Source organism: Carya illinoinensis, chromosome 5 (genome assembly GCF_018687715.1).
Source record: "Carya illinoinensis cultivar Pawnee chromosome 5, C.illinoinensisPawnee_v1, whole genome shotgun sequence".
Classification (NCBI taxonomy): Eukaryota; Viridiplantae; Streptophyta; class Magnoliopsida; order Fagales; family Juglandaceae; genus Carya; species Carya illinoinensis.
Genome location: NC_056756.1, coordinates 17,983,474 through 18,093,886, shown reverse-complemented (window position 1 = coordinate 18,093,886; position 110,413 = coordinate 17,983,474). Strand labels below are relative to the sequence as shown.

General features: G+C 35.8%; 6 protein-coding genes across 13 annotated transcripts; 4 read left to right on the top strand and 2 right to left on the bottom strand.

Annotated features, from left to right (window-relative positions):
* Nucleotides 1-34,390: 34,390 nt before the first annotated feature.
* Nucleotides 34,391-37,429, bottom strand: LOC122310151. The gene is made up of 4 exons (XM_043124030.1): nt 37,420-37,429; nt 35,849-36,672; nt 35,663-35,758; nt 34,391-35,521 (listed from the first exon to the last, which is right to left on the bottom strand). Exons 1-4 carry the CDS (start codon nt 37,427-37,429, stop codon nt 34,391-34,393), a joined length of 2,061 nt encoding a protein of 686 aa, XP_042979964.1.
* A 3,770-nt stretch (nt 37,430-41,199) lies between these two features.
* Nucleotides 41,200-41,715, top strand: LOC122310150 (uncharacterized mitochondrial protein AtMg00810-like). Its single transcript, XM_043124029.1, has one exon. It carries the CDS (start codon nt 41,200-41,202, stop codon nt 41,713-41,715), a length of 516 nt encoding a protein of 171 aa, XP_042979963.1.
* Nucleotides 41,716-46,358: 4,643 nt separating this feature from the next.
* On the top strand, nt 46,359-49,017 carry LOC122310149 (disease resistance protein RPV1-like). The gene is made up of 6 exons (XM_043124028.1): nt 46,359-46,460; nt 46,610-47,210; nt 47,319-47,380; nt 47,994-48,125; nt 48,361-48,429; nt 48,679-49,017. Exons 1-6 carry the CDS (start codon nt 46,359-46,361, stop codon nt 49,015-49,017), a joined length of 1,305 nt encoding a protein of 434 aa, XP_042979962.1.
* Nucleotides 49,018-49,667: 650 nt separating this feature from the next.
* Nucleotides 49,668-58,875, top strand: LOC122311572 (disease resistance protein RPV1-like). Its single transcript, XM_043126162.1, has 5 exons — nt 49,668-50,299; nt 53,695-54,799; nt 55,258-55,671; nt 55,822-57,438; nt 57,592-58,875. The coding sequence occupies exons 1-5, from the start codon at nt 49,821-49,823 to the stop codon at nt 58,228-58,230; spliced, it is 4,254 nt and encodes a 1,417-aa protein (XP_042982096.1). The 5' UTR covers nt 49,668-49,820; the 3' UTR covers nt 58,231-58,875.
* A 1,901-nt stretch (nt 58,876-60,776) lies between these two features.
* Nucleotides 60,777-64,134, bottom strand: LOC122311573 (transcription factor BHLH089). 4 transcript variants are annotated; one of them, XM_043126166.1, is made up of 6 exons: nt 63,249-64,131; nt 62,724-62,921; nt 62,426-62,491; nt 62,198-62,266; nt 62,029-62,100; nt 60,777-61,272 (listed from the first exon to the last, which is right to left on the bottom strand). In XM_043126166.1, the coding sequence occupies exons 1-6, from the start codon at nt 63,543-63,545 to the stop codon at nt 61,246-61,248; spliced, it is 729 nt and encodes a 242-aa protein (XP_042982100.1). In that variant the 5' UTR covers nt 63,546-64,131; the 3' UTR covers nt 60,777-61,245. The 4 variants fall into 4 exon arrangements, with proteins under 4 accessions (XP_042982100.1, XP_042982097.1, XP_042982101.1 ...); XM_043126163.1 differs by having other exon boundaries at nt 60,777-61,359; nt 63,249-64,126; XM_043126167.1 differs by lacking the exon at nt 62,198-62,266 and having other exon boundaries at nt 63,249-64,134.
* Nucleotides 64,135-82,597: 18,463 nt separating this feature from the next.
* On the top strand, nt 82,598-90,120 carry LOC122311811. Of its 5 annotated transcripts, XM_043126498.1 has the most exons (10): nt 82,602-82,974; nt 83,077-83,295; nt 84,994-85,077; nt 85,207-85,695; nt 86,362-86,497; nt 86,740-86,902; nt 87,873-88,001; nt 88,344-88,538; nt 89,074-89,196; nt 89,330-90,120. In XM_043126498.1, exons 2-10 carry the CDS (start codon nt 83,103-83,105, stop codon nt 89,426-89,428), a joined length of 1,611 nt encoding a protein of 536 aa, XP_042982432.1. In that variant the 5' UTR covers nt 82,602-82,974; nt 83,077-83,102; the 3' UTR covers nt 89,429-90,120. The 5 variants fall into 5 exon arrangements, 4 of the variants coding, with proteins under 4 accessions (XP_042982434.1, XP_042982432.1, XP_042982430.1 ...); XR_006242870.1 differs by lacking the exon at nt 89,330-90,120 and adding an exon at nt 88,796-88,937 and having other exon boundaries at nt 82,598-83,295; nt 89,074-89,198; XM_043126496.1 differs by having other exon boundaries at nt 82,602-83,295.
* Nucleotides 90,121-110,413: the final 20,293 nt, after the last annotated feature.

Genomic DNA, 110,413 nt, shown 5'->3' with positions numbered 1-110,413 from the left:
AGAAAGTACCAGATTATTGGCTCTAAGCCAAGCAGTGTGGAGAACACGTTGATCAGCAGGAGGAGCAAGGATTGATCCATCAATAAACGCAGCTTTGTTCTTGACAGTTAAGGCAATGATGATAGCTCGACTCCAGGCAATGTAATTATTGCCAACAAATATTTCTGAAACCAGCAATGCACCAGGATTATCACTTGGATGCAAGTAGTATGGACTAGAGGAATCATCCGAAGGATTTTGACGAAGATGAGAAGAATGAACAGATACATCATCATCAGAATTCATTCTTGGAAATTTCCAAGAAATGCAAGAAAATTATGATTTAGAGATTACAAAGATTTCGGGATGAAGTTGTTTGTAATCGTATCAGGAAGTGAAATTTGAGATGAAATCTGATACAAAGATTGCGGAAGCAAGAGTATTTTCAATCTGATACCATGTTAAGTTTCAGATGAAATCAAGATCATGAACTCGAGACAAGAGAGAAAACTTGAAACTGAGATTTGTATTTGACTGAATTAAATGATTACAAAATGAAACTCTGTTTATATAAGTGCAGAAAGAAAGTAAAATGACTAACTAACTAACTCTTCTTCCTCTTTTAATTTAACACGTGCTGCTGATGCTGCTGCTTTAGACTTCAATTCCATTTGTTCAATCTTGGATGCTATACTCCAACAAAAGTCAAGCTCTTGCGCCCAAGCCAACGTCTTTTCAGTCCTCCCGTGATGCGTTTCTTTCCATAATCACCAATAAGACCCCCTGTTGCATCTATGTGTCCTCAAAGCTTGTGCAAAAAATTCCCAAAGAAGAAAGTCCTCTCTTCTTTTCATCTCTCATCAAAAAGGCAACTAGCTCTCTGGCGTCTTCTATTGCCTCCTAAAAATCTCGAAGAAAATAAATAAATAAAGTAAAAATAAAGAGCAAGAAAGGAATATTAAAAACTTGTTGTGCAGTGAAAAATTATTATCTAATTAAATCATAGATTATAAAATTAAACATAAATTATGATATTAATTAATATAAATCATAATTTGAATTTATGTTTATTAACTATTTTTTCATCTAAAATCAATAATAATGTCAATAAAGTAATCAAAATATATTAGTTCTAAATTTATAAAATATTTAATATTCTATCTCAATCATCTATTAAGCAGAAGGTTCAACTCAATCATGTAAAGAGTCAAACATAGGGTTCATTGGTGGTGGCTACTCAGTAGCCCCACCAACTCCAATGAGTTGCCTTGGTTGGAACTATAGATAGCTTAGGAATCCTCTTATAGTTCTTGAGTTGGGCCATTTGGTCAGATCTAAGGTTCCAGATTTCTTTTTTTTTTTTTTTTTTTTTTATGGAAACTAAATGTAAGAGAAATAAGGTTGAATTAATTATAAATCAGTTGGGATATAGAAACAGTTTTGTGATGGATTGCTTGGGAAGAAGTGAAGGGATAGCTTTCTTTTGGGATGAGCTGTATGAGGTGGTGTTGGATACTTACACACAGTGTCAAATTTCTCTAAAAGTAACTAATAAGGTGAATAACTTTAGTTAGCTCATGACTGGTTTTTATAAAAGTCCAATTATAGCTAAGAGGTCAGAAAGTTGGAATTTACTTGCTGCTTTAAAACCTCTTTCTAACTTTCCTTGGATCTGTTTTGGAGATTTTAATGAAATTCTTAGGCAAAGTGAAAAGTATGGGGGTTCTATAAGACCTTATCATCATATGGAAGAGTTTAGGGAGGGACTGCTAGATGCTAATCTTCATGATTTAGGCTGTCAAGGTGGGAAATACACTTGGTGTAATAATAGAGAGGGGAATGCTTTCACTAAAGAAAGATTAGACCGTGCAATAGGGAACTCAAGATGGCTGTTGCTATTCAATGGCACCAAGGTGTCTACTCTTGCTACCAATCATTCTAATCATTCTCCACTCTTTATTGAACTTGATTCTAGGGACCACCTACAAAGGAGAGGCAATAAACCTTTTAGATATGAAGCTAAGTGGGCCTTGAGAGAAAAATGTACTGAGGTTGTGAGGAAGGCTTGGTTCTTTAACTCCTCGAATTTGAATACTCTTTCTGATACTTCTCAAGGACTGAGCAGATGTCAAGAACAATGACAAAGATGGAGCTCAATAGCCTTCCAGGGTCAAAAACAAATTATCTCCTCAAAGCTGCAGTTGATAAAGAACCTTCAGAATATTAATCAGGGGTCTTATGGTAATGAGATTCATGTGCTTAAGCAGGATGTAAATAGAATGTTGGAAGAAGAAGACCAAAACTGGAAACAATGGGCTAAGCAGAAGTGGCTCAAGGAGGGTGAAGAAATACAAATTTCTACCATGAGTGTGAAAGCCAGAGAAGGAAGACTATTTTTATTAAGACCAATACCAAGCAAGATGGGAGTGTTCTGCATTCACCTACTAATGTTAGTGATGAGTTCCAGACTTTTTTCCAAGAGTTATTTACTAGTTCTATCCTAAGGATCCTTAGCAGTGCTTGGAGCATTTAAAGCCTTGTGTGACTGCAACAATAAATGACTCCCTTACAAGAGAGTTCACTTCCAAGGAAATTGAGAAAGCTGTTTTTGAAATGAATGGACTTGGGTATCTTGGACCAGATGGTTTTCCAACCATTTTCTACCAACAACACTAGCACATAGTTGGTAGAGGAGTCTGTAATGCAGTGAGGGAGGCTTTCAGATCGAGCTCTTGGGATGGCTCCATCAACAAAACCTTCATTGATTTGATTCCAAAAGTTGATAAGCCTACAAAAGTGACTGAATTTAGGCCTATAAGTCTTTCTAATGTCCATTACAAGACTATAGTGAAGGTATTGGCCAATAGACTAAAATCGATTTTGCCTTCTATCATTTCTCCAACTCAAAGTGCATTCATTCCAGGTCAATTAATAACAAATAATTTTATTGTGGCTTATGAACTCTTACACACAACGAAGAACAGAATTAAGGGAAAGGATGGTTATTTGGCTTCAAAGCTTGACATGAGTAAAGCCTATAATCAAGTTGAATGGTCTTTCATAGAAGCTGTCATGGTTAAAAATGGCTTTGACAGAAAATGGATTGAATGGATTATAAGATGTGTGTCAACTGTCTCCTACTTTCTTCTCTTCAATGGCACTTTTCAACAGAGTTTCTATCGCTCAAGGGGCATTAGGCAGGGTGATCCTTTATCGCCTAACCTATTCATCCTATGTTCTGAGGCCTTAACTTATATCCTTAAGCATGCTGATTCAGTTGGCTATATTCTGGTATTCTATGAGCAAGAGGATAGCTGCATGTAAATCATCTTTTCTTTGCTGATGATAGTTTGATTTTTTTGCAAGGCAAACTCTATTGAATGGTGTAGGCTGCAAAGGATGTTGTGTATTTATGAAAGGGCTTCAGGTCAAAAGGTAAACAAAGACAAAACATCAATTTGTTTTAGTAAGAACACAAGAACTGATGTGAAAGATATTCTAATCAATATTGTTGGATTTAAGGCCATCAATTCTTGTGAAAAGTACCTTGGCATACCTGTAATGATTGGAAGATCTCGAGTTGCCTCTTTCAATGGAATTCTAGACAGAGTTAGAGCACAACTATCAAACTAGAAATTGAAGTCCTATCTCAGGCTGGTAAAGAAGTCTTGATCAAATATGTTATTCAAGCAATTCCTACATATATCATTGGGGTTTTTAAAATACCGAAGAGCGTCTTCATGAAATTCATAGAGTTATGCTTGCATTCTGGTGGGGTCAGAAATCAACTGAGAGAAGGATTCAATGGGTTCCAAAGCATCAATTGGGAAGGAGGAAGGATTTGGGTGGCCTGGGATTTCAAGACTTAAGAGTTATTTAATATGGCCATGTTAACCAAGCAAGCATGGAGACTAGTGCAAAATCCTCTTTCTCAGGCAGCCAAAGTTTTGGCTTCAAAATACCATAATTCAAGCTTTGGCTTCAAAATACCATAATTCAAGCTCTTTTCTAAATGCTTAACTTGGAAGAAACCCTCTATTTTTATGGAGGAGTCTACTGCTAGCAAGACCTGTTCTCAACAAGGGACTTTGTTCGAGGGTAGGCAATGGTAAGGATATCATAATCTCGTCTGATAGGTGGTTGCCTGTAAATCCTAATTTTCAAGTTCAAGTACATGCTCTATCTTACTTGTAGATGCTTTAGTATCAAACCTCATAGGTGAAGAAGCTTGCCAATGGAAACACCAGCTCGTGAGACAAGTTTCCTACCAGGAAGAGGCTGAGATGATAGTAAGGACACCGATTAGCCAATGTGGAAGTTGAGACAAACAAATTTGGTCATATACTAAAAATGGGATGTTTAATGTGAAATCTACTTATCATATGCAAGTTGAGCTTGAGGAAAGTCAGAAAGTCCAGTGTTCTATTCATAACTCTTACCAAGACAAGTGGAGAACTTTGTGGTCTCTTAAGCTGCCCAATGCTGAGAAGATTTTTCTATGGAAAGCATGTCATAAGGGCTTACCAACCAAGCTAAACCTTTTTTCGAAAAAAAGGTTGTGATTTGTTTGAGGAAACAGCTGAGCATGCATTATGGTCCTATGGTGCTGCTAGAGATCTTTGAGTCTACAGTTCTAAAAGGTTACAAAAAACTCAGATTGCAGGCTAGACTTTTAAGGAGCTCTTGTTTCATCTTTTTGATAAATTTGAAGGAGAGGAAGCTCTTGGAGATTATTGTGGTGATGTGGAAAATTTGGAAAAGGAGAAATTTAGTGGTATTTGAGAATCTGTTCACTCATTCTCTAGTGTTACACAATCAAGCAACCCAAAGATTGATTGATATAAAAACCAGCAATAAAGCTCAACAGGTTAGTGCTTCAACTTCTACTAATGTCTTATCCTGCTGGGCTCCTTCTCCTCAAGGTATAATCAAAGTTAATTGGGATGTCTTAGTAGATAAGCAGTTAAGTTTAGCTAGTTTTGGAGCTGTGGCTGGAGACAATGAGGGTCATGTGTTGGCTTCCATGAGGATGAAACAAAGCCTAATACTTGATCCTTTTATTGCTGAATCTCTTGCAACACTTCATGCCTCATAGTTTGCTCTTGTGCTTGGTTTCCAAAGGATCATTTTAGAAGGGGATGCTCTTAATGTTGTTAATGGTTTAAAAACTAGTAACTTAGGCTGTGATAGTTTCAGTTTGATCATGTCTAACACAAGGTCTATCTTGGCTCATTTTCGACAATGGTCAGTAGTTCATGTTCAAAGATCCTCAAACATACCTGCTCATGCCTTGGAAAGAAATACTTTAAGCATTGCTGATTCATTATTTGACGTAGAGGAAGTTCCTTAATGTATTGCTCACTTATTGTAAGCAACTTTGAGATTTGAATAAAAGTTTAGAATGTTCCTTTCAAAAAAAAAAAAAAAAGTTGCCTCACCTAACATTGCAGTATATATTTAGATTGATAATAAAGATTTTAAGAAATAAGTAACTTCTTATTTTTATTCTTAAGAAAAGTAAAAGTTTATTTTACTATTTTAGAAATTATAAGATCATTTCAAGTTGTCAAAAATTCACATTAGACATCTAAATCAATTTTTTAAAATAATGATTTGATTGGTTGAAATATTTCTCTCCTTATCAATAATTATTTATATACTTTGTGATTAGATCGAGGGTTTGTTGCTTGTTGGTTGGCCAGATCTAAGGTTACCTCAAGGCAACACAAAGATCCAAATTGGTTTGTTGGTGAAACTCAAGACAAACTCAACCTAGCACTTAACTCTCAAAGGTTTTGAAAAGAAAATTCTCATTCATTGAAAAAAGCATAACATTAATGATTAAACAATGCAATGGCCAAACTTATAAATAGAGACTCTAGGGTTGTTGCCTCCACCATCTCCAATCACTTTCCTTAACCTAAATCTAGATCTAGATCTCAATCTTAGATCCAACTCCTAAGTTTAACGAATTCTAAGTTTAAGGAAACAACATCTAATGCCTAAAATAAATGAAATAAACTAGGAAATAAATATAAACACATAAAAACTAAATAAATCCCTAATTAAAAGGATTATGGCTGGCCACCACTATGCATGGCGCCCACCTCCCTAAAATTAAGTAGTTTGCCTCCTCTCAACCCTAGCCGAATCCCCATTAACCCTAAAAGTCTTCCTACACTTTTGGATCTCATTAAATACATCATAAACCCTAACCTCACTTCACAAACCCTAATATTTCCTAAGTGGCACCAACACCCAAAGAAGACTCTCAATCAATCCACATTGCACCATTGGTCAAATACATTCCATAGATTTCCTAACCCACAATCACTATCAAAACCATCATTAATCACCAAGCATCATTACTCAAGATCCATACTCAAGCAAAGGCAAGCAAGAGAACAAGGCGCTTCGGTCATCTTAAGGAGAAGCGGAGCTAGAAGATCATAGTGTTTAGAGACTTGATTAAGGTCCTTAACAGCTCGACCAAGTAGAGAGCGAGCACGGGCTCATCTAGACCAAGTGTGTGGGAGATAGGCTCGACAGCATAGAGCACAGGCATAGGGCCTATATTGGCAAGGCAAGCAAGAGGTCGGTGAGTCTAAGGACTTGGCTTTGTTGGACGGGGGGTCAACGAGTCTCAGAGACTTGGCCTTACCCCACAGTGAGTCTAAGGAACTAATTTCATGGTGAGTCTAAGGACTCGGCTTTGTTGGATGGGAGGTTGGAAAGTCTAGGGGACTTTGTCTTACTCCGCAGTGAGTTTAGGGACCCAACTTTGTGGCAAGTCTAGAGACTCAGCTTTGTTGCATGGGAGTCAGCTGTCTGGGATACTTGGCCTTACCCTGCAACGAGTTTAAGGACCTAACTTTATGGCTAGTCTAGAGACTCAACTTTGTTGGACAAGGGGTCGGCAAGTCTCAGAAACTTGACCTTACCCTGCAGCGAGTCTAGGGACCTGATTTCATGACGAGTCTAGGAACTTGGCTTTGTTGGACTGGGTAGGCAAGTTTCGGAGACTTGGCCTAACCCCACAACGAGTTTAGGGACTTGACTTCGTGGTGAGTCTAGAGACTTAACTTTGTTGCATAGGGGGTCGGCAAGTCTTGGAAACTTGGCCTTACCCTACAGCGAGTCTAAGGATCGTAATTCATGGCAAGTCTAGGGACTCAGCTTTATTGGATGAGGGCTCAATGAGTTTCAAAGACTTGTCCTTACCTCGCAACGAGTCTAGGGACTCAACTTCATGGTGAATCTAGAGATTCGGCTATGTTGAACAAGGGTTTGGTGAATCTCAAAACTTCGCCTTTCCCCGTAACATGTATAGGGACCCAACTTCATGGCAAGTCTAGAGACTCGACTTTGTTGCACAGGGGGTCAACAAGTCTTGGATACTTGGCCTTACCCTGCAGCGAATCTAAGGACTCAACTTCGTGGTGAGTCTAGGGACTCGACTTTATTGTGGTGAGTTTCGGAAACTTGGTCTTACCCCGCAGCGAGTCAAGGACCCGAATTCATGGTGATTCTAGAGACTCAGCTTTATTGGATGGGGGGTCAGTGAGTCTTTGAGACTTGACCTTACCCCACAGCGAGTCTAGGAACCCAATTTTGTGGCGAGTCTAGAGACTCTACTTTGTTGCACGGGGGGTCGGCGAGTATCAGAGACTTAGCCTTATCCTGTAGCAAGTCTTGGGACTTGAATTTGTGGCGATTTTACGTACTTGGATTTACTAGACAAGGGGTCAGCAAGTTTCAAAAACTTGGCCTTACGCCGCAGTGAGTCTAGAGACTCAGCTTTGTTAAACAGGGGTTCAGCGCATCTCGGAGACTTGACCTTATCTCGCAGCGAGTCTAGGGACCCAACTTCTTGGTGAGTCTAGGTACTTGGCTTTATTAGACGGGGGGTCAGCGAGTCTCAGAGACTTTGCCTTATTCCGCAGCGAGTCTAAGGACTTGACTTCATGGTGGAGGCACTCGCCCATGCTGAATTGCTATGTTAGAGAGTAAAGCAACGTCGTCGATGTTCCACCTAGAAATAAGTGGTTAGTGGAAATGAATTTATACAAATTACAAGAGAGACAAACCGAAGGGATGTTAGCCGCTGTATTCAATCTATTTGCTTTAACTAAAGAAAATTGTCCGCTGTCGGTGGCGATTTCTCTGCCTCCTTGCTTCTCTCCCTTCCTCTTATTTTTATTTTATTATTATATATATATATTGAGAAATAGGTCATGTCTGCTCACTAGTTCGACCCTAGTTGTGTAGCTGAGTCCATGCTAGTGTTTTTAAGAGGTGTGGCATTGTTAATTCGAGCCTGATAACACGTGGTCTAAGCCATTTTTTTTATTTGGTGCCTAGTCCGAGCGGCACCAGGGAACTGCCAAGTCCCTTATAGTTAAGGGTGTAAAAAAAATTAGTAAATCGGACTAAATCGGTGGGATCAATCTGGTACCCATTTTATTTTTCTTAAAACTGGTCAAAATCGGTCTAGTTTTGATTTTTCTTTTCCTAAAACCGAACTCAACCAGTTTATATATATATATTTTAATTTTTTCTATTGTATATAATATTTATATATAATATATAATTATATATAAAATAGTTTTGTATTATATGATAAATTACTAATTAATATAATATTAAATTTTAAAATCTTATTTCATTTTGTTTATTGTATTAATAGTTATACTAATACTATATCACTATATATTATAATATATTATAATATATCATTATATTATATATTATAATATACTACTACAATATATTATCACTGTAGTATTATATACTATAATACACTATATTATATATATATATATATTATATAATACATAATATAGTACATTAAAACCAGAAAACTAAACCGAACCAGACCAGAAACTGGTAAAACCAAAGTACCGATTTAGGAGGTTAACCGGTGCGTAATCAATTTTAAAAAATGTAAAATCAGTGTATACCGGTTCAGTCCTAAATTTTGTCCAAAAGCAGACTGAACTGGACCGGTTACACCCTTACTTATAGTTGGTGAGCTTGGTTGTTGAGTGTCGGAGCCATTCAAGGCTAGTCGGAGTCGAGTTGATGAACGGGGGGAGTACATGCGACTGAGAGGAGTCCACGCAAGTGGGCATAGTGAGTATTCAAAGTTGTATTTGAGGTGAAGCTCGGTTACTGAGTCGTGAGGGCCCAATCCGAGCCCATGTATGCTGAGTCCCGAGTGGCGAGTAGTCTGTCCAAGCCCATGCACTCCTGCTACCGACTCCTATGTTGCTAGTGGGATGTCCGAAGTAACGTCTCCCAAGCAGTGACTTTCCTGAACTGAGGAGATGCATGGGTCCAAGCTAATGGTCCTAGTAGTGTTTCTCATGCTGAGTGAGTTGTGGTTCTGCGATGAGAGCTTCCCATGCCAATGACTTTCCAAAACAGGTTCCAAGCAGAGCAAACCTTCCCGGTTGGAGCAAACCGCAAACTTTCCCAAGTGGAGAATACCTCCCTAAGTGGGTGAGGGCTTTTTCGGAGCACAGCAGACGTTCCCAAGCTAGGCAAGTCAGGGAAGGCTTGTCTTGAGCTCAAATACCTAAGTAGGGGAGTCCCGAGTAGTGGCTCTCTCAACTAAAGCTTCCCTAGCAGGTCAATTCTTGGCATCCCGAGCAGTACTTTCCAAGCAGTGGCCCATTTCCGTCCAAGAGGGGTGCATGGGTCTGAGTTAAGGGTCCAATATTTTATAATTATATTTTAAGTATTCGAATATTATAATACAGTACTTAAATATTTATAATTATACATTATAATTATATTTTATAATTACATTATAACTATCATCTAATTGATACTGTTTGAACAAACACTCAAAATGTTCGAACGGAATTCTGGCATCATTTGATTCCGTTCGAACTGAGTAAATTCAATTCGAATGGTATTTAGAGTGTTCGAATGAGACAAAGCCAAAAACCAATCATGAAAAAGAGCAAAAAACTGAACCACAAAACATAATTTTCACATACATGATGGCATATTTCAATACAATATATTGGAAAGTATATGATTATCCCTAACTATGATTATTAAATAACTTAGAAAACTATAAAAACTTACCTCTAATTTTTGCAATCCAATAAAAATATCAATCCACAATACCTATATATGCATAAAACACATTAAACCGTTGTTCTATCCCAACAAATAAATGCAACAAATATCAAAATACTTGTAAATGAAAAGCAAAATGAAAAAAAACAAAAACAAAAAAAGCATATTACCTCTTGTCCTTGTTTTTTCTCTCTCAAGAATCTCTTCTCTCTCACTTCTTTAAAGCTCTCTCACTCCACAACACTCTCTAAAAGCCTCTGCCACGCTCTCTCTGCCTCTCTCAAACTTCAATCTGAGTGAAAATGAAGGAAAATGATCGGATTAATAATATATGAATTTACGTTCGAACAGATTTTTTATAAGTTCGAACGCAAAAATAAAAAAATAAAAAAAACTGTAAATTTTTCCCACAATATTTTCCTGTTCGAACTAATAATATTAGAGTTCGAATACAAAAAAAGCATATACCAATAATTTGGCACGAATTTTCTCTCCAAACAAAAGAAAAACTTCGTTCGAACAGACTTTATCATCATTCGAACCATTTTATATTCGTTCGAACATATAATTATAGACATATATAAATATACACATAATACACCAAATATTATTATTAGTATATAATAAAATACAATATACTATACAATACTAAGTGTCATTAATAGCATAATACTAAGTTTCTTATCAATCTATAATATTAAGTATTACTAATAGTATAATATTATATGTAGTATCACTAATAGTGTTATACGTATAATTAGTATCACTATAAGTATAATACTAAGTAGCACTAATAGTATAATACTATCTATTATAGTATAGATAGCATAAATATGTAAAAACTAATAATTCTATAATACTTTCTAATATATTCTAAGTACTTGGTTTATTACTAATCCACAAACTAAATATAATAGATATATGTATTTTATACTTATATTTAATGCAATGTTTTACTATAGACTTAGTATATTACTATATAATACAATGCTTTACCTGAGACTATTTTATACTCATCTAATGCATAATGTATATACTATTATATATATACTAGTTACTTACAATATATATAAGTAATTAATTAAATACTCTATACCATATAATATAGATAAGTAATAAATATTATATATACACTATATTATATATACACTATATTATATATACTAGTCCATAAATTTTTTATTAGTACTAATACTAGTATTATATACTAGTATTAGTAATATAAAACGTATTGTTTTACCTCTTGTACTTATATATATTTTTTTATGAATTATTACATAATTCATTCGAACTGATACCCTTTCCATTCAAACTGATACCCTTTCCGTTCGAACGAAATCACATTATATAAGCCGTGATATAGTTTCTTCTTCGTTCATTTCGTGCATCCTCTCATTCGAACCGTCTGATCAAATTCTCCATCGTTCGCAGCCACAACGCTGCTACCAACTCCGACCAAGTCCTCAAATCTCCTATAACAAGAGGTATGGGTTAAATGGGTTTTATTTTTACCGATTAAATCCATGGTTTTGGGGGGTTCGGATTTTGAATCAATCTGATCCCATTTTGTTGTTTTGGGGCCAAATGACACAAGAGTAATCGGTAGAAATGATGGGGCCTTACTCCTCAATCATTTCTACCAATTAAAATCTTGGATTATTGTTAAAAATAGTATTTGTAGATTCAAGACTGAGTCGACTCAGCCATGTCTGTTTGGCTCAGTCCTGTTCGAATGAGTATAAATTCCATTCGAATGGACTTAAAAAAGTCCATTCGAATGGAATTTATACTCATTCGAATGGAAAAGAAGTTCATTCGAATGGAATTTAGGCTCATTCGAATAGATGTTTTATGAGGTCATTCGAATTGAATTTTAATCATTCGAACTAAATATAATATTTGGCAGCCCTTATTCGAACGGATTGGAATCCATTCGAATAAGGGCTTGCTAAACACTGCAGCACAATATTTATGTCCTCTAATTCACTTTAATTAGATTACATAATTATTTTATAGATCAACAGTATACTAATGGCAAGCAGCAGTGGATGAAAACGTTCCTGACCCCAGACAGGCCAAAGTAGCGAAGCAGCTCCTTTTCAACAGGCTGTGAGGCCTATACTAGTTGAGCGGGAGATCATTCTGGATGACTTCCGTGATCTCACTTGGGAGGGATGGAGCATACATGACATCATCACCGATCGTGGATAGACCTCGATCTGTCGGCAGAGGGGCGCAGCATATCTTGAGATGGTCGGTGAGTTTTACCGTGCCATAGGAGAGCAGTCTGGTGATGCTCTGTGCTGCAACTTAGTAGTCCGGGGAATGAGTATTATCTTCTCTCCCTACATTATTGCTGAGTTTCTTGATTTGCGGCGGGAGCCCGGTGCATATCCTGCAGCAGCAACAGAGAGAGCAACGACTGCACCATCTGGAGAGGACACACCAATCGCATCCTCATCGCCAATGCCAGATGTACAGACTGCAGAGCTGGATGCTGACTTGGATGATAGTGAGAGCGGCAATGAGGTACCTGATGATGGTCTCACAGACGATCAGGTTCATGACCTTGTGCGAGAGCCTTCGGCTCCTCCATATAATGGCAGTAAAGTGATTCGACAGGCCGACTATATAGCATTTTTCAAAACGCTTAATCTGATTGTCGAGTATAATATTGATCTGAAAAAATACAAGACTGATTTCGGGATCGAGCGGGCCAGATTTTTGTTACGGTTAGCACATGGGGAGCCGATTGATCTGGCATTATATTTCTTCATCTGCATTCGATCAGAGTCACGCTATTCAGGTGGAGGTAGTCTACCATTTGCACTGCTGATATCTAACCTCCTACTCCAATCGAGGGTTCAAGTGACTTCGACTGAGCGGAGATCGTCACAGGTGGGGCCCGTTAACAAGAGCAAGGGTCACTTGTCGAAAACTCATGCAGTACAAGATCAGCCTCCGCCCACTGATCCGGCTTCTACTGCTGTTGCCCCTGTTGAGAGACAGCCTACTGGGGCTATTCCAGATGAGGTATGAGTTATATTGGGGGAGCACCGCCAAATTATATTCAGGGACTTCATTCATCCCATCATGAAGAAGTTTAAGAACTTGCAAGGACGCTTACATACCTTACAGAAGGATTTTGATTTATTTAATAAATATATATTGTTAGTTATTATTTTACTTTTTTTATGTTGTATAGAACGTCTAACTCTTTTTGAGATGTAATTAATATATGGTTTTTATTTTTAGTATTTGCTAGCCTGTTTATTGTTAATTATATTTTCTTCTCATTATACTTAATATTCACAATAATTAAAAAAATGACACTATATTTAAAGTAATATTTATTTAACTAAAATATTTTTAAATTAATTATATAAAATTAATTTATGAATTCGTAAATATTTTAATTTATTTTAAATCATAATATATAATATATAGACATTTTTATTTACTTTGAAAATAATAAAAAATTAATAGAAAAAATATGTATTATTACAATTTTAATACTATATTTTTTCAATTAAATAATACCATTCGAACAAGTTAATACTCATTTGAACAAATTATATTGCATTCGAATAGATTAATTATCTGTTCGAATTAAATTTTATTAGTTCAAACGGTTTAGATTTTTGGAGACGATCTAATTCGTCCTAGAATCTCCGATTCGAACTAATATTTATTAGTTCGAATGGATTTATAAGGTTCTCCATGTTTTGAGACGAAATTTAAATTTCATTTTTGAAAAGTATTTTTAGTAAATTTCATCCCTAACAAATTTTGTCCCTAAAAATTAAATTTCTTATAGTGCTATATACACACACAAATATAAGACACATATATTTCTGTATATATATATATAGACACACATATAAACATATATGTGTATATATAATAGAGCAAAGCTCGAAAAAATGGCTTGATTCAAGCCGATTCAATTTGAATATGTTAGAAACCAAATTGATTTTAGTGTACTTTTGAAGCATTTAGTGAATTCCTTCAATTGACCGATTTAGGCATATTCAGGTCAATTCTAGCCAATTTTAGACCAATTTGAGCCAATTCCAATTTATTCAAAAATGTATTTATTTTTAAGTTGTAAAACAAATGAATTTTTTTTTTCAATTTCTTGTACAAAAATACGATAGTACTAAATATATATTAACTTTTTTTATCATTGTATTTAGTAAGAATCGTAGAAAATTGAAAGATAAAATGTATAGTGTTTTATTTTCTTTAGTTGAACAAAAAATTAAGACACAACAAATGAGTATTTTGATTGAAATTTATGGTTGTGCATAAATTCTAAATGTTTCATGTGCTTATAACCTAATGGCTTTTATCTTCATTGTATATGGGCAAAAAATGTCAACAATTGAGACTTAATATATAAACTAAATGTTTATAAAAACTATTTAGATTCATATGATTTTTTTTATTGAAACTAGTTAATAAATTTATATTTCATACTCGTTTATATATGTTATTAAATGTTTGAATTGCATTATATATTATTTTTAATACTTTTTATTAATACTGAAATAATTGATTGAAAATTATCATGAATTAGCTAATTTACTGAATCCAATTGTGCCTAAGAGAAATGTGCAAGTGAGTAGAGAGAACTGATACCTAGGAGTCACCCCCTTTATACTTGGGGGGGGGGGGGGGGTGAGGGGAGGTTGTATAGATATTTTAAATAAGCCTTGTAAGAACAAATTATGTAGCAAGCATTTCTACTCTCAGCGAGCCTCAGGGCTAAGAGTGCATAACCCCTACCAAATGCAATGGAGGTCAATCAATTATTCTAGTTATATATATATATATATATAATTTGTTAAGACCGATCATCCATACTAAGTCACTTTCACTCCATGCTTACCAGCACTGTTGCCGTGTTCTCAAGCTATCTGAGAATGGTTTCTCATAGGCATACGAATGACACATAAAGTTTAGACAAATCCCATAGAAGGTGTCACTGTTAACGTCGTGTTTCGTACATCTTTTGGCCAGGCCCTCAGCAGCTTGGGCTTTCAATCTTGAGCCTGCAGACACAAAGGAAACACCACAAGACGATGGCTGTGGTGGTGACTGGAAAGTCTCCGATGCTAAAGTCAGTATTGCCTTAGAGAAATGTGCAAGTGAGTAGAGAGTTCAGAGAGAGTAGAGAAAACTGATACGTGGGAGTCTCCCCCTTTATACCTAGTCCCTGGGATCAGACGCCCAAATCCTGTGTCAAAGGGTGGTGTCCCCTCCGTAGTTCCTTCCTTCATGCTCATTTAATGTAGCTTGGCTCTCCACCTCGTTCTACAAGGGTGCACTATTAGACTCATCATTTTCCTTCTGTCAAAGGATCAATGGCTCCCTGCAATCTATAGCCACCTGTCCCCCTCAAGGTTACCCGAGGGTTCAGTTCTGACGAGGTAGTGTGCTCATCCCTCCTTCGCACAAGCGTGGACGTTTTGTGCTTCCAAGGTTGTCTGTCGACCTCTGCTTGGGGCCAAGCTTCCTTTAACTAGGTTAGTGGACTTCCCGGTAGGCCTGAACCTCTCATGGTATTGGGATCAGAGTCTAGGCCTCGGCCCTGGGGAGAGAAAACCCCCTAAATATATATATATATATATATATATATAATTTGTAATGACGATCATCCATACTGAATCACTTTCGCTCCATGGACTATAAATGTTAAAAGATAAAGTGTTATAATGAAAAAATATCAGTGTATCAGTTATGTAGTACTTGTTGATTAAAAATAAATAAATAAATTTAAATTAATGTAACTTTATGTAATACGTTGGATCTACTTTAGAATAAATATAATTTTATAATTTAACATATTACATCTACGTCAATTTGTAAATTTATTTTTATAAAAACCTTTTATTAAAATATTTGTCATATAAAAATAATCTTACGAGCAAAGGTGTCTTAAAGAACCAAATTAATTCGGTGTCCCAAATCCTTCAAGAGGTGCAAACTATCAAGTAATAAGGCAACCGTACGTAAAGAATTCAATCGTAACAACCCAATTATCATGCAAAGATCGCACGAAAACATAAATTTTGTATTAACCACAAAACATTTGGAGAAATATTTCATCTACTCACAATTTTCACAAAAAATATTTCTGCATGCCAAAATATCGCATTCACCTTTGAAATTTTCATACATTAAGATAAATGATATATGCAAGTATCAAGTATACAAACAAGTTTGGTACAAGCTTTTTTTAAAAAAAAGGGTAGACCTCACTATAGAAATATGTGAAAAACTTATTTTTTTTCTTGATGAGGTCCATATTTATACTAAAGATTTGTATAAGACTTGTACATTTAAGACTTTTATTTAACATTACTCTAACTATCAGTGTGTAGAGGAAATTTTGTAAATTTTGTGAGTACTAGAGATAGTCTTTTGATGATCCAATCCTCAATGGGTTTAGATGAGGGTTGTACACTGATGGGTTCGGCATCAGTTTCGATGCCAAACCGAGACCCCACTGACATCTACCATGAGAGTTCAGAATCGGCCGTAACCAATCGAATGGGAGAGAAAACCGATCATATCGGTCTCGACATGCTTCGGTGCAGTCTTCAGTCTGCCATCAACATCTTCTATGAAGGAGGAAAGGAGCGGCGTCGTCTACCAAGAGAGAGTAGAAGTTGGTTGCAGACAAGGAAACTGCATACTAAGGAAGAAGAAGATGCAAGGAAGAAGAAGACGATGGGGGGTTTATTAATTTATTTTGAAACAACACCGTTTGATGTGTTTTTTTTTTTTTAATTCTCGCGAAAAAATGTCATCGTTTCACTTATTTAAGTGAAATGGCGCCGTTTGATATATATATATATATATATATATTTTTAAATAAATATATATATATATGATCGACCGATTCAGTGGTTTTCTAAGGGTTCAAATTGGCCGATATCAGTTTTCTTCAATTCCTGTTGCTCGCCGACCAGTTCCTTGCTGGTTCCAGCCTGTTCCTTGCTCTGGCGGCCGATTTGATCGGTTCCCGGCCTGTTTAGGCGGTTCCTATACACCCCTAGTTTAGACATGCAATCGCACTCACATTGACATTTTTTTTTCCCCTTGCATGTACATTATTTGGAAGTGACTCTATTTTTTCAACCCTTGAAAAGCTACTTCTATTTTGTTTTATAAGTAAAACAAGTAACTTCGATATTAAAGATTTTAAGAAATAAGTAACTTATTATTTTTATTCTTAAGAAAAGTAAAAGTTTATTTTATTATTTTAGAAATTATAAGATCATTTCAAGTTGTCATAAATTCGCATTAGACATTTGAATCAATTTTTTAAAATAATGATTCGATTGGTTGAGAGATTCCTCGCCTTATCAAAAATTATTTATATAGTTTCTTCATATGCACAGATACTCACGTTACCATGACTAATAATTTGTACAAGTCCCAATTATATAAGCTCCGCGTATGCCTATTATAAAAATAAAATAAATAAATAAATAAATTTAAAAAAACAAAACGGGTTTCACCATGAAAGAGATGTAAAAAAATCACTTCTTTTTTTAACGAGGAAATCAACTTTTTTACAATGAATTGGGCGTATGCCTTTCCTACTTATGCATGTAGCATTATTCTATTATTATTAGTATGTTAATTTATAATTTATATATTATATACCGAAAAGTGAAAACAAAACTGCCTCAACGATAGAAATAAAAAAAAATCTCCAATCTTTTTAGAAGTTCTTTTTCATTTCAATCTACTGTCATTCGATTCATTCCTTTCATTAGCCGCCACACATGATTGATGACACTACATATTAGCATTAGCGGTGCCACTACCCATCCCATCTGGTAAGTGTTTTTTCTTTCATATTTTATATTGAGTAATATTATCTACAATTCTTAAAAGAATGGTTGTGACGCCCCCAAATCCCCACGCCCGAACACGGGGAAATCGAGACGTCCGGATGGTGACAACCCGGGTCACCATCCTATCGACGGGTGCCAAGTGTGTGCAAAGGCAACAAATGTGCACGAAAGAACACGCAGCGGATAACGAAAGTCATAACTAAGTACCAGAATTTTTCTTAACGTAATACAAGCTGTTTAAAACGTACATAGATAAAATATTACAAAACACAAATACAGTTTTAAACAAATATAAAACATAGCATCAGCAACCCGGCGGAACCGCATCCTCGGGCTCAGCCTCCTCCTCTTCGTCCTCTAACTCTGCACCAAAAGCTACGGAACCAAGAATGGTACCGCAGGTAAGTAAAACCCAAACACTACAAGATAAAAACACATAAAACTCAAACAAGATGCATGAAACATGCCCAATGCACAAAGCCCATAAAACACCAGTTTTCCACACACGCCAAAAACCCATTTGGCCCAAAAACACACAACCTTTCTAACTAACACGCCAAAAGTCACATTTGGCCCAATATCTCGCCAAAAGTCCATTTGGCCCAATACCACGCCAAAAGTCCCATTTGGCCTCTCAAACCATTATCTAATTTTAACCGCGTGCACCATGACCTCCCCTAGGGGTCATCCGCACACCCTGGCTCCAGTGCCACACCGCAGAGTACCACCGCGCGTGTGACACCTAACAAGCGATGCCCAGTTCCGCGCCCCGCGCGTGCGTAGCCAAGCATCCTCTAGCCCTCACAGCGAAGGGCCACGGAGTCGGTGCGTAGAGCGATGCCCGGTTCCGCGCCCGGCGCGTTCGTAGCCAAGCAACCCCTAGTCCCGCTCCCGTCGTCTAGCGACAACTCAGGGGACATCACTCAGTTTATTCTGCTCCCGAGTGACCAGAGGAGCTCCATCGAGATAATAACCCATCCCGGCTTGGGCTCGTGATACACACGCACCCGTAAAACCACTCACGCCAATATACAGGCTTTTCACACATAAACAAAAACACACGTGCATGCACCATGTAATGCCATATCAATGCATAATAAAATAATCCAACAACATAAAACAAATAAACAGGCAACTCCGACCTCCATCCATCCGACCCCCAAACTGCTCGGACTCAGTCCGGAATCAACCAACCAGCAATTTAATTAATTGAAAGAGCAATATATATTTAAATCTGAAAATAGGGTTTGGAAAATACTTACAGCGCTATACGGTAATTTTAGAAAACAAGCGGCGTTTCAAACGGCGGCGGAAAAGCAACGTCACAGTGAAAATTCACTGCGGCCGTGGGTTTGAAAAACCCACTTTTGAACGGGGACAAACTAGGACACGAAATTGATAGGGAAAGGTCTAGGGATGGTTGTGAAGCTATTGGAAGTGGTGAACGGCCGTGGGTGGGGGCGGAATCGCCGGAAATGGCCGGAAAGTGCAAATCGGAAACTAAGCTCATAGGAGCTGTTTCGGTGGTCGTTGGAGGCCGGAAATGGGTGGGTTAGGACGGCAAGGAGTCGGTGATGAAGTGGTGAAGAAGTGGTGGCCGGAGGTGGAGCGACGGCGGCGGATCGGAGCAAAATCCGTGGAGGCTTTGGAGAGCTTTTCCGGCCAAACGGCCGGCCGGTTGGGGGTGGGCTTTGGAGGGGTGGTGCGCCGGAGGGAGGGGAAGAAAATGGGGCCGGTGGCGAGCCGAGTGGTGGCCGGACGGCGGTGGGCCGGTAGAGAGAAGGTATCGGCGTGAGGGAGAGGGAGGAGAGAGAGAGAGCCGATCGGGGGGGGTTCGGACGCGGGGAGAGAGAAAAGAAAAAAGAAAAAGAAGAAAAAAAGAAAAAGAAAGGAAAAAGAAAAGAAGAAGGAAAAAGACAAAAAAAAGAAAAAGAAAAAAGGAAAAAGAGAAAAGGAAAAAGATGTGAAAGGAAGTGAGGTCCAATCCTCACTCCGGGAAAACAAAACTAAGCAGCCAAAAAGATTAAAAACCACAAAACAACTTAAAGAAATAAAACACAACATCAAATAAATTAAATTAAATTAAAAACTAATTTTAAAACGCAAATAAATTAAAATAAATAACTGATATATTAATTAAAATAAAAACAATTATTTCAGCGAAAATACACTCAAAAGCGGGTCATCACATCCTCCCCTCCTTAAAAACAATTTCGTCCTCGAAATTGCAAATCAACCACCAACTTAAAGCAAGCCACAAGAAAGCACATCAACCATCTGTGATCAAGATTAAGACACATACCTTCCTTATTCGAACAAATACGGGTACTGCTCCCTCATGTCCGCTGCTCGCTCCCAAGAGAAGTCTTGTGCTAACGGATCTCCCCAAGCCACTTTAACCAAAGGTATCGTCTTGGACCTCAACTGTTTCTCCTTCCAATCCATGATCTGCGACGGAACAACTTCATAGGTGAGATCCGGTTGCAACTGAATACCTGCTGGGTCGACGAAACGTGGCTCTTGCTGTCCAAAGCTCTTCTTCAGGGATGATACGTGGAAGACATCATGAACATCCCCAAAATAATCTGGCAAAGCAACTCTATAGGCGACAGACCCTACTCTCTCCAGAATCTGAAAAGGGCCGACGTACCTCGGATCTAGTTTCCTCTTCTTACCAAAACGCTTAACACCTCTCGTGGGAGAGACTTTAAGGTAAACCCAATCACCAACTTCAAAAGACAACTCTCTCCTCCGGGTGTTAGCGTAGCTTTTCTGGCGACTCTGAGCTGCCGCCATTTTGTCTCTGATGATCCGGACTTGGCTTTGCATTTCTTGAATTATTTCGGGTCCAATTACCCTACTCTCCCCAACTTCATCCCAACACAAGGGCGACCTACACTTTCTCCCATAAAGAGCTTCATAGGGAGCCATCTGAATGGTCGCATGGAAGCTGTTATTGTAGGCAAACTCGATGAGCAGCAAATGATTTTCCCAACTCCCTTGGAATTCCAGGACACATGCTTGCAACATGTCTTCCAGGGTCTAAATGGTGCGCTCTGACTGGCCGTCTGTCTGCGGATGATAAGCAGTACTGAACTTCAACTTAGTACCCAAAGCTGCCTGCAAACTCTTCCAGAACTGCGACGTAAACCTCGGGTCTCGATCCGACACTATACTCTTTGGTACGCCGTGTAGTCGCACTATCTCTTTGACATACAAACGGGTCAACTTACCCAAAGAGTCGGTGTTATTAACAGGCAGAAAATGAGCACTCTTCGTTAACTGGTCCACAATCACCCAAACAGAATTCTTCCCACTAGGCGTTCTCGGCAAACCCACCACGAAGTCCATCGTGATATCATCCCATTTCCACTCAGGAATAGGGAGGGGTTGGAGCATACCTGCAGGTCTCTGATGCTCGGCCTTCACCTGACGGCATGTGTGACATTTTTCCACATATAAGGCAACGTCCTTCTTCATTCCATCCCACCAGTAATTTTTCTTCAAATCTCGATACATCTTTGTACTGCCGAGATGAACTGAATACGGGGCCGCATGAGCTTCCGCCATGATCCGTTCTTTGAAATCTGAGTCCTTTGGGACCACTCTGCGATCTCGGAACCGAAGTATCCCATCACTATCCACGCTATAGTGCAACGGCCCTCGAGATTTTCGGACTCTTTTCCTGATGTTCAGCAGCTTCGGATCCTTTCTTTGGAGAGCTTTCAATTCTTCAAAATCAGTTACCCGAATATCAAGAACTGAAGACAAAATCTCTACTTGCTGCGAACTTTCTATAATGAGCCTTCTCATCCCACAAAGCAACGATTCCAATTCTGACGGCTCGGCTTCATCTTCCAAGTGAGACTTCCGGCTCAAAGCATCAGCAACTATATTAGCCTTCCCCGGGTGGTACTTGATCTCACACTGATAGTCACTGATTAGCTCCAGCCATCGCCTCTGCCTCATATTCAGATTTTTCTGGGAAAACAAATGCTTCAAGCTCTTATGATCAGTAAATACCTCGCAAGCTTCCCCATATAAGAAGTGCCGCCAGATCTTAAGGGCAAAAACAATCGCAGCCAATTCTAGATCATGCGTCGGATAATTCTTTTCATGGTCCTTTAGCTGACGAGATGCATAGGCTACAACCCGTCCTTCCTGCATAAGGACACAACCCAAACCGAACTTAGACGCATCACTGAAGACTACGAATGGCTTATGCGGTTCTGGGAGTGCTAACACTGGTGCCGTTGTCAACCTGTTCTTCAATTCCTGGAAGCTTCTCTCACATTTCTCTGACCAAACAAATTCTGTATTCTTCCGAGTCAAAACTGTGAGAGGTCCAGATAGGCGAGCAAAACCCTCTACAAATCTTCGGTAGTAACATGCGAGCCCCAAGAAACTCCTGACCTCGCGCACTGTTGTCGGGCGCTGCCATGACAATATGGCTTCTACCTTACTAGGATCAACTGCCACTCCGCCCCGGGAAATTACATGCCCAAGAAATTTAACTTCTTCCAACCAGAACTCACACTTGCTGAGCTTGGCGTATAGCTAGTGTTCTCTCAATCTCTCTAGTACCAGACTAAGATGATACACATGCTCTTCAACATCTCGGGAATAAATCAGTATATCATCAATAAATACTACCACAAAGGAATCCAGATAAGGTCGAAACACTCGATTCATCAAATCCATGAACGCTGCAGGGGCATTAGCTAACCCAAACGGCATCACCTTAAATTCATAATGCCCATACCTCGACCTGAAAGCAGTTTTAGGCACATCCTGGTTTCTGATTCTCAGCTGGTAGTATCCCGACCTCAGATCAATCTTAGAGAACACGGCTGCTCCTTGAAGCTGGTCAAACAAATCATCAATCCGCGGGAGATGGTATTTATTTTTGATGGTCACCTTGTTCAATTCCCGATAGTCAATGCACATACGGAGGGTTCCATCTTTCTTCTTAACAAATAAAACTGGTGCACCCCACGGCGACGTACTAGGCTGAATAAATCCCTTCTCTACCAGTTCTTGCAACTGAGTCTTCAACTCTTTCAATTCAGCCGGTGCCATGCGATAAGGAGCTTTATGCACAAGAGCCGCTCCAGGTTCCAAATCTATAACAAACTCCATCTCCCGAACAGGGAGTAGTTCGGGCAAGTCATCCACAAACACATCGGGGAATTCTTCCACAACTGGGATGTCTGCCAAAGACTTCTTCTCAGACGGCGTGGACACCATCTGCACCAAGAATGCATCCGCTCCCCATGCAATCTCTCGTCTTGCCTGAATCGCCGATATAATTATCGGTTTCTCTTTTAATCTACTCCCCACAAATTCCAGACAATCATCATCTGGAAGCTGAAAGCTAATTATCCGACTTCTGCAATTAATACTCGCAGAATATCGGTATAGCCAATCCATCCCGAGGATGATATCAAAACCCAACAGCTTGAACACCACCAAATCAGCATCCAGGAATCTTCCCTCAAAATTTAACGGGCATCCCAAAGCAACCTTGGAACACCACACCATCTCACCATCGGGTAGGGCCACTACCATAGCCTTCAGCAACGGTTCCGTGACCAAATTACACACCCGAGCAAACGTGGAAGACACAAACGATCGTGAAGCACCGGAATCAAACAAAGTACAAGCATAAAACTCATACAAACGGACTCTTCCTGAACCAAACACACAACCCATGAAATCCAAAAAAAACAACGAAGAAACCAAATGCACCAAAAATTAAATCCAACTTAAAAATTAAATTAATCCATACCTGTGATTACTCCAGCATCATGGATCGCTGGTGCCTCATCATCCACCTCTCCGGGTGTGACAGCATAAACCCGGGCTTGCACTGCTTGTCTCGGGTTGGTTCTTCCACCGTGTCTACCTCCACGGCTTCCTTGAACTCTGACGGGGCAATCCCGAGCGATATGTCCCACTTGGCCGCACCGATAACACTGGGGTCCGCTACTCGTCCGACACTCGCCCTCATGAGCTCTATTACAAGCTCCACAAACAGGCACACGTCCTCCCATGCGAACACTTGAGGATGCTTGAGGTCGAGTTCCGGTCCGCTGAACGAATTTCTGGGGCGAACCCGAGCTGCTTCCTTCACCAGAGAAACTCCGCCTCTTATGCCCTGGAGGGGAGCCCATACTCAGATTATTTTCCCGCTCTACAAGGGTGGCCACATCCACTAACTCCTGAAAAGTGGATATCCGATGGCTGACCACCATACGGCGTATGTCATGACGCAGCCCCTCCTGGAAACGATCTGCTCGCATCTCCTCAGTGGCGACAAGGTGAGGAGCAAACCGCTCAAGTTCTATGAACCTCTGAGCGTATAGTTCCATTGTCGCACCCCCTTGGACCAGATTGGAGAACTCTCTTGCCTTTTGCTTCCTTACCGTTGCGGGAAAGAAGCGGTCATTGAACTCCTTCTTGAAACGCTGCCAGGTCACCGCAGCGAAAGATCCCAATTCAGATTCCAACAGCACCCTCTTGGTATCCCACCAATCAGAAGCGGTACCTTGCAAGAGATAGCTGGCGTAAAGTACTTGCTGTGCCTCAGTGCACCCACACACCTCAAAAGTTTTCTCCAAATCTTTGATCCATTTTCCAGCCTGAAGCGGATCCTCATTTCCAGTGAAGTGTGGAGTCCTATGCGCCAAGAAGCGCTCATAGGTGCATCCGGCTTGCACCATGTTACTGGACCCTCCTGGATACATCCAAGGCCCTCCCTGATATGGCCAGGGACCTCCTGGTTGTGGCTAATACCCTCCTTGTTGCGGACAAGGCTCTCCTGACGGTGGATAAGGCCCTCCTGATGGTGGACAAGGCCCTCCTGATGGTGGCCAAGGACCCCCTTGTGGTGGCCAAGGTCCTTGTGGTGGCCAAGGCCCTGCCTGTTGAGACCTCGCACTCTGTTGCATAAACTCCGTCATCTGCCGAATTGCTTCGGCTATGGAGTCATCCCTGGAGGTATTGTCCCGTGGCTCCTGAGTATTTTTCCTTGGTCTCCCCATAATCCTGCCACAACACCACTCTTGACCCTCCTTTAAGAAAACAAATAAAACCATCATAAAACCAACAAAACAAAAAACAACACTACACGGCAAGAAACAAAAGAAACCAACATGCAAAAACATAACTAAATAAATAAAAACAAGCAAACAAGCTCACACAAACAAAACAAATAAAACAACTATACTTAACATAAATTTTAAAACACAACTTTAAAAAAAAAAAACATTCTGGTACTACCTACGGGACACGTGGTTTTACCCAGAGCCAAACCGCTCTAATACCACCTGTGACGCCCCCAAATCCCCACGCCCGAACACGGAAAAATCGAGACGTCCGGATGGTGACAACCCGGGTCACCATCCTATCGACGGGTGCCAAGTGTGTGCAAAGGCAACAAATGTGCACGAAAGAACACGCAGCGGATAACGAAAGTCATAACTAAGTACCAGAATTTTTCTTAACGTAATACAAGCTGTTTAAAACGTACATAGATAAAATATTACAAAACACAAATACAGTTTTAAACAAATATAAAACATAGCATCAGCAACCCGGCGGAGCCGCATCCTCGGGCTCAGCCTCCTCCTCTTCGTCCTCTAACTCTGCACCAAAAGCTACGGAACCAAGAATGGTACCGCAGGTAAGTAAAACCCAAACACTACTAGATAAAAACACATAAAACTCAAACAAGATGTATCAAACATGCCCAATGCACAAAGCCCATAAAACACCAGTTTTCCACACACGCCAAAAACCCATTTGGCCCAAAAACACACAACCTTTCTAACTAACACGCCAAAAGTCACATTTGGCCCAATATCTCGCCAAAAGTCCATTTGGCCCAATACCACGCCAAAAGTCCCATTTGGCCTCTCAAACCATTATCCAATTTTAACCGCGTGCACCATGACCTCCCCTAGGGGTCATCCGTACACCCTGGCTCCAGTGCCACACCGCAGAGTACCACCGCGCGTGTGACACCTAACAAGCGATGCCCAGTTCCGCGCCCCGCGCGTGCGTAGCCAAGCATCCTCTAGCCCTCACCAGCGAAGGGCCACGGAGTCGGTGCGTAGGGCGATGCCCGGTTCCGCGCCCGGCGCGTTCGTAGCCAAGCAACCCCTAGTCCCGCTCCAGTCGTCTAGCGACAACTCAGGGGACATCACTCAATTTATTCCGCTCCCGAGTACCAGAGGAGCTCCACTGAGATAATAACTCATCCCGGCTTGGGCTCGTGATACACACGCACCCGTAAAACCACTCACGCCAATACACAGGCTTTTCACACATAAACAAAAACACACGTGCATGCACCATGTAATGCCATATCAATGCATAATAAAATAATCCAACAACATAAAACAAATAAACAGGCAACTCCGACCTCCATTCATCCGACCCCCGAACTCCTCGGACTCAGTCCGGAATCAACCAACCAGCAATTTAATTAATTGAAAGAGAAATATATATTTAAATCTGAAAATAGGGTTTGGAAAATACTTACAGCGCTATACGGTAATTTTAGAAAACAAGCGGCGTTGCAAACGACGGCGGAAAAGCAACGTCACAGTGAAAATTCACTGCGGCCGTGGGTTTGAAAAACCCACTTTTGAACGGGGACAAACTAGGACACGAAATTGATAGGGAAAGGTCTAGGGATGGTTGTGAAGCTATTGGAAGTGGTGAACGGCCGTGGGTGGCGGCGGAATCGCCGGAAATGGCCGGAAAGTGCAAATCGGAAACTAAGCTCGTAGGAGCTGTTCCGGTGGTCGTTGGAGGCCGGAAATGGGTGGGTTAGGACGGCAAGGAGTCGGTGATGAAGTGGTGAAGAAGTGGTGGCCGGAGGTGGAGCGACGGCGGCGGATCGGAGCAAAATCCGTGGAGGCTTTGGAGAGCTTTTCCGGCCAAACGGCCGGCCGGTTGGGGGTGGGCTTTGGAGGGGTGGTGCGCCGGAGGGAGGGGAAGAAAATGGGACCGGTGGCGAGCCGAGTGGTGGCCAGACGGCGGTGGGCCGGTAGAGAGAAGGTATCAGCGTGAGGGAGAGGGAGGAGAGAGAGAGAGCCGATCGGGGGGTTCGGACGCGGGGAGAGAGAAAAGAAAAAAGAAAAAGAAGAAAAAAAGAAAAAGAAAGGAAAAAGAAAAGAAGAAGGAAAAAGAAAAAAAAAAGAAAAAGAAAAAAGGAAAAAGAGAAAAGGAAAAAGATGTGAAAGGAAGTGAGGTCCAATCCTCACTCCAGGAAAACAAAACTAAACCGCCGAAAAGATTAAAAACCACAAAACAACTTAAAGAAATAAAACACAACGTCAAATAAATTAAATTAAATTAAAAACTAATTTTAAGACGCAAATAAATTAAAATAAATAACTGATATATTAATTAAAATAAAAACAATTATTTCAGCGAAAATACACTTAAAAGCGGGTCATCACAATGGTACTACACCCACCAAGAGTACTGTAGCGCGAGAGAGTGATCTCCCTGATAAGGCCATGCATTTGGCCCTTTTTTTCATAAAATGTTTTTCATATCCTTAAATATTTAAAAAAAAAAAAATCACAACATCATTAAAAAAACATTTCCTAAATTACCAAGTAAAAATAAAATAAAAAGAAGGTATCGGAAAATTATCTCAGGACCATCTCTCGGTGGCCAAGCATTTTCCTTCTTAAATAGACAAGTTCTAAATCTTTTTTATAAGAAAGTAATTCTCATAAAAAAGAATAGATTTATTTATATATACGTTTTCAAGGTGGAGTTTATTTTTTTATAATAAGACTTTGTAAAATTTATCTATTTAAAACTTGCATAAATCATTTTTCTTTTAAACTTTCTATCATTGGAAATCAAGATTTAGAGAGGTGGCGAGTTCTACATCAGCAAGTCCAAAACAACAAAATCAACATAGCTCAAATCCATGTTTCCCCTCTGGTTGGATAAAAAATACTTTTTTAATTTATTTTTATTCATTTATACCTTGTTTTAAATGAGATGGGAGTGTTTGTAAGCATTTTCAATTTCACCTCTACTTTTGTATTAACTTTACTTTTATTTATACAACTTAGTTATAAAGAGGGTGGAAAAGAAAAAGAACACAATGATACTTAATTATGCTCGTGGACAAAGGAATCCTTCCGTGCAGCCATGATGATTAGAAGCAAGCACCGAATCAAGTTTAGAATAACTACCCATACATTATTTGTTTGCCGTTCCAACCTCTTTTCCAAAAGCTAGAGAATGCATATCAATTGCAAACTGCTCCCCTTTCTCAAACAAAAAAGTCTTGATCACACATACTATCACAGATATTTTAGATAAATAGTTACTGGTTTTATTTTACTTTACTGCTTTAGTGTAAATAGTAAATAGTTAGCTAGTGTAACTAAGTCATTAGTTCAATTTAGTTACTTTACTTTCTTTTAGTGTAATGGTATAAATACCAACTCTCACGTGTAAAGGCATTATGTTGAATACAATTTCTTCCTCGGTAGCTTTCTTCTAAATATTTCGAGAATGCTCTTGATTGGAAATATCTGGAGTTGTTTCATGGTATCAGAGCCAGATACCTTAGGGTTTTGCTTCTGACCACTACCGCTACCACTGCAAGATTCAATACAAGATCCAAGCTCAATTGTTCAAGATTTAATACAAGATGAGTGAAGAAGAAGCCTCTGCTTCATTGAATGCAGAAAATCCATATTATTTGCACAATGGAGATTCTATAGGTTCTATATGTAAGAAAAAGCTGTAAAAAGGATCTATAGGATCTTTTACCTCCGGCCATTTGTGCTTGATAACTGGAAAGCTTCAAATCTATAAAAGAGACTAGAGATTTTGTAGGAAAGGGACTTCTAGTCTTTTGCCTTAGAACTTTTTGGGTGGTTCTAATGGAAAACACAAGCCCCTTTATATAGGCAAGACTAGGGACCCTCATTTATTACTCCTACAACCTTTAGGCTACCCTCATTATTCCATCCATCACAAAATAGCAAGGGTCACCGCTTTATTTATGAAGGGCAATTACCTATGCTTGATAGATGAAGTGTATCATCTTAGATGAAGTGAACCACTTTAGGGAAGACAAAGGTTTTCTAGGAAAACCAAAAGTCTAACATTCTCCCACTTGGTTCACTTAATAGGTAAAACATAAATGGCCAAAATAATGCCCTTAATTCTGTTAAGGTATCCTATATACAAACCATGGTGGTATTGCTTTTTATAGTGAACATTTCCCTTCCATGTGTCACAATACATAGTATCCCTTAAAAATACTTTATGAACAACTATTAAAAGTCATTCGGGTCCAACTTAATCACCCAATGGATATGACGAATTCATTACTTTATGCGCAAAACTAAAACTGAATTCAACTTTATTCTATATAGTAACATGAGAGATTACACTTCAGTTAGGCCCATACGATCCACATGACCCTGAAACTGTTTTACCAGTAAACCTTTGGTCATTGGATCAGCTAACATCAAATTTGTACTGGTATACTCAATATACACCACATTATATTTGATGCTCTCTCTCACACTTAAATACTTTATGTCAATATGCTTGCTTCTGCTTCCGCTCTTATTGTTCTTTGAGAAGAACACTGCAGTGGTATTATCACAAAGAATCTTTATTGGTCTTTGAATGGAATCAACAATTTTAAGACCAGAAATAAAATTCTTCAACCATATGGCTTGTGTCGTTGTTTCATAGCACGCAATAAATTCTGCCTCCATAGTAGACGTAGTGTAACAGCCCGCTAGAAATTCAATTGTGAAATTTCTATTAACTTTAGGAACCTTGTGAAAACCCCATAAGTTTTCACGAATCCATTAATCGTATAGGTTTTTGTCTAACTACATAGTTAGTGTTATTATTTACTATGGTATCAGAAGTGTGTTTTTTATTATTAGAGATAGTTAGAAGTGTCAAAATGTATTATGATTTGTGCCATTAGACTCGGAGGGTTATTTAAAGTCTTATGGCGCAATAACATTTTTTCATATTTTCGGACAAAACGTCTGTTCAAAACTGTAGATATTATTGGATAAAAAAAAATATCTTGAGATAATTTTCGTGAATATTATTGGGTAAAAATATTTTGAGTTGATTTTTATAGATATTATTAGATAAAAATATCTTTAAGTTGATTTTTTGTAGATATTATTGGATAGAATATTATGAGATAATCTTTTATAGATATTTTGGGTAGGAGAAAAACCACACTCAACTCTCAACTCCAGCCTTATCACCTCCCTTATCTCGTCTATAAATATGTCCAGCCAGCACCCATGAACTTATCTTCAATTACACTTTCCAATAAAAGATTATCAAACACTCTCTCTAGGACAGCTTTTAGGAGTTCTTTTGTACACCCATTTCGAAGCTGTTGTAAGTGTTTTATCATAAAGTCTCCTCCTATAAGTTATTCCTTTTTGAGTCTAGTTTACATGGATATCTTATTTGCCCCATTTGAAGATCATTTGGTCAGTCAAATATTATGTAAACTATAGAAAGGTCATTCTGGGAGATAAACTGGAGAATATGTTATAGTTTGGAGTTTTTGACCAAGCTAATGGATAGATATTGGTCCGAAATTTTTATGGAGTATTGTTAACATGTATATGTGACTATTGGTTGAGGATTTTTGCATGATTAAAGGTTTTAATGAAATATTTTCTTAGATTTAGAAACTGGAAGAAGAAAAACAGTTTCTGTTTTGAAAAAGTTTAACTCTTTGGTGGTCTAAACCTATTCTAATGACTTTAATAATTTTATTGGAGGATCCTAAGTATCTTATATACATGTTATATTATTATTTTGAAGATATTTGATGTTAGTTTCAAAGATATGAAATTTTATGCAAAGAGATATTCAAATAAGCCAAAGTGTGGATATTCTTGGCTAAATTTATGTTTTTGTTAATTTCTAACCATGTGATCTTGAATTAGAAGCTTATATATGTTTTAGGATATTTTTTTAAACCATGTGATGGTTTGGTTTGAAGATCATATATTTATAAGTCATAGATCAAGAGATTTATCAAAACTAGTTGAGGAAAAAGTTTCTGTTTTTGGACTAAGTGTAAAACCAAAAACTCCAAATGTTATTTTGTGATTTTAGTGACTTTGGTTTGATGATTTAAAGCATGGTTGATGTTAGGATGATATTATGAATATGTTAGAAGTAAGATTTGATTTTTGAAACTCTTGGAGATGTTTTGATTTAAGGTCAAAACTTGTGATTCAAGTGCTTGGATCTTTTTACAAAAAAGTTTGGTGTTGATTATTAGTTTTTTCTAAATGGATGTTTTAAGTATGGTTTTGAACTTAGGATTGGAAGATGTTTGTTGTAAAATTTTGGTTTAAGCATGAGTTTTGAAGTTGAAAAGAATTGCAACAAAAAAATAAGGGAAATGGCCTATGGATGTTTCGGCCATAGTGTGTTTTCCATAGTTGTGTTTTGTTTTAAATTTTTCTGAGTTGATATTTAAGTTTAGGACAAAATTTACATGAGGAATGTAAATTTTGGAAACTTTTGGAGTTAGTATGCAAAATCCTTAAGTTATGGGTAAAACGGTCATTTTCCCACATGTAGAGAGTAAAATGAAAATTTTACTCTTTAAGTTAGTATTTTCCATATTTCAAATTATTAGTGATTTAGTTCTAACTTTTAGAATCACTAATTACAGTTCCTCGTGATCGCACTTGAAGTTTTATAAGAAACGCGGAGATCGAGGTAAGTTCGCTTTTAACTTACTAGCAGTCTACTGTGTATATGTGCTAAGTAAAGGAACTACAGTGTATGTATGTATGTTATCATATATGTCATGCCATGCCAAGTTATCACGTAATTATCTATTATACAGAATTTATTTTGTCATCAATTTTTATCTGTTACATAATATATTCTGTCATGTATTACTGTATATTACAAGTATGTCATGTTAAATATGTTGTCTATTATATGTTATGCCATGTTACGAAATATTTCTATCTCAAGTTGGTCATGTATTTCAAATTATGTTCAAATCACGTTATATTACATCAGGGCTCCAATCCTTTCGTTTTCCAGTCACGTTTCATCTTGAGTACATTCAGTTTGTGTAGAATACATGGGGCCACAACAACTGTGGAGTATGTATTTAACTGCATTGTGATGTGTAGAATACATGGGGCCACAACAACTGTGGAGTATGTATTTACACGTAGAATACATGGGGCCACAACAACTGTGGAGTATGTATTTACACGTAGAATACATGGGGCCACAACAACTATGGAGTATGTATTTTTCATGTTAATTCAAGTTTCAGAGTAAGTTCATACAAAGTCAAGTTTCAGATCAAGTTCATGTCAAGTCAAGTTCAGTTCATGTTTCAATTTAAGTTATGTCAATTATGCTATGTTGTACGCTAAGTTATGCTTTAATTATTTATGAATTTGATTATGCATTTATGTTTTTACTGTCATCCATGCATCATTAGCATGTGTGGAAGTTTTTTGTTAACTTGCTGAGATTCGAAATCAAATCTCACTGTAGTAGTCCCAACTACCATTCCTCCCAAATGGTAGATCTTGTTACAGGACCTGAAGGAGGATCAGGAGCTGACCAACTAGACACAGTCGATTGAACGACGGTGCGTCGTTAATGTTAATATAGTAGTTAAATTACTACTTGTACGATGGAGTTGCATCTCCAGTACTTTTGGATCATAACTATTTTGGACTAGTGTTGTGATTTTAGTTGTTCAATAGGTTTTTATGTATGGAGTCTGTTTTAAGCATTTGGGATATTTTCAATTTGGTGCATAGTATTGCTAAAGAAAAAAAAAATTATCCGCTGCGAATATTGCATATTGTTAGATGCATGTTAGGAACATTGCATCTTATATGTCATGAACGGGGGCAGGTAACCTTGTGTTGCATGTCTCGACGCTTCAAATTTCCGTTCGATCCCAAACGGAATTTGGGGGCGTCACACGTAGCAACTATAGATTGCTTCGTAGTCTTCCAAGATATAGCTCCTTCAGCAAGAAGAAAGATATATCCAGAAGTAGACTTTCTGGTGTCTACACAACCGGCAAAATCCGAATCTGAATAGCCAACCACTTGTAAATTTTCTGTATGCCTGTAAGTTAGCATGTAATTCTTGGTTTCTTGCAAATACCGCATCACCTTCTTTGCAGCTATCCAATGTTAAAGTCCTGGGTTACTTTGATAGCGACCCAATAATCCAACTGCTAGACATATGTCTGGACGGGTACAAACTTGAGCATACATCAAGCTACCCACTACAGATGCATAAGGTACACTTTTCATCTACTCTTGTTCCAATGCATTTTCAGGTGATTGTCCTTTATGAAATTTATCACCTTTGATTATGGGAGCTACAGAGGCTTTACAATCTTTCATACCGAATCTCTGTAAAACTCTTTCAATGTAGGCCTTTTGAGACAGTCTTAAGACTCTTTGTTTCCTGTCTGTATGAATCTCTATGCCAATGACATAAGAGGCTTCACCCATATCCTTCATTTCAAAGTTTTGGAAGAGAAATTGTTTAGTCTCATGTAACAATCCCAAATCACTGCTTGCAAGAAGAATATCGTCTACATATAGGACTAAGAAAATGTATTTGCTCCCACTGACTTTAAAGTATATACATTGATCAACAAGATTCTCGATAAAACCATATGAGATAATAATCTTGTGAAATTTTAAATACCATTGACGGGAAGCTTGTTTTAGTCCATAAAGAAACTTCTTCAATTTACATACTTTCTGACTGTCGTTACTGAAACCTTCAAGTTGTTTCATGTATGCCACTTCATCAAGATCCCCATTAAGAAAAGTCGTTTTCACATCCATTTGATGTAACTCTAAATCAAAATGAGCTACTAAAGCCATGATTATCCTCAACGAATCCTTCTTAGAGACTGGAGAGAAGGTTTCATGATAATCAATGCCTTCTTTCTGAGTGAATCCTTTAGTGACAAGTCTAGCCTTATATCGTTCGACATTACCAGAAGAATCTCGTTTGGTTTTAAAAACCCATTTGCAGCCAACTGTTGCCGCCCCTTCTGGTAATTCGACGAGATCCCAGACTTGGTTCTTATAAATGGATTCTAACTCATTTTTCATGGCATTCAACCAAAATGTAGATTTATCTCCACTCATGGCTTGTGAAAACGTAATTGGGTCTTCCGGAAGTCCAATGTCAAAATCAGACTCAGTTAGGTATACAATGTAATCATCTGGAATAGCAAGCCTACGTATTCTTGAGGATCTTCTTAGAGCCATTACTTCATCATTTGGAGATGACTCAATTGGCTCAGACTGTAAATGCGGAATAACTTCAAATTGAACCTCATTTACGAGAACATGCTGTACTTGAATTGGTGTCATTACATGATCTTACGATCTATTTTGCCTTAAGACAACCATTCTTTCTCCAAAAGAAGGCAAAGTAGCATGTTCAGGTGTTTCCTCAAAAGTGACCTCTTGAGGATTCACACTCCCACTAAGTTCAACATCCTCAAGAAATTTTACATTTTTAGATTCAACAATTCGAGGGCTATTATTAGGACAATAAAATCTATATCCTTTGGAGTTATTTAAATACCCAATAAAGAAACCGCTAGTTGTCCTTGGATCTAACTTCTTTATGTTAGGATTATAAATCCTAACTTCAGCAGGACAACCCCATATGTGTATATGATTTAAACTAGGTTTCCACCCTTTCCACAACTCGAAAGGTGTCTTAGAGACAGATTTGTATGGAACCCTATTCAATATATACACTGCAGTTTTAAGAGCTTCACTCCACAAGGAAAGTTGCATATTAGATTTACTAATCATGCTCCTTACCATATCCATTAGCGTACGATTCCTTCTTTCTGCAACACCATTTTGTGATGGTGTACCAGGCATTGAATATTGGGCAACAATGCCTTCTTCCTGAAGGAAATTTGCAAATGGACCCTTAATTTGTCCAGGTTCTGTGTACCTACCATAATATTCCCCTCCTCTATCAGATCTTACGATCTTGATTTTCTTTTCACTTTGATTCTCTACTTCTGCTTTATAGGCTTTGAAAACATCTAGTGCTTGAGCCTTCTCGTTCAGAAGATAAAGATACATATACCTAGAATAGTCGTCAATAAATGAGATAAAATATCTCTGACCATTCAGGCAAGGGGTAGAAAATGGTCCACATATATCTATGTGTATAATCTCAAGAACACTGGAACTCCTTCTTGAACCTTTAGAATTATTGATGGTCTGCTTGCCCTTTATGCAGTCCACACAATTCTTGAAGTCAGTAAAATCAAGATCCTGTAGGATCCCTTCTTTTACTAACCGTCTCATCCTCTCTATAGAGATGTGTCCCAATCTCTTATGCCATAGTAGAGAAGATTTTTCATTCAAAAGGTTTTTCTTAATGCCAACTGAATGCAGAGAGAGATAATTCTCTTCAAAATCGGGATGAATATCTAATTTAAAAAGGTTATCAACTAAAGTTCCAGAACCAACAGGAATTTTATTCTTAAAAACAGTCATAACATTTTCAAAAAGGAAACTGTATCCTTTAATAACAAGTTTGGAAACAGAAATTAAATTTCTACAAAATTCTGGAATATAAAAAACATTATTTAAATCCAAAACATATCCCGATTTGATAATCACTCTAAAAACTCCAACTGCAACAACTTGTGAACGCCCTTTATTTTCGGTGAAAACCCAAAGTTCACTTGTTGTTGGTTTCCTTCTGGTGAGAAAACCCTGCAATGTATTCATAATATGAATTGAAGAACCAGAGTCAATCCACCATGAATTTTTAGGAGCATCAATGAAAAAAGATTCATGACACACAAGAGATATAGAGCTACCTTTCTTTTCAAGCCACTCTTTATACTTGATGCAACTCTTCTTTACATGTCCCTCTTTCTTACAAAAGAAGCAGGTCACCTTTTTGCCATTAGATCCATTGGATTTTGATAGCACATTATGCTTCCTTTTCTTTTGAGGTCCACTTTGGCCCTTCTCGGTCTTAACTTTATCATTCACGACCATATTTGCACTTTCAGGTCGATCATGCTTCATCCTTTCCTCTTCTTGCACACACATGGTCAGAAGATCCGTGACTGACCAGTTTTCCTTATGTGTGTTATAAGAGATCTTGAAAGGTCCATACTCAGATGGCAGTGAGTCAAGGATGAAATGGACCAAGAATGGCTCAGATATCTCTATCTTTAAGCCCTTAAGTTGAGAAACAATGTCTCTTATTTCTGTAATGTATGCACGCATACCCTTAGAACTGTCAAAGGTTTTAGTAGTGAATTGTCTGATAAGAGTGCTAGCTAAAGCCTTGTCAAAGCGAACAAACTGTTCCTCAATTGCCTGCATTAATTCCTTAATTGTAGCGCAATCACCAATAGAACCTCTAATGCTCTTACTCATGCGAGACTTTATGAGCATTAGACTTAGGCGATTAGATCGCTCCCACCATTGGCGATTTTCAATAACTTCCTGTGCATCCGTATCCGTGGCAGCAGGTGGTTGCTCCACACGGAATGCATAGTCAAGGTCCATATACCCCAAGGTAAATTGAACCAAATCTTTCCAGTCAGAAAAATTAGTGCCATCAAGCATTGGAATAAAATAAACACCATCAGCTAAGGATTGTGGTACAACAGCTGCAAAACCAAGAAAAACTTTAATGCTATGAATTCAAGTAAATTTTAACCTTCCTATGGGAAAAGGTTGCATAACAGCATAAATTTACTCATCTTTATTTATAAGACAAATTATTCTAAATATTAACAAATAAAACTATCCACACCTATAGGCAGAAGATAAATTTAACTGTAATACCGAAAATCATTTTCTTATACTAATTAAATCACAAAAATTAAAGATTTTCTTGTAGGGATAAATCCTTAAAACCTATGATTTAATTACAATGAGATTCCAAATTTAACTGTAATACCGAAAATCATTTTCTTATACTAATTAAATCACAAAAATTAAAGATTTTCCTGTAGGGATAAATCCTTAAAACCTATGATTTAATTACAATGAGATTCCAATTTTTTTTTATATGTATTCTTTTAAATAATAAGGATGTTGTGGCATTACCTTCATTATTAAAAGAAATACAACTGGACATCTCCTTAAAAAACTGTAAATTAGCCCAAAGGCCCAATAATATGAATTGAACTTGAAAATGAGCCCACAAAAGGTTGAAATCATGACCCGGCTTTTCTCTTACGACATAGATTATGACAAAAAAAACATTGATCATGAAAAGAACAAAACTAGATTTCAAAAGCCCATTATATGAACAAAAGAAATACTAATAATTCAAACACAAAGCTGAAAGGCAACCTCTTTGATACCAAATGTAAGAAAAAGCTGTAAAAATGATCTATAGGATCTTTTACCTCTGGCCATTTGTGCTTGATAACTAGAAAGCTTCAAATCTACAAAAGAGACTAGAGATTTTGTAGGCAAGGGACTTCTAGTCTTTTGCCTTAGAACTTTTTGGATGGTTCTAATGGAAAACACAAGCCCCTTTATATAGGCAAGACTATGGACCCTCATTTATTACTCCTACAACCTTTAGGCTACCCTCATTATTCCATCCATCACAAAATAGCAAGGGTCACCACTTTATTTATGAAGGGCAATTACCTATGCTTGATAGATGAAGTGTATCATCTTAGATGAAGTGAACCACTTTAGGGAAGACAAAAGTTTTCTAGGAAAATCAAAAGTCTAACACTATATAGTTTCTAAGCTTCTTACAGGAGATAATTACCATTGTTGGTGCAGATCAATGGAGATGGCGTTAAAGGCAAAGAACAAGATAGTTTTTGTAAATGGAGTGATAAATCCACCAACAGATTCAGATCCACTCTTCGCTGTATGGGATAGATGTAATAGCATGGTTCTATCTTGGATTTTAAACTCAATATCAAGAGATATTGGGGAAACAATTGTGTATGCAAGAATAACAAGAGAAATGTGAGAAGAACTGCATAATCAATTTTGTCAAAGGAAAGAATGGGCTCTCATCTTTGTCTCAAGATCAAGCTTCAATGAGTGCTTACTGTCAATATAAATGTTTGTGGAATGAATTGATTAATTACAATCAAATGCCCAATTGTACATGCGGAGCATGTCGAAATTGTTGTTATGGTGCTGCACATTTACTACTAAAGTATCAACAAAATTAGCACATTATAATGTTTCTCATGGGGTTGAATGAAGAATTCTCGCATGTTAGAGGCCAGATTTTATTAACGGATCCATTACCATCAATTACTAAAGTTTTTTCTTTAGTAATTCAAGAAGAAAAACAAAAGGAAGTTAGATCAATGGGAAGAACTACTGTTGCTTTTATGAACAAGAAAGTTGAAAATTCAAGACCAAATTTCGGAAAACAACAATATAAAAGGGAGAAAGTCTTATGTACTCACTGTGGAATGACTAATCATACAATGGATAAATGCTAAAAACTACATAGATATCCTCCCAGTTTCAGGCAAAAAGGGAGAGTTTCATCAACCAATCAGATTATAGCCCACCTTTCGAGTACCCCTTTTGATTTACATAACTCTATGCTATTCTCTCAAGAAGAGTATCAGCAATTACTTGCATTAATACACCCATAACCACAACCACCTGTTGCAAAAAATGTTAACCATCATGCAGCCAATATCATATCCAATTCAACTGTTTTACCTCCTTTTTCAAGTAAAACTAGTTTACATCTTTCTCATAATGTGTCATCATGTTATTCTAGCCATCATAAATGAATCTCCATATTGTTTTCCAAGCACCTAGATCATAGATACAAGAGCGACAGATCATATCATACATTCCTTTAATCTTTTTACCACAATTACAAAAGTTTTAAATACTTTTATCAGACTTACAAATGAAGAAAATGTTACAGTCATGCATATTGGGACTGCTTATTTGTCAAATAATTTAGTTTTGAAAGATGTATTATGTGTGCCAAGTTTTGCATATAATATTCTTTTAGTAACTAAACTAACTGATGATCAGAAGTGTTCTTTCATTTTTATGTCTGACATCTATTATATACAGGGTCTTACCCCATAGAAGATGATTGAGAAGGGTATAAAAGCAGCTTATACTTTCTGCAACAATCATCAGTAAGTGCAGCTAGTAATTTAGTTCTTTCACCAAATGTCAATTCTATTTCTGATTCTAATTCCAACTTGTGGCATAATATATTAGGTCACCCATCACCTTCTAGATTGTTAGTACTTGCAAAATTACTTCCAAATCTTGTTCTGAATAAAAATGATCATAAGGATCATTGTTCTGTATGTCCTCTAGCAAAACAGAAAACGTCTTTTATTTCCAATTCATTCTTACAAATCCAGTTGTCCATTTCATTTAATACATTGTGACATTTGGGGTCCCTTTTCATTATCTACTCATGATGGTTTTAAATATTTTTTAACCATTGTTGATGATCATTCAAGATCAACTTGGGTGTATTTGATGCAATCCAAATCTAAAGTGAAAACCATTTTCATAGTTTTTTATAATATGGTTCATACACAATTTAAACAAGAAATGAAGTGTGTAAGAACAAATAATGGTTTAGAATGTAACATGACTATTTTTTCTGTTCCAAAGGAATTATACACCAAACTTTTGTGTTGAGACTCCTGAACAAAATTCTATTGTTGAGAGGAAACATCAACATCTCCTTAATGTAGCGAGAGCCTTGAAATTTCAATCCAATGTTCCACTAACTTTCTGGGGTGAATGTGTTCTTATTGCTACATATATCATAAACTATATTCCCTCTCATATTCTAAATGAAAAGTCACCATATGAGATTCTTTATGGTGATCTTCCTTCCTATTATCATTTAAGAGTGTTTAGATGCTTATGCTTATACTATGCTTTTACTCTTAGTCACAATAGATCAAAATTCTCACCTCATGCCAAGAAGTGTATTTTTGTTGGACATCCATTTGGAACAAAGGGATATAAACTTTTTTTATCTTGATTTACAAACATTGTTTATATCCCGAGATGTCATTTTTCATGAGTCTATATTTCCATTTCAGCAAAAATCATCCTCACTTCCTTCATCCATTCCATTTGACCTTGTTATAACTAATCCAATTCCAGATTCTATTTCTCAATCTGAAGTTGATCCATCATTCAATTTCAGATCAAATACACATTCTAATAACTCTACTAAGCAATCACGCACTTCCTCTCCATTAATTCCAATAATTCCACCACTTCAAGATAATGTTCATTTTCCTCCTCTTCGAAAATCAACTAGACAACACAAAACTCTTGTTTAATTATAGAATTATCACTGCAATTTAGCAGCTTCTACCTCCAACACATCTTCTGCAGGCTCCGTTTCTACAAAATCAGGTAATCAATATGACATTTCTGATTTTTTATATTATAAACATTTATCTCCATCTCATAGTGTTTTTAGCATTTCCATTTCATCTCATAAAGAACTAGAATTTTATCATCAGGCTATTAAGAATTCTCACTGGAGAGATGCTATGAATATTGAATTATCTACCCTTGAATCAAATAACACCTAGACCCACACTAACTTGCCACCTAATACAATCCCAATTGGTTGTAAATGGGTATACAAAACCAATTTTAATGTTGATGGCTCAATTGAGAGACAAAAAGTAAGATTGGTTGCCAAAGGGTATATTCAAAGGGAAGGTCTTGATTATTTAGAGACTTTTTCTCCTATTGCAAAGATGGTGATAGTCAAATGCTTCTTATCATTAGTAGCTATTCATAAATGGCATTTAATACATTTAGATGCAAATAATGCTTTTCTATATGGTGATTTGAACAAAATGTTGTATATGAAGCCACCTCCTGGATATATTAGAAAGGGGGACACACGAGTTTGTAAGCTACAGAAATCCTTCTATAGTTTAAAACAAGCTTCTCGATAGTGGAATTCTAAATTCACTACAACCTTGTTGGATTTGGGATTTATTCAATCCAAATTAGATTATTCTTTGTTCACAAAGAAAACTGATGATTCTTTTGTGGCCTTACTAGTATATGTTGATGATATACTTTTAGCTAGTACTAATTTGTCTAATGTTCAGTCCATTACATCCTCTTTAAGTACACATATCAAGTTGAAGAACTTAGGGCATGTCAAATATTTCTTAGGCATGGAGATTGCCCGATCCAAAAAGGGTATTTCTCTATGTCAAATAAAATATGCCCTTGAGTTAACATCTGATATTGGTTTACTGGGCTCAAAATTAGCCAGTTTTCCCATGGATTCTCACTATAAATTGTCAAAAACTTATGGTGAATTGATTGAGGATGGAACAAGCTATAGAAGACTCATTGGTAGGCTACTTTACCTCACTCATACCAGACCAGACATCACTTATTCAGTACATCATTTGAGTCAATTCCTTGACTCTCCTCGAGCCCCACATATGCAAGCTGCTCTAAGGATCTTGAAGTATGTTAAAATGCCTCCTGGACAAGATATTTTTTTCTCATCATCTTCGCAGATTCATCTCAAAGCTTTTGCTGACTCGGATTGGGCTAGTTGTCCTGATACAAGGAGGTCTGTTTCTGGTTTTTGTATCTTTCTTGGTGATTCTCTTGTTTCTTGGAAATCTAAGAAACAAAACACAATTTCAAGGTCATCTGCAGAAGCTGAATATAGGTAAATGGCCTATACTATTTGTGAAATCAGATGGCTGTAGTCTTTACTTTCTGATCTTCATCAACATCATCCTCATCCTGCTTTACTTTTTTGTGACAATCAAGCTAACATCTACATTGCAGCAAATCCTATTTTCTACAAAAGAACTAAACATATTAAATTGGATTGTCATCTCATTAGAGAGAAAATACAAGCTGGAGTACTTAGAACTTTGCATGTTTCTTCTTCCCATCAGCTCACTAATATACTTACCAAACCCCTTGGATATGCTATATTTCATTCTTTGTTATACAAGATGAATGTTCACAACATTTACCATTCATCTTCAGGGGGACTATCACAGATATTGTAGATAAATAGTTATTGGTTTTATTTTACTTTACTGCTTTACTGTAAATAGTTAATAGCTAGTTAGAGTTACTAAGTCTTTAGTTCAAGTTAGTTACTTTACTTTCTTTAAGTGTAATGGTATAAATACCAACTCTCACGTGTAAAGGCATTATGTTGAATACAATTTCTTCCTCAGTAGGTTTCTTCTAAATATTCCAAGAATGATCTTGACTAGAAATATCTAGAGTTGTTTCACATACTGCAAAGAAATGGCCGAAGACGCCATTCCTGTCTCATCAACTTCAACTTTCAGGCTTCAATGGGACGTATTCCTAAGCTTCAAAAGCGAAGACACTCGCCACACCTTCACTGACACGCTTTACAAGTCGCTTGAGGAACTTGGCATTCAAGTCTTCCTCGAAGATGAGGGTTACACGGCAGGGACGAGATCAAGCCGGGTCTTTTCGAGGCCATTGAGGAATCAGCCGCTTCCATTGCTGTCATATCCCCGAACTATCCATCCTTGCGCTGGTGCCTAGACGAAGGCTCCTTCTTCCCGTCTTCTATCGAGTCAACCCATCGGACGTTCGGTGACAGAAGGGACCTTTTGAAGAACACTTTAGAAACCATGAAAAAATGTATCCCCAGCATAAGGTTAGGTGCTGGAGGAGAGCTATGGAACAAATTGGTGCAATTGTTGGCTGGCCCTTCGATAAGAGGTGGTGTATACATAGAACTATCCTCTTTGCTTTCTTTTTTTCACAATTTTGGAACTCAAAATTGGCTTTGTTCTTGCTCGTCAAACATCTAGATGATAAAAAGATCTCCCAAATATTTATGAGAAAAAAAAATACAATATTCCTTTAGTTTGCAATTGTTGATTGAATCAGAGAGGAGCGTTAGAACCTTTGCATGGGCTGAATTAATGTTGCTTTTTTAAGGTTAAGAATATAATATGCGTATTTATAAGATGATATGCAAGGCTCTCTAATACTAATTATAATTTTGAGCTCCATTGTATGTTTTCTGGGAATTTTTTGGGGATTGATATAAAAATTATTAACAATACCTTCTACTCATGAGATTCTAGTACTTTTGAATTCCACAAGTTGGGAGTGTTTTAATCTCTTATAAAAAGTTGTGATCAATAGCAATTTTCATTTGTTTCCCTCACCGTCTTTATCATTAGGCGTGCGTTAAGCTTTTAAAGAAGGAAAAAACTACTCCCACCCACAAATTCATTGATAAAACTCATCGAATTGTTTTTTTTTTTAATTATTTAATGGCTAAGAAAGTGTTTTTAATGGATTTTTTTTTTAATATTTAAAAAATATTTGGAGAAAAAAAAAGGAATTTTGGCTGTTATTCTTTGGGGTGTAGCCGCATCACCCTAATTTTAAAGAACCAATATTTTTATATGTACAAGGTATAATTTGTAGATATTTGCAATTGTAGAATACAAGCATTGCGCAATTATCTTGAAAAAAGTAATTAAATACGGGACCCACATGATAAAAATTTGATTTTTTTAACAATGAGCCCCACTCTTTTTCAAAAGGACTGTATGGCGCTTGCACACTCTACGACTGTATGTAGCATTGCTCTTAATTTCGGAATTTGTAACCCTATTACGTGTAATACCCTGGTCCCAGAAGGGTCGGAGAGTTAACTCTTATAACATAAAAACATCTCCAAAACACAACCTTATATCACCCAAAGACTCCAAAATAATAAATTCATTTATTAAAACCAAGTGTACTTGTTCTTTTATCAAGATACCGAAGTAAAACCTCAACAAAATAAATTAAAATCTCCTTCAACACTCATAAATATCCATAACTTAAAACACCAAATTAAATATATTAAAAACTACCGAATAACTATTTGTACCCTCAGGCACTTATTCCTCAACGATCATTGAATCTTGTTAACAATTCTTACTCTTGACTCCCGACTGAAGTATCAAAATTATCTAAAAAATATTATGGAGATAAAGGGTGAGTTATTAACAACTCAGTAAGCAGAAAACATGTACTAGTGTGTAACCATGAGCATTTAGAGTTCAAAATGCAGAATAGAATATTTACCTTCAGAATGCTAAAATTAGAACATTTATTTTCAGAATGCAAAACGTGTATCAAAATATCAAAGCAAAGCTTTCATAAAAAAATCTTATAAAAAAATAATAATAATCCTTTGGTATAACATAAATGATCATCATTATCATCATATCAGACATCATATCAGAACAGAGTCCATGTATAACCCCTATGGTAGCTTTGTGCATCTGCAAATAACCAGGCAGAACATAATCAATCAATCATCAAAGTGTGCACTCAAACAGAGACCACTACTATAACCCATGGTAGGGCCATATCTACTATTATAACCCGTGGTAGGGTCGTATCCACTAGTATAACCCGTGGTTGGGCCGTATCCACTATTATAACTCATGGTAAGGCTGTATCCACTATTATAACCCGTGGTAGGGCCATATCCACTATTAAAATCCGTGGTTGGGCCGTAACTGAATAGAGCATAAGCATAATCAAATTCATAATCAGAAAATCATGCCAAAGGTTTTTCAGAAATCGCATCTTATCAAAATAGAGTACTAAACAAAATCATATCATCTTTAGAATCAAAATGGATCTAGAGTATATTCATATAATCATGCACAGATTTTTATATTCGCTCTTTTTCAATAGTTTGGAAAACAACATGTCAAAAATAAGCTCATGTCTACACTAGTCATTACAAAAAAATACTTTCTCTTTCATCAGAGTTTATAAGTAATGCCGACAAATAACTAAGGTTGTTTTCATAATTCTTTTCAAAAATCAAAATGCATATTTTCCAAAGTCTAGTATAGGAACCCCACTTACCTTAAGTCCTTAGTCTTTCAAAAATTCCTCACAACAGTGCCAAACGAATAATCAATCGTCACCCAAACGAGTTACGAGACTAGCCAGCGGCTAAAGTTCCAGGCGGCCTTTTCTTGCATGGGTGGAGTGAGAAGAAGAACAACCAATTGATGAGCAGTGCTCGGCGGTGCTTTCTATGCAGTTGGAAACGACGTGAAGGTGATGACTACAAAGCTAGGCTTCTGACGTGCAAGGGTTGAAAGCACAAGAAATGCTCTATTTTAAATGGCAAAAACAAAGTTTTAGTGTGCAGGGGTTGGTTGGTTTTTCTATGGTTGCGTGTGATGTCGTGCATGGAGTTGGATAGTGGGCTTAGGGTGGTTGAAGAATTCAAGTTGGGCTTCCATCGTATGGAGTAAAACTCGGCACTTGAGTATTCCGTTCGGGGCTGTTGCAGAGCAATGGAGTAGAGTTTCCATATGTGGAGTTTCAAAGACGATTGTGGTTTGAAGTTAGGACTGCACAAAAAAGCCGTCAAGCCGACCCGGTCGAATTTCCGATCTACTCCGACCCAAAAAAACCCCAACCGTTTGGATGAACAACGGAATCGGTTATTACCAAAACCCATTTGATGTTTAATCGGGTAATACCCGATACCCGTTTTTAGCCGAATTTGATGATTGTACTAGGTTGCTCTTCTGCCATTGAAATTAGAACTCTTGTCCAAAGAACACTGAGATATTTCTAAGATTTTACCCTCATGAAATTTCAATCGGAGTCAAAGACTCCAAAATTTTCTTCCCATATAAAACAATCAAAGAACCAATCCCGATACCCAAGAGAAAACAACTTCTTCGACAATTTTTCAGCTACTAAATGGAAACCCAAGAGAAACCGCAGAACTCAGGAGACGCTTCTTAAACAACTTCAACCCCAATGATGAAACGAAATCATCTTCAACCCTCTTGAACCTCTTGAAGCAAAACCCAACAAATTTCAAAACCAGATTTCAAAATCAATACATCTCATCCTCTCCCCGAATACTCTTGACTCCCCTGCCAGATTTCAGAAATAGAGAGACAAAAAGGAGAAGGTTTGAAGGTGAAAGATTACAAAATAGCTAATTAGAAGAGAGTAATCTAAAAACAAAAAAAAAATCCCTTTCTTCATTATGCACTTTCTTCATTCGGCACAACTCGTAAGGCACTGGCCAAGGAAGCTTTTTTACTTGTGCCGCACGAAGCTTTTTCTCTTTTTTCTCCAAGGCACTAAGAAGTGAGAAGCCTTTTTTTTATTAAAATTTTTTTTTCTCTCTTAAAGGCACTGAGAGTCTGAGAAGCTTTTTTTATTCTTATTTTTCCTTCCAAGACACGAGAATCTAGATCTTTCTACAATTGGTTTCTTTTTAGTATTTTTACAAGAGGAAAAAACAATCGAAAAACCCGAAAAGAAAATGGGTTGGCTAATCGGGTATTGGCTAAAGTTCGGAAATGGCATTTTCGGTAGTGACCCAAATCGAGTCGAGTCGGATCGGAACAGTAGCATTTCGAGCCAGGTCGGCCAAGATGTACAGTCCTACTTGAAGTTTCAACCAAGACTTGGATCTTAACAATCTAGGTTAATATGTTTTGGGAGTTAGTTTTGTGCTTGAACTTTTTGTCATAGTTGTTTGTGGTTGTCTCTTTGATACTTCTTGTTGGCCAGGTAGCTGAGAAATTGATGGTTGTGAATCTCCGTGGCTGCCATAATCTTTTTGCTACTCCAGATTTCTCTGGCCATCAAAAATTGGAAAAGCTTGATCTTAAGCATTGTCACAGCCTAATTAAAATTCATGAATCAATTGGAAACGTGAGCACATTACTTCATTTGAACCTGAGCAGTTGCCGGAACCTTGTTGAAATTCCTACTAAAGTCTTTGGCCTAAAAAATCTAGAAAACCTTATCCTCTCTGACTACTCAAAATTGAAAAAGTTACCAATGGACATAGGTGACATGAGATCTTTGAAAGAACTTCTTGTTGATAACACTGCTATACAAGAGCTACCTGAATCATTTTTTCACCTTTCAAAGCTCGAAATGCTTAAAATCATTTGTTCCCAGTTCTTAACAAAACTTCCCAACTGCATTGGAAATCTGTCCTCCTTGAAGGAACTCTCTCTTAATAATACTGCTATAGAAGAAATACCTAATTCTGTTGGATCTTTGCTAAACCTTGAGATACTAAGTCTTATTCGGTGTGAATCACTCACTTCAATTCCAGATTTTGTTGGCAATCTTATTTCATTGAAAAATTTTCTAATACATGGTAGTGCAATCAAAGAACTGCCTACTTCTATTTGTTCCTTACCATATTTGAAGGACTTGTGAGCTGAGAACTGTTTGTCTTTGAGCAAGTTGCCTGATTCAATTGAAGGATTAGCTTCTATTGTCGAGCTTCAGTTAGACCAGCCACTAATTACAAGTCTCCTGTATCCGGTATGTGCCTTGAAAATACTAAGGAAGCTTGAGATGAGGAATTGTAAAGATATTGAATCTTTACCATAATCAATTGGAAGCATGTTCACTCTTACTTCTCTGAACATATCTAATTCCAATATTTCTAAATTACTGGAATCAATTGGGATGCTGGAAAATCTTGTAATATTCAAGTTGAATAAATGTACACAGCTCTATAATCGTCCTGATTCAATAGGAAATTTGAAGTCTTTGCACCACTTGCTGATGGAAGAAACTGCAATCACAGAGTTGCTTGGAAGATTTGGGATGCTTTCAAGCTTAATGATATTAAAAAATGGCTAAGAAACCTCATTTCCTATTAACTGGAAACAGGGTAACTAAAGAGGATTTGGGTGCAGCTGAACAAGAGAAGCATAATCCTTTCACACTTCCAACTTCTTTCTCCAATTTTAACTCGCTTGAAGAACTGGATGCTCGAGCCTAGAATCTATATGGTAAAATGCCCAATGATTTTGAAAGGCTGTCGTCATTGGAGATTTTGAATCTAAGTCATAATAATTTTTTCAGCCTTCCGTCCAACTTGAGGGGTCTTTCGTTTCTAAAAAAGCATTTATTACCCTATTGAGAGCAGCTGAAATCTCTTTCTCCACTTCCCTTAAGTTTGGTGGAGGTGAATGTTGCAAACTGTACTGCATTGGAATGGGTGTCTGATATCTCAAAGTTGGAAAGCTTGCACGAGCTGAACCTTGCAAATTGTCAGAAGGTGGAGGATATTCCAAGACTCGAATGCTTTAAGTCATTGACAAGGTTGTTTATAAGTGGTTGCAAGTATGCTCATTTGTGGTAAAAAGAAGGCTTTCTAAGGTTTTCTACATCTCCCACTTGTCTATGTTTAAGCGCATGAACAATCCTGAATTAAGAAGCTACTCTTTTTACCTTATTCTTCAAACTAGGAACTATCGTTGATCAATAAGCTAACTGTTTTTTATTTTTTTCAGGTTTCTTTGAAGAATTTAAGGTCTCTTAGTATGCCTGGAGACAAGACTACAGCTTGGTTTTCTCAAGAGGTTTGATTCTCATAACACAAAAATCATGATATCAAAGGTGTGATAATAGGCGTTGTCGTCTCCTTCAACCCTCAAATACTTGATGACTTAAGAGATCAACTTCCTGCACTACCATGTGTACTAGTAAATATTGTCAAACTAAATAAACTCTTGTTCAATACAACGTCGGAGTTGAAGGGAGTTCCAAAGACGAATGAAGATTAGATTTACTCGTTTCGATATCCAAATTTTCATCCATTACTTTCAAAGTTGAGAAGTGGTAATGACATACACGTGAGAGAGCAAGACCCACAATTCATCAAGGGAGTTGAGGTGAAAAAGTGTGGGCTTTATTTGATCTTTGAAGGTGGTGATGATTACAAGGGAGACGAAGAATTGTTAGACAAGAGCCAGTCATCTATTTCTGAAAAACTAGCAAAGTTTTTCAGCTCTTCTGAGGATGACGATCACATCTTTGATTCTGGTATTGAAGTCGATAGCCATCGTGCAAGAAGAGATGAAGGAAGAAAAATGATGGGGAGGTTTTTGGAGGCTTGTTTAGGGGCGCTTTCATTTTTAGAAAAGAAGATGCGTAAATTAATAATATGATGTAACTTGATACTGTAAGTTCTTGTTTCAGTAAAATAAATATCAGATATATTAATTTATAAGTTTTAGCACTTTTTATTAAAAAAATATATATATTGTTTTCTATTGAAATATCCATATATTTGTTTCCTCTCTATTATTTTTAAATAGGAACGGCACCCAATTTTAATGATAGAAAAGAATTCCTAATACCAAAAGGGAATTAAAAACCTTGTGGGAGAAATTAAAAAGTAGTTATATAAATCCAAAAGCCAAGATTTTAGTAATTAAAAACTATATAATAACTTTATACAATTCAAGCATTATATCATATGAAACCAAACGAGAACGAAAGCATGACAAGGCGGACAAGATGTGTTCGAAGTAACTCCGTACTATACATTCAGCTACAATTTTTTTTATTTTAAAGAAGAAAGAAGATATTCCTAATTTACAGAGTAATATTAAATAAATTTGTAAAATGAGTAAACGTGACGTAACTTTTTTTTTTTTTTAAATGTAATTTATTATAAAATTATTATTTTTTATATGAATTCTATATTTACTAACTTTATACAGGATAGAGAAGTAATTATACAACTACGCCAAGCAAAAGAAGAAAAATAAAGGTAATTATTCTTACATTTATAAAGAAAGAAAGCACAGCTAAAGAAAAGAACAATGTAGGACCCGAGTTGGGGGGACTATCATTATCATTATTCTTGTTCTTATTTCTTACCATTGTGTACTGCCTTTACATTTCTGAATAGCTTCATGATCCCTCTTTACAGAACTGATCTGTAGATCGAGCACAGCAAAGAGAGATGGAAGACGACCACGCCACTTCCGTTTCATTGGCTCCCGCTTTTAGGCACCGGTGGGACGTGTTCCTGAACTTCATAGGCGAAGAAACCCGCCCTAGCTTTACTTACAACCTCTGCGACTCGCTCGAGAAACACCACGTCCGAGTCTTCTTCCAAGACCACGGGCAGAAGGGCGGGAACGAGATCTCGCCGTCTCTGCTTGAGGCCATCGAGGACTCGGCTGCTTCCATCGCCATCTTCTCCCCAAACTACGCGTCGTCCTCTCGGTGCCTGGTGGAGCTTTCCAAGATATGCGAGTGTAGGAGGCGCCTTCTCCCCGTGTTCTACCGAGTCACGCCGTCGGATGTACGACATCAGCGTGGGCCGTTCGAAGAACATATTAGAAACCATGAAGAGAGGTTTGGAGTGACCACGGTTAGTAAGTGGAGGACAGCCATGAAAAAGGCCGGTGGAATCTCTGGTTGGGTTTTCGACGACAGGTGATGTATAATTAGGGACAATACAACTGATTTGCAATTTTTACTCAAGATGTTTTCGTAAATTATTATTAGTTTTAAATAAATAAAAAATTAAATAAAATTCAAAGAAATTTAACAAATAATAATATTTGATTAAAATGATGGGTAAAAGTTCAACTTTGTCCATATTAATCTTTTATATGAATATATTCTCAATATTTTGCTTCCTTCACAATTCTACTTTTCTCTCAATGAGAGAGGTGGGGTTGGGGATTGGCTAGAGAGAGCTTGATGAGAGAGATGGGTTCAGTGATGGTATGATAGTTTTTTATTAAAAAAAAAAAAAAAAAAAAAAAAAAAAAAAAAAAAAAAAAAAACTTCAAATGTGGAATGTGGGGTAAATAATGGCTGATATATAACATATCTCATAGGAAAATATAGATCCTATGCAATACCTACCCGGATTTACGTAATTCAGGAGAGATTTGTGGATCCTACCACCTCAAACAAGTAGCTGAGTCATTGTGTTAGCGACCTCGGTTAAGTCCCTAAACAATAAGTCCTCCACGCCAATGGTGGTCTTGTGATGACCGAATCTTTGTTCTTCTCTTACTTGGTTCTCGAGCAATAGTGGTCTAGATGACCACTTCGGTATGGTGTGATTAGGTGTTTAGGCAAAGATGAGTGTATGGAGTGATGGAAATGTGCAAGGGATTGTATGGGATTCAATGGTGATGGGCGCACGGCACTAGAGTGGGTTAGGGTTGGCGCCACTTGGAAGATGGGGTTTAGGGTTTGGAAGATGTATGATAGACGGCTAGGATGGAGGTTTAGTGTTTTGGGAGTGAGAGGCTAGGGCTAGCCGAGTTTGGCTTGTGAGGGATTTTAGGAAAGTTTCCTAAAATCTTGGAAGTCAAAGATGAGGTGTATGGCTAGCTATGGAAGGAGGGCTTGATCAATTAGAATTCCTAAATTATAGAAACTTTAATTGGCAAGATGAGTGGGTCAATTAGGATTCCTAAATTATAGGAACCTTAATTGGCAAGATGAGTGCGCGGATAAGGCAATTCAAATTAGGCAATGATTGCTAAAATTTGAATTCAATTCCCAAAGGAATGAAATTTTGGCCAAGGCTAATAAGATGGAGCAAACAATTTATGGAAAGTTGACAAACATAAGTGTTGAGAGATTTTATAGATTGGATGGATTGGAACAGCAAAAAATATGAAGAACACTCAAGAACATTGAAGAACACTCAAGAACAATGAAAAACACTCAAGAACAAAAGCACAAACTTATAAACTTGAATGAACAAAAGTATAAACAATAATAATTCAATACTTGATTCACGAGTTGCACAAGAATTGAATAAACCTCATATATTGAAGAACTCAACTTGAATTCACGGATTGCACCAAGTTGCACATAACAAGATGAATGAATCACACTTATTCACGAATTGCAAAGTATGATTCTCTCTTTGAGATTCACGAATTTTACCCAAAAAGCCCAAGTGCAAGGCACCGATTTGTGATCTCTCAAATAATAGTCTTCCCTCTAGGAGTTTGCCAAAAGATTCTAAATCAAATGAAAGATGTCCTATTTATAAGCAATACAAATTGGAAACTCCCAATAGGTCCCTTGAAAATAAATAAATAAATAAATAAATAAAATAAATCACATGATAGTGGTCATAGACCAAGGCTAGCCGTGACATGCATGACCCATGGTGGGCTAAGTGGGTGCACGGCGGTCTTTGAGTTGGTCCATGGTCAGGTGGTGCAGCATGGCTTGCTGATGGTGAGTCATGGTGGTGCACGGCATGGCCTAGGCTGGTGGCCTAGACACTGAGTCTGCAAGGCATGGGCTGGAGCCATGCGCTGGATGGCATGCCTAGTGGGCATGCCACTGACCTGCTCTAAGAGGCACGGGCTGGAGCCGTGCGCTGGATGGCATGCCTAGTGGGCATGCTACTAACCTTGCTGAAGTGTGGCTAGGTGGGCTGGAAGTGTCGAGCAAGGTCTTGTGGTGCATGGGTGAGCGCACGGGCCACGCGGCCCACCAAGGTGCGCATGGGCCTGCGCATTGAGACTCACATGGGCATGCGGCGCCAGGCTGCGCGTGCAGGCAAACTCTCACTAGCCTCGCTAGCCCGCATGCTGGGCGCCCCGTGTGTGTCACCGTGTGGGCCAAGGCATGCATGCATGCTGGGCGCCCCGTGCGTGTCACCCCACGAGCCAAGGCATGCTTGTAGGCTAACCATAGTGCTGTCCTTGCCTCCCAAGAGCAATGTCAAGGCTTGTCCCGAGGCCACTTTTCCAGGAGTTTTATCACATTGACCCAAGTTAGGGGGCCCATAGCTCCCTCCGTTGCACTCTTAGCCCTTGTTTCAATGCTAAGATAAAATGAAATGAGATGATTTATAAATAATTTGAATTAAAATGTTTTATGAGATTTTGAAAAATGAAAAGGGAAAAAAAAAGTAGAATAAAAATATTATAAAATTAAAATTTTATTTTTTAATATTATTTTTATTTTTGAATTTGAAAATATTGAATTTTTTTTTTATATTTTTTTTGGAAGTTTGGGATGTTGTGATGATTAAGTAATAATTAGATGAAAAATTGAATATTTGAAATTAAAAAATATTTGTATTTATGATGTTTTCATCTTATCTCATTTCTCAAACATCGCTTAAAGCTCTTAAAATTTTAATAGTTGAAAATACTTATTTAGTTATTTGTAATATTTTGGATCATTGAAATTAGTGATCCAAAAAAGTCAGTTTTAAACAACTTTAAGCAATTAAGGCCTAGTTTTATTTGCCAAATCTTTAAATCATCTCATCTCATCTTATCTTATCTTATCTTATCTTATCGCATATCATTTCAATATCCAAACATTATTTAAATACAAACATTATACAATTTCAAATTTTCAAAATTTTCATCCAGTCCTTATTTAATCATTACAATTTTTTTAAACTTCCCAACAAAATAAAAGAAAAATAATTCAATTTTTTTAAATTCAAAAACCAAAATTATATTAATATAACCCACTTTTAATTTTATAATTTTTTTATTCAACTTTTTCTCTCTTTTTCCAAAACTCTATAAAAATCTTAAATCAAATATTTCACTATTATTCACAAATTATCTCATTACTATTTATAGATTTCTTATCACATCTCATGTGTAATCAAATGAGGACTCTAAGTTAAAAAATTAAAAATAGATTAATTTAAAACCTTAACAATTTTCTTTGCGCACCGCATGGGTGAGCTATTAGGAAATCTGGTCCATCATTCCTAGCCATGGAGTTCGAAGAATTTGGACGTGATATTAAAGTATGCACATAGGTGTGACTATTGAAATATTATAATTGACATCCTGGTTGTTACTCATGTTTATTCTCAGTGGCAGCGATGAGGTGCAAGCGAAGTTGATTGAATCTTTAGTCCAGAGGGTATTGTCTGAATTGGCCATTACTCCAGTGGATGTTGCTGCATATACAGTTGGACTTGATTCTCGGATTAAAGAACTGATGCGTGGGTTGGATTTAAATTCCAAAGGCATTCGAGTTCTTGGATTATATGGGATGGGTGGGGTTGGAAAAACAACCCTTGCCAAGGCTCTTTGTAACAAACTTGTTGCCCACTTTGACTGCCTCAGTTTCATTTCCAAAATTAGAGAAAACTCTGCGAACGATGCTGATTTAGTATCCCTACAGAACAAACTTATCCGTGACCTATCTTCGGGTAAGTTAACTGTATATTCTACCCCTGCAATTGAAGAAGTACTTCAAGAGAAGCGAGTTCTTGTTGTTTTGGATGATGTTGACATGATAAGTAAGCTCGTTGCATTAATTGGGAGAATAGAATGGTTTTGTGAAGGAAGTAGAATCATCGTAACCACAAGAGACAGAGAAGTTTTACCTGAACATCTTGTGAATGAGTTTTATGAGGTCAGAGAGTTGGGAGAGTCTGAAGCCCTAGAACTTTTTAGCTACCATTCACAAAGGAGAAAAAGACCCACTGACAAATTTTCAAATATGTCCAAGCAAATCGTGTCCCTTACAGGGGGTCTACCATTGGCTCTGGAAGTATTTGGTTCTTTCTTGTTCGATAAGAGGAGAGTAGAGGAATGGGAAGGTGCTCTACAAAAGTTGAAAGAGATTCGTCCCCGCCATCTTCAGGACGTTTTGAAGATAAGTTTTGATGGGCTAGATTCACAAGAGAAGTGCATATTCCTTGACATTGCATGTTTATTCATTAAAATGAAAATGAAGAGAAAGGATGTTATTGAGGTGTTAAAAGGTTGCGGTTTTAGGGCCGAGATAGCAGTCAGAGAACTCATAGCAAAATCGCTCATCAAGGTCACCCAGGAAAACGCTGTGTGGATGCATGATCAAGTTAGAGACATGGGAAAACAAATTGTTCTAGAGGATAGCCCTGTGAATCCTGGCATGCGAAGCAGACTGTGGGATCGTGATGAGATCATGACTATCTTGAAGGATGAGAAGGTAGGATTAACAGTAACATATAACTTATAATGGCTTTTCCGATTCCTTTTTTGTCGGATGGCAAGTTTTAGCAGAACTTTTCAACTAGCAGATATAGATACGGGCTCAACTGATCCATCTTGTTGCTCCATGCACTCTTTCTGTGGAGAGAATTTTTTTTGCAAATATGCAAGAGACGATTGGATCAGTAGCGGCAGTTAAGTTCATATGCTGGTGGAACTTAAGTCTTAAGGGAAAAACATGATATTTGTAAACAAAAATTAAAAAAGATTTCCTGAATATGTTCCCAATTGAAAATTTTTCAGCGCCATTCTTCTTTAATGTCCTAACTTACCAAATGTGGGTACCATTCTCTATGTACCCAATTGTTTTCTCTAAGCTTTGATTGCTAATTATCTGTCATTAGTCTTACTGGCTCCATTCCATTTTTTAAGGATCTCCCATATTATTGATGATAGGGAACAGGATCTATAGAAGGGATCGTCCTAGACTTTCAAAGCAAGCCCCTTGTGCAGGATAAAAGCGGTGACATAACTGCTTGGGAAAATTTTAAGAGGTCGCCCAGTTTCAACTCTGCATTGACATATATGGAAGAAAGGTATAAGAAGTTTCTTGAAACTAAAGCAGAAAGACAGAGGGAGATAAAACTATGCACGAAGTCCTTTGAATCTATGGTTCACCTAAGACTTCTGCAAATCAATTATACAAGAATGGTAGGAAAGTATAAATATCTTCCTGCAGAACTGAAGTGGCTACAGTGGAAAGGGTGTCCTTTCAAAAGTATTCCTTCTGATTTTTCTCCACGGGAACTTGCTGTCCTTGACCTCTCAGACAGCAAAATTGAACAAGTGTGGGGTTCGTATAGTAACAAGGTATGCTTCACTTATCAGGTGCATTGGTTATCAATTAAGCAATAACAGGATGTTGATGGCCCAGATTGATTTGTAATGCTTGCAAAGTTTATATCAATTCTCTCTGCTTGTCTCGTTTTTTCTAACTGAAAAAAACTTCTTATTTGCCAGGTTGCTGAGAAGTTGATGGTCATGAATTTCCACGATTGCTATAATCTTTCTGCTATTCCTGATTTATCTGGCCATCAAACATTGGAAAAGATTGATCTTGAGCATTGCCACAGTCTAACTAATATTCATGAATCAATAGGAAATGTGAGTACATTACTTCATTTAAACCTAAGATCTTGTTGGAACCTTACTGAGTTTCCTGCTGAAGTCTCTGGACTGAAAAATTTAGAGAATTTCATCCTCTCTGATTGTTCAAAATTGAAACAATTACCAATGGACATAGGCAGCATGAGATCTCTAAAAGAACTTCTCGCTGATGACACCGCTATAGCGGAGCTCCCTGAATCCATTTCTGGCCTTGCTAAACTTGAAAATCTTAGTCTAAAACGTTGTGGGTTCTTAAGAAGACTACCCAACTGCATTGGAAAGCTTTCTTCCCTGAAAGAACTCTCACTTGATCATTCTGCAGTAGAAGAAATACCTGAGTCTGTTGGAGATTTATTAAACCTTGAGAAACTAGGTTTAACGGGTTGTAAATCAGTCACTTCAATTCCAGATTCTGTTGGCAATCTCATATCATTGTCAGAACTTCTCCTTAATGGTTGTGCAATCCATAAACTGCCTGATTCCATTGGTTCATTATCATATTTGAAGGACTTGTTAGTAGGAAACTGTCGGTTTCTGAGTAAATTGCCTGATTCAACTGAAGGACTAGCGTCTATGGTTCAGCTTCAACTGGATAAGACATCAATAAAGAATTTGCCGGATCAGATAGGTGCCTTGAAAATGCTAAGGAAGCTTGAGATGAGTAACTGCAAAGATCTTATATCTTTACCAAAATCAATTGGAAACATGTTGGCCCTTACTACTTTGAACCTATACAATGCCAACATTTATGAATTGCCAGCATCGATAGGGATGCTGGAAAATCTTATTTCATTAAGATTGACTAAATGCACCCAGCTCCATGAACTTCCTGCTTCAATAGGAAATTTGAAGTCTTTGCAATCCTTGATGATGGCAGAAACTGCTGTGACAGAACTACCTGAAAGCTTTGGTATGCTCTCAAGTTTAAAGAGATTAGAAATGGGCAAGGACCCTCATCAGGAGTTAGCTAGAAACAGAATTCCTGAGGAGCTTGTAACTGCAACTGCACAAGAGGAACCTAATCCAGTCAGACTTCTGACGTCTTTTTCCAATTTATGCTCGCTACAAGAGCTGGATGCTCGCGCATGGAAGTTACGTGGTAGAATCCCTGATGATTTCGAAAAGTTGTCATCATTGCAGAATTTGAATCTAGGCAACAATGATTTCATCAGCCTTCCATCGAGCTTAAGGGGCCTCTCGCTTCTCAAAAAGCTTTTATTGCCCGACTGCAAAGAGCTCACGTCTCTTCCTCCACTTCCCTCTAGCATGGTGAATGTGAATGTTGCAAACTGTACAGCATTGGAAACGGTGTCTGACCTTTCTAACCTGGAAAGCTTGTGGGAGCTGAACCTTACGAACTGTGACAAGGTGGTGGATATTCCGGGCCTTGAAGGCTTGAAGTCCTTGAGAAGGTTGTTCATGACTGGTTGCAGAACATGCTCGTCCGCAGTAAGAAAAAGGCTTTCTAAGGTTCTTTCTCCTCTGTATTTGTGCACTCAAGCCATTGTTGTCTCTAGACTCAGATGTTGCTCCGTTTATTATCCCCCTTCATTTTACAAATAATTGAAGCAATTCTTAAAAAATAAACAAAGGTTTTATTTCTCATGGGAAATCTTATTGCAGGTTTGTTTGAGGAATTTACACTCTCTGAGTATGCCAGGAAGCAAAATTCCAGATTGGTTTTCTGGAGAGGTGGTTACATTTTCAGAACGCAAGAACCGTGCGATCAAAGGTGTGATAATAGGTGTTGTTGTCTCTGTCAACAATCAAATACAAGATGAGTTAAGAGATCGACTCCCTTTGATATATGGTATACGAGCACATATTACCAAACTGAATCAACCTATATTCAGTACAATGTTGGAGTTAAAGGGAATCCCAAAGGTGGACGAAGATCACCTTTATTTGTGTCGTTTTCACGATTATCGCCCTTTAGTAACTCAGTTGAAGGATGGTTATAAGATACATGTGACACAGCAAGACCCGCCATACATCAAGGGGGTTGAGATGAAAAAGTGTGGGATTTATTTGATTTTTGAAGGTGAGGATGATTATGAAGGAGATGAGGAATCACTGCGTGACAGCCAACTATCCATTTCAGAAAAGCTAGCAAAGTTTTTCAGCTCTCTTGGAGAGGAAGATCACGTCTCTGAATCTGGTCGTGAAGTGGAAAGCCAAGCGCAAGAGATTGAGGAACAAGAAGAAAATAAAGCCTTTATGTGGGGCCTTACGCGGCTTGTTCGAGGGTGCTTTTGTTTTTGAGAAGCAGTAGCAGCTGCAGCGGCGGCTACCTTGTAGTCTTCATTTTCCCAGCGTCTGCTTTGTTTGATGAGAATGTTATAAATTGAAAAAAAAAAAAAAACAGAGGGGGGGAGAGAGAAACAAACCGTGGAAATTACTGCTCATAAAATAAGGTAGGCAGTAAACTTATGCATCAGATCTATATAACCACTCTATGCCATCCTCCTCCCCCAAGCTCCCAAGCATAGCTTTAAAGGGGCGGGGTGGTTGTTTCTGAGGCGCTAAGTTGCTTGACAGAAAAGACATTTGAATAATTTGAGTGGTAGAGTAGAGTTTTAAGGAGTTGATTTGCTATCCAAGAGTGCAAACCATCAAAATTCCTCTCATTTGTTCTTTTATTCTCCAGGTTCGTATGTTTTTGGAAGCATCTCCTCCGTGGCATAGATGCAACCGAAAATGGAGTCTGCTGGACTCAACTGGATCGGACCGGATCGCGTTTTCTCCAATTTTCCAGAGTCCCAAGAAAGGTCAAGGTTAAGCCGCCTCACACTGGGCTGCACATCCCTAACTAATAGAAAAATGTTATGTACAACCAGGTTATAACCCCACCGCGGCCTCGTATCCTACGTGGCTTAAAAATAATACAACGTCGTTTTCTCTTTTGTAATTCCCTCTTTGTTCTGAAATCCTGCCTTCGTGCTTCTTTCAGAGTCTCAGACCTCTCTCTCTCTCTCTCTCTCTCTCTCTCTCTCTCTCTCTCTCTCTCTCTCTCTCTCTCTCTCTCTCTCTCTCTCTCTCTCTCTCCTTCGAATTCCCCTTTCTAATCCTTCAAATCTACGAAGTCTGTCTTCTTCTCTCTTCTACATGAAACTCACAAAACTCCATCCCCGTCGTTCTCCTTCTCCCCCAAACCTCCAAGCCGCCGGGGCCGTGCCCCTGCCAAACAGTCACTTCAACCTGCGCATCTATGGCTAGTAGATATTTGAGTCACGGTTGTTGTCGTTGGTGAGAGAGAGGTCTACGGTCACCATGAGAGGTCCACTGTGATTCGATTCTTCAAGGAGTGCCTTTTTTTTTCCCCTTCTTGTTGTTCTCCTAGTTTGACATTCTTTACACATTTTTTCAAATTTCGTTTTAAAAAATTTTTGGTAACATGGTTTCGGTTCTGTTTGTGTTGCCTCTGAGAATCCAAAACATGTTCCTGATTTTGCTTCTGTAGCTTCGAAGGTTGTACCGATTACTTAGTTGGCCGTTGCAGTTGGTTGGTTTCGGTTTTGGGGCAAAGGAAACATGGAAGTGAAGAATCAACGTTCAATCCTGAAAAATTACTTTGACCCAAACATTTCCTTGAAAGACTCACTTTGAAAGAAACTGATCAAAGTAAGTAATAGCTATGTAAGCCGTATGAGATTTAAAACCAAAGATTGCCCAAGTCCTTAATCTCCCCTACACCTTCTCTTTACCTGCACCACTCAAGATAGCTGCCTGGACTGCAAAACTATAGGCAACGTCCTCATCAAAATTGATGCTTTTGCAGAGCTCGCTGGACATGGCCGTAAGAAAATATCGAGTGACAATCAAATACGTGAGAAACAGTGGGGAAACGAATGTATACTCCATCAAGAAAGAATTGAAAAGCTTGGAAAATATATATTTGTTTCTTGAGAAAGTGTAGGCAAATAAATGAATTTGAGTGATCCCCTTTCTCATATGCCCGAAAATCAATTGAGAAGATGAGGAGCAGAGAAATCGTATGGCTGGAGAGATAGAGGCAGTGAGAAGTTGAGAAACTTCCAGTTTTTTTTTTAATATTTTAATTACCACGTCAACCCCAGAGCCGCGGCGGGGTTATTACCCGGGAGTATGTAGCAGTTCTGTAACTAATAAACCAGCTTTCCTTTTGCTTTTCCCAATGGACAAACTCATGGGTTTGGTCCAGAGTCCAAAAGAGAAGGAAGTTTGTCTTTATAGCACGCCATGCAGCAGGCGGGCATTTCTTTTCTCCATTGACTGGCGTTCTAGCGTGGACAGGTAGATTTGGAGAGATTTTTAACTATAGATAACTTCATATACATCAAAAAAAAAGGTCACATATATCTAATCAGATTTTTTCTTTGGCAAACAATCCTACTTGATTTGTTCACTATAAGTGGTTCACGTACTGTGTTGAAAATCGATTGAAGCTTATGTTATGGATCGCTTCTTTCTTTCTTGGTCTGTTGAATGGTAGTTCTTGCCTCGCTTGATTAGCCAACCTCAGTGATATATTTGTTTCTATACCCAAAATTCATTTTCATTTCCGATTTCAGCAGTGACCATCAGAAAAGAAAATCGGGTTGGAGACTTGCAGTTTGGAAGGCCATTTTACTTAAACTTGATCCTAAATATACTAAGGACGTTACAGATTATAGGTTTCATAAGGGATACTCTGACTAGATGCAACTTCCAAATATCAATCATACGCCTATTAAAAGTGATTAGACCTCACAAAGTCTTATATCTGGGAAAAAAAACCAAAAAGGATTATATTCAGCAGTGAGAAAATTCCTTTGTCAACAGTCATGATCTCCAAAATGAACAGTAGTAGACTAGCTTAATTTATTACATGCTTCATCTTCTTAACAAACATGAGTTTAAACCAAGGTTCACACAAGGTGATTTAGACATTCTGAACAAGACATTCTTTCACAAGAATAATACTCATTCTAAGAGGTTATGTTTGGGTATATTAGTACAGAGACAACGACCAAGCTTGCTACATGATATATGAAGCACAATAACTCATTTCAACTCGCAAACAGATGGAGTTGTTCATGTAGTAAGAGCAGTCTTATAGACAGCAACCATTGCTCCATGCTTGACGTGTCCCTTGTTTAATGTTCGTTTAACATATCGAGGTATATTGGGTATATATCCTTTGACAACAAATGGAGAAGCAAGCATTGCCATTGCCTCTATGTTTTTATTACCAAAATTACTGATTACCAGACTTTTGGGGGGACGTGAGGGCTGGGGTATGTTGTCTGACTCCATAGATTATGTTCTTTCAAAACCACCACCAACCTGCATGTGCAACCAATCTGGTGAGGAACCACGGCCTTGTTCCCTAGTGGCTTGTGAGCCAAATGTCATGCCAGCTGTATCAAATGTCTGTTTACCAAACAGAAACACCAAATCATTTTGTTATAAGAAACGCCTTTCTTAGAAAAATAGGAAAATTCTAGCAGTCTCTCTTGTATATTTTTTTTTTCCCCTTCCTGTTTTTCCCCCTAACCTTAAAGGCAAGCCTTAATCTTAAACTCCATCCATCCTCTGCCATGCTTAAATCTATTAACAATGAAACTCATACTCAATTAAACAAATACATTGCGCTCAATTAACCCCCTACTACAGTAAATCTAGGGGGGCGGAAAAAAACAATTCCTTGAAAAAGCAGGCTGATGTCCCACCAGGAATTTGCAAAACCAGAAAATCTGAAATGTCCATTGAGGCAGATATGTCTGGTACGTGGTTCATCTAAAGAACATACTTTATTCTTTTTGTGCTAAATTAGGTGTAATTAAGAGGCTAAAGGAAAGGGAGCAACTACAATGTACAATCGAAAATATCAAAATCAATAAAACTATAAAAGAGAAAAATATGCAAGTAAGAAATCAAAAGGCAATACCTATTTTAGAGTTCAAATAGAAATATATTGTACAGAACACTACCTGGTTTCAGTTTCTGTACATATAGTTAGGACTTACATCTTTAGTGTTTCCCTCTAACGACGCAAGTCCTAACGCTTATTAAAAGAAAAAAAAAAAGGTTATGACTTACATCTTTAGACGGAAACGCTTCAATACCAGGGTTCATTCTTGAATTAACTGCTTCAAGCTTCATTGACAAGAACTGCAAAATCCATAAATTTTCATAAGTCTCAATTTCAGGTTTAGTTAAGTCATAGAAAAGACAGAAGAATGGAAAACAACAGTTACACGATTTATACCTCAACCTGACGTTGAAGTGATTGGATGTAATTTATTATCTCATCAAGGACCAATGCTTTGCCAATAACCTGAATTTAAAAGGCTAGTCGGTAAACAGTATTTTTTTTTTTTAAATATTTTAACAATATTTTCTTCAACTTTAAACTTTCATCTCAAATCATCTTATATCAACTCACTATCCAAACGATACCTAAATAAAACGAGATTAAGTTCACCGTGTATCATACCTTGTTACAACCAGGGACCAAATCCTGGAGAATTTTCATCCTTTCACTTATTTTTTCTCTTCTAGCCTGTTCACCAAATGGCTCCAATCAGCAAAACTCATTCAATAGTTTTCAGTACAAGCCACCGTGACTCAATTTCCACTACTCTACCATGATTGCGGTAGAATACGTATTATAAAGAACAGATTGTGTCATACGTTACCTGATCTAAAGCCAGTTTGTTCAATATTTTCATCATTAAAGTGTCTTCAACAAAGTAAAATAAGAAGGTTTCAAGAGGACTGAAGTGGGAAATTACTCTCTCTGCTAGACTGTGGCTATCGGTGGCTTGGCCCCTTCTTGCTCGAACATGGATGTAGTTTTGCTTGGGCGTCTCGGGCGGCGGTTGAGTTTTTTGTTCCACACGCTTGCCTGAACTGGGTTCTGCTTCAGTTTTTGAATCAAGATTTTCATCCCGACTTCGTGATATTCTGAGCCGCTTTCCGTCGCAATCGTACTGCATAACTCAGTGCATAAAACCCATAATCACAAACATCCCAATTCATATCAGGGCTCATTAAGTTATTTGAGCTAAACATCCACGAATGCTCAGTTTCACTCTCTGAAATCAATGTGGTATTGGATTAAAGATACGCAAACTATAAGAGATCTTAAAGTTGGGAAGTAAAACATATAACCACAAGTATCTTTGAGGCAACATAAATTACGAGTTGATTCACTCAAATTGTCAAATTCAATTTCATTCAGTCAATTCTAGATTTATTCTTGTACTTGGTAAGACAAAAAGATAATAAATATATTAGAAAGAATCTTGAGCAAATACCGCGCCATTGCCGTTGCTGGTGGAGACGACTTTAGCGGAATCGTCCCCTTGGTCGCGCCGCTTCCTCGCGCCGCCACCAACATCATGATTCGGTCCCTGGTCCAAGTTCATTGGATCGTTGCCGGAAACGTCCCGATTGGTACCATTAAGATCCTCGAACCGGGCCCTCCTCAGCCCCAATCCACCTACGAATTCCCCACCGCCATTCACCGGGAACTGCCAGACGTCCAAAAGGTTGTACGACGCAGCATTGGCGTTGGAAAAAGACCCCTCGTTCATCAGCGCCGGCGGATCCATTATACACGCACAACAAAACTCGATCCGAATTCGTATTCGGAATCAAAACCGAAATTCTGACATTTACAATCTTAAATAATCTCGGTAGTGCCTCCGAAACAGCGGTTCAACTTGTTGCAAGCCGAACACACAAACATGGACATAAAGCGAGAGGAGGGGGGGGGGGGGGTTTCTAAGCTGTAGATTCGAAAAAGAATCCGAAAAAAAGAGGGCGCATTTGAAGCTGGAAATGGAAAGCGAGAGGCAGAGAGAGAGAGAGAGAGAGTGAAGTTGAAAACTAGAAGCTGTGCCAGAGAGAGTTGAGTATGTAAGTGTGCGATCTCCTTGGAGAGTGGAGGCTGGTGCGCACAGTGTCTCTATTTTCACTGACCACCACCCCTCACTGTTCACAGACACAGACCTCGGGACTCTCAAACTAACTAAACTCCCACTTCTCCACCCAGCCTTTCAACCCCTCTCTCGGCTCTTCCTCTCTCTTTCTCACGTGCATCTCCAGCTCACTTCTCCACCGTCCGATCCACATAAATTCCTCCTCAAACCCAAATTCTCCTTCATCGACAGTAATGGTGCTATGGAGAGCGTACTCCTTAGAAACGGCCCTGACATCTCTGTACAAAATTCAATCTTATAATATATATATATTTATTTATATATTTTTATAAGGAATTGGGAGGGCGTGATTGATAATTAAGATATGATTAAAGTTAAATAGGTTTGGGCATTATTAATGATTGTTGTGATGGCGATAGATATATTCAGATTAAGCTGTCTATTCATTCTGATTTGCTCAGGGATAAAGCCGAATAGCACCAATTTCCACCATCTTTTTAATACAGTTATATTTTTAATTAGAGAATGCCTAAGTTATAATTTATAAATTCAGATAATTTCATATGACTTGTTAGGATTATATTATAATATGACGAATAACACTAAACCACGTTATTTTAAAATTTTATTATGTAATTTAATTAACATACCATAATGGTAAAACTGCTCAATCCTTGAGAGAGAAGCTCATCCTTCTCTCAAAGGAAAAAAGGGTTTTAACCGCTGAGGGTGGGAGCTACGGCTCCCCCCTCCCTCCACCCAGTTTGTTTAGGTTAGTTTTGTTTGTTTTTTGGTTTTAATAAGTGTCGGTTGGCGGCGATCATGGTGGCCGGAAAGTGTTTTCACCACATGGTCAATGACATGAAAACCGATTACCTTTTTTCTTTCAATCGAACGGGATGGAAGCGTTTTTACACGATGAAGATAGAGGGCTTTGATGTCGCTGGTCTAGGGCTTTGAAGCCGTCTACCTTTTATTTTCAATCGGACGGGATGAAAGGCATTTTACACGATGGAGGTGGAGGGGTTCGATGTCGTTGTTTTGGCCGTGAGTGTGATTCGGTTGAAAGAGTGACCACCATGGACAACCACGTAGCTGGGCGTGGTGGTAAAGGGGAGAGTTTCCAGTGTGTGTAGAGTCATGGATTTTGAGTTCAGAAGCTTTGGTATGAATGTTGTTCTGGGGTGTTTTTCCGACGGGTTCATTGACTCTGTTTTATCCATGGAAAACAGAGGTGATTTTTGGGATGAACGGCTGGAATGCATGGGGGTTGATGGAGGTTTCTGGGGTAAAAGTCCATGTTGAACTTACGGTGGAGATTCTCTTGGTTGGTGGCCGGATTGGGGGTGACGCACCGTTTCTTTTTTGGTCTTGTTGTTGGTTTGCTGTTTAGTTTTTGTATTAGTTGATGGAGGTTGTTGTTGGTCTCTAGCTTTTGTATCTAGTCTCTATCTCTTCTAGCCGAAGTGGAGAATGGCTGGTTTTTGGAGGTTTTGGGCTGGTGTCGGTGACGGTGACGGAGCTAGCATTGGTGAGAAGCCGGTTGCTCAGCGTAGTGAAGAACTGGGGTAAGGCTGGGCAAACGGCGACATGAGGGGAGGGCTGGGCCGATCTTTCAATGATCTTGTGATGAGGCCTTCTCGTACGCTGGTGCAGGGGACTCGGCGGGGGAAGATGCAGAGGAAGGAAAGAGGAGATACAGGTGGCGGCGGCAGATGTTGTTTTGGAAACCCTAATGGGTTTGGGCTGGGCCCCCACAAGTACTTAGTCTGGGCTTTTGTCTCAGACTGGGCCATCTAATTTTACAGCCCATAAGCCAGTTTTATTTGCTTTTTGTATTCGTTTTGTTTGTTTAGTTTAGTTTAGTTTTTTAATAAAAAAGAAATAGATTTGTGTCCTACTCCTCTTTTGGAGGAAGAATGTGGGTGTTAGTCCTACTCCTCCTTTGGAGGAAGGTAGGTGTTTGTACTCTTCCTCCTTGGGAGGAGAGAGTGTGGTAGTACTCCTCCTCCTTAGGAAGGAGGAGCGTGAGTGTACCTCTCTTCTTTGAAAGAAATGTCGTTAGCTCTGTTTTGACAGAGCACTTTCTCTTTTGACTGCTGTCAGGAGAGAATGTGTAGAAGTTTAGACAATGTTCGTCACAAAGAAATTTGTTGACGGGGAAGCTCCTGAGCAGTTGCGTTAGTTGACTTATAGTCTGATTTTCCTGTATTGATAAGTCACAGTTGTAATTTCGTTTATGAATGAATGCAGATGCATATTCCCATAAAAAAAAAAAAAAAATTATTTTTATATAATTTTTTTATAAATAAAGTATTTTCTTGTTATAAAAAGAATTATAGAAAAGTCTTGCAATTATTATTACTTTTATTAATATTCCCTCATGTTTTGACTACAAATTTCCTTAATTTATTTATCTTAATGGTTTGGTCATTTTAACAAAAGTGATGTTATATAATCGTGAAGTGTATAAATATTATACAATTTTTATAAGGAAGAGTATAGTTTATCATTAAAAAATTAATTTTTTAATATTTTATTTCCTCACTTTATTAAAAAAAAAAAAATTACGATTAGGCACTGCACATCTCAAAAGTCTTTCTACACTACCAAATATTTTGTTTTGTAAAATTGAATTCCTGACTTTGTAGAGTTTATAGTGTGCAAAATATCCCAAAACGCCGAACCCTTCCAATATATTTTTTTTTTTTTTAAATATCATGTAATTTTTAGATGGGTTGATTTTCAAGTAAAATCAGTTTTGCAAACCTTTTTTAGCTAATTTCTTATTCAGAAATATGCAACTAATTAAAGAGCATTATGTTCTTAACCAAAATAAAGAATAATAATGTATTGAATTTTTAGCTTGAACACAAATGCTCTTTTTGGATTCATTAAGAGCTTGTTTGGAAAGTAAGATGATTACATCTCATTTCAAAAGTTTTCATAATTTCCTTCTCAAATATTATTAAATACAAATTTTACCTAATCATTTAAATTTTTAACTTTTTCATATAATCATTACAACTTTTTCAAACTTCTAGATAAAATATAAAAAATAATATAACTTTTTCAAATCTCAAAATAAGAATAATATTTAAAAAATATCCTAACAATATTTTTGTTTTATAATATTTTTATTCAAATTTTTCTAATCTATCTCATTTTCTATAACCCAATAAAACATCTTCACTCAAATTATTTTATTACTATTCAAAAATTATTTTATTAAAATTAATAAATTATTTCATTATTATTTATAAAATTTTCATATCATCTTATTATTTAAACACACTCAATGAAAACAAATAAGGTAGCTGCCAGCTGGCCTTGAAATGCTTTCGAGACATTAAACGTGGTATAGAGTACTGATTTCTTTCTTTCTAGCCTTTGAATCTAAGAGAAAAAAATCAATATGAGCCTCAAAAGATCTATGTATCATCAATTAAACTCAACTTCAATTGGTTTCAAAGAAAAAGGAACTTCTTCCTAACTTTATGGCATTGTTCCCTCAGCTTTCACAAAGGATTTTCACAATAAAATTTTATAATTTCAATCATCTTGTAAAAACAAGTAATGCCGTTGAACTTCATGTCAACAAGTAGATAAAACATAAGAAAAAAAAGATATTTTGTTTCAAAATAAGAATTTTATAGGGGCTAACAAATCTCCACACTATCCACAAACTCGACACGAAATGATAAGATTAGAATCGAGTTTTAATTTTAATTTACTCAAATCAATCCAACATGAATTCGATTATAAACCGGGTCAACCCATGTAACCATGTGGGTTTTGATTTTATACATTACTTCACATCATACACAGTTTTGATTGGTTGCTATAACCCCCACAAAAGTGAAGTTACTCCAAAATCAAAACTTTGAAAAATCAAAATACTAGTCTCGTTTGGTTACGCAATTTAAATGAAATGAGATATTTTGTTGAAAGTTAAATAAAATATTATTATAATATTATTTTTTTAATATTATTTTTATATTAAAATTTGAAAAATTGAATTATTTATTATATTTTATTTAGAAGTTTAAAAAAATTATAATGTTATATGAGATAATATGTTTTGTTTTGTGTAACTAAACCGGTCCTAAAAAATTGTAGAACCTTCAATATCCGGATGTTTTATTATTGATTACTAGGTAATCAACACAAACTTGAAATATAACTCCAACCTGATGACACATTTAATATTTATTTGAGTCGGGTTAAGATTAACTCATTGATGATTTAAATCCAATTAATTACCTAAATAAATTTGAATGATTCGACACAAATTGTCTCAAATAAATTTGAGTATTATCCATAACCCTCTAAAATGACCTTATAAACAAGTATCATTGATATTGCAACCATACTTTATCACATCAACCATTAACGAAATAATCGTTTCACAATCATGCGCATGATCGATCAAGCTGGATGTTACATACCAAATACTACACGTAGTACGGTTAGAACTTTTCCCCATAGAATCATAACGTACAGAAATCCATCACTCATCACACGTTTGGCTTTTTATACTTTCCAGGAAAAAAAACCATGACACTGATTTTATTGCATGATCCCAAAGCTCGGGGTTGATCGATCGATTATGATGATCTCCCACGTGCAAAATGAGCAGTACGTACATTAATTGCATGAAATAGGCAGGCAACCTTCTTTTTGTGAAAAATAAGATTCCCATTACATGCACATGCTGCATGCGTGCAGCGTCAGCTAGCTAGCTGATCAACAAGTAGTACAGGAAACTGCAGACTAGACAGCGCGCCAATGATTGGGACGCAAATCTCACGTGCTTGAAGATTTGTACAGGAACTGTAGCTGATCTTCTTTCGCAGCTTGGATATATATTGCTTGCTCATACGTATAATTGCCATGCATGGTCCATGGATATATATCTCAATTAATCAACATCCCAACAGAGAATTTCGATCAGACAAGTGTTATACAAAAATTATATATATATATACAGACTAGGTCACACGATCTGTATTAGGTCATCTAAATATATGAGCCGTGTCGCAATTAAAAAGGGTGACTGCTTATTTATTAATTTAGAAGAACTTTAGAGTTGTTCCAAGTTCAAAATATCTTCATGAAGTTCAACATATGATAGTGATTTATGTGGCGATGTGACTTGATCTTGGACTCTATATGAATAAAGCGTATATTGAAAAAGTTGGGATTGGTACACAAAACCACCTTAACCTATATATATACACATCTATTCTATATAGAAAAAGGGAGAATTTCTTAGCACTTTAATGGATGAAAATGCCTATTGCCTCGTTAATGTTTCAAGCTTTACTTATGGAAGAATAATGAATTAGGTAATAGTAACATGCAACCATTTACTACTTATGTGCAATATATATATATATATATAGGAAAATGCTTGTATGTCTCATGTGTTTGGCCCCTAATCATTTTAACTGCTCATGTATTTAATTTGTTTAAGATTTTATTTTCTTTACTTAATAATTAAGAAAGTAACTTTTAATGTATTGGTATATTTTTTTAAAAATATTTAAATATGTAAATAATGTTAAAAAATAAATAATAAAAATGAAATTTTATGCTAGTAGACACGCCCTGCGGTCAAAGCTGAACGGCACACTAGTACCACCCATACATACATATATATATGATGATTTATTTATTTAATTAATTAATTTCTAACCTCTATTTTCAAAATTTGGGTATAATGCAACCTTTTTTTTTTAATTTTAAGTTCATCGATTATCAAATAAAAATGTACGTACCTTGTATATCATGCCTGCCAAATTTTTTGTTTTTTATTTAATAAAACGACCCAGCTAGCTACTCAATATTCCACCATCTGACCGCTTGTTTTTTCTCTCTGTTCTTTTTTCGTTTTGGCTATTCAGAATTTCTCTATGAAGAAACTATTTGAATTACAGCCCTCAAAATTAAGGTGGCCGGGTTGAATAACATTTTCCTAAAGATAGTGATCGGATAGGATAAACATACCTATCAATAGAGTAACTTTTTTTATATATAAAAAAGTGTTAAATCCAACAGTCCTATACTACACACTTATTTTTATTTTTTTATCTTTTTATTTTTATTTTTTCCTTTAGCAGTTAAGTGGTATAGGGCTGCTGAGTAGGACTTTTTTTATTAAAATATATATATATATATATTAGTTTCTTCTCCGGTCCCTCTTAGGGCCCTGAAATATTTGACTGATCTCCATTTCTTCTTCCTATCTATTTTTTGTCTTATTAAACTTGTAACATAGAGAATATTATAAGGTATAAGAGTTTTGTACTATGTATATTTTTATAATGGATGATTTATCCGAATCAAACACACGTGGATGTAGGTTACAGTGTCAGATTACATCAATGTCTATCTCATTTGTTTTGTTCTATTAATTATCATTATTTTTCTCATATTTATGGTTACGCGACTCCAATATCACCAACGTCTTCGGGCAATCCGACCAGTACTGTTGATTACCAAGTAAAAATCTAGTACCACCAATATATAATTTGTGTTTAGAAGTAGAACGCATGCACGCTGCTCTTAGGAAGCAATGTTAGAGTATCTCATTACTAAGTCAGGAAAACTAGCATTGTATTAGGAGAAATTGGTTAAAAAAAAAAAAAACCTTTATTTTTTTTTTTGTAAAATATTATATACACCTTAACTTCAAATGATTTTGGCTTATGCTCCATTTTGGAAAGGGCATCAAAACAGTTTAACCCGTTAAAACATGATTTCAATTTTTCACATTCGCCTGATCTAAAGTTTGGTACAGGTAGGAAATGGAAGTGACCCTTTTTATAGAAGAGTACTGATACACGGATGATCAGAAACTTGAATTAGGCAAAGTCATATATGCATGCGTGCACGCCCACGCACCTTGCCATTTCAGTTATCAACATTAGTTACGTATATGTAATATATGTATATATAGACATACACATGCATGCACGTACACTAAAGACACCCATAAAATCGACTCCTGTGCATCCTAATTAATTTTAATCTATTCCATCACATGATCGATTATGTCATGACTGGCGATATATGCTCCGATCCCATTAATTCCATCCATCGACACGTCCATTTCGAATGCAGTACATGCGACGATAGAATATCATAGATATATATCGTTTCGTTCGTGGTAAAGCGACATGCATCATGCGCAGATCAAACACATGAGTATCGATCGACGTGCGTGGCAGTTTCACTGTTACATCAAGATCATCGTCATGGTACTCGTGTTATGATCATCATGACAATGCATGCAGATCGATGTCGTGTGGGAAAGTTACTTATTAAAATGGTAACGGCCTACACTCCACACCGAGGTACCATTAGATGGGTTGGGAATTAGTTTCATGCATTTCCCTGCACGTACTGATCGATGGAGTTTCACCAATTTGTATTTTGGGTGTGAAGCAATGGATACCACTTTTGGTTGGCAGTCTTCGTTAATGGAGGTAATTTAATGCCTACATAATCAATATATATCTATAGCTAGCTAGCATTTACACACACCTATATATGCATAAATATTTTTAATTTTAATATATGTATATATATAACATGGCGTGAACGGTTGGGATTGTACAGTACTAGTGATTGACAATTATATAAGATGTCGGGTCGAAGTGTTAAATCTTCATGTGTTTCTGCTTATATATATATATATATATATATGTACACATGCATGTATAGAGGCATACAGCTCCTCAGTCCAATCTGCTGAGGTGTTTGGGTCCCTCTTCATGGATGACGATCGAGCTAGCGAGCAATGAATATATATATATATATATATATAATTTGTAGAATTCACAAGTACCTAACTCTCGGGATTGTTTAAAAAAAAAAAAAAAAGGAAAATATTCTAAATCCCTAGCTAATTAATGCACTCTAAATGAAAAAGCAAATGCATGCTGGCTTTACGCGGTACCCTGTTGGTATGCAATATATATGTCTGTAAAAATAATTAATGAGACAAGCTGCAGCCAGCTGCAAGGCAGAGGAGTTGCTACACACGGACCCTCAAAACCAATAATTTGAAGATACGAGAGAGCTCTTGTACGGTCATACCAATCATCAAACTTTAAGGTGATCTCAGGCGCCCAATATTAAGGCTATTTAATTTTGAAAACAGTGAATACTGTTTACTTGGAAGATAAGGCAGAACTATTTATATAGACAGAGAGAGGCTTTGCCAGCTGGTTCAAAGGATATAGACATTAGGGAACATGTATGATAAGTTATTGATCACTAGATTGTGACCTTTAACAGCTTGTACAGTCGAAGATTTTAAAAAACTTCAAATGCATGGGGTCATGCATGCATCCATATCTATATGATCTACTTCAATTAATGTGATTACTCTAATTTCACCCTTTGATTTAATTAGTTGGCATTTCTCTTCTACTTTTACTTTATTCAATATTTTGCTTGTTTTGAAAACACGCATAATATCTGACCTCTTTTCTGAATGTGCACACCAAACTCGAAAAGTAGTAGGGTTTGTTTAGATATCTAAGATTGAAAAACAAAAATAGTTATGCCTTTATTACTTAGTTTAATAAATAACTCAAAATGATCATTTTGGATATATAGTATGTCAAGTTTTTTTTTTTCTAGTGTTGCGTTGAAGCACTCAATTGTACATTTTTTGGAATGTGGTAAATAGAGATGGCAATATATGACACGATCTATTAACTCAACATGAACACGACACGAAATTAATGGGTTTGAGTTTAAAATTAATGAGTTCAGGTCAAAATAGATTAACTTGTTAAGACACGATTTATAAACGAGTCACTAATAGGTCAATCCGCCGTTTTGACCTGTTAAGATTTTTACTAAAAATTACAGTTATATCCTCTTTAAAACCTAAATACCTAAATACCCTAACCCTAACTATAATATTGGATTTTAATTTATTGGATTTTAATATTGATTTTATTACATTTTAAAATCTAAAAAATATTGATATTTTTTATTATTAATTAGTTTTATATTTTTTGGAGATATTATGATTTTAACTTTTATGTGAAATTATGTTAATCAAATCAATAAATTATTTAGGTCAGTTCAACCTATTTACATAAAATGGGTTGAAAGATGTTGAAACGGGTTGGGTTATGTCAACCCAGTTCTTAAGTAATTAATAACATATCAAAACGAATCGTATCATGTCAACCTATTGTTTTAATGACATGTTAGGATTTGAAAGTTTGACACATTTGAATTAACATGTCGTGATCGGATTGACCCATATAATATAATGTGCATGACTTTAACACAATTTTCCACCCGTTGGTAAAGAGCCGAAGAAGATGATAGCACTACAACATATTTTTCTTTTGTGCGGCAAGAGCATGTCACCACAAATAATCAATTTCCTACCGCAATAAGTTTTTTCTGGCGAAAACCTATCGTCGCAAGCTTGTCATGACTAATGACCCACCGAAGAAAGTATTTTTTTTTTTTCCCGTAAAATGTGAACCAGTCACAATAGCCTACTTTTTGTGGCAAAATATTTTGCAGTAAAAGTTAAATTTTTTGTCACAAAATCGCATCTCACGTTATGCTCATAGGAGTCAACTCTGTAAGAAATAAGAAGTACTATATATATATAGAGTATTTTAATTATATAGAATACTCTCAAAACATATACAAGATATATATACAGCAGCCGCCAGCATAAGATCCCATAATTATCATGCTTGTAATTACAATAAGTGAAGAAAAATTGTAGCTAATCGATCTATGTACGTAGGGTATCCGCATGCATAAGATCCAATAATTATTAGGATTGTAACTTCAACAAGAAAGAGAAATTGTAGCTAATCTATATATATGGAGGAAAATTACTGAGAACATCAGAGTACTGAATATTTGAGAGTCCATCTTGTGCTGCTTTTCTTCGAAAGAGCCTTTGTCTTGCGTATCATTGCTGCAAACTAATTTAATTGGTAACTGCATCATAAGCTGGACTAGTATTGACCTCAAGCTAATAACTTGATTAAATTGCAATCGGATCAGCTATCAAATGGTAACAAGATGCTTGGGCTTGTTTTTGAGATCTAAGGCGCACGAGCAACTAATACTAAGCAATCTTTTGATAGTTTGTTTTTACAGATGAGATGAAAAAATAAATAAATAAATAAAATATTGTTAAAATATATATTTTTAATATTATAATTTTTTAAAATTTTCATACAAAATAAATTAAACATTTCAACTTTTTCAAAATTACTAATCAAGCTGTACGTCTTTGTATTCAAGTTTCTCTCCCATATACCATTTTAAAAAAAAATGCTTAGGCCACCATTGGTAGCTCCCGTTAGGAGCTAACGCTGGCTTTTTTTTTTTGGCTTTTTGGCTTTTACATAATGATTAAGTAATTATTTTTTAATAATGTTATGAATTTAAAAAAATATATATTTAAAAGTGTTAAAAAAATACATGTAAAAAAAAGTTCAAAAATAAAAACAAACATTATAACTAGCGGTAGCGGGAGCTACTAGCAGTAGCCGTAGTGCTACCCAATTTTAAATAGAGAATATGACATTCATTATATACATTCTTGTGACAACTAATCATAAATATAAGAGTAATATTACATTCAGTTATAAAATACGTAAACGTCATGCACTTATTTTGAAAAAGAGTAGGATCTACTATTAAAAAATTATTATTTTTATGTGGATTATGTATTTAATCACTTTTTTCAAAGAGATTATGCGACGCTTACACATTCTACAACTGTAAATATTATTTCTCTATATATAATTTATAATCTTAGTTTCTAAAAACATCTTTATGGAGAAGCAACCGCGATGAATGCTTATGACCAATTTCTTTAAAAAAAAAAAAAAATCTAATTTTCTATATATTTCTTTTTTAAGTTTTCATAGCAAGATTCATATATATTCACTACCAGAATTTTTTAAAAGAAACAAGTGCAATAAAAGAAAAGTAGATTGAAATATAAATTTCTGAACAAAAGAATCTGGAAATGTGATTATAAAAAATCCGAACCTTGTAGTAGCAATAAATTAAAATTAGCTTGGTTGATGACAATTATTACACCTAATTCAAAGAAAATATATAGGAGAAGAATATTATGAATGATGAGAAAATAACAGAGGATAATATATTGTGAGGGATGTAAGGTGTCTATTTTTTTACATTTTTTCTTATAATGACTCTTTTTTTATTATTATTAATATTGCATATTTTGGGTAAGATTAATTTTTCCCCCTTTTTTTAATCTTATTTTATATTTTTTCAAAATACTTATTATTATTATTTATTTTCGTGATCAGCTCTTTCTGGAGATTCAGGTGCCAAATCCTACGATATGTGAATTGGATGAAATAGTAGGGTAATGGTTAATTGAGCCCATTTTACTTAGTTTTGGGGCCGTCCAAGCATTGTGGTTTATAATTTAAGCACACTTTCATGCGGTGATGGGTTCAATCCCATTCGTCTTCAGCCCAGCCCAGCCCAGGCTAACCTGAGTTGGGCTGAGCTCATCTTGAAACTTTCGAATTTCATCTATTACATTACAATTTCCTTCATTTAATCCAACGACGACTTTTATGCTTTAGATGAGATTTTTCTCAGAATGTCAAACAAATGATGCGAAATTCTGCCTAATACCAACAAAGAGAATCAAAACTTTTCAAACTTTGATTACAATTGTAACAGCGTCCCAAGAAAAATGCCCAAATTCTCTTTCGTGGACCTGGTGTTTGGTCGGCTGTAGAAATGGCACGCTTTTTCATTTATTTAATCATATTTATAGATATTTTTTAGGGAGTAAGTCAATCTCTACAAAAGGAGGCGTCACAATTTTAAAACCTCATTGGTAATTACAGGCCGGCCAAATTTCTTTAGAATACTATTGAGTATCTGGCAAAAATACATAGAAATAACATAGAATTTTAAATAAAATCTCGTACGATTCTATTCACAAGTCGGTGTAGAATACACATACTATATATTGCTAATGTGTCGGAATTTAATTTGTAAGAAAAACTTATAAATTTAAACGTTATAAGTTAAATTATATCGTATCAATAATGTGGATGATGTATTTTTCATATTGACTTTTAAGTAAAATGGCTATAAAGATATACACTGTTCAATTATGTTCTATATCAAGACGGCATGCAAATTGGCCGTGTATTTTTATGATAAATTTTATCATAAATGAGAAATTTTGTGTGAATAATTCCAAGAATTGTGAGGTTAAATTAAAGAAAGAGGGTGGAAGAGGGAGAGTATAGCCTTGTGCATTAATTATCGTGGACGGTGACAGTTTTTGGGTTTGCACGTTCCGTCTAGGGCGCGGCAGCCGGCTCACGTGTAAACAAAAAAGGCAGGATTTTAGGTGGGTAGTTGTGCCGCTTTTCCAGGACGCCACGTTTATACAGGACAACTTCCCAACCGACAGTTTATTGGCATACAATTAACCTGAAGAAAATTGGAACCGGAGTAATGCTAGTACGCTGCTAGAGGAACCGATGAAATCTATCAAATCTGACCGATTAGTGTAAATGTACTTTTTTTTTTTTTTCATTTTTTATATATATTTAAATATTTTTAAAATTTTAAAAAAATCAACTCACTAATATTTACTTTTTTAATTATTAAGTAAAAAAATATAAAAAACAAAAAAATCAATTAGAAACTTTTATCGGTCAAAATTATAGATTCAAATAGCATTTTCTTACTAGTAATTTTATGTATAACTATATACAATTGTAAGATATTTAAACGTTAGGTAATAATTTTAAAAAAGAATAAGGTTTATTATTTAAAAAATTATTTTTTTATGTAAATCTTGTATTTTATTTTTTATTTTTAAAATGATTACGCGCCGAGTTGTATAATTTATGATTTTAAATATCTTTTCTCTTTAATAAAGTATGTAATTGTTGTATAATCATTTAAGAAAAAATGAAATTTATTTTTAAAGAAATATAATATTTATTTATTTTTTTAGAATTTTATGCAATACTTACCTATTCTACTATTATAAATATTATTTCGTTAAATTATATAACTGAAAAGACATAATAATAACATTGCTCAATGACGAAGGAGTGAAAATGCAAAGAAAGAAAAATGAGCTGCGCGGAGAAGAAAGGCCTACCTAAATTAATATCTGGGTCCAATAAATTACTGGGTCAACACGGATTAAAAATATCTGGGTCAACTAATTTTTAATGTCTCTGAATAGTGTAGTTAGGACTACTTTTAAATTTTTAATCCAGTGAAAAAGAAATTACTCAAATACGAATGAATGGTACTTAGGCTTTGAAAAATTGATATTATATAATTCTTTATATAATTTCATTTTAAATAAAGAAAATTTTTATAAATAAATTATAAAAATAACATCATTTTATAAAAATATTCTTAATTTAAAATAAAGTTATAAAAATAATTGCATGGTGATTACTATTTTTAACATGATTTTTATTTCTTTAAAAAACTTTTAATATAATATTAAAAGATTTATATATTTTTATTTTTTTGTGGGATGATTTGACACATCCAAAGTCCTAGGTTGGAGATCCGAGATCTTGTGAATTAACTTTTAGATGGCTTTAAAATATACATAAACTACGCACATCTTTTTATTAAAAATAAATAAATAAATAAGCCTGCGATATATTTTTTTAAAATATAACGTGGGGGCCACCCGATTTCTATACATATTATTTTAAAATATAATGGGCTTTTTCTGTTAAAAGAATGTATTTTTAATTTAAAAGTTAAATGAATTGGGAGGAGAAGTTTTACATGTCTAAAAAGAAGTTAGGAAACACATTTGAAAATGTAATCTGAATAAGTATAGTGTGTAAATACCACATAATTATTTTAAAAATTAATAAAATATATTATTAAAAAATTAATTTTTTTTATATAAATTTTATATTTATTTATTTTTTTAAATAATTACATAATACTTACTACAAATATCATCTTCCTTTCAAATTGAATCTATCATTAACTGTAGCTGAATTTCAATCCTTCCAACACGTGGCCTGGCTTGGTTCCGACGAATGCAAGGTACAGCCGTAACGGTGTCGACCTCTCTCTTATTTAGAAAAATAATATACTTACTACTCTATTATAATTTATTTATTATTATTTTTATATTTAATTTTTTTAATTTTTTATTTTATTTAATAATTAAAAAAGTGAGTATTAATAAAATTATATTTTTTTAATTTTTTTTAATGGTTAAAAATATTAAAAAAATACTTAAAAAAATAAAATAAAAATAAAAAAATTTATAATACATTTGAGTAATAAATGATTAGTAATAGGTACTCAACCTATCATCACCCCTCTTACATATCCTTTCGTCCAGGGTGGGTACAGCAGCGTTGAATAAAGAAACCTCGTGTGAATGAATATACGGTCGGTTCAGCAGAAAGCCACGTACCATTAAAGAATTGTCTCGTGAAATGTACTGTCCTCCATATACAATTGGCAATTTGGCAGATAGCACTTTTCTTTTTTCTTTTTTATTTTTAAAGTAAAAGAATAATGGATGAGTGCAGGTTTTTTTCTTCTTTTTAAATAAGCACCTTTTCATTAATTAAAAAATTATGAAAAGGGAGTGAGATCCCCAAAATTATTTAGATAAATAAATTATTTTATTTTTAATTCGATGGGTAGAATATATGATTTATATAATTTAAATAATAAAATTTAATTTAAAAAATAAATATTAAATTATTACAAACTTATAAATATTTTTTCTTAAAATAAATTACAAGCATGAAAAATAGTAATTAAAATGATCGTTATTTTTTGATGGGTTGGCGTCGTGACGTGAGAGGAGTCTAACGAGGTGGGTGCAGACTGCAGAACCGTGCAGATGCGGTCTAAGATATTTATTTTATAATTGGAGCAAATTAAATAAATGAAGCCTGGCCTTGAATGTTTGAGCTGGTCGTGGAAACTGGACAAGGACAACTCAACTCATGTTTGCCACTAATTAATTGGATTTTTCTTTTCATTTTTTCGATACAGATAGATATAATGTTTAGGATTTTTTAGATTTTTTCAAATTTGATTAATTATGACTAATGTGATTTTTGATCTACTCTGACTTATTATTTATAATCTCAACTGAATTGTATTACTCCAATCACTTGGCCTGCAATACTCATTATTTTCTTTTAATTTTTAAAGGAATTAATTTATTGCTTGAAAAACTCCAATATCATTAATTTATTAGTGTTATTTGAATTATAGGTTCGTCATTAAAAACAAAATATGAGTAATGTGAATATCTTTTTAAAAGATATAGATGGAGCTTGCTTTAAAAGATGCTCATTGGAGGTGGGATATTAATTGGTGCATTCATCTCTCAGAGGCTTCCCCTAAAAGTTTCTTAGCTGTTATATCAAGTCACAGACACACTTATCCACTTTTTTCTTCTTCCTTTATTTTTTTACTATTCTTGATGTGCGTGTTTTTTGGCTAGTCGTTGTGGTCTTTCTATTTAGTTTTTTTAAATATTTTTTATAAAAATAAATTTATAAATTAATTTAATATATTACGTTCTGAAATTTATTTTTAAAAAATATTTTAATTATAAAAAAAATTATATAAAAGTAAATTCATAAAATGACGTATCTTGAAATGGTATCTCAGATTATAAAAATATTTTTATAATAAAATCGATCTAAACGAATTATATGAAATCACATAAAATCTATAGGAAAAATCTCGTATCAAATTATATCAATTCATACATTTATATTTTTGTAAGATTTTTTTTTTATAGATATAGTATTTCCCACTTATATATAGATTTTTCTAAGATATTCATTCCTAGTGATGGAGTTGAAGGATTAAGTTGTAGATTTTAAATAAGTGTTAGATTCAAATCATCAAAACTAGATTTTGCAATATATGTAATGTCATTTAAAGGTCTTTACCTCCACTTGTGATAATTTAATTATAAAGATAAATTTTAAAATTCATTTCACCGTATGTTGAGTTTCACCGCATGGGACAGCTATCATTGTCATCATTTCAGACATTGCCTAATTAAGTTTATGGCTAGAAATTATTTATATCAATAATCAATATGTATATAATACAAAAATATTAAAAATATAAGGATTCAGCTACAATTAAAAATATTAAACTATAAAAATTAAATTTGTGAGTTGTATTAATAACTATTGAGGTTCATAATAGTTTATCATTTTTCAAATTGAAAAGTAACGACTCAAATGCAAAATAGTACTATAAGTACCAAATAAATTTATTATTTTCTGATTTTTTTTTTTTTTAAATTTAAAGAGGGATTATCCAATCTTATATAAGTTAGAAATCTATCATGTTTTTTTAAAACAAAAAAAATAATTTAATATAACATTATTTATTAGTTTTAGCCCTCATATGTGAAATCACCACTTATCTCAAAAGATTAATTTGACAAGAAGATATATAAATTTTGTTATTTATTTTATATTTTAACACTCCCCCTTATGTGTATGATAGATCCTTCATTCATAGGTGGCCTAATAAGTAAAATATTTAATTAAATAAAATAGAGTATAAAGTCAATGTTCGAACTCAGAACCGCTGCTCCGATACCATGTAAAATCATCACTTATCTCAAAAGCTTAAATTAATGGGATGGATAAATTTTATTATTTATTTTACATCTTAATATTATAAGCCCACTTATGAAATACCTCCCCCTTTCCCTATTGTATTTAACATTTATACACTTTTAAAATATTATAATAATGAAAAGAAACATTTATAAGATCACGATGATAATAATTGGAAATTATGGTGATAATTAACGGTGAAAGGGATAAACATAGAGGTGGGACTTCTTTTTCCAAATCCACTCCAACAAATTTTCTGAATAATCCTGATTTAGATGGATTAGTATTTGCATACTAATTTTTGGCATATTTGAAACACAATGATTGCATTTATATATTCATCTCGATCGCAATGCTATTTCTCAACACTTTCTTTTCGGCCTCTTTTTAAAGTTCATTTTTGCATTCATGCGTACATACAAGTTTTGCTTTCACATACGCATGCACAAATACTTTACTTTGTTTATTCCACACCATTTTTATTCGTGGGAATCCAATACCTAAGAAAAAGTCACACACACACATATTATATATATATATAATGTATAAGTGATTAATTACAGGAAAATGCTTAAGCCGCCGAGAAATTACCTTGAGAGTATCTACCAATTGACTTTCTTTTACTTAATGATTAAGTAAATATTTTTTAATGAGTTTGTGATTTTTTTTAATGTTTAAAGCGATTTAACAAATACCTGAAAAAGACGCATTAAATAAAAAATAAATAAATACATTTTACACTTATAGGTGAGAACTCTCGGGACCACGTCTTGGTGCCCTAGCACTTTTTGATCATTTATAAAAGAAATAGACATATTATTATATAATATGATAAATATGTGAATTTCAATAGAAATTAGTTGTTTGATCTTATTAGTAATTTTCGTTCAAAATTATTATTAAAAAATACTATCAATACCTATAGTCCGCACTCTTTACCCATTAACGATATTATCAAAATTATACATAATTATAAATTATAATCCCCATTCAATAGATAGCACTTAACATAAAATAATATATATATATATATTTAATTTATATTTCTTAGAGTTTGTGTCAGTTTAGATTGGAAAGAGAATAAAATTTGTGTAGCATTAAACAATTTGAACACAAACTCTAAGGAATCTCATTTTCTTTTGGATTGCTGATTAAAATCTACATCCCGTCTAAGGTTGTAAATGAACCAATCTGTTCGATAGTTCGTTCGGTTAAATTTGAATCGAACTCGACTCTTGAAAAAAAAACTCGATCGTTAAAATAGATATCCGCTCGATTTGTAAATAACACATACTCGACAAAACTCGACTCGACTCGTTTAGGCTCACTTGTTTGTGCTCGAGTCGACTTGTTAGCTCGACTCGATTAAAACTCATTCATATATTGATAAATATATACATACACCTATGCATGTATATATGTATTAATTAATAATATAAGCATACCATATTTATAATTAAATATATAATATGTATTTTAATTACTTATGACTATATAGTAAATATACTTCATAGGTATATTTTATAATTTGTATAATAATTAGTTGATAAAATTTAATAATTCCATATATTAGTATGTGGGAACCATATATGAAATAGATATATTCTATTATATTAAATGTATGTATTAATAATATATTTAGGCATATAATATATTGATATTTTGGATAAATATCAACTAGTTAGATATTAATTATTTATAAATTTTTTAAAATTTTATAATTTAATAGAGATTCTACTTGTTAGTTGTATAAATTTAATATTAGTTCTTATTTATTTATTTATTTTATTAATTATTAAATCTTATTAAAAAAAACAATTCAAACTCGAGCTCGGCTCGACTAGAATTCATTTGTTGGATGAGTTTGAGTTAAGATTTTAACTTATCGAGTTGATATTTTGAATTGAGTCGAACTTGACAAGCCAAAATTCGACTGGGCTCAACTCGATTACAGCCCAATCCCGCCTCGTAATCACAGATATGGCCGACTATATTGTGGTTGACGAGATTGTTTGTTTCACAGCTTTTAGATCTGACAGAAAAATTTGGGCTGGTCGTAGAATGTAAAACGAAACAAATATGGATGATGAAGGGATAACAGTTGTAGTCACTACTCGGTGAAAGTAAGAACAATGGAGGAGGAGGAGGACGACGACGACGACCACGTCGTCAGATACAATTGTAGACGGTCAAAGCTTCCCAACAAATTTACAAAACACACCACACGTCGGTCCCACCCACAACCTCCCCCCCTGCCACTATTGCCAATATTTGATTCCTTACGCTGCCAACAACAACGAATACCTTCCCTGTTCCAACCATTTAACCCACTTTAATGAATAAAAGACATTAACATAAAGCTTTGGTTTTTCTGCGAGCCCGAATTTAAAGAGCCAAAAAAAAAAAAGGAATTTTTGCGAACGGTAGCTTAAGCTATAACCTTCTCTCTCTCTCTAGAATTCACCGTCTATTCCTCTCTCTAAATTTGTTTATTCGGTTAAAAGAGGTAATGGTGGTGGCTGCAGGGGGTGATTGATCAGAGAGGGGAGATATGGGGGCGTGCATGTCCACGCCTGACGGGTGCGTGCGAGGGAGATTGAGGTCCTCCAAGAACAAGACACGTAAAAGGAGGAGAGCAGTATTGTTCAAACAAAGAGTTCCTTCTCGGTTGTCTGAGGGATCACTAGACAAGGTTGATAGGCCCCCTACCTCTGATCGCTCCTACAACAACCCCACTTTCCAAGGTCCGTTTCTCTCTCTCTCTCTCTCTCTCTCTCTCTCTCTCTCTCTCATGATCTTTCATGGAAGTTGTAAGACGAAGAGCATTTTTTTGGGGTTTAATTATTACTTTTATTCTTGTTAAGTTTAATTCTGGGTTCGGTATATTAGTGGATTTGTTTGATGAGTTCCGCTGTGGATTGTTTTTGTTGGATGGATGCATCTATGATTGGATTAGAAGGCAGGTTTTGTATTGTATAGCTTTTGGAAATGGTGTTGAGGCAGTTAATCTGTTTAGCATGAAATGTACGATTGTGTAAGGGGGAGAGTTTCGTAAAAAAGTGTCATTTCCTTCTAAAAGCGAGTCAATTATTGCGTTGCGTAATGATTGTGTCCTGGGGAAGAATACGTAAATTGGTAGTTAGTGCCTTCTGCGTTGAGCTTTATGCAGAGCAAGATATTCTTTTCGTGGGGGTTGTGAGCAAGATCTTTCCCATAAGATCGGAGTTATCTAGTATCTACAGTGTTCTTTACTTACAAATTGTCTGTAGTTTCCGGATAAGTTCAAGTTCTTTCTGGTCAATTTGATAACTAAAGAGAATGTAACTTATTAGGAGGAGGTTAGACTTTAATTCAACATTGACCCGTCACCCAGTGGCAGTTTTTATGAATATGATTGTTCTTGAGAGCTGGAGGAGATAGATCACCTTCTTGGCTTACATTCTTCTTAACTGGGAGATTAGCAAATCCAAGTGAAAGAAATAGTCTTTTGCAGAGGTTACTTGCAGAAGGCACCTTACAGTTTGATATTGAAAGAAACTCGCGTTGTTTCTGAAGTTTAAGTGCTTGGATCTAGAAGAAACATGGTTAGCCTGTCTAGGAGACTTTGGTGTTGAAGTTTTGAAATGCTGCAATAGTTTTGGGCAAGTAGCGGTCATTGTAAGTAAATACCTACAAGATAGCGTTGTTGAACTTTGAATGCGCTATTAACCATATACCTACTGTTGTTGCTTATTATGCAAAGAAAGCTGATAATGTTGGTGGCTTGCTAAGCAATCAGCTGAGAATGCAAATATTTTGCGGTGTGCATGTAACATGAGGTATTTGATTTAGAAAGGTGGAGCTTCTTTAGGATGTGACATTGGCGTTGCTTACAGTGACAACATTTCCAAAGATAAAGACTAAATGGATCGGGAATGTTAGGGGAATCAGAAAACATTTACAATGACATGAGTTGTTCCAATTGAAGAAGTTCAAAGCTAAGTTGCATTGAGATTGGTTCAGGATCTACACCTCAAATTTACGTTTTATTGGGACACTTGTTTGAGCTGGGTTATAGTCCTTAGAGATCTATCTCATGATCATTATTTATTCATAGTCCTTTCAATTGTTTAAATGCTGCTGAAATACTAATCTGTACCATATGATGCTTATTGACTGCTCCAACAAATCTACTGGTCAGTCACTTGGAAGATATTGGAGCATGATCCTTTGCTTCTATTCCCCAGAAAGGAAATAAAATTTTGGTTTGTTTCTTCCAAAGCATATAAATTGAATTTTCATTGTAGGTCGTTTGCTTTATTAATCCTCTACTTTTCTTATGAGCGGGTTTTTCTCAACATAAATTTTAGGTGCATAATTTTGTAAGCATCTCATTGACAAATTACATATTCTGCAATTTTTCTTATATCATTTCCCCATTTCTGTTCAATTTAATTCATAAGCAGGAAGCACTGAAGAGGCATGGTTTGATTCATTACCAACTTTTGAGCCTGATTGTGATGAAGATTACCAAAGTGTTCCAGATGGTATGATCTTTTCCATATTCATAATCGATTTTATATATGAGATTTCTTTTCCTTCTCGTCCTAATAGATGATATATGTTTATAGTTGACTTTTCTAAGGTTGACTTCTGCACACCACTGATATCTGCAGATGTCTCATCTCTAAGTAGCTTTGAAGGTGTAGCCATACCAAGTGTTTCATCTCTGAGAGATCCCAAACATGGAGACTGTAGTGTCAATAATCATCAAACTTCTTCCACCAGTCATATGCATAAACCAGGGGTGTTGTCAAGGAATTCAGCGTATAATTCTGTTGAGGTTTCTAAAACATTGAATGTTCAAGTCTTGAATTTGGATGATGTTGATTCACAATCAAAACGTGATGGAAGTTCAAATGAAGCAAACCGACCTGTATTCCTTAAAGGAATCTCCTCATCCATGGAGGGAAGTCCTGGCAAGGAGGAAGGAATGTTAGACAATTGTGGGATTCTTCCAAGCAACTGTTTACCTTGTCTTCCATCCACTGTTCCCTCTGTTGAAAAGAGAAGATCATTGAGCTCTAGTCCACCAAGTTTAAGAAAAAAGGGAACCTTGAAACTTTCCTTCAAATGGAAAGAAGGAAATGCTGATGGCACTCTACGTGAGTATCGAAACTCTCAACTTTTTGATACATTATATCATTTGTATGAAAACATGGATATGATAGGAAAATACATATTTGTATTGGTAGGATATAGATCATATTTGTATTGGGAGTGTGTTGGGGAATTGGTGGTGGTATAGGCTTGAGGGCAAAATCTGGTTTGGTGGGATAGGCTTGGTGCACTGGTGGTGGTTTGGGGCAGACGTGTCTTTGGGCTTGGGCTAGGGCTTTGTTAGGTTCATTTTCCTAGATGGGTTTATCCTTGTTTTTTTGCATCCCAACTAGGTGTTTTCTCTTGTATACATCTAGTATACTTGGTTACGCCTATTGACATTAATAAATTTTTACTTAAAAAAAAATATGAAAGTGCAGTTTGTTATACTCTGTCAGAGTGCAGTATATCATAGTTCATTAGTAATTTGATTTTATTAATCAGTTTATTCTCCACTCCAAATCCTTCCTTCCCTGCTTAAATCATACTGATATTGGTAATGCTTAGTTATACAGACATATATGCACATACATATTTCCATGCACACTCTTATGGATACTTTTATTTTCCTGATTAGCAGTGCTAAATTTTAAGCAATTTGGGCCCTTTAGAAAGAAGTCTAACGTGTGAATTTAATCACTTTGACTTATTATCTCTTTGTATGATTTCAGTTTCCTCGAAAATGCTTCTACAAAGACCAATGGCAGGTTCCCAAGTACCTTTTTGCCCAATAGAAAAGAAAATGTTTGATTGTTGGTCATCTATTGATCCCAATACTTTCAAAGTTCGGGCTTTGAATTATCTTAGGTAAGACTCTGATTAGTTGCTTTATATATGCAAGCATGTGCCAAATTACATGCATGTGCATGCACACACATAACTGCATATACAATGTTTACATATTAACCTAGTGCTTGTATTGAAGCAAGCATGAACTTATATGCAAAGTTTGTAAAGTCCAAGAAAGTGACTTTTCTACTTGGATACCTTATTAATTGAGTTTTTTGCTGTTAACAATTTCACTTTGAAATTGGTCTTTTATGTGACAGGGACAAGAAGAAGGATTTTGCTCCCAATTATGCTGCATATTATCCCTTTGGTGTTGATGTATTTTTATCTCAGTGGAAAATAGAGCATATTGCTCGTTTTGTTGAACTACCTGTTATTAATTCTTCCGGAAACCTCCCACCTATCCTCATTGTAAACGTCCAGGTATAACTTCTTTCTACTTCTGATTGCACTTTATGTTGTGAGCATGCCATTATGTGAATGTTTGTATCCTTTTATTGATTTTAAGGGAGTCTGTGAAAACAACATCGCTATTGGAGAGTAATATTTGCGTCTTTCACTGTTCTGGCCAAGCAGGATTCCAGCTTTAGGCCTATCCAACCCAGTGAACCCATCCCTGTACCCCACTATGGAAAATACATCTTGCTTGATATCACCCTTCCCTTCTCTGGGTATCTTAAGAAGTTTTATTATATTTAGGCTCAAAGGTTGTGCAAGTGTAGTAAATTTTTTTTTGGGTTATTAAATTTGTTCATTGTTATTGCATTTGTAATCGAGATGGGGTGGGTAGTTAATCTAGACCCCTTCGGTTCATTGATGAAATTAACAAGGCTTGCATTCTACCAGTTACTTCATTTAAAAGCTAACTCGACAAAGCCATAAATAAACTATAATATAAAACCCATTCTACTCTCCTAAAGGAGTGGAAGCATCCCCCCCCCAACCACCACCAAAAAAAAACCCCAATTTTCTGTGGCGTTATTATTTCCTGCTCTAGTTCTTATTGGTACTCGTAGTTTTTGTTGCACATGAACAAACCATATTTGACAGCCTCATTTTTCTTTCTGGTGGAGGAAGGAAAGGGATCACACTTTTCACTCTACAAGTTTCCTGCTTGTTTTCATTTTTTCCCAACATCCTCAAAACACTGTAGCTCTCTATGTATGTCATGTTCCTTAGCCAAGCATGTCAAACCATGGAAGTACTTTTTCTTTTAGTGACTGGGTTCTGAAATATGTTTATAACATAGAAATAGGCCTCTAACTGGCATGGGCTTTTGAACTGTTTAAACTTTTAATGCCATTCGAAGTTTCCTACTGCATACTTTCATGAGATAAAATTCTTTCAATTATTTCTTCATATGTTCTGATACTGGCATTCATGGACTTTACAGATACCCTTGTACCCTCCCGCACTTTTTCAGGGTGAAACTGATGGAGAGGGAATGAGTTTCGTTTTATACTTCAAACTCTCTGATAATTACTCAAAGGAGCTTCCATCCAATTTTCAAGAATATATCAGAGTAAGATGGAGCATGTGTTACCACCAAAAAAGAAAAGAAAAGAAAAGAGATGGAGCATTAATGAACTTTGCATTCTAGTCATGTTGATTCTTATAATGAGAAGATAAGCCTTATAATTTCACACTAATGCATTCTTCTTATAGAGTAGCATTCTTAAATTTGAAAATGCTATCTGTTAACTTGAGGCACATTGCAATTTCCCTGTGGTGCTTTCTGTCTGACAGTATCTTCCCTGTTTGTGTTCAATAAGACTTTAAAGAACTTATAAAAAGAGGGAAGTACTTTTCAATTTTCTCTCATGATGTATCATTCATTATTTCACATCCTTGTTTTCTAAAACAGAAGTTCATGGACGATGAAGTTGAAAAAGTTAAAGGTTTTCCTATGGATACAAATGTACCCTTTCGGGAAAGGCTGAAGATATTGGGCCGTGTTGTAAATGTTGAAGATCTTCATTTGAGTGGGCCAGAGCGGAAGATTATGCAGGCTTATAATGAAAAGCCTGTTCTTTCACGTCCTCAACATGAGTTCTACTCGGTAAGTTTGCATCCATCTAGCTAGTTCATTGCTACTGTAATTCCGTATTAAATTCATGGATTTCTTCCCTTTTAGTGAAGCTAAAGATTATCTAAATCAGGTGTGGAAATCAATGAATATCTTTTGCAGTTTTGACTTGCATTTACTAAGATCTGTTTTTAAATATTGAAAGGAATTTAGAGCATTTCTTTTAAATGGGGTCCCGAGCCATGTGCAGCCCTTATCTTGTATATTAATAATAAGGTTTGCATCACCAGATATATCAAGCAAGCAAGCACATTCAGTTGTAGATTGTGGAAAGTATATTCCAGGAGTTTTTGGATATAATTCATCGTGTTCTACATAATGATAAAAGTTACTCAAATGTGTGAGCGAGTATGCCAGTCTTTGTACAATTCAGTATGTCAAACTATTTAATCCCGTCTCTGTTCTGAGTGTTTTCTTTGAAAATCTATTTGACAACATCCAAATGATATCAGATAACAAAAGAATAATATTACTGACATATCTCTTCCCTATGCTTCTTTGGTTACAGGGAGAAAATTACTTCGAGATTGATATAGATATGCACAGATTCAGTTATATATCTAGGAAAGGGTTTGAGGTATTCCTAGACAGACTAAAGCACTGCATCTTGGATGTTGGCCTCACAATTCAGGCAAGTCTTTTTTTCTTCTGCCATGGATTTTCCCCCAAGAAAAAGATTTCCCTTTTATAATGTTTATTTGGTTTTGATGCTGGCTATCTAAAAGCTCTATTAATCCATACGTTATCCATGAATTCTAAAACAGGCTAACAAAGCTGAAGAGTTGCCAGAGCAGGTCTTATGTTGTATACGACTAAATGGAATTGACTACACAAATTACCAGCAACTGGGGCTTAGTCAATAGCCCCCTTAAAACAGTGTAAGACAAAAAGCTAATCATTAACGAAGGCTAATTTCTGAGAATTTCTGTTGCATTTTGTGTTTGCTTGTATACCTCTGCGTTCAGATCCCTTTGGAGAGCCTAACATGGGAGAGAGATAGACATATGTTGTGAGGCTCACTTCATATGTTTATCTTTCTCCTATTCTAAGCTCTAGAGTTTCTACAAGAACTCTGACTCCTAAGTGATCTAAATCCATATTTATCCGTCATCTGGAACAAATGAAGGCAGCAACTGTGCATGAATCACAATCCTAAGCACGCCCTCCATGCAATTTTTACAAATGGTGAAAGCATTCCCTCTCCGATCTCTAACTGCACTGGCATGCTAATTGATGCATGACATCTCTGGTCTAGAGAGAGCAAAAGAGTAGATTATGGGTCTATTTAGTGATCATAGCTATACTGCCAGATGTTTTGATAGAAATCGATGAAATCTTATCCAAACAATATAGTGAGTAGTCTGAGAAGCACAAAAGACAGGTTTTTCATTTGCTTAATTTGTAACTCTTTTAAAAGTCACAAATTAAGTACGCATGTTGGATCCTTCTTTGTGTATTATTTATAGCTTAGGCAGCCATGATTCCTAAGTTGAATAAATGTTCTTTCTGGTCTTTGACACATTGAATCGTGGGAAATATTTATGTAGTATTTGAAGTGAAAAAGTATTATAATTTTCTGGATACAATGCCATCTCAACAGCACTGAGGTAATCTACCTTCCAAAAAGCTGTGTGAAAATACGAGGAAACTGATAGCCAAGTTGTATTCTTGTACCGATCGAGCTGCTCAAGGACACTTGAGAAGCTGTTTATCAGAAAGATCAATATATATATATTGATCCATTAGGAAACCTCTGCCCTATAACGAAAACTTGGTTTATGGTGCTCGTAAGCTTTATTAATTGAGTTGGAGATCAAGCACACCAAAATCATGCAAGTGTGTAACCGATCGAACCAGGGATATTTGACACTACTGAGTTCCTAGATAGATTTAATGAGGTTTCCAAGCCATACTGGAATGTTTCTAGAGAGATGCATGCTTAACTGATAAGGTACAGTTCTGAATCGGACTTCCGAGTAGTTTGCAAGAAATCTAGGATTTTGCCTCGGATTCCACATCCTGCCATGAAGATCAACTGAGAAAGACAAGGCAATTCTGTCAGCCACTGGAGGATGGGGGAGAGATATTCAAGTTTGGAGATTTTGGAGGGATGACATCTCATCAGGCAGTTGCCCTCGAATCAAATTACGCAAACTTAACTTACTGATTTTGGAATTTGCCAGATATAGCTTTAGGTTCTCCAAAGGGAGAGGAAATTGTGTCAAATCACATTTATACCAAAAACTTTAAAACCATATCATGTGACATCTTCACGGTCGACCAAGGTGTTTATTTGCCAGGGAAACTCTTTGTAGGGAGACTAGATATCCAAAGTTGAGGCCTGGGCGTATCCTTCCAACTGGTTAAGACGCTTATTTTGGAACCTTAGAAAGCCAAGACATTGCATTTTGTCAAATGGATTGAATACCTTCATTGTGAGGATTTCCTTTCATTATAAAGGCACCAATGTGTATACATGGCTAGAATTAAGCCTAAATTACAACAATCAAAACCTGCCTAAGTATGGAAACTAGGACCCCTGTACAGATTCTAAGGAAAGAAATATATACAATTGTCTAAAGATAAATAATGAAACAAAGAGCGTATCATGCTAACATCCCCCCTCAAATTGATGCAGGTCAATCAAGAAGCATCAATTTGCCAACAAGAAACTGATGACGTTGTCGTGGCATGACCTTTGTAAACACATCGACGATCTAGAGGTCAGTAGAAACATGAGGAAGTGTAATGATACAAGTGTCCAATATTTCCTGAATGAAATGACAATCCTACCTCATTATGTTTATGTTTGGTACGTTCATGAAAAATAGGATTGATAGCAATCTGAATGGCACTTGTGTTGTCAGCATGTAAAGGCGTAGGAGCAAACTGAACACAACCAATTTTAGCAAGGAGACCATGAAGCCAGAGAATCTCAGAACAAGTAGCAGACATTGCATGGTATTCAGATTTAGTGAAAGATTTGGAGACACGATCCTATTTCTTACTCTTCCAAGATATCAAGGAGTCACCACGAAACATGCACCAACCCATAACAAATCGACATGTATCAGGACATTCTGCCCAATCAACATCACTGTAAGCCACAAGACGAAGAGGAGTTCCAGTAGGGAAGAACAGGCCATGACTAGGGGAGCCTCAAGGATATTGAATGATACGACAAGTAGTAGCCAAGTGTAGATGACGTGGAGCCTATATGAACTAACTAACCTACTGTACAACAAAAGAAATATCAGGTTAAGTAATAGTCAAATAGTTCAGACTCCACACTAACTGTCGATACATAAGTGGGGTCAGAGAGGAGACCAACCTCTTCCCAATAATACTTTGTGTTTACTTCTAAAGGAGTATCTACAGAAGAAGTATCCTAAAGACCAGCCAAAGTAATCTGATCCTGAGTGTATTTATGCTGATTCAAAAAAATGCTAGAAGGATCAGTATGGACTTTCAACCCCAAGAAGTATGTAAGAGGACCAAGATCTTTCATATGAAATGAGGCTTGAAGATGCTGCTGTAGTTGGGTGATTAGAGCAAAGTTCGTCCCAGTAATAACAATATCATCAACATAAACTAGAAGAAGAACAATGCCAAGAGATGTCTTGCAGAAAAATAAAGAAGAATCATAAGAACTCTGCTTAAAAGAAAATTGAAGCAAAGTGGAGTAGAACTTATCAAACCACGCTTGGGGAGCATGTTTTAGCCCACACAACGATCTTTTCAACTTACAAACATTCGAGGAAGAAGAAGAGGACAAACCAGGTGGAAGGGTCATATAGATCTCTTCTTTGAGATCACCATGAAGAAAGGCATTTTTGACATCCATCTGATGAAGAGGCCAGCCTTGGGAGGCAGCAACAGAGAGAATAGTCTGAACTGTAGTTATCTTGGCAACCAGAGCAAAAGTCTCCTCATAGTCCACCCCATACTCTTGCAGATTACCAAGTGCAACCAACCGGATCTTATACCGATCCAAAATCCCATCAGAACGTAGCTTGATGGAATAGACCCATTTGCAACCAATGGCTTTTACCTAAGCAGGACAAGGGAAAACATCCCATGTATGATTATCCTGAAGAGCCCGAAGTTCCTCGGCCATTGCCGCACACCAACATTCATATTTAGCGGCCTCAGAATAACCTAACGGGATGGGAATGGAGGACATAATAACATGAAGAGAGGTATGAGAGAAACCATAATGGTCTGGTGGACGAGATACTCTGTTCAAACGGCAAGGAACTATGGTAGTATCCAGATCACCCGTAGAGGATTCAATCTGAACAGGCTGAGATGGTGGACCAGTCTCAAGGAGGGGCAAAGTAGGTCATCGTCTTTCATATACAAGTCTAGATTTGAATCGGTCAGGAAAAAGAACTGGGTCATCAAAATTAGGCAAAGCATGCATCTTAGGCAAAGACTCAATAGGAGAAGAAAAGAATGACTGATTTTCAAGAACACAACATGACGAGAAATATGAAATTGGTTAGATCATGGATCATAGCAAACATAGCCTTTGTGAGAAGCACTATAACCCATAAAAGCGCACCTAACAGATTGAGCAGATAACTTATGTAGTTCATGGGAAAGCAAATGAACAAAGCAAATACAACCAAAAGTATGCATATCAAGGTATGTAGGATGCTAATGATAAACACGAAAGTAAGGACTTTCAAAATTCAAGACACTGGATGGCAATCTATTAACTAAATAATCTGTCGTAGATAATGCTTCGACCTAGAATTTAGGTGACAGAGGATTGGAGCAGTAACTTACGAATCCAATAAATGTCTATTTTTATGTTTAGCAACACCATTTTGTTGAGAGGTATACAGACAAGAACGCTGAGAAACAATGCCTTTTTGGTGAAGAAAATCATGAAACTCACCAGACATGTATTCACCACCTAAATCATACCTCAGAATTTTAATGCCATGAGAAAATTGTGTTTCAACATAAGCAGTAAATTGTTGAAAGACAGAGAAGACCTCATATTTTAAATGAAGAAAATAAATCCAAGTATTATTCGTATAATCATCAATGAACGTAACAAAATATTTATAATCTGCATGGGAGATAACAAGAGAAATTCTCCACACATCACTATGAATCAAATCGAAATAATGTTTAGCATGATTACTATGAGAAGGAAAAGCAAGAGACTTACTTTTGCCTAATTTACATGTGGAACAATCAAAAGAGAGAGAAGAAAATTGATCTTTATTGCCTAACAAACCAGAGTTTATGACAAACAGAATTAGGATGACTTAACCATTTGTGCCACACTTCACACTTATTGTTCATAGTGTTACAAGCGAATGAAATGACATCAGGAATGGAAAAATGCAAAGGAAATAAACGTCCAACTTTAGGCCCTCTCACGAGTATCTTGCCCGACACCTGATTCTGCACAAGACCTACTGAGATAAGACAACCATTACGAGAAAAACGAGTATCACAGTTGTTATCAACCAATTGACCTACTGAGATAAGACTAGTAGAAAGCTGAGGAGATACAAAAACATCTCTAATAGTGGAATCCATATCCCTAATATCATGAATAGGTAACTGACTACCGTTAGCAATCTGAATGTGTGCCAATCCAGTATAAGTTTGAACATTGCTAAGTGTATTAAAAGAACTAGTCATGTGATTAGATGCACCCGAATCAACAAGCCATAAGGGAGAAAGGGAACCGTTACCTTGCAGCCCTAAGTCTGAAAAAGCTGAAATAATCATCTGCTGAACCTTCTCAGTAATAAGCATAGAGGAGTCATCAACAGTAAAAGAAGAAGTGGAACCCACAGTAGCCTGATAAGCATTAGCCTGATGATTTTGAGGACGAGTAGGACAATCTTTGATAATATGCCCAGGCTTCTTACAGTAGTTGCAAGATTTCCGTGCACAGTTATTAGCAATATGATCGTATTCTTTGCAGCTGAAACATTGAATTGTCCGCATGTTTCGTCCCTTGCCTTTTTTGTGAGCAACATAAACCACTACATTGGGTATCATTTTGTCATGCTGATAAGTGGCCTGGGTGGCAAAACTTTTCTCCTCACGAAGTAACTCCCCAAAACAAATATCCAAAGATGGCACAGGAGCACGATTCATCAAATTGGAGCGAGTGACCTCAAATTCAGGGTGTAACTTCATTAAAAATTGATATCGCTTGCTTTGCTCATGAACTTCCTGCACAACAAAGAGAGACTCTTCTGGTACCTTGGCATAAATTATGTCAATAAATTCTCCCCAGAGATGATTAAATCAAGAAAAATAATCTTGAATGGAAAGATCGACCTGAGTATAATTGGCAATTTCGTACTCTAACTGAGACCGTCGGGCCATATGGTCCTGATTATACACCTTTTAAAAATATTTCCACATAGATTTAGTAATCTTATAAGGCCTCAGATTAAGAACAATAAGAGGATCAACCAATGCTAAAATCCATGTCATCACCCTAGCATCTTTGATCTTCCATTGAACTAATTCAGGAAGCTCAGTAGGAGCTAGATTACTCCCATCAATATGACCCCATAACTCCTTTTCCATAACAAATAAACGGAATTGAAATTTCCATGCAGAATAATTTTTACCCTTGAATTTCACAGTGAAAGAATCAGAATACATGATACTTGTAAGTCAAAAAAATGATCACATGTCCAACAAAGAGAATACCTGCCCAATTGAAATGTGCCGACAACCAGGAAAAAAAACAAAATAAGCTGCCGACACCCAAAGCTTCACAAGAATCTGCCAACAACAACCCATGAAGCAGAAACACTCTCTAAGAGCACCGAACACCACAAATAAATCACTGAAAAGGCAACAAAAATTGCCGACAAGAAGCCTGGAATCGGAGTCACGCAGCAAGGAAACCGAAAGCCACAAAAGCACCAGACCCATAACTAGACTGCACCGAAAATCAGAGGAGAAGCCAAAACTGAACCCAGATGGTACCGAACCACTAGAACATAACCAAAAGCAAGAACATATGCTACCGATAACTCAAAAGAGAAAAGCCTGAGAGAAAAAAAAAATTGAAGAAAAATTGTAAGGCTAGTAACCTGCTCTGAATACCATGTCAAATGGATTGAATACCTCCATTGTGAGGATTTCCTTTCATTATAAAGGCACCAATGTGTAGTATACACGGCTAGAATTAAGTCTAAATTACAACAATCAAAATTTTCCTACGTATGGAAACTAGGACCCTGTACAGATTCTATGGAAAGAAATATATACAATTGTCTAAAGATAAATAAGGAAACAAAGAGCGTATTATGCTAACACATCTGACCAAACATGGGATTGCTCCCAAGAAAGTTGTTGTCTGAGTACCTAATTGAAATGGCTGTTATATTTAGTCAATTAATGATCAAGGATTTTCCCCCACTCAAGAATTGCTTTTGAAAGATCAAGCTTTTGCAAACCCGTAACAAGTTTTACATTAAGTATGTAAAATGTGCTACGTTTATCACATTTTATAAAAATTTTCATATAAGAGATAGTGTTTTCAGATTTTTGCGTGGAGGGGGAGGGACTTCAATAATCTATTTTCATTCAGAGGCAAATGGAGCAAGTTTTGGTAGCTTGCTGATTCTATTTGGTGTTAACATAGATCCCATGACTTCAGTACAAGGACCTAAATATCCCAGAACTTCTACAAGATCCCTAACTTTAGCCATATAAGATAATCCTATAGATTCCATATAGCCTATCAATACATGCATAAATGGACAATCAACTTTGTAAAATTAATTTTCTCACAAATCATGGGATTCATTTTGCTAGCATAAGCTGTACATAATACTCACAGATCATGTAAACAATTCTTTGAGAAATACAACATTATTCTTTGCAATCTCTGTTTTAAATTTCTTATTTGGTATCAGTTAACTTCTGGTAAAACACCTATATTCGATCCTTACGCATTGTTTCTTCTTCAGTTTCTTTAGCTTCTTCCCACCCTTTTGCTCCCATCATGTCCTTCACTGCTCCCAAAATCACTTATTTGATAAATGTTAAACTTGATGTCTCGAATTACCTATTATGGGTTACTCAATTTCTGCCCATCCTCCGTAGCCATGATCTCATGGGAATCATTGATGGTTCAGAACCTTGTCCTCCTCGATTATTCTTAATGAACAAGGACAGCAAACTACTACTGTCATTCCTGAATTGAGCCTCTGGCACAAAAAGGGCTAATATTTATCAATTTGGTTCAATTCTACTTTAACCGATAATGTCTTGTCTTCAATGTTTGGACTTTCTACAGCTAAACAAGTCTGGGATCATCTGGCTTCTCATTTTGCCTCTCAGTCTAGATCCAGAATAATCCAGAATCAATCATCTCAAGAGGCAATTGCAGACTCTCAATCAAGGCTCTTAGATGTGCACTGACTACCTGCAATCTCCCAAGATCCTCTTGGATCAATTGGCTGAAGTTGGTAAACATGTTGATGATGAAGATCTTATATCTTACATCATCAGTGGTCTCAACCTCAATTTTTATTCCTTCATCACTTCTTAATCTTTTGCAGCCAAAGAAGTGCATTTTTCATTCAGTGATTTTGAATACGAATTATTGAACCATGAACTGCTCATTTCCCATTCTCATTCCTTTTCTGAGTTGGAGAATGGCTCCTTCTTTTTTTTTTTTTTTTTTTTTTTTTTTTTTTTTTATAGTAATAAGCAAAAACTCAGTGGTTTTAAAAATAAGAAATTTTCTCAACGGTCCTCAAATAGCGTGCAACTCCTCCTGGCAATCCTCTAAGGGAAAAGTTGCTTTTGCATCCTTCACAAATTCTGCTTCTCGACCTTGCTCCAATTCTGGTAGTTACTCATCTAATACTAGCCAAGCACCTTGTCAAATTTGTGGCAAAAATAGACAACAAGTCTTGGATTGCTTTCATAGAATGGACAACTCCTACTAAGGTCGGCATCCCACATCCCAAACTTGCTACCATAGCTGCTCAGTGCAATTCCAAACAAGGAGATCAAACCTAATTGGCTAATAGTGGAGCCAACACTCACATAACTGCAGACATGGAAAACTTGTTGCTTCATGACCTTCGCATCTCCATCAACTCGCATCCTACCATTTGGAGTGATAACTCTAGTGCTCTCTCTCTCTTGCTTCTAATCCTGTGTTCCATGCTTGTACAAAACACATTTTAATTCGTGAGAAGGTGCTCCATAAAGATGTTATAATCAAGCACATCTCCACTCATGCTCAACTAGCTGACATCTTCACCAAGACTCTCTCCTCAGCTTGATTTATTCCTTTGCATGACAAGCTCCTGATTCGTGCCCTCCCCATGAGCTTGAGGGGAGATGTTAACATAGATCCCATGATTCCAGCAAAAAGACATAAATATCCCAAAACTTCAACTAGATCCCTAACTTTAGCTATATTAGATAATCATGCAGATTTCATACAACATGTCAGACGTGCATGAAATGGAAAGTCAACTATGTAAAATTAATATTCTCACAAATCATGCGATTTATTTTGCTAGCATACTCTGTATATTGTACTCACACAACATGTAAACAATTCATTGAGAAATACAACATTTTTCTCTGCAATCTCTGTTTTAAATCTCTTATATTTGGTACATCACCCATCAATGCATTAGAATTGGTTTAGGTAAAGTTTTAGCTAAAATTTGGTTAATATGTCAAATTTTAGCCTTTGATTATCCACTCAAAACTTGAATCCCATATTGAATTTAATCATCTCACTCTCTATAATAATAAAATATTATTATTTTATCTATTTTTTTAATGCATATTTTTTTATATACTTTTTTATTTTTATTTTCATTTTTAATGCACAATTTCTTAACCAATTTTTGAAGCCAATTCAGATGAGAAATTAAATTCAACAATATATACACAAATTTACTTATGCTTAGATTTAACAATATAATGGGTATGCATGGACACTGACAGTACAACAAATATGGCTTTTAGTGACAGATTATAAATAGTGACGGTTTCCAAACTGTGACTAAAACGTATTTACTGTGACGGTTTGTGAGAACTGTCACTAAATGTTGGGCAAAAATTTTAAAACGTTCGGACGTTTCACATAATACGTTCGCACGTCACAATAATGTTTGAATGTTATGTATATTGACATGCGAATGTAAAATTTTTAGCGCGAACGTTCGAACGTTTTATCTAATTACGTGCGAACGTGAATATATTAGCGCCAAGGTTCGAACGTTATATGTTAATTTGCATAAATTAACCATAATATATATTTTTTTAATAGTAAGGTTGAGTAACGTTATATTAAAAAAAATTAAGAGTAGAAATTAAGCTACACAATACATACATTAAATATTTGTGTCCATTACATATGTCGAAAATAAAAAATAAACTATGATAAATTTTTACAAATGACTTTCAGAACTGCTGGTTTACAAAAGATCGAAACTCCTCAGTCAATGTCTCAACTTTATTGTTTAGCACATCTACATGATATGCAAGATGTGCGACAACCTGATCTATATGTGCAATCTGTCTATCGATCTATCGGTCTATATGCGCCTTCATATCTGTCATCACTGCATCAACCCAAGCAGCTCGCACATCCCCAACAGATGTAACTCCCGGCTGCTGACTAGTACTCACCGACGGGCGAGCAACATCAGCCCCAGACTCGGTCGGGGGAACAAGATCTGGCGTAAGACCAGACTGACGCCGAGCTGAGCCTCTCCCCTGTCTAATGCTCCGGCGGTGTGTGGTCATGTCGATGGGGCTCATCTGGAGTGGCACTCCCAGGCTAGTAATAAGCGGCTGATGATGACTCCGTACAGGAGATTATCCATGGTAACAATGCTGGCCTCGTAACGGATCCGCTCAAATATAATGAGGGGCAAGTCAATGGGCTCACCACGTGCCAAGTGAATCAGGAACTGTGCACGAGCCCGACTGAATGTGCTCTTATGTGCCACCGAGTCTACATTTATTGCAACAAAAATGTGCAACATGCGAAAGAAAGGCAGCAGCTGATTCTGGCTGAAGGAGTCGGCCTATCGAGCTTCATGCGGTCCGTGCCAGTGAGGATGTAGAAATCCTGGTCCCGCTCATCATCACCAACCTCAGTAGCAATAGGATCGCTCTCGGGTCGATCTTCTTCATGACTGGGCATAAACTCAACAGGGCCCGAAGATGAAGCAGAAGCGGCTGGATCTGCCTCGAATATGCTCGAGGAAAATGCAGCTACTGTGTCACCAGTTTGAGTAGCTGTCGACTCAGGTAGTATACGCGAAATATGGAGTAAGCCGGTGATAACATCCACCGAGAATTGAAACTGTACACTGCGTAATTCGAGAGTATGGGATGATGCATCGTTAGGCATGGTGGTCATCCCAATGTAAAACTCTCGAACCATTGAGGGGTAAATCTTTCCCCTCAATGTGCATATGGGGCCTCAGCCTCTGGTGACGAAGATGTCTCTCAGCGTCTTCTGCTCTCAGCTGAGCTCATCAAACTCATTAATGAGGATTTCTCGTTCTCCATAACAATTCGTGCCCCCAGTCGAGCAATGTCCGGATTGCCTCCATCCCTCCCTCGCTTCCTTGTCGTCATATACTGAGCCATATCCTGAAAATTAAAAAAAAAATATAAGTTATAATATTTTAAAAAATGATTAGAATCACAGATACATACATATTATGACATATATGGATTATACAAAAAATTAAAATATCATCCTTATAAATTTACATAATTTTGACAGTAAAATTTTTAAATAATTTCACTTTTTCAATATCAATAATAATAATAATAAAAAGAAACAATATAAAATTTTTTTAATAGGAAAGATGATACGTTCGGACGTTTTATCGAACGTTTAATTTAAACGTTCGATAAAAAGGGACGAATGAGTTCATTACGTCCAAACGTATGATATCAATGTTCGGACATAATGAATTTGAACCGTCATACGTTCGGACGTTCTTACTAGCCGAAGAAGACCTACGGTTTACGTTCGAACGTTTTATCCAACGTTATGTTAAAGCGTTGGATAAAACGTTCGCACGTCAAAAATTACATTCGCACGTTACAATTTAATGTGCGAACGAAAGGAATAGTAAAGGTCACACGTTCGAACGTTACGAATCGGAATGGCTTAGTCGACTCAGCCATTTCCGAAAGCTTTGAAACGCATGTTTCGAAGCCACAAACAACCAAAATAAGCATCTACTAACAGTGGGGAATGTTTCTACGGTCCTATTTTATCAATTTACGACGAATGGTGGTCGGAAATGCAACGAACAATAATCGGCCTACGGTGGGTTTCGAATTTTTGAAACCCACCGATTAAAATGGTAATACGTAGAAGAGGGGGATGGCACATTACCTTTTAGTGACGGTTGCGGTGGCGTTTGACGATGGTTGTGGAGACGTGCGTGGCGGAGAGGAAGAGAGAGAGAGTTTTAGTGCGAGAAATGGCCTGGAAACCGTCGGGCCTGGCTTTATATATAGTTAACGTTCAAACATTCATTAATTAACGTTCGAACGTTTTATCTACATGCGAAAGTTATATATTATACGTTCGGACATTATATCAACATGCGAACGTATAACGTATACGTTCAGACGTTATATCTACATGCGAACGTTATATATTATACGTTCGGACGTTATATCGACATGCGAACGTCGATAATGTATACGTTTGGACATTAATCAAAGCGTCCGGACGTTTAAATGGTAACGTTCGAGCGTTTTTTATGTGCCTGATAAAAATCAGCAACATAATTTAAACTTCCTAGAAATCTTTATAATTGTTGCTTATCCTTTATTTCATTAGGGAATTTATTAGCAAATTCTATAGCCCTACTTATTGGGGTAATAGTTCTTTGATAAATATCATGTCCAAGGAATCTAATCTTTTGGAATTACATAATCTGAGGATCATAATTTGCCAGTTCCAGTTCATACGGATCTTGAGAATCCATAATCTGTGATGAATAATATGGTGAGTTGTCATGAGAATGAGAAGCCTGTTGAGATGGAGAGGTCTGCTGTGCTGGCCATGATGTTGTCTGCTGTGCTGGAGATAATCTGACTTGATGGTCATCCTCCACCATTATCTCAGCCCTCTGTAACTCCTATTATCTTCAAACCCCATTAGCATCCAGTCTTTCCTATTGAATCAGAATTAAAGCATTTATCTGAACCTCAAAAATTACTTGACGCTTTTCTATTACCAGATTGGCATTATGTTTCCCAGAACATTACCAAGACTCAGAACTTTTATGAATTTATTTTAGTAGACACTGATTCTATTATTATCTCTGAAATCCTCTGCTCTTTACAATCTCAAGCTTCTCCACCTGCAACTCCGATTATTGCATTCCACAAAGTTACTATTAAACAAGTTCTTACCTTAGAACAGTGGGGAAAAAACCCATATTTGACGAGAAGATTCTCTCAGCCCTATGATCCTCCTTATTTCAATTACTATGATTATCAACAAGTATGGAACAAAACATTTTTACGACAGAACAAGAATTTGCGTCATTCCTGGTTTCTCCATTTTGATAAATTACAAGAAATTAAGACTCTACCACGATAGTTCCTATTATGGTGGGATCAATTTGGACCAGAATCTCTCATTCTTCCTTCACCTCTCCAGGAGAGTCTTTAGGCTTTCACATTACAGAACGATTGTCCACCTTCATTATCACACTGTTCACCACTTCTCCTTTTCTTTCTTAAAACCAAATTAAATTGGATCATGAAGTGGGAATATGTCATCAAACCTCATCCTTCTCTCAAAAACATTATGTTCTTGGCCCGCCAAGTCTCTGTGAAATGGTGGGAAAAGTATAATTATGATCATGTTGTAAAAATGTTCTCAAAAATTACCAAGGCTCCTGAGGTTCTTGTTCAGAGAAACAGATTCCAAGCTCAATTAGCAACAATTACCAATAAAAAAGATTTGAAAAAATTAGTAGAAGCAATGTCACAAGTATCAGACAGTGATGAAAAAGAAGACCATTTTATCAACGGTAACCTACATAAAAGAAAATAGAGTATATTGAGAATCTTGTTATGGTAAGCCATGAAAATCTGTTGGTTAGCTCATTCTTGCCAAGGAGGCTTTAAGGGTGGTCCCGGTGGTGTTCCCTCAAGATCTTAATCTACTTATTTCTCTTTTATATAGGAAATCTTTGCATACAAATTCTGTTTTAATGAATTCTTTATTCAAACCTCAAACATCGACTGTTAACACACCTTTAGAAACTGAAAATGTAAATCAAGAAGATTATAGCATCATAGACATAGAAAGAAATTTACAAGATTGGACAATTCCTAATGTACCTAAAAACCAAATATATAAACATTCAACTTTTTCTTCAAAATTATCATTCCTTACAAATTATACAATTAAAACAGTAGAAAAAAACTATTAGCTTAAATAATGATTATGAATCATTACAATTATTAATAAAAGAAGCCATTAAACACCATAAGGAACAAAAATATTCATTTATATATATTGGATTAGTACAAGTGGCTGTAAAACCACTTACCAGAAATGGACTAAATGCTTCTGTATTACTCTATTTAAGAGATGGAAGACATTATAATTTCCATGATTCATTACTTGGCATGGTTGAATCTAGTTTATTTCAAGGCCCAGTATATTTTAACTGTTATCCTAATTATTCACTTTCATTATTTGACTCTAATATTCTACATGCCTTAACATTAAATATTAAAACGAATGACTATCATATGATGAAAGGATCACATCCTTTAACTGTAGTATATAGGATCCATTATAAATTAATGAAAACAACATTAGAGCTACAAGCTCTCATTACTAGTCCAAAAGGCTATACATTATTATTACAATCTAGTACACCAAATTCTAGCATACAAATTCCTAAACAAATTCATTGGAATCAGATTACTCTTCCTAATGAATAGCAATTAGAAAATATTATTCCATTACCAAATGTAGAAAATAATTTTAAATATGATTTAGATTATATAGATCAAAACCAGGACGGAACAGTCCAAATTGCCTTCCAACCTTTTAGGAGATCATTTTCTCATTATTCTTCTCCAGCACCCTTCAGCTACCATACACCACGATCTACAATTAGTAGGAATAGATCTCAAAATTTTGATAATAGATCTGCAATTACTTCAGTCTCTAGAAATAAAATACAAAATTTTGATACCAGATCTCAAAATCTAGATACACAAGTCCGGGGAGTTATTCCTGGAAATATTATTGATACACCTATATATTCAGTCAATCACCCTGATTTAGCATCCTCTTCTAATCCTCATCAGAATAAAGAACCTTCTTCTCCAACCTATTCACAAGTAGTTGGAGATGACGCTCAAATATTTACCCTGAATAAAGAGGAATTTAAAATTAATAAAGAATATCTTAAACAAGATTATATGAAAGAAGAAAATAAACAAAAAAGACTTTTATTTTTCTCTACTTTCTCAAAATTAGAAAGATATTATATCCAAATAAAATACTATGAATATTTAGAAAGTATAAAAATTAATATACCTTTCTTCATATGGTTTGAAATATATAAATCAAATCAGTTGTCGACTATAAATAGAACTACTAATCAATGGGTTAAAGTAGAAAATAATCAAATTATTTATGAAGAATACCCTCATTTTGAAGCTATTAAGTATAATCAAAGAAATACACAAATATTAGCATCACCAATAAAGAGATTAAGTTCTCCAGAAACTAAAAATACTGATAATATAATCCAACAAAATAATTATACTAATTTATATTTAAAAACCATGAGTAAACAATTAGAAAGAATTGAAAACTTAATATCTCCTATTAAAACTCCTGTTAAAAAAGCTAAAGAAATTCCTTTGTTTATTCCCCATGAAATACCTGCTCACTTAAAATCTAGTTTTTCTAAGACTAAAAAAGATTTACTAGAATAGATCTCTAACAAATTAGAAAAATTAAATATTGATAATAATGCATCCACTTCAAGACAATCTCATATTAATGTATTAAGTAAGACAGATTCACTTGATCTATCTGATTCTGAAATTAATAATATTGAAAATCAATTCAAAGAATTACAGATAAACAAAATTAAAGGAAATCATAGTAGGGAATTTTATCCTAGGGAATCTGCAAGGCATACTTTTACTACTCGAAATCGGTATCCAAGGCCTACCCCTCCGGATATACAATTCGATGAAAGAGAACATATAGTGAGATCTGCTTTCTCATAAGATGCATTATATGAATGGAATATAGATGGATTATCTGAATATGAAATATTAAATCATTTTCAAGAAATGATTATGGTAGCTAATGTTTATAAAGCCAGTAGGAGGTCAGATCATCAAGTAGCACATGTTCTAGTTACAGGATTCACTGGCCAATTAAAAGGCTGGTGGGATCATTATCTTACACAAGAACAAAGAATAAGAATATTAAGTGCCTATAAGCATGATGAAAATCTGCAAGAGATAAAGACAGAAGATGGTCAACCTATAGAAGATGCTGTTAATACTCTAATATTTATATTAACAAAACATTTTGTAGGTGATCATTTCCAATTTAAAGAAAGTGCTAGTGATTTATTAATCAATTTAAGATGTTCTAGATTATCTGATTTTAGATGGTATAAAGATGTCTTTCTAACTAAAGTTATGATCAGAGATGATTGCCAACAACCATACTGGAAGGAAAAGTTCATACCCGGACTTCCATATTACTTCGCCCAAAAGGTACGAGAATTTTTAGTAAAATCAGATAGTACTATTGATTTTATTAATCTTACATATGGAGATATAATATCTTCTATTAATAGAACTGGTCTGATTATGTGTAATGATATAAGATTAAAAAAAGCAAATGGAAAAAGAAAAGAAATTTGCTACAAAAGAATTAGGTACCTTTTGTGAACAGTTTGGTTATTCTCCATTATTAGCTCCTTCTACAAGACACAAAAAAGGAAAAAGAATTTATAAAACTTATCCAACTAAGAAAAGAAATTATAAAAAACCCAATGAAAAACCCGTATATAAGAAACCAGTAAAAAATACGAAAAAGTTTAATAAAAAGAAAAAACAAATTGTATGTTATAAATATGGAAAGGTTGGACATTATGCATCAAATTGTAAGGTTCAAAAAGAAATTAATGAATTAGATATACCTGAAGAGGTAAAAGAAAAACTAAATATCTTTATACAATCAAGTAAAGAATATGAAATTTCTTCAGAAGAAGATGAAATTTATCGATTAAAAGAATCAAGTTTTTCAGAACAATCTTCTGATAACGAGTCAGAAGAAGATGAAATTCATGTTTGTAATTGTCTAGATAAAAATAATTGTATCTGTAATAAAACTATTAACGTATTATCGTCATATGAAAATATTATATTAGAATTAATAGATAAAATTAATAATCCACAAGAAAGAAAAGAATATTTAGAAAAATTAAAAGATACTTTTAGTAATCCCAAGACTTTTGAACCCAATTCAACCCCCTCGTCATATGATTTTCTAGAAATAGTAAATAGATTTAAATCAGAAAAACAAAATATTACTTTAAAAGATTTACATCAAGAAATTAATGAAATAAAGAAAGAAATTAGAAATTTGAAAGCTTCTAACACCAAACTTGAAGTTTCTAATGAACAATTATTATAAGAAATTATAGTATTAAAAATAGATAAAAATAATGACACTCCTAAAAAAGAACAAGGAGAAAGCTCAGTAAAAATTATAAAAGAAGAATCAGATAATTTTATAAACATACTTAATAAGATGAATTTTCAAAAATGGTATACTGAAATAACTATTTCCATTAATGAAGAATTCTCTTTTTCTGCAATAGTTTTATTAGATACAGGTGTAGATCTAAACTGCATACAAGAAGGAATAATACCCTCTAAATATTTTGAAAAAACAAAAGAGACACTCTCTCAGGCTAATGGAGCAAAATTAAATATAAATTATAAATTATCAAATGCACATATATGTAATAGTGGAATTTGCTTTAAAACAACATTCATTCTAGTAAAAAACATCAACACCAAAGTAATATTAGGAAACCCATTTCTTACTTTACTTTACCATTTTTCTGTAACAGAAGAATGAATTTCTACTTAAATATTAGGAAAAAAATTCAATTTAAATTTTTATTTCCTCCAGTCTCAAGAGAGATTAATTCCTTAAAAGAAGTATCATTAACTAAAGAAATTAATTTTTTAACAAAAGTCAAAATCAAAAGAAAAGAAAAACAAATAAATTTCTTAAAACAAGAATTAAAATACAAAAGAATTGAAGAACAATTAAAAGATCCTTTACTGATCCAAAAAGTTAATAATTTTAAAAATATAATTGAAAATGAAGTATGTTCTAATTTACCTAATGCTTTTTGGAGTAGAAAACAACATATAGTCGAATTACCTTATGAAAAAGAATTTTCTGAAAAGAATATTCCTACTAAAGCCAGACCCATTCAAATGAATAAATAATTATTAGAATTCTGTAAACAAGAAATTAATGATTTATTAGCTAAAGGACTTATTAGAAAGAGCAAATCACCATGGAGTTGTGCTGCTTTTTATGTACAAAAACAAACAGAATTAGAAAGAGGTGTTCCTAGATTAGTTATAAATTATAAGCCTTTAAACAAAGTTTTACAATGGATTAGATACCCTATTCCTAATAAAAAAGATTTATTATCTCGATTTTATGCTGCTACTATATTTTCAAAATTTGATATGAAAAGCGGATTTTGGCAAATCCAGATTGCTGAAAAAGATAGATATAAAACTGTATTTGTTTATTAATATTTATTCTATTATCTGTTGATATATCTATTATATTAGCTATTATATATATCCTGGTATACGTAGTTGGTATCAGAGCCAACGGTTGTTATATAATAGATATATTATCATTTATAGCTATTTTATTTTATTGCTATTTTATTTCATTGTTGTTTTATTTTGTTTATGTTTAATTTCATGATGAATTATTACGCACATAATATTGGTTTTCGTGATCGCTATGAATTAAATTGTTTAGAATATAATTTGAGACTTGAATTAAATAATTTACAAGAAAGGATAAAACATCTTAAGGAAAAACAATTATTAATGAAACTAGATTATTGCTCAATGATGGAAAGATATCACGTATATAGAAGTAGGCAAGCTGCAATAGAAGAATTAGAAGATCACTGTAACTTCTTAAGATCTGAAATTAAAAGTTTAAGAAATCACCTAAGTATTCTTGCTTTAAAAAAAAAAAAAAGTAAAAATTCGTTGATATAGAATTTTATCAACGGTAGCCTACATAAAAGAAAATAGAGTATATTGAGAATCTTGTGATGGTAAGTCATGAAAATCCGTTGGTTAGCCCGATCTTGTTTTGGAATAATTTGATTTTAGATGATGAAACTACTAATCTATTTTGTTTAATGATTTGAACAAAAGTATTTAAATGTTTCCAATGTTGTTCAATTGATGAAGAGAATATTAATACATCATCTATATAAACTATAGAAAAATGAGTGAAAGGTGTGAATATTTCATTCATAATATTTTGAAATTCACTAGGAGCATTTTTTAATCCGAAAGGCATAACATTCCATTCATAATGTCCAAAAGGGACTGTAAATGCATAATACGATAGCTAAAATTTCTTTTTTAATAGTACTGTAATTCTTTTAAGCAGGATTCCAGCATCCTGAATAGAATCGAATAATCTGTTCTTTTTTATCTGATAATTTTTGTTTCAAAATTCCTCCATAACCAAGATCAGAGGCATCTGTTTCAACAATTTTAAAGGTATCAGGAGATGGGAGTCCTAAGCTTGGTAATTTCTTAACATGAGCCTTTATTTGTTTTATAATATTTGTATGTTCCTCTGTCCATGGAAGTGGATTCTTTTTTAATCTTTTGAATAATGGTTTACATAAAGGTCTAAGTGCTTGATAAAAATCAGCAACATAATTTAAACTTCCTAGAAATCTTTGTAGTTGTTGCTTATCCTTTATTTCATCAGGGAATTTATTAGCAAATTCTATAGCCTTACTTATTGGGGTAATAGTTCCTTGATAAATATCATGTCCAAGGAATCTAATCTTGTTTTGGAATAATTTGACTTTAGATGATGAAACTACTAATCCATTTTGTTTAATGATTTGAACAAAAGTATTTAAATGTTTCCAATGTTATTCAATTGATGAAGAGAATATTAATATATCTTCTATATAAACTATAGAAAAATGAGTGAAAGGTGTAAATATTTCATTCATAATATTTTGAAATTCACTAGGAGTATTTTTTAATCCAAAAGGGACTGTAAATGTAGTTTTATATCTATCTTTTTCAGCAATCTGAATTTGCCAAAATCCGCTTTTCATATGAAATTTTGAAAATATAGTAGCAGCATAAAGTCGAGATAATAAATCTTTTTTATTAGGAATATGGTATCTAATCCATTGTAAAACTTTGTTTAAAGGCTTATAATTTATAACTAATCTAGGAATACCTCTTTCTAATTCTGCTTGTTTTTATACATAAAAAGCAGCACAACTCCATGGTGATTTGCTCTTTCTAATAAGTCCTTTAGCTAATAAATCATTAATTTCTTGTTTACAGAATTCTAATAATTCTTTATTCATTTGAATGGGTCTGGCCTTAGTAGGAATATTCTTTTCAGAAAATTCTTTTTCATAAGGTAATTCGACTATATGTTGTTTTCTACTCCAAAAAGCATTAGGTAAATTAGAACATACTTCATTGTCAATTATATTTTTAAAATTATTAATTTTTTGGATTAGTAAAGGATCTTTTAATTGTTCTTCAATTCTTTTGTATTTTAATTCTTGTTTTAAGAAAGTTATTTGTTTTTCTTTTATTTTGATTTTGACTTTGGTTAAAAAATTAATTTATTTAGTTAATGATGCTTTGTGATGACCCGCTTTTAAGTGTATTTTCGCTGAAATAATTGTTTTTATTTTAATTAATATATCAGATATTTTATTTTATTTTAACTGCGTTTTTAAAGTCGGTTTTTAATTTATTTTAATTTATTTGAGGTTGTGTTTTATTTCTTTTAGTTGTTTTTGTGGTTTTTATCTTTTTGGCGGTTTGTTTTTTTTCCCGGAATGAGGACTGGACCTCATTTCTTTTCACATCTTTTTTTTCTTTTTCTCTTTTTCCTTTTTTCTTTTTCCCTTCTTTTCTTTTTTCTTCTTTTTCTTTTTCTCTTTCTTTTCTCTCTCCTCTCTCCCGCTCGACTCGGACCCCCCCCCCCGTGCTCTCTCTCTCCCTACGCCGGCGTCACCTTCCCTAAGCCCTACCGCCGCCGTCCGGCCACCGTTCGGCCTCCCACCGGTCCCATTCTCTTCCTCTCCTTCCGGTCTACCTTCCCTCCAAAACCCACCCCCAACCGGCCGGCCATTTGGCCGGAAAAAGCTTCCAAAGGGCGCACGGATTTTGCTCCGATCCGCCGCCGTCGCTCCACCTCCGGCCACCATTTCTTCACCACTTCATCACCGACTCCTTGCCGTCCTAACCCACCTATTTCCGGCCTCCAACGGCCACCGGAACAGCTCCTACGAGCTTAGTTTCCGTTTTGGGTAATCCGGCCATTTCCGGCCATTCCGCCGCCACCCACGGCCGTCCGTCACTTCCAATAGCTTCACAACCACCTCTAGACCATTCCCTATCAATCCCGTGTCCTAGTTTGTCCCCGTTCAAAAGTGGGTTTTTCGGACCCACGGCCACAGTGAAATTTCACTGTGACGTTGCTGTTTTTCCGCCGT

Excerpts from the sequence above, each read along its gene's own strand:
- LOC122311811 (XM_043126498.1), top strand. The coding sequence starts at position 83,103 with ATGGGGGCGTGCATGTCCACGCCTGACGGGTGCGTGCGAGGGAGATTG. Across the intron at positions 86,903-87,872 it reads TCCTCATTGTAAACGTCCAG|ATACCCTTGTACCCTCCCGC; the intron begins GTATAACTTCTT and ends TGGACTTTACAG. Across the intron at positions 88,002-88,343 it reads ATTTTCAAGAATATATCAGA|AAGTTCATGGACGATGAAGT; the intron begins GTAAGATGGAGC and ends TTTCTAAAACAG.
- LOC122311572 (XM_043126162.1), top strand. The coding sequence starts at position 49,821 with ATGGAAGACGACCACGCCACTTCCGTTTCATTGGCTCCCGCTTTTAGG. Across the intron at positions 50,300-53,694 it reads GGTTGGGTTTTCGACGACAG|TGGCAGCGATGAGGTGCAAG; the intron begins GTGATGTATAAT and ends GTTTATTCTCAG. Across the intron at positions 54,800-55,257 it reads CTATCTTGAAGGATGAGAAG|GGAACAGGATCTATAGAAGG; the intron begins GTAGGATTAACA and ends TATTGATGATAG.
- LOC122311573 (XM_043126163.1), bottom strand. The coding sequence starts at position 63,545 with ATGGATCCGCCGGCGCTGATGAACGAGGGGTCTTTTTCCAACGCCAAT. Across the intron at positions 62,267-62,425 it reads TGGTCCCTGGTTGTAACAAG|GTTATTGGCAAAGCATTGGT; the intron begins GTATGATACACG and ends TTTTAAATTCAG. Across the intron at positions 61,360-62,028 it reads AAGCGTTTCCGTCTAAAGAT|ACATTTGATACAGCTGGCAT; the intron begins GTAAGTCATAAC and ends TTTGGTAAACAG.
- LOC122310150 (XM_043124029.1), top strand. The coding sequence starts at position 41,200 with ATGGAGATTGCCCGATCCAAAAAGGGTATTTCTCTATGTCAAATAAAA.
- LOC122310151 (XM_043124030.1), bottom strand. Across the intron at positions 35,759-35,848 it reads AAGGTAGCTCTATATCTCTT|GGTTTTCTCACCAGAAGGAA; the intron begins GTGTGTCATGAA and ends AATACATTGCAG. Across the intron at positions 35,522-35,662 it reads TTGCAGTTGGAGTTTTTAGA|AATAAAATTCCTGTTGGTTC; the intron begins GTGATTATCAAA and ends ACTGTTTTTAAG.
- LOC122310149 (XM_043124028.1), top strand. The coding sequence starts at position 46,359 with ATGGGTTGGCTAATCGGGTATTGGCTAAAGTTCGGAAATGGCATTTTC. Across the intron at positions 47,381-47,993 it reads TTACAAGTCTCCTGTATCCG|CTGAAATCTCTTTCTCCACT; the intron begins GTATGTGCCTTG and ends TATTGAGAGCAG. Across the intron at positions 48,430-48,678 it reads CAGCTTGGTTTTCTCAAGAG|TTGAGAAGTGGTAATGACAT; the intron begins GTTTGATTCTCA and ends TTACTTTCAAAG.